Below are 121896 nucleotides of genomic sequence, written 5' to 3'. Positions count from 1 at the left end.
GACCGCTAAAGACTATTCTTTCTACAACAGATGACTTTCATAGTTTATGATAGGTAGCGGTCCCCTGGCGCAACGAGCGCTTGGATAAAAACTTTACTATTTATACTATTCTTAAAGGGCCCATACATACTTACCTATTATTTTTTACTTTTTAGAGGTTTATGTGTCGGGGGTTTTTTAAATTTTTAATTTAATTTTTATAACTTGTCATGACAGCAAGTGAGAAATGCTTCGAAAATTTCGACGACAACCAATTTTGAACTATAATATTAGCTGCGTAAAGTTTTAATTCAATTCGATTCGTTACAAGGACTCAGGTGTACTCCCAAACAAAAATTTTAGTGTTAAATTCAGTAGCAGATTCAAATTCGGTATTGATCTTTTTCTTTTTCAAGAGATTTATTGAAAATTTGTGTATTGGAAGCTAAGTGAATACCTACTCGAAATCAGAATATGCTTTATAGATTTTGCTTATAGTCTTTGGATATACAGATTTAAAATCAAACATTCTTCGTCGTCATCTTATCTGATATAATTTATTATGACCACTATGCCAAAGAAAGTTCTCCTGTGAGGATCTCCGCAGAGTACTGTTTTGTGCCGTTTGTGTCCAGCAACTCCAAGCTACTGCTTGATATCTATTGTCCGTCCGCCTATGAGGTCTTCTAACGCTGTGTTTCCCGGTACTAGGCCACCATTCAAGCGAATATTGGGACCCTAACTTACCTATGTAGGTATATCAGTCTTTCGAACTATGTGCCCTGCCTATTACCACTTCTGTTTTGCATACGTTGGGTATGTCGTTTAGTCTAGCTCTCCTATAAATTCCATTTCTGACTTGACTTCGTAGAGAAACTCCATTGTATAGCTCTCTCCTTCGCCTACTGAATTACTCTGAGCTTTCTTACGAGGCCTATAGTTAACGACCATAAATAACTAATTATTCTTGGATTCATATTATCGCGAGCAATACGCACTATTCGAAGACTTTGGTCTTCAAGCACTGAGGAACGAAAAAACATAGCAAAGCTTGCTGAACGCTGTCCAGCCGTGTTGGATTCGGTGTTTAACCTCATTCTTGAGACCTACCTAACTGGATTTTGTCTCCCAGATGTAAAGCTATGTGCCTTGCCATTGTCACTCCAGTTTCAAGACTCGAGCTAACTCACAGTCAAACACTATATAAAAAAAAATCATTTAATCATTGTTCATGTATGTTCAAGCTATAACTAAGTATGTCGATGAGAAGGTATGTCACTCGGGCAGCTCCCAGTTGACGTCATCATCGTAGTGTTCCTTATCTTTGAGCGGCGAGAAACATGGCAGTTTGGCGAATAAACCTGAAACAAAGAGAAAATTTTTGAAGCGAAGGAATGAGGACTTAACACACAAAAAGTTAAACGAATGCGCCAATAAAAAACCGTCTAGTCCCGTTGTCCCCGCTAGCCGTGTCCCCGTTAACGGGGACAGCGGGATTCGAATAAAATTATTAAAAACTCGTCCCATTGTCCCCGCACCTCATTGGCTGGGATAGCACGAATTATACATATAATTGCTACGTAATAAAAGCGTCGTTTTTGTCTCAACTAATAAACCATGCTCAACAGGACATAGTATAATGGCTCCCAGCGACCTGCTCTAGATCTTAAATACCATTCACCTAATAACATAAAAAACTCCTTTATACAGAGGAGTTACAAGTTTAATTAATTACATGACTAATATTCCCCTTTCCCCTCCAACTAAGCGTAAAGCTTGTTCTAGGAGTAGGTTTACGACAATAGTGAGATTTGAACTGCCAACCTTACGGTTTTTGGTCTATTGAGTATTAAACCTGTGTAACTTTCAAAGTAGACATTATTATTGAAATCTAACAAACAATAGACACAGATATTATATTCTTAAACGTGTGTACAAAATTTCATTTACTTTGGTTGCTAAATACTTATTCAAATGAGACTGAAACTACTCTTGCATCATTAAAGATTCAAGATTCTTTATTTGCAGAAATATTTTTCGTATACATAAAAATTATACAGTTAAGTATTGTTGTATGGACAGAGTAAAAGTCTTCTGTTAAAATTTCACATTAGTAAACGAGTTTTCATTCAACAAAGAAACTGTCATTTTGATAGTGCGTTCTAGCAAACAACGAGCAAGTTTGGACCGGTAAAATGTATCGAACAGTATTTTCGGTAAAATGTATCGAACAAATCTAGCAGTATTTTCTGTTTGTCGGTAAATCGTTTAGGAGTCGATCGAGTGAGTTATCTCAAAACAATTGACGCGATAGACTCGAGAGCAGCGAACGACCGTTCCGCTATTGAAGCCGAGATTTCATTTGGAATTGTTCGATCCAGCTATACTGATACAATATAGGTCGCACCGGCAAAATCTTTCGCCGGAAAATGTATTTCCGGGCACCTTTCCTAGAGCACTGAGTTTGACCGTAAGCACAGTTCACGACATATGACAACCTCAAGGCTTCATATGTCAAAAGGCTATGAAACGTCTAGGTGGGTGATATGGGCCGACGTAACAGCAGCTGTTGTGGCAAAGTGTTTTAAATCCTACTAATATTATACACGCGAAAGTTTGTATGTATGAATCGACTCTTTCGCGCAAAAACTACTGGACGGATTTGGCTGAAATTTTGAATAGAGATATATTATACCCTGGATTAACAGACCACTTTTTATCTCGGAAAATTAATAAGTTTCCACGGGATTTTGAAAAACCTAGTAGTTAGCCATCCAGTTACCGATTGGGGCCAACGTTGCTTACCTGCAATCAATATGCGCTTTCGCTGTAAGCTTTTAAACAGCAATGTCTTGTTTATACTTGGCTTTTGAGTGACAGAAAAGTTTTTTAAATCTCTTGTCGAGCCGAAGTAAATAGCATCGTACTAAAAAAACGTTTTCCGCGTAAAATTTCATTTTTTGATAAAATTAAAAAAAGAAAGATTGCCGGTCACAAACAACGAGTGATTAATCGTCCCACTTATTATTCTTATTACATTCTTTTAAGAATGACTTGACTTAACTGCTAAATAATAAAAGAGAGTAAGATAAATGGGGTTTCCGCATTGGGATGGACATATACAAGTACGCTGGAAGAGATCTGAAGAAAGAAAGAAGAAACTTTTATTTAAGTTGTGTTATATCACGTTATATCTAAAGGGTTGGTTATGCCGACGCTTCCTTCACTTGAGCATGAAAGCCAAAATGCCATGCCAAAAGGTGCATCATACAATATTATAAAAGTTATCTTTTGTGCCGATTCACCGCCTCCTCGGTAGAAATTAAAATTGGTCAAATAGTCTTCATGTTGACAAAAATGTCTCATCACTAACATTTAGTAATTAGTTCTGAGTATGTTCACAAAATGGCGCTCACCACGAATGTATGATAATAATATTATTAAAGTTGGAACAAGTGCGAGCGAGAGGTCAGCCACAACTGCTGCTGTCCGACCTCTCGCTCTAAAGTCTAGTTTGTTAGTTGAAATGGGATAGTGATATATATCAGTTACTTGCTTCAAATAGGAATTTAGAATGTTATATTCCTAGGTTTAGGTATATAAATTCATGATGCTAACTGCTGCTATCTGCGCCAATATGGCGAAAATAAAGTTGCTTAGAAACAGGTCGACAATCGCAGGTCCAGTGTAGTTTTAAATTATATTAGTAGAGGTCAGTGGTTTTCCGCCAAAGGCTTTTGTTTCGATTTCCCTGAGCCTTGCTCGGCGTAAACAGTAAATTGATACAAAGGTCAATCACAAAACGGAGTTAGGTAAAGGACATTCTTTATCAGACCTTTCCAAAGTGTTGTCTATAAAAATTCTTTGTTGTAACCTGTTTATTTATAAGGACAGATTAATCTTTAAGAACAAAGTTTAAACATAAGTAGTTTTTTTGTTTATGTGTATAAGAATCATTTATAAATAAAAATAATTACATCATCCATCCATCCATCAACCTGTAAGCGTCCACTGCTGGACATAGGCCTTTCCAAGAGCGCGCCACCAAACACGGTCCTCCGCCTTCCTCATCCATCCGCTCCCCGCCACCTTCTTCAGGTCATCGGTCCAGCGGGCTGGAGGTCGTCCCACACTGCGCTTACCGGTACGCGGTCTCCACTCCAGAACACGTCTGCCCCAACGGCCGTCGGTTCTGCGACAGACATGGCCTGCCCATTGCCACTTCAGCTTGCTAATCCTTTGAGCTATGTCGGTCGCTTTTGTTCTCCTGCGAATTTCCTCGTTCCGGATTTTATCCCTGAGAGTAATACCCAACATAGCTCGCTCCATAGCGCGCTGAGCGACTTTTAGTTTGTGGACGAGGCCAACTGTCAGTGTCCACGTTTCTGCTCCATACATCATCACAGGTAGGACACACTCATTGAAGACCTTAGTCTTAACAGGGCTCTCTCCGTCACTCGTTTCCACACGTTTCATACAATCGTAGTTCCAATTTCATTTGAATATTAAGCAACCAAAGTTCATGAAATTTTGCAGACATATTCTAGAAACTAATATCTGTGTCTGTGGTGTTTTAGATTTTTCTAAAAATATGTAGTTTTAAAATTACAGGGGCTCAAAGATTTGTATGAAATTTTTTAAGACCGCGTAGCTATGAAACCGAATATTTTAACAGAAATCTGGAAAACCACAGACATAGATATTAGTTTGTAGAATATGTCTGCAAAATTTCATGGACTTTGGTTGCTTAATATTCAAATGAAATTGGAACTACGATTGTATGAAACGAGTGACGGAGAGAGCCCTCTTAAGGCTTTGCGGTATCGACGATTCGAAGACCTGACGTAGCTTTGAAAATGCTGCCCAGCCCAGCTGGATTCTTCTGTCAGCCTCCTTGTCGAAGTTGTTTCTACCGAATTTTATAATCTGGCCGAGGTAGTTATATTCCTGAACAACTTCGATGCTGACATTGCCGACGGTGACGGCAATAAAAAAATAATTACATAATAATGATAAAATCAAAATCTATTTATTCGTTAAAAAAAAATTAAAATGTGTTCACGAAGAACTTAATTTACTAAATCACATAAAGATGGCGTAATCCATTATTAACTAGCATGTACTACATAAAAGTGTTAGGTAGGTTGTACGATGGTACGGAACACTTCGTTTGCGAGTCCGACTCGCACTTGCCCGGTTTTTTATTTACAAAGCCCGTACAAATACGTAGTGTAACAAAGTGTGGAGCAAATTCTCTGTACTCGTAGCCTCGGTAGCAGCTTTCAACCTCGCTTATTCGAGTACCAATATTTTGACATACCCCGGTATAATTACATAGTAGGATACCGTGGTCTCGCTGAATATAATTCCTCGCCTCGCTTTGACACTACCGCAATACGCTTTGAGTCTAAACCAACAAATCTTTCCTCTAAATCCAATTTCCGCACACCTGTCTTGCCTACTACCAAGATTTTTATGTTTATTTAATAAAGTCAAAATGTTCATTTTCCTAATCATGTTTGTACGCAAATTGAATAAACAGACTTCGTAAACTCTGAGTACGTACCTATAATGTGATTAAAGGAATCAATAAATTTGATATAGAGAGGTAAAAGTCTGACGTAGACGACTGACTTTTCCTGGAGGCTGATTTTTATCCAACTAAGGATTTAAACCCGACCTTTCATAATAAATTGTCTGCGTCTACCTTGGCGCAGGTAAGCGCTGTGGTCTTTTTGACGGGAGGTCCCGGGTTCGATTCCCGGCAGAGGTTTACAATTTTATAATTTCTAAATTTCTGGTTTGATCTTGTGGGAGGCTTCGGCCGTAGCCAGTTGCCACCCTACCGGCACATATTTTGACAGAAATAGCCTATGTTACTTTCGGGGTCTCTAACTACATATATGTCTCACATAACATAACTCAAAATTTAAAAACCCCCGACACAAAAACCTCTATAAGAAAACTAGAAAAGAGCTGATAACTTTGAAACGGCTGAACCAATTTTTTTTCGATTATAGCTAAGAACACTCTCGATTAAGCCACCTTTCAAACAAAAAAACTAAATTAAAATCGGTTCATTCGTTTAGGAGCTACGATGCCACAGACAGATATACTGATACACAGATACACGCGTCAAACTTATAACACCCCTCTTTTTTGGTCGCGGGTTAAAAAATCAAATTGATCCATTGCTCCATTACAGTGTGTGTACCTATTTGAAGAACAAACTGGCAAACCAACAAATCAATAAACCGATAAACAAACGCATATTTGCCATCCGTCTTGATGCTTACTCCAATTTTTTATAATTGTTTTTATTTTTGTTTGAAGTAGTCAAACTACTGGATTGTACTTTTGCCAAAGTCACTATTATTTTTGAGTTAATATCTAGATTCGATATGGAGAAAATAATTGTTTATAAATAAAACCTATGTTTGCCGACTGTCTGCGATGGGCGTTAATATGAGAACCAACTCGGCAAACAAATGTTTATGTTTGAAACAGTGTGTGAACAAAATAAATTACTGATTCCAAGTAAATTTATGTATTGTGTATTTTGCCATGATGCAGTGTAGTCAACATTTAAAGTGATAATAATATAATATTATTATACTTCGTCCATATTATTATTTTCTATTTAACACAATAGACACATCTGCTAAGAAAATAATTTTCAATCCCTAAGGAGGCAAAATAGGGGTTTGCAATTTGTGTAGTCCACGCGGACGAAGTTGTGGGTAGAAGATAGTATTTCATAAATAAAATTATTAACAAGTATTATATTTTACTTGAGTGGAGACCGCGTATAAGCAAGCGTAGTTTGAGACGCCCTCCAGCACGATGGACCGACGATACAAAGAGGCTGGCGGGAAGTAGCCGGGTGAGGTAGGCTGAGGACCGGGTGTGGTGGCGCACTTTAGGGAAGGTCTCCAACAGTGGACGTCCACAGGCTGATGATTATGATGATGATTACTTACCAGTAACTGCACCAGCGACTACTGATATAACTATCGTCACGAGAGTAGCATATAACTGATTGAGAGCTTGTGTCATTGCTGGCCTGCCAGTCCCCTCCTGGAAAACACGAAACCCATACTTTAATAAAAAAATCTAAACGCATAAAAAGAAAAATCCCGATTCGCTTACTGCTCAGCGCTCATTTCAGACCTCAGGACCTAGAAGGCTAAAATTTTATGTAAAAGTCCCCTTTATAATGTAGACAAAGATGTGACCAGATTTTGCGAAAATATAATAGGTACTGCTATTACTTCAATTTATACAAAACGGAACTAAGTGACATGCAACGCACAGCCTGAACTACAGGAACAAGAAACTTGTAATTTTGATCCAAGAATGATTATGAGAAATTCCAAAAGATTTTTTGAAAACTCTAATTTAGGTACGCGGATGGAGTCGCGAGAATAAAAACAGCTTAACCGATGAATTGATTTCAATGGATACAAAGACAGCTTGCACACTGGAAACCGACATAGGATACTTTACAATTCGGAAAATCAAAGAGTTTCTACCGCAATTTTATTAAACTTAAATCCAGCAAGTCAAAAGCGTCAGCTAGATGCCCACGAGTTTGAGTGAATTCAGGTTTTTGAAAATTTTAAATGAACTCTTTGGTTTTCTGAAAAAAAAAAAAATTGCTCATGTCTGACTCCGAGATGCAAGCTCTCATTTCTGTTACCAAACGTCAAAATTGCTTAACGGGTGGGTTTTCAAAAATTGGTCTTGGAAAAATAACAGACTGGCAGACAAACTTTACTATTTATAGTATTAGTATGGATAGAATAACCTTGATAACTTACTTCACCACCCATAGCTCCAAAAACTGCAGACAGATCCTCCCCATACTCTTCCTTAGTTGCTATAGCGGCAAATGCAATGCTGAGTAGCCCTGAGTAAATGCCAGGCATGCCGTGCAGGTTGTGGACGCCGCATGTGTCTCTGACTCCTAACTTGGTCAAGCGTGGCTATGAAACAAAATCAATTATTCATCATCAATACCAACCCGTCGCCGGCTCACTACTGAGCACAGGTCTCCTCTCAGAATGGGAGGGATTTGGCCAAAGTCCAACCGCCACGCTGGTCAAGTGTGGATTGGCAGACAAATCAATACTAATTAAGTACCTATATGATTATCTATATCTACTCAAATCCATGAGATGAAATTTTGCATGCAGGTTCCCTTTATACCTAATGCAGACCAGGGCTAAGGACGGATTTTCCTAAATTCCCAGGGGAGCGAAGCCATGGGCGATGGCTAGTTAAGTATATGGAACTTCACATATCAGACATACCCTTCACAAGACCGTGTTCTATGGAGAGCCATGCAAAACACTTAAGTCTAACGTTTATCTATTGATTAAGATGACAACAATGACGTTGACTAAATTCTCATCCCAACCAGAGATAATTTAAATAATTTATCTCTGTCTCAACCCATCATGGACCCATTTCTACGAGTAAGTTAGGGGCTCCTCTCAGAATAGGGGTTAGGTACAGTGTACCACACTGGCCAAGTGTGGATTGGTAACTTCACATGCCCTTGAGCCCAGAAGGCATACAAGTTTTCTAGCGATGTTTTCCTTCATCGCAAATGCTGAAGCCGCATATAACTCTAAAAAGTTCCAGGTGCGGTAACGAACTTTGAACCCTCCGAATAAGTCAAAGTCTTAACCACTGAGCAATCACCCATCAAACATCTTTACTTACAGTTAAATACCTATATCCGAGTACACTCAGTACTCCGGCGCCGATGCCTATAGCGATCGCCCCACCGGCCATTATATGCATGTTACACACAGAGCCCACCGCCACGCCGCCCGCTAACGTCGAGTTCTGTATGTGCACCATGTCTAACTTGCCCCGGTTGTGGCTGACGAGTGAGGACATTACGAATGTTGTAACCTACAAAATAGAAACACAATTAGGTCTAATTAATAATTTTATCAAAATACTTTGAGTAATAAGGTTTTACTTTACGCTCAACTATTAAAAAGCTATCAATGGTGTGGTTCAAGCAGCTGATAGCTACAGAGTTTGTTAAAACTTGTTTAAAGTTTTATTGCTAAGCCTGTCATTATTTTTGGAAAATATTCTTTGTTTTTGAACAATAGTTTTTTGTAAGCCATAGTTAATTAGTATGGTAATAATAAGTATACTTAGTGTATACCGTACTTACAGTGGCTGAAGCTAATGATAAGTAAGTATTGATAACTGCTCTTTGGTATTCACTATTAGTTGTTGTCAGTGCTGAGTTAAAAGACGGCCAATAGATCCATAGGAAAAGTGAACCTGGAATAATTTACTATATTTAGGAAAGGCTAAAAAAATCAAACCAACTGACATCCGAAAACCCTGAAATGCTGGCATAAATGCTTATTCAAAAATTGTTCATATTCTTGCATCTAGCGTTTTCCTAGCTGTTATAGTGAGATGAAAAGTTGTGTGTTCCACACGGCTGTTTTTTTTTTGCGTTCGTGTCTATGAATTCCTCGCTACGTTTAGTATTTTATTTTTGAAGCACTCGCTTCGCTCATGGTTCAACCTTGGAATCCTTCGCTGACACTGACTGAATTTAATACAAATCACGCGCAAAAATAACCACTTTGCAGCCTTGCATAACAAATAACTATTTCATAAAGTTTAGTACGTACCTATCATAGCGGTAACATCAGAGACGTAAGTCGGTCCACTCAAGTCCACCGTGGGAGACGTCGAGGGCGGAGGGTTGGTGGTTGTTTTCTTGTGGTGCGGCTTCAGGGCCCAACTGGCGCCTAAGCCGAAGTATGCACCGAAGGCGTGGATCCCTATTGAACCACCCACATCTGCTGCCTGGAGACATAATGAAAAATCGGTCAAGTACTAGTCGAACTTGCACACAAAGGGTTCCGTTCCATCTTACAAGAAATAACACTTTTTTTTTAATTTGCACGCAATTTTTTTTTAAGTCGCTGTCGCAAGGCCCAGCAGTGCGCCGAAAGTTTTAAGGTACCTTGAATATATCCCCGACGAGATAGAAGTTGGCGCACGCGACGGCAACTTCGACGACGGCAATGAAGAGTAACTGTAAGTCACTCGCGAGGCCCAGCAGTGCGCCAAAAGTTATAAGTACCGTCGCCGCCATTATATCAGCCTCTGTGAAGTTGTTCAACTTAGTAATTAATATGAATTATTAAACCTGCGATACGCTACGACGATGCTTTTGACTTAGGCCTCATTCTACGAAAGCTATTTTAACGTCCGTTACAAAAAAAAAATCATTTCAGCAGAGATGTGACACATTCACACACTTAGGCGCGTAGATTTCTTCACGAAGTTTTCCTTCGCCGTTAAAGCAAGGTTAGATATGCGTGCCCGGGATCGAACCCCCGATCTCCCGAATAGAAGGCAAACATCTCAACTTGCTCTAACGTGAATGAAGCTTAATAGGGCAAGTAACGAGAGCGTGAGTACTATGTTTAGGTATTGATTTAACTTTGCTTACATTAAAACTTTTCCATTAGCGATCCTTTTCCATATAACCACTACCTACCAAAATAATACTTAATTGAAAATTCAGCTAAGTGCATTAAATTTAAAATTAATGTATGGTTTTCAAGTAAATATTTCGGTTAGTTGATTTTCGAAAATTTGCCATTAGTATTATGAATAAATAAAATTGAAAGGTGTGATGACAATGCGTGATATGCGACATACTGACTGACGAATCAAAAGCGTAGCGATATAGACACCTCCATTGTGGCGCTACACTTCATACCAAATCACCGACTGCGCAGCTATAAGCTTTCATTTTTTCAAATTTAAATCCATTTTTTTTTTTCACAAAAAAATCATGATTCTAGGTCAACGGGAAGTACCCTATAGGTTTTCTTGACACACACGACAGACGGACAGACAGTATGTCCGTTTTTCCTTTTGGGGTACGGAACCCTAAAAATCTGGTCAAACTTGCTAGTTAGAACACGCATAAAGAAGGTTCCGTATTAATGCTTAGTTTGCTAGAAATGTTGAGAGTCACTGTTTCGTAAACGGTAATTTTTTCGAAAAAACTGTTCACAAAACCTCGTAATGATTTTTAAAATATATTTTCAACTACGAATCACTCGAATCACCTTGAGGGGACAAACCAAAATATTTTCGGTTATCACTTTTCATGGTCCCAAAGTACCCTAATTTTTTTGTAATACATATTAATATATCTTTGTGTAGCGGATATAGATTTTCAACTAAGTATAGGTATTCAACTTTACTCTTAAAGTTTTTTTTCAATAGAACACTATTGAAAATATAAGTGTGCTCTTACAATTTATTTTTAAAATATAAGACTGTACTTTGAAAGATCCTTTTTTACTACAGAATTCTAAAAAAAAGTACAAAAGTGCTAAATCACGCTTAAAGCACTACGTAAATTAAGGACTAGATTTACTAGAAACAATTTTCTTCCTTAAACGCCCGACCGAACTGAGAACTATCTTAAGCTTGGGATTACATAAAACATCTAGCGAAGAATAAACGTTTGTTCCTTTTAATTTAACAAAAAATACGGACAACGGAAGAAGGAAATTAAGGCTTAGGCACACAAAATGCGCGACGACAGCGACGCGTGATAACGCCGTATTCAACCAAAACCTTGAAGCTGTAATACCACAGAGTACTAATTAATAGCACCTTGTAGGTACAGAAGTATAAGTTGTCAATGAAATTCAAATAAATAGGGACTCTTGTTGCACTGCAATAATTTGCAAATAAGCGCGTACAATGCTGTGGCCTAAAATAAATGCCTCTCCTTCTATCGCGAAAACTCTTATTTTTCTCAAAAGAGGTAAGTTACACAAATGCCTTTAAAGGCCCTTTTTTGAATTCTTTTAACATTGGTGTGATGTAAAATTTCATACTAAACGAAACAACACTGGATGTCTCGGCATATGAGAGGCCGGCGAATGAGTATGTCATATGACATATTATCATCTCTCCACTCCCGCCCTGCCCAACGCTATAATAGAGGCCGTGGCTTGACGCTTTTTATCTGACCAAGCCTTTAAACACTTCGGAAACCTAAAATTTGTAGCTAGTATTTGCACTCGCTTTTGAATAGAATGCAATTCGTTTTTAACTTTCTTTGTTGAAGTGTTTTAAACAATGCTGTCTCTTACAGCTCGCTCAGATGAAAGAATACATTATGTACATACGCTTACGTTTGATAGAGCGATACAATGGAAACGGATGTTCAGACCTTTGAGAGCTTTAGTTTTCTGAGTTGCTGAGTTTCTTTATTATTATTAAGTTACTTGTAGACGATAAAGAAAAATTAATGTAGATACATCAACATAAAGGCACACACTTTTGAACTAAAAAATCTGAGCTTAAACAGTAAGTACCTATTTAAATGAATGATTTTTAATTTTTAGTTAAATTTTAATTTGTACTTAAATAGATTTTAAGTAAATAATTACCCAGTATGGTCTCTTTAGTAGCGTAAATTTTCATGTCCTGCATGTGGTAGAAGTTTTGACACAAAAACGCCCATTGTATCACTATGGCAGCAAGGAACCAGTTGAAACCCAACGCACTGTACGCATACTTCTTTAGAAATGTCATCAGGAATCCGAAACCGACGAATATCATCACATGAGTGCCTTCGAAACCTGCGAAAATAGACAGGGTTAGTAAATTAAAGGAATAAATAGGTTTAAGGTGGAAGAAGGTTTAAATAGGAATAAGTGGTTGAAAGAAAGGGTCCAGTTTAAGAAATTAGCTCTAGTATTGTGTCAGAATTAGTCGATACTACAGCTAATTTCTTAACCTGGACCCTTTCAAGTAAAGATTTTTATATAAACCTGTGATGATGATACTGCCATTGTCGCAATTGAAAATGACATAAGCCTACGTTGTCGTATTAGTTTAAAAAATGCGAAAAACCAAATTAATGTTGAATTTCGCGGGCAGGCCCGTCTCATGCGTCTTAAGCTAGTATTTTTGTCATCATCATCATCAAGCCATCGCCGACCACTATTAAACGCGGGGCCTAGAGAGATCCAGCGCGTGCCAGATCTTCGTTATTTCATAAAAGCTGAAAGTTTCTCTGGGTATTGTCCCCAACACAGAAAGGAACGATCAGCGACTATAAAGTTTGGATCATGGTGGCTTTGGGGGATAATAGATGCACTAACACGAATTACTTATAATTTACATCTCGCCAAACTGCACAGCAGTTTGTTGGCATTTGTTGACCTCATACATCGATTACCATGTCAACCTCTCCTAACATATTACCTGTTCGCTCACATTAGGTACTTAGTTTGTCTTACATTACATAGCACAGGCAAAGCAAACAGTTCAAAAATAACACTAAATATTACATAATATTACATAATAGACAACAGCTGATTTTAAACAGTGAGAAGTGGCAAATGATTTTACGCTGATTTTTTGTCTGCGTAGGTAAGAACTTGGATTTTTAACAAAGAGGCTATTTTGTAATTGTGTCTGTGATAGGCGTAAAAGTAATAAAGATAATGCGAAACGATAAATTACCGAAGAAAAATATTTCATTTTGAATTCGGAGTCTAAAAACATCTATGGCACTCAATTTGAAAACAAAACAAAACTCGATGAATACCAAATTGATGTAACAAATGATGTCCATAATCCACACGGCCGTACATAACAGTTGCGAAAACAAAAATGCTAAATGAAAAATTGCTCACGAAATCACACAATATCCGTGAATAGGCCTCAGGGGTGTCTCTCTCTGCATCACATTCCTCATTATAAGTATAGAATGTAACGACTATACTCACGTACATATTTAATCGATGTAAGCCCTACTAGATTGGAACCCATTCGTGAAAATACATGAGCAGGTACCTTTAGCTGTCACATTCTATACTTATAATGGCGATCACTCATGATAGTTTAAACATTGCCGAGTATCGTGCTCATTTCCACTAAGCATATTTTAACCATTTTAACGATGAACGTTTTCTTTGAAAATTGACACGATGTACTCTCAGATTCTTCCGCATGGCTATTTGAGCTTATTCCACCCTCCTTTTTCTACAACCGCACCGCACGGCACCGTAAGAAATGTCACCCTCACTACCTGGGTGCCTGGTGCACTTCGACCGCCCGTTGTGCCAGATCCTTTTTTCCACGCACATGCAAACTGTGGAATCAACTCCCATCAGCGGTGTTTCCACTAGATTACAACATGGGGTTATTCACGGGACGGACCAACAAATTCCAGACAGCTAGCCAGGAAAGCCAACAACGCATCGGTGGTTCCTCTAGTGCTGCAAATGTTCATGGGCGGCGGTAATCGGGCGGAAATGCCACCTGAGCGAAGCCAGTCAGTCAGTGAGCCAGGGCTGGTCAGTTAGTGGATTGATATCCAATGTGGCAACCAGGCCACGCCAATGAAAACAAAAATGAAAAATTGCTCACGAAATCGCACAATATCATCAGTTAATAGGCCTCGGGGGTGTAATCGAGAGAGAAATGGCTTCGCATAGAAAATCCTAGCATTGCAATGGTACCGATTTCTTTTATTACTCGACTATAGATATGGGCTGTGGTTGTAGAACTTTTAGAACTAATACTTCTTTTTAACACAAAAGATATAAAGGAAAAGTTACTTAATGAAGAATCAATGGTTTTCTTCGTAGACATTAGAAAATCCCTCTATTTCCAAATGTAATACCGACTTCCATCATCCATTCAACCGGTTTTAATACCGTTACCTTGATGCTATTATCGTGCGTGGTTCAGATAGATACGAGCATTGAGCTACATAACCATAGAGCCTCATATATCAGCTGTCAAAATACGCACCCTGTCCTTATACAAAGGCGCACCTGATGCAATATTTTTTTTTTTTTTAAATAAACATATGTGCAGATCACACGCAATAGTAGTGAAACCTTCAGAAAACTAAACTTCAAGAGAATGCGACGAATGCGGAGTATCAGGGTGGGAGTGGATGTATCCCACAAAACCTTCCCTTCCTATTGCCGTGACTTAGCGGCTTTGCCGGTAGGTTGGTAACTAGCCACGGCCGAAGCCTCCCACCAGACTAGACCAGTAATTTAGATATTATAAAATTCTAAATCCTGCAGGGAATCGAACCCGGGACCTCTCATTAATAAGCCCATAGAGCTTACCACTGCGCCAGGGAGGTAGTCAATATTCTTTCTCGTAAGTTCCCAAAAAACCTTGAGAATTCACATCCTCACAATAATTGTACAATTTATGACAGCCTTTAATTTATTTTCAGATTTTTGGGTTTGCTATTGCAACCTCTTGAAAAATCAACTCTTTGGATATATGAATATAGCGATAGTAAGGGACGATTGCTCCACAAAGCCTGCCTTTGAAGGGTATCAGTGACAAAGTGGTATCGGGTCTCTTTGGAATAATTTCGTAATAATTTTACACGTTATTCACGTGAAGTTATATATAACATTTACGTATCTCGTATATTCATAAAGAATAATAATAATTACATAAGGGTTGCTTATAATATAAGCGTGTCGGTCGCAGGTATTATATCAATAATTTTAACGAATTATTGGAATGACCTCTCAAAACCTACGCAAAGAATACAGATACAACGCGTAAAAGATCCGAGAGTTTTAATCTAAAAAAAACGAATGGTAAAATAAATAACTAATTAGAGCGCGTTTGCTATAGCAACATCTAATTATCCAGTTCCACGATCTAAACACCGAAAATATTCAACAATTGCTCCGAATCTCGGCAATGTAATTTTTTTGCTGCCAAAAGATACTCTAGAGCGATTCAGCGATTGAACCGCGAAAATGTTACAGATAGATAAACAGATAGACAGACATATTATCGCATTTATCAATATTAATGTGGATTATTATGAATAAATAAAAAATATTCATAAAAAATATGAAAATATCAAAAAAAGACATCAGTAACTTAATACATCAGGTAGTTTCAGGCTGTTTAGTTGTTGCGTGATTACCCCTCCACTTTTAAATGGTGCTCTTTATATTTTTGAATAGTACTTTTTGAATAGTCGTAGCTTTTTGAAAAGACTGAAGGTTTTGTATGCGTTGTAACGTGATTGCGAGTGGGGCTTTCAAAACTTGCTACGGGACAAGTTTAAAATAAAAATAAAATTCGTACAGGTACGAGTAACTACCTACTTCTTATTTTTAAGGTCCCGTAGTGAAACAAGAAACCCTTATTATACTTGCTCTAAAAAAAGTTGACAAGTGTCAGTTGAATTCTCGTGGAGCGGGTTCTGTAATGCATACATAAGAGTGAGTTTGTACGCTCAATATTAAGACATTTAAGCGGAATTCACATTACGAAATTAGTGGCACGACATTAGTTTCACGACATTAATTTCATTATCAATTGCACGTGTAAATGCCTGATTTCGTAATGCATGCATTACAAATCATGGCTTCTCCGGTTAGGGATCCGAAACTGTATCAGATTCCTAATTTTTATTTTGTTATTTTGCCAAAAATACTATTTTTCTTCAAAAAGTCACCAAAGTTCTTAGCCTGCAGATTATTTTCAAAACTTATTCACATTCTCAGCTATATAATAACGTACAGAAATCCATAATACGTTGAAAATTAGCAGATGAAACGCGAAAATATGAACACAACGGAGAATTTTCTTAATCCTGGTATTTTAATACATGTATACTAACCCTAAAAAAGGGGTTTGTAAAGTTTAACAGCTCGTTCACACAGGCTGCGTAAGCGTGGCGTAAGCGCAGACGTAGAGCAAATCATTGCGTTGTAATGTATGGAACTGTATGAAACATGACATACCGCTTGCGTGGCGTGAACGTTCACGTAGACATAATGCATGCAGTTATGTCTACGGATTTACGCGCGTCACGACGCACGCGTCACGTGTACGTGCTGCATACGCAATTGGTGTGAATCGGTCGTAATAGTTTAATTGGCGCCTTGCATTCCACATATTATTACCAGGATTAATAAAGAATTTGTTAATAAATTAATGGTAGTTTAATAGTTGCATGTCATGTCAGACGATATCCACTATAGTATCATCTTTCGAGTGTGATGATCAATTAACTAAATACGTGTGGATATTAAGATTAATTGTAGTGGTATTGTAGGTACCTATTTGTTTATGCGTTAATTTAAAAATTGGCACATCCTAATTGACATGGTTACAAAATGGTTGACAATGACATACTAACAATAATTGCTGACTCAGTAATTCAGTAAGATTCCACAAGTGGGATACTTGATCTAGTCTGACCACCACCCTGGCGCAGTGGTGAGCGCTGTGGTTATTAGTGGGAGGTCCCAGATTCGATTCCTGGCAGGGGGTTGGAATTTCATAGTTTTTTAATCACTACTCTGGTCTAGTGGGAGGCTTAGGCCGAAGCTAGTTACCACCCTACCGGCAAAGCCGTGCCACCAAGCGATTCAGCAGCGTTCCGGTATGATGCCGTGTAGAAACTAAAGGGGTATAGGTTTAATAAAAACTGCCATACCCCTTCCAGGCTAGCTCGCTTCCATCTTAGCCTGTATCATCACTAATTACCACCAGTTGAGATTACAGTCAAGGGCTAACTTGTATCTGAATCAAAAAATTAAAAAAAAGTGTGCTGGGAAATCAAATTTGATCCAGGTTAGTAACTGGATGGGTGATCAAATTTTCAGGTTCATAACTCCAAACGTGGCCTTTCAACTGCTTCATTCCTTGTTAGTATCACTTAGGTACATGTAATAGGTAATTCTAGTGAATCGTGCTCTTAGGCTCTTTACACACTGTACTAAATACGGAGTGCCGAATTTGCAGGTCTGACCGTAGCTTTGCAGCGCCGTCGTTTTCAGCTATTAACACCAATATCTGATTATAATGGTTAAACCTAAGAATTGAAACCGTACTCTTAGGTTTTTCACTAAATCCAAATTTCGTTTTCCGAATCCGTCTATTACGCAATTTCGTTATCTGATCTAAAGCGCAACTCCTTAATCAAATTATGGCTACTTCCTCCAACCAGTTACTAAAGAGCGCTAATCTAAAATCGCTCATACATTTGGGCGGTTTCTTTTAGTTACTGCTTACCTCTAATGTCATGGTGTTTCTCTCCACCATACCTCACGAACACGAAGAACAAAGCCATCAATATTAATTGAAACAGCATCAACGGCACATACTTCATATTGCTGAACTTCTTCATCCTTTCAGGCTGAAAACAAAATTTCATATTAAAATTATTATCAAAACCAATAGGAACAAATTAGCCAGCTGAAGTGGCAGTGGGCAGGCCACGTGTGCCGCAGAACTGATGGCGGCTGGGGCAAACGTATTCTGGAGTGGAGACCGCGTATCAGCAAGCGCAGTGTGTGACGACCTTCAACCCACTGGACTGACGACAGTGGGGAGTGGGTGGATGAGGAAGGTGGAGGATCATGTGTGGTGGCGCGCTCTTGGGAAGGTCTATGTCCAGCAGTGGACGCAAACAGGCTGATTGATAGATTGATAGGTAAAGAGACACATTATAGACTGAAACCACGCGATGCGTTTCCGGTGTGCTACAGCGCCGGATCGCAGTGAATTCGACTATTGGATGCGATAGTACCACCATGGCAGGACAGACGGACAGACAGACAACGTGATCCTATTAGGGATCCTATGTTCCTTTTATCCTTTTGAGGTGCGGAGCCCTAATCAAAGATGTAAATATAATATTTTATGTAAGGTATATACTTTTTATGACATAATAAAATATATATCACGCTAGAAACGTGCACAAAAAATTTGCTCCGAACTTTTGTCGATTAATCACAAGACTCAACGACATGTCCAGCGGTGCTTAGCCAAGACTCTGACGAGTGACGACTATTATTTTCGCACATAATCTAAAATTATATAAATATATAATTACTAATATTATAAAGAGGTAAAGTTTGTAAGTTTGTTTGTAGGAAGTAAGCTCTGGAACTACTGAAGCGATTTTGAAAATTCTTTCATCCATAGAAAGCCACATAGGCATTGAGTGACATAGGATATATTTTGATCTAAGCACCCGTGCATAGCCGCGGCACTCATGACGAACTGTTCTGATCACATCTGAATCTGATTCACAACCATCATGTTTTTCAACAAATCATTAAAAGACTGAAGAAGCAGTAACATAAAATTAAATTAATGAGATATCATATTTTATTAATATAGAAATGTTTCGGAATATTGCTTTAATCAAAAAGATAGTCGAAACTTTTCGAATATTCGCTACCTTTAACGCTCGACATTTGGCTAACGCTTGAGTTCGGTAATTAGCGAAGAAATCCTTTGCGAGCAGTTTAGTTCAGCCAAAATGCCGCAGAAATTAGGTCACATTTTGATAACTATTTTGTACGTGATCAAGCTATACCTAAAAAGGTTTGGTACTATGTAGTATGTAATATATTCGACGAAGTTTGTATTTACCGCTTTATGCTGTTTTATTAACCCCCGACCCACGAAGAGGGGTGTTATAAGTATGACGTGTGTATCTGTGTATCTGTCTGTGGCATCGTAGCTCCTAAACCAATGAACCGATTTTAATTTAGTTTTTTTTGTTTGAAAGATGGTTTGATCGAAAGTGTTCTTAGCTATGATCCAAGAAAATCAGTTCAGCCGTTTGAAAGTTATCAGCTCTTTTCTAGTTACTGTAACCTTCACTTGTCGGGGGAGTTATAAATTTTTAATTTACACTTGTGTATAATATTATGTAATAGGTTCTGGGTAGATTTATGTTAGAACGTACAAGAGTGGGCTCTAAAGCGGAATTTACATTACGAAATTAGTGGCACGAAACTAGTTTCATGACAATAATTTCATTATTAATTGCACGTGTGAACGTCTAATTTCGTAATGCATGCAATCCTCCCAGCAGACCAGAGCAGAGATTAAGAAATTTTAAAATTCTAAACCCCTGCCTGGAATTGAACAAGGGACCTCCACTAATAAGACCACAGAGCTAACAACTGCGCCACAGAAGCCGTTATAAGTATGTAAACCCCGAATTGTCAAAGAAAATTCATTTATTCCCCAGATTAAGTAGCCCATTGTACATTCAACAATAGAATTTACCAGACCCTTTAAAAACGTGTGCGGTTTTTGTATTTTCCCCATGTTTATTTTGATAAACAATCTATTTTCAAGGGGATTACGAGTACAATACACGCACTCTCTAGTCTGAAGTGAAAAAAAAAGTTACAAACAAACACAAAAATTCAATTTGGAAAACCTTTGATCTTTAGTCCCCAACGGATTTCATCTTGCGCGATTCTTACGCCGCGCGCCGGCGGGGAATACATCGAAAAAACGTGCCTTTATTTCATAAAAAACATTCGAAGATTTAATTATGTAAAAGAGGTATCAGAGAGTAAACAATTTGTCAAAAAACGGAATAATACATTTAAATAAAGTACAATAATATATAAAATGAAAAGCTGGCTGACTGACTAACTGATCCATCAACGGACAACTCAAACTACTGGGCGATTCAGGCTGAAAGGTACGCAGATAGCTATTATGACGTAGACCGCTAAAGAAAGAGATTTTTAAAAACTCAGTCGTTAAAGCCCATGAAATCGAACCCACTGTTTATTCACATTCAATATTTTCAATGAAGCTTCGAAACTCCGGAACTCCGGACTTGGAACATTGAGCATCAAAACCTGACTCCGGAGATGAATAGTCCGATTCCAAGCCTACTAGCTAGGATTGGAACTAGAACTAGAAACAATAAGTTTATTTTAACCACTAAGCTATCAAGCCTTTTGATAAATAGCCTTACCTCCTTGGCCTGATGATGGCTTTGATGATAGCTTGAAAAATAGTGACTAAATGTCGATCCCATGATTTGTAAATATTATGATGAAAAAACAACTAATCAATGTAAATTTGCTTTACCTACACATAAACTAATAAAACTTTATACTATACAGAAAAATGTTAGGACACAGCCAAAAATTAAATTAATTTCTTGATCCATTCTTGACATGATTGGTGTCATACAAGTGTCACGCCAAAGAAGATTACCAACTACCAAGGACCAAGACGTGAACCAAAAACTATATTAATCATAGACTATTAGTAGGCTCCATTCTGCGGAATTCTGCGGATTATCACGTACGGCAGACGACTACGGACAGCCAGCAAGTAAAGCTCGGCCATTAACGACGAAATATCTGTGCTACCACGGACAATACTGTTACCATGGTGCGTCGGTTCGGGCTAGTTCCCATCCGTCCGCAATGTCACGCACCGTGGGAAGCCGGTATTGGGCTTCAATCTAGTCCAATTTCAGTCTGTTCTGTGATTTTTGAATATTCCAATGATAAATAATTCAAAATGGTTGTCAGTGCGAGGTCACCGTTCCAGAACCTTGGGACCCCGACGTCTTTTTTAATTCACTATAGGCAAGCGCTTAACCTACATATCTATGGCTTAACCACAATCACACCTGTTGGAAAGTGATGATCTGGTCTAAGATGGGACGCATCTATCGATTCTTCAAATTATGTGCACTGCCCATTGCCACTTTAGCTTCGCAAGCCATTTTGGCTATGTCGGCTACTCTGGTCCTTCTACGGATCTCCATATTTCTGATTCGATCACGTAGAGAATTTACAAGCACAGCTCGCTCTCTCCAAGCAAGTCCGCTGAGTGATTCTAAGGTTTCTTATGGGACCCATAGAGCGACTATGTCTAGGATCCATATGACGAACGAATCGAAGACTTTAGATTTCAGGCAATAATGAATGGACGAGAAGACATTTCGCTGCCCAACTGAGTTGAATTCAGGGACTAACTTTTTCTCAAAATTGGACCTATCCATCGGAGAAAACTTATGACGTCCAAAATTCGATTTCTTAATGAAATTAAATTATTAACTCAGAAACTAACATTTTCATGTATTTTTTTTATGAAAAATCACTTAATGGGGTAATTTGTGATGAATCTCGTCTAAGGCTTTTTTTACATTTTATGATAGTTATATGATTGGTGGTAGACTTTACTTATGATATGCCACGAGGTAGAATAAAAGCCACCAAATTAATTAAATTTCTACTCTTCTACTACCCAGCTACCGATTCAAGTCATTTTTGCTAAGCCATTGAATCCAATTCTTAAAATATCGGACATAACATTTTATATTCCACGCAATTCGGTAAACGTACCGAAGTTTTCGCTTTGGCACAATTAATTCAACGTAGAAATTGGACGGCCATTATGCAATCGGCTGCACGCGAGCGTGAAATATTCAGATTCCCCAAGCTCTGTGAACATTTGCACGTAAACATTTGAAGGGGTTGTGACTTTAAAAAAACAATTTTGGATTCGCTTTTTTAGGGTTCCGTACCTTAGAAGGAAAAACAGAACCCTTATAGGATCACTTTGTTCTCTGTCAGTCTGTCCATCCACAGGGTAGGTACTTTCCGTTGTTCTAGAATCATGAAAGGTAGGTAGAGGTCTTATAGCACAAGTAAAGGAAAATGTTTATTTTAGTTAGTATGTTTGGTTTGTTTTATCTTTTCGTTTTTTGTCTCTTTTTTGTTTGTGTCATAAATTATCATAAATCATCTAGTTAGTGTAAGTGGCTCTGCCGTTCCAATTAGTTGTAAAATAAATAAATCAGATTGTTATTATGAACATACCTATTATATTATTTACATAATATGTTCATCAACTTGTTAGAAGCACAAATCAAACAATTTCGTAGAAACTTTGTGACCAATGCGACGTTTGAACGTTTCCTGAATGTTTCACAAAACATTGCCATTGTATGAAATCTTACCACAGTCACATACAAAATATCAACGTGATTCCTTGAATTAAGCAAAATATGTATTACTAGCGACCACCTGTGGCTTCGCTTTTGTGGCAATTTCGAAAAATCTGCCTTATTCCTTGCTAACATTTGTTTGTTAAAGAATATTAGCCATGTTAATAATGACTTAGAGGTTTCCCTATCCCCTCCAACTAAGCGTAAAGCGCCTTAGGCCAGGCCACGACTTGGAATAGTGCAAAGGGACTGTACCGCAGACCTTTCAGATTTCAGTCCACTCCTATAACCGTTTGTTGAGCTATTTCAGGCTGTGAAAATTGCCCCAGGGATCATCAGTGCTAGTGTTTCAGCTTTCTAGGTCCAAGATTTTGTTTAGTCTGGGCATTGATGAGTCAAAGGTCAGGATTTTTCTTTTTACCTGACTACGGCAAAGGCAAAAGGAAGGGTTATGATTTTAACAGTCTATGTAGGTTCGTATACAATTGAAATTTAAAATCAAAGAAGAATTAATTTATTTTAATTCTGTTGTCAATTAATTACGTAATCTACTCACACTTACGTGAGTAAAACTTACAGGTGTGGTTGCGACCTAAGGGTAAGCATACAATCATGAGTAAGAAGGTACAAAATGTCCTCCCAAAAATAGAGATATTGGATGGAAAATAAATTGGCAGATGTCTGAAAACTGACAGGCCACTTTCACTCCGTATGTAATTCATCAATCATAGGTTGTGCCAATTTATTCGCTTCTACCGAGGAATTAGATCGGAGCAAGCTCTTTTCATCTTTTGAGGGTCTTGTTACGTAAGGCTTACACGGGATTCTATGGTATGTTAGTTTTTAGGGTTCCCTAAGGGAAAAACGGAACCCTTATAGGATTATTTTGTTGTTTGTCTGTCTGTCTATCTGTCCGTCTGTCTGTCTGTGTCCGTCTATCTGTGTGCCTAGTGGGAGATTTTTAACCTATTCGATCGCGTAAAAGTTAACTGCGTTTTGTATGGAATTGAAACAGCGCCATCTTCTTGTCACTAGATGGCGCTGTTTCAATTCCATACAAAACGCAGTTAACTTTTACGCGATCGAATAGGTTAAAAATCTCCCACTAGGCACACAGTCCGTCTGTCGTGTCTGTTAAAGAAACCTATAGGGTACTTCTCGTTGACCTAAAAACATGAAATTTGGCAGGTAGGTAGGTCCTATGGCACAAGTAAAGGAAAAATCCAAAAACCGTGAATTCGTGGTAATGTCCCAAAAAAAAAATAGAATTTTCAATTTTCAAAGCAAGATAACTATACCAAGTGGTGTGTCATATAAAAGGGCTTTACCTGCATATTTTAAAACAGATTTTTGTTTATTTTTATGCATAATAATTTTTGATTTATCGTGCAAAATATCGGAGTACGGAACCCTGGTGTGCGAGTTTCAGTCGCACTTAGCCTTGACCTATCGATAAAATTTCTTGTCGTGATTTTATTGATAAGAATATTCGTGACTCATAAATCTTGGACAATCTACTCTCCTTTCAATTAGAATCAACTAAACCATCATTATGATCATGATGATAACACATGATGTACATTTAAGTTCCCATTTTAGGGTCAAAGTACCCAAAGAGTAAAAACGAAGCCCTAAATTACTGTCTGATTTATGCATCGATGTAATTTATGTCATACATGATTCGCAGACTTTTTCAACATTATGTACAACTTTCAGGCGTGAAGTTTCTTCGCGAAGTGTTCCTTCATAAAACAAGTGATATTTAATTGCTTTCAAACGCATGTAACTCCGAAAAGTTGGAATTGCATCTGCAGGATCGAACCCTGAACTCGCCGAATAGGAGACCAATATCTTAATCATTAGGTTATCACCGCTTTTTTAACCCCCGACCCAAAAAGAGGGGTGTTATAAGTTTGACATGTGTATCTGTCTGTGGCATCGTAGCTCCTAAACAAATGAACCGATTTTAATTTAGTTTTTTTTGTTTGAAACGTAGCTTGATCGAAAGTGTTCTTATAATCCAAGAAAATCGGTTCAGCCGTTTGAAAGTTATCAGCTCTTTTCTAGTTATTACTGTCCTTCACTTGTCGGGGGTGTTATAAATTTTTATTTTGCACATGTTAATTAAGTATACCTCAACTTTTTATTCACATTAACTGATTAAAATTAAATACCTACCAATACCTATAGACTTTTTACTTATAGTCATGCATCTTGCGGGCCAAAAAAGAAAGAAAAATAAAAAAATATGGTACCTCTTAATCCACGTTTAAACACAGTTAAGTTTAATCAATGATCGAGCGCACTCGCCACACTTGAATGTTAACTGAGAACGTTCTGCCATCATAGTTCGCACACGTCCATCAGCGATAATCTGCCACAGTTTTTTCGAAAATTAGACTTTTCAACACATGCCTAGCTTATTTTTTGATATATTTTTTCCACTTACTTTACCTGAATTTTGATGTACTCAATAAAGATTTGATTTGGAAAAATCAATTTCAACGACTGATAATCATGATTTCGCTAGGACAATGATAATTTAGGTCAGATTGTTTTAGCAGAGCAGCATGTGACTATACGGTATGCAAAAAATTTAAATTTCAACCCCTAAGGGGGTAAAAATTGTCTAGTCCATGCGGACGAAGACGCGGTGGTCATAAGCTAGTGCATGATAAGCCTATTTAAAAAAAAACTTTTTTCATCATTATAGCACTAACCATATTACAAATACGAAAGCGTGTTTGCTTGTTGGTTGATTGGTTTATTGGTTCAGTGTCAGTTTGTCCTCCAATCACATCGCAACGGAGCGACGGATGGACGTGATAGTTTGAGAAGATCTGGAGCGTGATATATGCTACTTTTCATCTCGGAAAATCAAAGAGTTTCTACGGAATTTTCAAAACCTAAATCCACACGGATGAAGTCGCAGGCATCAGCTAGTAAAATAATATTTTCAGAATAAAACTTACACGTTGTCGAAATGTACGTCCACTAAGTTGTTCCTCCTCCATAGACATTGAATATCCAACTGCGTCAGTTAACTTGGAAGACATCTCGAATATTATCCAACTTGATTTCTTGTTCCCAAAAATAGATGGTTAGCGGAAAAGCCTTTTGTTATTTTATGGCTGGCTCTAATGGTATAAAGCCTTTTAAGGCGTTTTTAAAATTATCCGGTACACCTCTTCAAAAAATTGAAAAATATTCTTTAAAGTAGGAATTGTATAAAGTTGTTAAATCACTAAGAAATTCGACAATTCACATAAAGTTATCGATTTACCTCAATATCACTTTTGTTAACCTGAATATTTTAACTAAAAAAAACTCTGTAAAAAACCCGTACAGGGAAGGGTAGGGCAAAGGGAAAATCAAAATGAAGAAAAAATATTTAAAAAACAACCAAAATTTAAAAAAAATTGTAATATTTTCAGTTTTAAATAAAATTATTAACACGTAAATAGCCAGTGAGTCTATCTATCACTATGATTGCAAAGTTATTTTCAAATAAATATCTCGAACAAAATGACAACATTGTAATCTAAGGTTAACTGATAGGTGTGTAAACGGAATCATAAAGTTACACATTTTTATCATATTTGATAAGAGATTTGCTAAGTTATCTCAAATTATTGTTATGATGGCATACTTTTTAACAGAATAAAGCCCCAAATAGTATTGTTATGATTTTCTGTTTCTCCATGTATTATAATTATTGGAATAAATATAATTTCACACACGCGCGAACGTCAAGTTCACGACGCTCTGTCATAAATAAATAATAACTGAAGAAAAACAAGTGATATTTAACTAAAATTACGAGTTATATGGAGATAAAAGTGTTTTCTATATAATCATTAAACTAAACTAGTGTGAAAATAGTGTGAAGCTAAAAACTAAACTAAAATTAAATCTGTAGTGACGTATTTATATCAACTATAACAAATGTGCCAAGGTCGGCCGATAACCGCCGGTCGTTGAACCCGGCGTACCTAGCAGCTGTCCCTTGTGCGCGTGAGTGGAAAGCGACGCTGCGTCCCTGTCGGAGCCCGTCTGCAGCGGTTAGCGACGCGACATTGCACTTTTTATTTTACTTACCTACCCACTATTGCCCAACGAACGCAAAATGAGCTGCGCAGCTTGTTGTAGTGTTGTGGGTGCCGATGAGGAATCCTTAATATGCAGCATAGAGGAATGTAAACATAAAACCTACCACCTTTTATGCAGTGGCACAAAAAGTATTGATTCGACTAATGCTTCTTCTTGGATATGCCCTGCTTGTGCTTGCTCCTCTAAAAGAGGCGGAGACAACAGTCTTACTCCAGTTGGATCCCACAGGAGGCAGGACACAAATATAACGTTCCGAAAAAGACCCGCTGCGGTCCCGAATGACGGTGAAATCCAAAATAACACTACGATTAAAAATCTGCACTTAGAAGTTAAAGGCCTACGGGAGGAAATTTCTGAATTAAAAAGTCAATTACATCAAGCGACGTCAACAATTGCTGTTTATCAAAGTAAGTTAGAGGAATTTTACGCATCACAAACAAGTTTAATCGAGAAGTTTATCAAGGGGCAAGTGCATAATATCAATGGAAACCCAAATATGCCAGCTGAACCGCATGCTACCGTCACACTTGTATCCGTTCCTGGTCAGCATATACCTACACCTGTAACTACAAAATGTAACACTTCGCAGTCTTTAGTGGCAGCCCCGCGCCCCCAAAATACTGGAGTTACTTCCCACACTTTAATTGAGAGTGCCGAGCCCGCCGTGGTCGGAATATCTGACAGTGAACATCAGTCGAATTTAGGAAATAACACCACCGCAAGCGAGTGGAGTACAGTGGCTCGTAGCAGGAAAAGCGTACGACCACTTTCACTTCGGGGTACAGCTGGTCCGTCAGTAACATCTCTAAAAGCCGTTGAGCCACGAAAATACCTCCACCTATGGAATATGGAATCCGACGCGAATGATGTTCTCAAGTACCTTCAACAACTTTGTCCGAGTGGAGCGTGCGCTGTGGAGGAGCTTAAGCCTAAAGGTAACTACAAATCTTACAAAATCACGGTGCCTGAAGCTGACTATGAGACCTGCTACACGCAAACCGTATGGCCCGTCAATGCTAAAATAAAGCCATGGATACAACTTCGGAAACCCTCCAACTCCCTACGTGACACAGCAGCGCAGTCCCAGCAGACATTTCGTGACCCCCGCCGACCAAACAATTCCCGGCAATAGAACCACTCTTAGCCTGTTCTATCAAAACGTGCGTGGCATCAAGACCAAACTTAATGTCTGGAGAAACAACCTATTGCAAACACCAGTAGATATTGTGGCAACCACGGAGACGTTCCTCGACCAATCGGTCGGAGACTCGGAGGTGGCATGTGGTGGTTGGAGTGTCATGCGCCGAGATCGCTGCACGCCATGTGGAGGCGTAATGATCCTGGCGCGCCATGGCATTCTGATGCGCCGCCGACGAGACCTCGAGACTGATGCCGGTGAGGACCTCTGGGTGGTCTTTACGCTACGCAATCGTTCTGTTTATGTTTGTGTCGTTTATATCAAGCCAAGTGCGAGTGACTCTGACTATTTTGATTGGTTTTGCAAAGTAGAATCATTTATTAATAACTTGAATGGATTTATTATTATTTTAGGCGATTTAAATCTTAATAGTGCCTCTCAAAATGTTAAAAACTATTTTTGTTATTTTGTGTCGTACTGTAATCTTTTCGAAAAAAACCACATTGTAAACACACATGGTTCGATGTTAGACGTCATATTAGTTCGGGTCCTTGCAAAAAATGTCACAGTGTCGGTTAACTCCTCGGAGGGCATGGTCAACCCAGATGCATATCATCCACCCCTAGATATCTCATTCAGTTTTGAAACCCAACGTCCCAGAGATCGCATGGAACCTAGTAATATTGGTAGGGCTAGGGATTGGAATTTTAAAAAATGCAATCATGAGGCATTATCACAGTTACTTTGTGAAACCTCCTGGAGTAATGTTATCGACTCAACTAATGTAGATACTGCAGTTCACTACTTTTATCAAACCGTCTATAACTTATTTGACAGTTGTATCCCCAAGAAGGTAAGATCTAGGGTAGTTCGGCGTTATCCGGTTTGGTTCACAAAAGACATAATCAGAGATTGTGAACGTAAATTGAAATTACATAGGATATGGAAAAAGTCCCAGTTGAACTCAGACTACAAAAGATTCACCGATATGAGGTCCAGCCTTAATGATCGAATTAACATTGCTTATAAAATTTACATCAAAGATGTCGAGCATAACATCAGGAAGCATCCTCAAAAGTTTTGGGCTCACGTCTCGGGTCTGCGATCTAAAGGTGGTTTCGAACCAGCAGTGGATTCCAATGGTGAGCGCCTGGTGGGAACCAAAGCAGCCGAAGCTTTTGCAAACTTTTTCTCAAGCGTATTTCTCCCCGAAGTTCCAGCATTGAATGCTTCGGAGGCGAATAGCTCTGATAACAACCGCAACAGTAATATGATATGTGTACAGAATTTTTCTCCACAGCAAGTAAAGCGTGGTATTACTAAGTTGAAGCCTAATAGCTCTGTAGGCCCGGACGAAATTCCACCATCTATACTCAAGAAGTCCAATTATTTTGTACTCCCCCTCTTCCATATATTTAACCTATCTCTGAAATCTGGTACTTACCCATCACAATGGAAGCTGTCAAGAGTTACGCCTATTCCTAAAACTGGTAATACCGTAGCTGTTGAGGATTTCCGCCCTATAGCTATCCTGTCTACACCGGCTAAAGTTTTTGAGAGCATACTACATGAAATAATTTATAAGCAGGTCAATGTGTTTCTCTCTGACGAACAGCACGGCTTTAGGAGTAAGCGATCGGTTAATAGTAACCTATTGACATTGGTCGACTACATTTCCGAATGCTTAGATCGTGGCGGACAAGTGGATGTCCTTTACTTTGACTTTCGTAAAGCGTTCGACAGGGTCAACAATGATATATTATTATCCAAGTTGAGTAAGATTGGCTTCGCTCCCAACCTCTTACAACTTATGGCAAATTATCTTCAAGACCGAAAACAATTTGTGCGGCTTGGCTTGTATGAATCCAAATCCTACCACACTCGTTCAGGCGTCAGTCAAGGCTCGATTCTTGGCCCTCTCCTTTTCCTGATAATGATCAACGACCTACCATCAGTGCTTGAAAGGGCCAAGTGTTTGCTATACGCTGATGACCTGAAATTGTTTATGGAAATAAAATCTGAGGCTGAATGTGTTGAACTTCAGAATGATATTGATGCTGTCATCAAATGGAGTGACGAAAACAGAATGGAGTTCAACACCAATAAATGTTCTGTTATGACTTTTGGACGCAAGAGGTGTCCAGTTTACTTCCCGTATAATATGAACGGGGTTCAGTTGCCCAGACAAGCTAATATAAAGGACCTAGGAATAATATTTGACCATAAACTTACATTCCATGACCATATTTCTACACTCGCCTCCGAATCATTCAAACGGTTGGGATTTGTTTTGCGAAATACTCGAGATTTTCAAAATTGTCACACGATAAAACTAGTATTTGATGCTTTGGTTCGTGCCAAGCTAGAAACCAGCGCCTGTATTTGGAATCCATACGAAAGCACTTACATCTTGCTTCTTGAAAAGGTCCAAAAAGCCTTTTTAAGGTATCTATATAAGAGATTGTACGGGTATTACCCATTTATGTACCCCACAAAATTTCTCCAAGGGCACTTGGGTTTCAACTCGCTTAAAACCCGACGAGAGTGCGACCAAATTGGTACAATTTGCAAGATTCTTAGGGGTGTGATTGACTGCTCTGAGCTGCACAACAAGCTCTGCTCCGTTTATGCACCCACTGATTACAGCTACCTCCGCCGCCGCCGCAAGTTTTTCGTGAGTCCGTTTAGTCGCACGGTAGCGCGCGCCAGGTCTCCCATACCACGCACTTTGGCAGCGCTGAACGCGCTGCTGAAGGAGTCCCCTCGCTGTGACATATTTGCTGACAAATGGGCTGACCTCATAGGTCAGATCCTGCACTTTTGTGAAAATTTTTAGTTGACATATTTGATTATTTGATTATTGACTTAACAAATTTAATTTTATTGTGTAATTTAATTTAATTAGTGTAATTGGACTTAAAAGGTCCGTTCTAATTAAATAATTAATTAAATAAATAAATAAATAATAAATAAATAATAAAGAATAGTTATTAAAAAAATCGTGTTTTCTGCAACTTTTTTCTGTTTTCTTGTTTTCTCTTCTGTTCTGTTTTCTTTTTCGAAGAGCTGTCAAACCAAACAAGACATTTCCTACCCATCAAGTTAGGTATAAGTAACTGGCTTCAAAAATTATTGTTTGGAATGGTCAATGTCCAAAGGTCAATGTGTGAAGATCGTTGGTCACAGCCATTTTTAAAAAATACAAAAATGATTAAACGAGTTGGTGGGTCACCTGATATTAAGTGATCACCGCCGCCTATGAACATTTGTAGCACCATAGCAACCGCCAAATAGGTTACCGGCTTTTCAGGAATTTGTCGATGCTCCCCTTGAATAACCACAATACTGAAATCTAGTGGAAACACCATCGAAGGGAGTTGGTTCCACAATTTGCATGTGCGTGGAAAAAACGCCTGGCTCAAAGGGTAGTCAAAGTGCACGGTGAGGGTGAAATTACTTTGAATGATGTGTGATGCAGCTATTTTCAAAAAGAGCTGTTTTAAAAAAACCTTAACCAGATTATTACACCAATGACCGATTTAGCATATCAGCAGTAACAAGATTGTCCTTGTCTCACCCTATGTCACTCGAGCAAGAGAGGTATATTCACGAGCAATCAGTCCGCGGGGAGCACCAATTAACGCCCGTTTAGCGTATAACGCCCTTGCACTTGAGTTTTGGATACATCGTAGCAACAAGCGGTTGATCCCGGATTCGCATATTTAATATCAGTTAGCACCAATCGAAAATGTTTTCATAATATGCTGCTAGCTAGCTGATGCCCGCGACTTCGTCCACGTGGGTTTAGATTTTTATAATAATAATAATAAACATTTATTTCGGAACATTTCATCCATATAGTGTTAGTAACAGGGCCTTATGAACTATGTTAGTGATTAAATTAAATCAAATCAAATCAAATTAAGTCAAATGAAATTAAACTAAATTAAATTACATTATTATTAATTGTCAAATTAGGCTTAATTCATGTAACTTCGGGACCACTGGGTGTTCATATGTATGTACACCCAGTGCTTCATAAAGGGGTTTTCCCACTTTGCAGCCAATGTATTCAAAATACTGTTGGAGCTCCCGCGTACTCTGCTCATCACAGATGCAGCTCTTTTTCTCATGATTGCGTAAAAATACCGTGGGAAATCTTCGATTTTCGGGATATAAGATTGCCTATGTCACTTCTAGGAGCACATATTCTTCTTCTTCTTCTTCAAGTCGACGCAAATGTCACCTGAAATACGGGCAGCCCAAAAAAGCCGCAAGTCCCAATAGATCGTTCAGAAGCCTCGTGCAGCTCCTCGTTCGTGCAGGGCACCCAGTCATATTAGTATGCGCAATGGTCCGTCAACACTTATTTCAAAGAACCATAGACATTGGGTCCGAAGGTGCTAGAATGGTGACCATACACCGGAAAAAGTAGTGTTGGCAGACCCTTCACACTGGATAGACGACATCAAACGAATATCAGGGAGCCGCTGAATCCAGGCGCCATAACTGGATCATGTTAGAAGTTCCTAAGTTCAGCAGTGGAAGTCATATAATTGACGAAGATGATACAAATTACAACCGAATGCTAAAGTTAATAAAACTCAGTTTAACATATTAATAAGGCAGGTATGCGTTCTTACAAGCGAAAACGAAAACAGACAAAACTATTTGTACATTGAATTACAACAAGGTCAGGTAATATTGTAAAAACGAGACTAATCGTGATGAAATAATTGTCACATCATTGTTTGAGACAACGACGTAATATATTACGCGAATGTTTAGTTTATTTGTGGATTACAATAAACTGAATCTTCATCATCATTATTACCAACCGATAGACCTCCACAGCTGGACATAAGTTTCTTGTAGGGACTTCGAACCGCCATGGTCTTACGCCACCTGACCTAAATCCAGCGGCTAATAGATTGGATGTCGACCACATTACTGCCGTCCTAAAAAAGAGTGCAATAAGTCGAGTTTTTGGGCAAATTGACTTAAGACCATAATATCCGTAATCAGGAAAATGAGCTCTATATTTTCGCCTTAGACGTCTTTTTTGTATCTTCAGTAGTTTCGGTTCTGTTGGTTATCAAAACTGCAATATGTAATATTACGATTTGTAAGTAGCTAATCATAACCGCGAATATCTCGAAAGTAGTCGAAACCTAGTTATTGCTCTCTTCGTTAGGACGGCAGATTAGGGTGCCAGTTCTGCTGTTCTGTCGTAGAATGGTTCCAAGAATACTGGCTGCATTTCCACGCTGGACAGCCAGGCTGATTCGTTGCGCAAAAAATGAGCCAGCCCTTCTGTCACCCGATGAGGCTATTAAACGTGGTGAAATGTCTAGTAAAAATATTTTAGTAATCACTTTACTATAATATTTGTTTCAATATTTAACTATAGTGTTACTTTAGTTTTGTAACTAATAAAACGTCAATAATAAATTGTTGATCTTGAAGGCGCGACGAGACGTATGCAAAATCGTCACAAATTCGTGGTCAAGTAATTGTCATCATACAGACTGTTAACACTGTACTATTTTACGCAAATATTTGATTATTTGTCATTTGAACAACAATAATAATTGTTATATGTAAAGGATTTAGGAAATAACTTATTATTTAGATTTAGATTATAAAAAGAGTACTTAAAATAAAACTAATGGTTAATTTAAAATTGTTTTATAAAGCAGTAGGTGCATAGGAAAACGTTATCTAAAGCCATTAAAAGGCCGGCTTTCCAAGAATAACGTGGTAAGGATAACACTATCTTCATTATGAAACGCCTTCCAGTACATAAATAATGAGATATAACAAGAGAAAAAATGAAACAATTTAAATTATAGCTTCCTGGCGTATCTTGGGAGAAAGAATGAAATTAGATTCCTTTTAAAATATTGTTCTTTTGGTATAAAGTTCTGCAGATTATATTCTATTAAGGTTTTGATACACGTGTTCAAAGCAGCTCTTGGATGTTGAAATTAAAGGAACTAGTGTTGTGTAGAGTACAGGAATAAATCTGAAAACCGTGAATTTTTGGTTACATCATTAAAAAAATTAAAATGTGTTTCAATTTTCAAAGTAAGATAACTAGGATACCAAGTGGGGTATCATATGAAAGGGACTGTACATTCTAAAACAGATTTTTAATTATTTTGATGCATAATAGTTTTTGATTTATCGTGCAAAATGTTGGAAAGAATACCCGAGTACGGAACCCTCACTGCGTGAGTCTGACTCGCACTTGTTTACAATCGAATTAGCACAACCGTAGCCAACAGATTGCGAAGCTGAAGTGGCAATGGGCATGGTAGTAGGTACATAGTTAGAAAAACCGATCGATGTTTGGGTCTCAAGAGGCTACAATGTCGACCTCGCAACGGAAGGTGCAGTGTTGGAAGACCCCCCACTAGGTTGACAGGATGACATCAAACGAAACGCAGGAAGCCGCTGGATTTAGGCGGCGCCTTAGGCTAATAACGCCGGCTGCGCAAGACCGTGGTGTGTGGAAGTCCATACAAGAGACCTATATCCAGTAATGGACGTCTATCGGTCAATAATGATGATGATGATGAATCTAGGGGCATAGAATAGGTACAGAAGGCTCACTTCGCAAAGACATTTCAATAAATAGCAGCTTTTGCAAACTTTACTTACTTGGGTAAAACTGCTTAATTACTTGGTTCTATTGTAAAGACTGCCTACTAGTATTTATGCGTAGAGTAGGGCACCCATTATTAAGATAGCCTGACATTTTAAAGGAGGGGTGGAAAGTGGCTAGATGAGGAAGGCTGAGGACCGGTTGAGGTGTGGTGGCCTTATTTGGAAATGCCTATTTTTGATGATGACAACAGTAAAAATAAAATAAAATAAAATCATATCAGAATATTACTAGTTCCTTCAACCCTCGCTATCGCCTCAGAAATTTAATTAAAATTGCTTACACTTTTAATCGCTATATTTTCCCTCGCTCGCCGGCGGCTGAGTTATTACAAAGATGAGTGGTCGCTTAAATTCTCATTGTCTCTGCTTACATCGGCGTCTAAGGCAATTTGAGAGTTAATAACCTGAAAGGGGATTAATGGGATATTATCAAATTCAGCTGTGATTAAAAAACCGACCAAGTGCAAGTCAAACTGGCGCAACGATGGTTCCGTACGGATATTTTTTCCGACCTTTTGCGTATATGTAGTATATGCTCTGTCTGAATCTGAAATCTGATGTTTCACGTCCAAAACAACACAAAGTGGGCGAGAAAATACAGGAAAGCACACCCCACCTAGGTGGGACAAAGTTGAGTCGATAGAATTGCTGCATCAAAATGCAAGCACCGTCTTAAAGTAAATAGCCATCCACATGGGTGTGCTAACAAACAAAAGCTAATTAAATATGAAAAATGCAAAACTGTTTTTTCTTGGTTTCTCTCGCAAACAGCGTGAGCGCACGGAATTAAAAATGAGAGAGTAAGAATATGAAAATTTTATTTTCCAAGTCAAATTGCCTTTTGACGACCTCCCTGTTGCAGTGGTGAACAGTGTAATTGATGATTAGAAGGTCCCGGATTCGATTCCTGGCAGGGGCAATTTGGACAGTAATTTCTAAATTGGCTGTGGTCTGGTGGGAGGCATCTAACTTGGCATAGCTGTGCTGCCATGCTATAATATTTAGCGGACCAATATGATCTATGTAAAAACTGATTAGGAATAGGTAGTGGTATTATCATACACTTTTGAAGTTAGACCGATTCCAACTTAGACAGAATTGTAACCATATTGCCAGTTGAAATCGCAATCAAAGAACTATCGAATTTAAACCCTAAAATACCTTGTTAAAACCTTATTTTGGGGTCACCTGACCTTATCATTTTTAACCCCCAACCCAAAAAGAGGGGTGTTATAAGTTTGATGTGTGTAGCTGTGTATCTGTATGTGGCATCGTAGCTGCTAAACTAATGAACCGATTTTAATTTAGTATTTTTTTTGTTTGAAAGGTGGCTTAATCGAAAGTGTTCTTAGCTATAATTCAAGAAAATCGGTTCAGCCGTTTGAAAGTTATCAGTTCTATTCTAGTTACTGTAATCTTCACTTGTCGGGGGTGTTATAAAATTTTGATTTACACTTGTCATATTGTAATCTTGCTCACTTATAATATTCACTCATAATCTGTTATTTTTTAAAATATTGATTATTTTGCAAAAATTTACATAATAATAACCCTGATTGGTGCTGTCAAATATCGCGCACTTTGCTTTTTGGTATTTCCTGTGCGTGAATGTGGATTGAAATAGTATGCTCTAACACACGCACGATCACTGTAATACCCAAGAATTTTTCTAAAGAGGAATTTCTTCGTAGTGTTCTAAACATTTAGATTTAGTGCGATTATATTTAGCGCTATAAATATTTACATACAAATCTTTGAGCTCTTGTAGCTTTGAAATTACACATTTTTACGGAAATCTGGCAAATCATGGATATAAACAATATCAATTACTAAAATTTGTTTAAAAACATGAATGAAGATGATTCACGAAATGAAGGAACAGCGCTGTGGAGCGTGCTACGGAAACTTCTCAAGAAGCGTCGCTTCAAATTAGAAATAAGATAGAGTTAGAATATGAAATTTTTATTTTTGAAGTGAAGACACTTAGGGCACGTCTGAGGGATGTCTAGAGAGTTGTACAAATAGCACGTCCCCTTAAACAATTTGTGTGAACTCCTCCGAGAGCCGGTTATGCATTTGTTTTCTGCAGAAATACGAGGCACATTTTGTACGCAGAGGGCATTTGTATATTTATGGATAAAGTGACTTTTCTCGTCGACCTAATGTATGCAACATTTTATCATAGATGTCTTTGTGGTATATTATTTACTGGTATGCATATACAGTTTTTTTTTAAATCCCATCGTATCTCTCTGATTTTCAGGAACAAAATGTAGCTTACTTCCATTTCCGGGATGTAATCTATCTCTATACCAAATTTCAACAAGATCAGTTTGGTTTTTGAGCTGTAAATAGTTGACAAACAGACAGGGAAACTCACCTTGAACTAGTATGGAAACGGATTAACACAGACTAGCAAATGTCCAGCATGCACCGCAATGCCTCTCACACGCCACCTCGGTACAATGCAGAAACCTTCACGCAAGTGTCAACAACAATTGTACAAAACTTCAGCTTAATCAGATGAGGCTTAGAATACGAATACACAAATATTAATTTTCCAATGTTTTCACTTAATTTGTTGCATTACTTAGCTTAAAGTTAAAACTACCCGTAGCAATCAAACTAGTATCACCTCTGTGCCGAGCGCCACAAAATACCTACCGATCGTGCACTGTGCAACCAAGTACCCTGCCATTCATTTATTTTATATTCCTACCGTCATATTGTGATTGTTCTGTGTTTCCGTGTAATATTTTTATGTAATGTATGTATTTCATGTAATATACAGGAATATGCATCGCAGAACCTATGTAAATATCTAGCAGAGTTATATTGATAAAATAAAAATAAATAAAAATAAAAAAAAACGTGATCCAACTATTTCTATAAATTGGTACCAGGTTGCCATATTTTGAAGTATGCTCGTAGGTGTCAATTTACCCAAAGGTGCGTAAACGCTGCGTATGTATCTATTATTGGCGTCACTCAGAAAAGCAGGTATTAAGTATTTAAATATTTTTATCGGATTATTGGAATGTCCTCTCAAAACCAACACAAAAAACACTAGTTCAATGTGTAAAGGTTATCCGAGAGTCTTAATCTAAACAAACTAATGCCAAAATAAATAATTTAATTAGAGCGTGATTGCTATCACAACATCTAATTATCTAGTTCACAATCCAAATACTGAAAATATGCGATATCGCTCCGAATCTCAGAAGGAGACTGAACTAAAACCTTCGAAACACCTGTATTTATGCAAGTTCAATCTTGTTGGCCTCCTAGCAACAGATTGTATGACATCGAATGAGCGAAATATCGATTTTATCAAACTACCTGCATTAGATAAATTAATAATTTTATATTATTTTTGACAACTCAAATCAATTTTTAAAAATAACCTTACACTATGAAGTAAAGTAATCTATGCCACTACATGTATGGATGTCACACACGCGAACGAATTTCACTTTTAGTATAGAAGCGTTATTTCGCGGAAGTCCATGATATACAAGGCATTGTAAGGTCTACATCTCCTGAGGATGCTCCGGTGTCGGGGCGAAACGTACATCAAGTGGTTTTGAGTGGTGGTACTGCGTGGTGGTGGTGCGTATGGCTTGCTTGGTGGCTGGCTTTTCCTGCACGTTTATCAGTGGGAGGGCGGGCGGTGCATGTCGGAAGCCGCATGCTGCACCATACAGATTTGGTTTGGTTTAGCGGATTATAGCAAATTAAGCTTTTGGTTCCTTGAATTTCACTTTATAAAATACGAAGGTATGAGCAATGCCTCTCTGGAGTTAAATAATATCTTGGCGAAAATCTAATACCAATAAAAATATTTATTCTTAGATGACTAAACCTTGTTGTTATAAGTTATATGTGATTTTTTGGCCCATTACACCCGCGAGGCCTATTATCACATATACAATTTCACGTGAAAATGTTTCATTTTTGTTTTCGCCCGCTGTTCGGTCTGGCAGATAATGGGACTCGTTCATAGCGTCGATTTCAACCAGTTTATCTTTGTTTTTTTTTTTTTTTTGATTGAACGGGTAAAGTTTTGAACACCAATTACGACAAACTTTTCGCTCCATAATTTGTGTTTAGAACTTAGGTTTGTTTTAACCTGTTTTCCGACAGCATTCATTTGAATACATTCAAGTCTTGCCTTGAAGTGAATATGCATCTTCTAGGCAAGCACGCTCTAACGCAGATCTCTTCATTGCTCTGTTTCTCAGGCATGATTGTCGTCAAGCTCAAGCCCGTCTCACAAAATGCAAAATTACTGAAATTTCCTTGAAGGCAGACTTTAAAAATCTTAACCTACCTATTTATTAAATATCTTCGAGGTAAAATTTCCGAAAATCATAGTGAAACACAGGTATTGTGTTTCAGGATTCATCACTTTTATCCGAAAGAGCACTTAGCATTTTTATGGATAAATCGTTTGTTAGTGAGTGCTTTCGTTATATGTATAAAAGGAATCTTCTATCACAGGTCTAGCCCAGCGTTTTAGACTCTGCGTTGATAGATCAGTCAGCAAGTATTTTTCATTATAGATTAAAATCAATTCCTATGCCAGGAATTGATTTCGGATGGTGGTGGAAAAATATATAAAAAATGGGGCCATGATAGGCCTCATTTTTTGTTAGTATTTTTGAAACCCGCAATGTAAAGCGTGTCAAATTCGAGTCAATTCCCCCCTACGATGCGGCATTGACTCCGAGTGGCCTCTTACGCAACGTTCGTTGACCTCTAGCGTCAGTCAGATGTTTTATTTGCAATATATTGTGACATTTTAAAAATACAATACTTTTTAAATTATTTTTTTCGCATTTCTTTTACTGGTATTTTATCAGTCATTACCGATACTATCATCTGTCTTCGTTTTTTGCTTGCGTTCTGGTTACACCTTGTATAAACAGATAGGTAGGTACGCAGATAGACAGTAAGTTTTTGTAATTTCTTTTCTTGCGTTGGTTAAAAATACTTGACAGATTATGATAACTCATCCAACGTACAAGCAGTAAGTATCAGAATTTTGCCAAACAATATGAACGTTCTCATAACAGCAAAATATTCGCTCATAAAGAACGCGAAACCCGCATAATACGAAATAGAAAGAGAGCCAGCGAAGGCCAGACCTTCGTTATTTTATAAAAGCTGAAAGAGTCTCTGTGTATTGCCCCAATACAGGGAAACAACGACTATGAAGTTTAGATCATGGTGGCTTTGGGAGATGACAAGTGAAAAACCGGCCAAGTGCGAGTCAGACTCGCGCACTGAGGGTATTCGGTACTCGGGTATTTTTTCCAACATTTTGCACGATAAATCAAAAACTATTATGCATAAAAGTAAACAAAAATCTGTTTTAGAATATATACGTAAAGCCCTTTCATATAATACCCCACTTGGTATAGTTATTTTTTTGAAAATTGAAACACATTTTAATTTTTTTAAATGATATAACCACAAATCCGCAGTTTTCAGATTTATTCCTGTACTTGTGCTATAAGATTTATCTACCTGCCAAATTTCATGATTCTAGGTCAATGGGAAGTACCCTATAGGTTTCTTGACAGACACGACGGATGGACGGACGTACAGACAGACAGACAACAAAGTGATCCTATAAGGGTTCCGTTTTTCCTTTTGAGGTACGGAACCCTAAAAAAGGTGTAAAAAATCTTTCATCAAAGTATAAAGACGTAGGTACTAATATTTTCAGAAACGTTCAGCTTTTATAAAATAACGAAGGGGCTCGCCTCGCGGGCTCTTTGTCCAAAACCTTACTTTGAAAAAATCCTCTTCAGAAGTCTATGATAATAATGCCTGTAACAAATTCTATAGCAATTTTTCATTCCGACCCACAATTTTTGTAGAAGATGAAACATTTTATCCTAACCGAGGATCAAATACGTTGGAAAATATTGCGAAAAGGCTGCGTTGAATTTGTACGATGCGCGTTAAACGGGCTAAAATAAAATACCTCGGCACAACGCACACCTACTTGTGCGTAGTGGAGTGGAGTGGAGCTGAGGCCTAGCGTCTTTGTATCCAACTAAAATAAAAGTACGTCGTAATTTTGAGCATTCACTCGTATGTGTATTTATTGGATCATTGGTTCCCTTATAATTGGCTAACTACAACGAGGTACAGTACCTGGCGGGAAATATTGTACATCGACCTTTGGAAAGAGATAGCCGTTTCATAAAAGGTTGTCTCTGTCGTTGAGACCGACGATACGTCACTTAGATATAAGTGACAGAGACAATGCTCTACGAAGCCGAAATCTCTTTCTAAAGGTTGATGTACAATATTTTCTGCCAGCTTTTGTAATCTTGTCCGTATTTTGTTTTCATTATGTCGCAAAAATGCTGAGTTTTTTGTTGGCTCTTCTCAGTAGAAGTTTCTTTCCGAACCGAACCAGTGATAGAGTCTTCTTTTACAGGTTTTTATTTATTTATTCAAAAACAAATTGGTCCTTAACTGCAATTTCACCTGGTGGTAAGTAACAATGTAATCTAAGATGAGAACGTAAGAGTAGGTAAGGTAGAAATGTGTAAGTGACACATGCGGTCCTACGTGAACTAAATAAATTCATTTCATTTCAAAACAAATTAACTGCGAATGAAGTGGTCAGCCGCTTACTAATATAACTAACCCGCAAAGCAACCCTGAATAAATGTGAAATTAATTGGAGTGCGACCTTTCCACCTGATACCGGAGCAAAGGTGCAGAGGTGGTGTATAAATAACCAATTTAGTGATACCCCAATAAAGATAGTTGCTCTAGGGTTCAGCAATGATGAAATTACTTGTGAATTATCAAGCTTGCAATTGCAAGCGGTCATTTTGATGACAATAAGATTCTGCACATTTTTATAAAGGGATCATATTTTTGTCCGCGATACAGAAATATATTTTATAGCCTATAAGCATACATTTGATCTCACAAAATCAAAGATTCCACGGGATTTTTAAAAACCTAAATTTTTTAATACATCATAGGCTTACGCTTGATGACAATCATGCTTTAAACAAATGACGAGGTCCAAATTGACGCTTGCCTAGAAGATGGATAATCACTCTTGCCTTGAAGGTACCTAAGTTATAATTGGCAAGAAAAACGGACGCCGGAAGATCGTTGCAATCCAGTAGCGGTTCTTTGCTCGTTTCTGATACGAAACGAGCAACGTCGCGAGCATCAGCTAGTATAAATACGTAAGGAATCTGTTACTAACCGGTCAACTTAACCCTAAATGTGACATTAATTGGGATAGGTATAACCTTTTCACCTGATGCCTGAGCAAAGGTGCAGGGGTGGTGTATAAATAGCCAATTTAGCGATACCCCTCTAACGATACTTGAGAACTGCTCTGGGGTTCAGCACTGATGAAATTTGTTGTAAGAATTATGTTACGAGTGTTACATCCGCTCCTATCCAAAGCTGGTATTTTATGTTACTTAATATTATGTAAGGCGAGGATTATAGAAGTACCGAGACATGGCATGAGCACAATATTGGCTTACCACGAAAACTTTAAACGTGGTTTAAACAAACGTTAAACCCGCTTAACTCATACAAATGCTCGTGTTTGACGTTAGTTTAAACTTTAAACCTTGTTTAAGTTTTTGTGGTGAGACCTAAATTTTATCAAAATGGTAAGTGTCATATCACAGAATATACCTACCGTATCTACTGGTACGGCTTGAACTTTTTGTTTATAATTATAGTATGTATGTAGTGATATTTATTTTGAAAATATTATAACAAATAACTTTTTTCCGAAGGTATAAGTAGTAAGTCTAGTTGAAATAAAAAACATTCTTCATTCATTCATCTTCATTTTTAAATAAATAAATATACTTTTATTCGGGACTATAAGCTAGGCGCAAACACAGTACATAGAATGAACATAAATGAAACATAAATACTAATAAATTAAACTTAAAAAACCTAAATATTTACCTATAACTTAACTTACTGAGCTCCGTTCCGTTTTAGGATTCCGTACCTCAATAGGAAAAACGAAACCCCTACAGGATCACTTTGTTGTCTGTCTGTCTGTCTATCTATCTGTCTGTCTGTCTGTCCGTCGTGTCTGTCAAGAAACCTATAGGGTACTTCCCGTTGACCTAGAATCATGAAATTTGGCAGGTAGGTAGGTCTTATAGCACAAGTACAGGAATAAATCTGAAAACCACGAATTTCTGGTCACATCATTTAAATAAAAATTTAAATATGTTTCAATTTTCGAAGTAAAATAACTATATCAAGTGGAATATCATATGAAATGGCTTTACCTATACATTCTGAAACAGATTTTTATTTATTTTTATGCATAATAGTTTTTGGTTTACCGTGCAAAAATTTGGAAAAAATACCTGAGTTCGGAACCCTCAGTGCGCGAGGGTTCCACTCGCACTTGGCCGGTTTTTTTTAATACGGAACATCCACAACACCTGTCCCCGTATAACACTTTAAACAAGCTTCTATATTACCTACAGTCATATGGCTACAGTGTAATTCGGAATATGCGGAACCAGTTACACTGGGGTTATGTAGCGGGAGTGTACTGAAGACCCCGTTAACTGGAAGTGGAAGTCAATGCAATATCATGAAATATTCATGCAGGAACGTTGCCGCGGCGCTCGCGTTCGCTGTTATTGGCATTTTGAAGTTACTTTTGTTATGCGAGCATTCTTCTTTACTTATTACTCCACTAGCTGACGCCCGCGACTTCGTCCGCGTGGATTTAGGTTTTTTGAAATCCCGTGGGAACTCTTTGGTTTTCCGAGATAAAAAGTAGCCTATGTGCTAATCCAGGATATTATCTATCTGCATTCCGAATTTCAGCTTATTCCGTCGAGTGGTTTTTGCGTGAAGGGGTAACAAACATACACACACACACACAAACTTTCGGCTTTATAATATTAGTGTGATCTACCTCAGCCACAGAGTAGGGCATTTGCGCATGTGCCTCAGCTTTGTGGATGGTACCTAATGGCATTAGGTATTTTTATATAATATTATAAAATCGTGTGTGTGTGTTTGTGCGTTTTTGTGTGTTTGGCTGTGTGTATGTGTGTGCTTATGTTTGTTACTCTCACGCAAAAACTACTGGATGGATTTGGCTGGGAATAGAGTTAAGTACATTATACCTTGGGTTAACACATGGCACATAGGCTACTTTTTATCCTGCGAAAATCCCGCTTCCCGCGGGATTTTGAAAGATAATATATACACGCGGACGAATTCGCTGGCATGAACTACATTATAATATTAATTAGCCTATAGAGAGAAACTACAATTATTGCAGAAGTTGATATCTTAGTCAGTCAGTTTTTCCTCTTATAAAGTTGTTTCCTCAAAAGAACGATGATTATTTCGTCTATTTGTAAATGACGTATCTATATATAAATATATATTTATATATTATATTATATTATGTTGCCTTTTCAATACTATACGTTTGCTTTGCTCCGTTGTCGTCTCAAACGATAATACCACTGCTGGTCATGTATTTCGTAGGGATTCCGATAAAACCATAATAACTCTTACTGGCTTGATCCGAGATTGAACCCGGAAGCTCATGATCCAGAGAGATCAAAGAGGCAGTTAATAACGACGAAGCGTATTTTACTACCATTTTGTAGCTGATTCAACCTATAGATATTGATTCGTCGTAGAGACGAACAAAAGCCTTTGTAGTAACAAATACAGAACGACGGGCCGGACTTGCAATTTCACTGAAAAGTGGAACACATTCCCCATTCACGTCGATCGTCAACTGTGGAGCAAAAAAATTCCCTCCAGGTACGTTTTCCTTGTTTTATTACTAAGTACTAAAAACATGGGAAATCTATACGTAAAAAAATGCTTTTTGATCGGCTAGCCAGCCAAAATTTTGCTTTAAAACTACAAATATTAAATATTTTTAGGGTAGGAACACATGAACAATTCAATGACATGCAGTTCGTTTTTTGGTTTGTCCTTCAATTACGCAACAAAGAAGCAATAGATTGACATATTTTTTTCTGTTGATATACCTAGTTAAAAAAAATTCAAAAGAAAAATAAAACCGAACCCTCAATAAAACCTTTTGAATTTTTTTTATTTCAAAATTTTTAGAGGCCCCACTGTACTATAATATGCAATGCTACTACTATAATATAATATGTCAGTGAACTATTATAGCAGTGCCGTTAGAAACGAGGAAGTGACAGTGCGTATTTAAAATGAGGAAACCAACTTAAGTCGGGGAAAAGTGCTGTGTCAGTGATATAAATGTTCCACTAGATGCGGTGCTTGCCAGTTACAAAATGTTCCAACGAACATCGGTTTCCAAACTGACAATCGTTATCCGCTTTAGACACAATATGTGTAAAAATTAAACTTGCATGATAATTCTAAATTATCATTCACATTGTCATATTTAAGTTAAAAGAAGAGGTGGATAGTACGTTGATGGATGACAGAAGGGAGTGGAAAAGAAGAAATGTGCCGATCCTAAGTGGGACAAGTTCAGGAAGAAGAAGAAGAAATTAGGTATCTTATTTAAGTAGATATAAGTAGCTTTAGTACCTATATTTTTTAATAACTTATCTATGTTTGTATGAATGGGTTTTGTCTAAAGCGGATTACGATTGACAGAAGTGCGAACATCGATGTCCGTTTTTTTTTTCCTTAAATCTGGCTTTACTCTGATTAGCCAATGTCAAGTTTGTGATATTTTCAAGTTATTGAATTTATACAAGTATGGACTCCGTCTGTGCCGGCGCCCGCCGACATACGCGCGGCGCCCCTTTAGAGCGCTTCCCAGTCAGTTTCACCACCAAAAAACACCAACTAACATAAAAACCAGCCACTCTTAACAAAAAAAAACACTCCAAACAAGCACAGCATGCGCGCCAGCAAACGCCATCACAGACGAAGTCCCTCGATGTCCGTTGGAATATGTTGTGACTATGAAGCGCCCCATCTAGTACAACATTTATATCGCTGTATTGTGTACACTGCGCTTAAATGAAATAAAAAGAAAATCAAAAGAGCGAAGCTCAGTGTAAGCTGAAAAATAAAAGGCAACTTTACACAATACAAATGTCACACAAGGGTAAAGAATGCAAAGCTATGACGCTACCAAGTTAGGCCTTAATTACAGCGGGATACTGGAGCCCGGATAAATCTCAGGCCTGTAAAGTATTACGTTAGCGCGTCCCAGTGGCTTAAAGCTGTGTCCAGATAATATGTATAACTAGCTGTTCCCGGCATGCATAGCTATCCTACTTGTTATCTTATACTAATAAATAAAATTGGAGTGTCTGTCTGTAATTTCGAAATAACTACCACATAATAAGGTCATATGGTTATTTGAACGATACCATAACTTAATCACACGTTTTTAAAATTTTTGTCTGTCTGTCTGTCTGTCTGTTTGAAAAGGCTAATCTTCGAAACGGCTGAACCGATTTTAACGGGATTTTCACATACAAGTAGAGGATTGATCAGGGTGTAACATAGGCTACTTTTTTAACCGAATTTCAAGAAGGGAGTTGTGTTTTTCTACCTATGTACACCGAAATCTCCGAGATTTCTGAACCGATTTGCGTCATTTCTTTTTTAATCGATAGAGGAACTTTGCGACATTGTTTCATAAAAAATTTGGATTCCAACTCCTCAATCCTGATGCTGCAGGGGACCTGACCCATCCACGCGGGCGAAGCTGCGGGCATCAGCTAGTAAACAAGTAAATTCGTCACAACTAATATAAGACACAATATTTATTCAGTCAGTCGTTTAATAACGACTAGGTTTAATAACGATCCCTAGGTATTTAAATACATAGGGATGTTGCCAATTAATTAGATCAGGAAATTTTCGTGAAACATCAAAACACACGTTTACTATGGGAGCTTGTATGAAATAGTGAAATGTGACATCATAAATTTTTTACGTGCATTTTTAGTTTAATCGATAGTTTAAAATGATTACTTAACTTAAGAATTACAAAGAACGTGATTTTTACGTATTTTGGAAGAGTCTCTGTTATTATTATCATATCGCGATTCTTTTAAGTATAAAATGGTAGGTAGACCCAAAAATATATTGTACAAAAAACAATATTAGACTACTGGCCCATGTTTAAAAATGGGTGGGTCATATGAACCACCAGGTGACGTATACAGGACGATATAAGAGCATAAAATAATAAGTTTCAGCACTATGCCGTCACTTGTAAGCTGTCCAACAGAGTGCTGGTGAGAATTGAAAAGTGCAGGTAGAGTGAGTACATTTTGGTCATATATTTTTGTACGGCATTTTTACCATCGATAGATCCATGAAAAATAATAAGAAAGCGCGCAGTGCCGTAAAAAAATGGTGCGCCACAAAGTCAGTAAATGTTTTGATTTTCTGACAATTTCCGGGGTAAATTTGGTCATTTAATTCTGTACGGCACTAGTTTCATACTGTTTCAATACAGCCTCTAATCCATTATTCCGCAACGCCGTACAAAAATCATGCGACAAGGGGAAAAAATTGAGGGTAGCAACCCCCTCTCTTTCCGTGGTCCGGGGGGTGATTTGAAACAACATAAAATTAATTTATTTTGAAAGTGTTTTATGCATAGATAATATTTTTTTACATGCCGTACATTTTCGTTGGTCCAAAGGTTTGTAGGGGATGTGGATATTATATACACACCCGTTCACTTCAGTTAGACGGCATAGTGATTTTATCATATTATCAATTGTTCTCTTCAAAAATATGTTAATGCCGTACAGTATCAGATGGCCATAAAGTACTACCCTTAAAATGGTAGCGTCATTTTCATCAGCCTAAAAGATATGGTCTGCATTAAAATGTACGGCATAATTTTTTCCTAATTTATTTATCTTAATACTATTTAAAACAAGGGAAAAGCGTAGAAAATTGCTATATTTTATTAATCTATGAATATTTAAACTTTTGCAATAATTTGAAAAATTTCAGTTTTTGTATTTATCTATAATTTTTTTTAGAACAGTTTCTTTTGAACGGCAATACTATATAACAATAGTATTTTACACTATCATGTTAAAAAAAAAGTTGCCGTACAGAGTCAAATGATTTTACAGCTTTAAAAATTAAGTATACCATGAAATTAAGATAAATATTGATACACATTCAAATGAACACTCATTTTTTTACGGCATTATTTTTAATAGTACTTTTGAGTGCTAGATAATGTTTTGGAATCAAAGCCGTACTTTCTCAAATCACCCCCCGGACCACGGAAAGAGAGGGGGTTGCTACCCTCAATTTTTTCCCCTTGTCGCATGATTTTTGTACGGCGTTGCGGAATAATGGATTAGAGGCTGTATTGAAACAGTATGAAACTAGTGCCGTACAGAATTAAATGACCAAATTTACCCCGGAAATTGTCAGAAAATCAAAACATTTACTGACTTTGTGGCGCACCATTTTTTTACGGCACTGCGCGCTTTCTTATTATTTTTCATGGATCTATCGATGGAAAAAATGCCGTACAAAAATATATGACCAAAATGTACTCACTCTACCTGCACTTTTCAATTCTCACCAGCACTCTGTTGGACAGCTTACAAGTGACGGCATAGTGCTGAAACTTATTATTTTATGCTCTTATATCGTCCTGTATACGTCACCTGGTGGTTCATATGACCCATCCATTTTTAAACATGGGCCTGTAGTCTATATACCGAAAATAAAAAACACAAAACAATGGCGGATTAAGTCAAAAGTAACGAATAAAATTACACACAATACAACTGTCATACAAAGGCTAAAGAATACAATATTTATTGCTCTCCCAAGGTATTACCCGGCTTTATAATTACTGCCGGGTATCGTACAGTCCGCTTAAAGGTGATCGCGCATTGTAGAACTCTCTATAACGTAGACATATATTATAAGTCTAGTTTAGAGGATTTTCAAATGGGCGTTCTTTTGCGCTTTTATACGCATCTCTGGTACGAGAATTAGTGCTTGTAAACTCGAATGCACGCGAACCGTTTCTTAGTTGGATTCCATTTTGGTACTGATTGACACACTGGTTCAAGTGAAAACGGCAGAATAAGTGCCTAGGCCGAAAAAAGCATAAACCACGCAGGAAAAAACGCTAATACTAATAAAACCGCACTTACTTCTCACGCTGAACGTCAGCGCTGACGATCCAGCGCGTAGCTAGTCAGCGCCAATATCACAGGCTACAAACAGTTCGATCGGTCAGTTTTAAGGATGTTTTACGCCGAAGTTACCACATGCGACAATACTGCATTCGGCATGCCGAAGCAGCATGAGGCAGTTTATTTTATGCCACCACAACATCAAAATATTACGGTACGACAACTGAACTGTGATGCCAGTCTGTTAAAGATCACTTAACAACAGGTGACCCGCCTGCTCGGTTATTTGTTATTTTTATACGAAAAAAAAAGATTCTTGCTATTTATATATTTTGTTTAAAATCTAGGCATGTTGCTTCTTTAAAGAGGACACTATGACGTCACAAGCTCTCTGGTAATGACAGACTTATTCCTTCTATGTCTCGATTGTTAAGCTTAGTTCACACAAAATATGTATTATTTATATACGATGCATGGTAAATATTAGGTACCTGAGTACCCGCATGCAAACTTCATGACCCCAGATATCTATGGTCCTTAGAAAATATGAGAGAAAATGCGCTAAAGAAACAAAATAATGCTTGCTTGGGTATAGTTGTTTTATTAAATCCATACCCCTAAGCAGTTTCTACGCAGCATCATACCGGACTTATAATAATATAATATCTTTCGGTAAAAGGAAACTTTTTTAGGAAAACTGCATGACCCCAAAAATCTATGGTCCTTAGACAACATGAAAGTAAATGCATGTATCTAGCGCTAAAGAAACAAATAACTTGCTTGTTATAAGCAGGAAGTTTTCTCCCAGCTATTAGGAATTAGACATTGAAAAAGAAAAAACACGTTTAGCCTACTGATTCGCTTACTCAAAGTCCACTGAATAATAGCGGCCAAGTTCATTTGACATTTATTTTTAATTCATTAAAGGTTTCTTAGGAAAAAATATTTTTATATCTCTCAATGAAGCAACAACGTAGAACAAACCAATGTCAAATGAGCTCAGTGGCTATTTTTTTTATTTTTTTTTATTCAGATACAAGTTAGCCCTTGACTGCAATCGCACCTGGTGATAAGTGATGATGATGATGATCTAAGATGGAAGCGGGGTAACCTGGAATGGGTATGGCAGTTTTATTAAACCCATACCCCTTTGGTTTCTGCACGGCATCGTACCGGAACGCTAAATCGCTTGGCGGCCCAGCTATGCCGGTAATGTGGTGAGTGGTGACTAGCCACGGCCGAAGCCTCGCACCAGACGTGTTAGATTTTAGACAATGAGTTAGAGAATCACCCCGCTCTGGTGGTGTGCACGTACCCTAACGGCGTTCTTTTGTTTGTTTTATAATGTTGCTGCTCGTGACAAGTTTTCTATTTACAGGAATAATTAAAGCATATTTTTTTACAGTATAAACTTCATTTTGTTTTATAAATCAATTTCTCGTTTCTATTTTATCCGCAGCGCTGTTAGTTGGTGAAAACGGGAAAAGAAGCAACAAGGTTAAAAAAAGGCTTTTGCATTCCCTGGCACGGTTTGAGGGCTTCCACAAAACCTTTTACCCTTCCGGGAATTAGATTGTAAAAAAATTGGTTGAATACGGAGGCCTATATTTTGATGTATGTTGGTATTTTACACTCAGGATAATATTATTACACTTTCGTAAAAGAAATTAGACAATTCGTTCATGTGGAATCAGTTTCACATTATAAATGCGAAAGTGTGTCTGTCTGTCTGCTAGCTTTTCACGGCCCAACAGTTTAACCGATTTTGATAAAATTCGGTGCAAAGTTAGCTTACATCCCGGGGAAGGACAAAGGCTTTTTTATCCCGGAAAATCAAAGAGTTCCCATAGGATTCTTAAAGGCCCATCCGTTTAACCGATTTGTATAAAATTTGGTACAGAGGTAGCTTGCATCCCGGAAACTGACATAGACAACTTTTTATCCCGGAGAATCAAAGAAATCCTACGGGATTTTTAAAAACCAAAATCCACACAGATGAAGTTGGAGGCAACATCTAGCATTAGGTATATATTTTTGATTGCTATCTTTTAAACTATAGCTATACTACTCAAAAACTACTAGACAAAGCTCTCGAATGTTCATATTTTCTTAACACACAATATCTAAGTACAATTTTTTCAGATGAATAAATCGAGTTCGCGTTAAAAAGATTTTGTTGATTGGTATTTCTATACGGACTTAGAATATCATGCTCAGCACTGTTGGAATATGATAATTAGCGACACTCACAAATCATGTGCGGAAAAAAATCATTTACGTAGAGCAAGAGAATATTAAAATGCGTTTATTTTTTCAGTAGCTCTATAAAATACAGAAAACATAAATAAAGCGTGTTGTTTATTTTACGGTACAATTCGAATAATGCACCAGTGTTATTTTAGGCTTGTTTTATTTCAGATGGGTCTACTTTTGTTCAGCCATTTTTAAAATTACACAATTTTAGTAAATTACAATTTTAGCTGTAGGTACCTACTGCAATATTTGTGCTGACCGGAATTTGTTTAAGTTTATTTAAGGTAATACAATTACGAGTCTTTTACGAGTATAGTGGGTAAGCTCTATTGAAATAATATAGAGTGAGAGCTAGCGCGTGCTAGACACGTATTTTTAACCCCCGACCCAAAGAGAGGGGTGTTATAAAGTTTGACGTGTGTATCTGTGTATCTGTCTGTGGCATCGTAGCTCCTAAACTAATGAACCGATTTTAATTTAGTTTTTTTGTTTGAAAGGTGGCTTGATCGAGAATGTTCTTAGCTATAATGCAAGAAAATCGGTTCAGCCGTTTGAAAGTTATCAGCTCTTTTCTAGTTACTGTAACCTTCACTTGTCGGGGGTGTTATAAATTTTAATTTACACTTGTTAGTATTTATCTAGTTTCTAGAAGCAACCTATGTCCAGCAGTGGGCGTCTATCGGTTGCTAGTGATCATGATGATGATCTATTAGAATATCACAGATTTTAATTACTCCATAACTAGGTCACCGCGTTCTAAGCCAAAATTACAAAATTAATGAAATCAAAATGTCAGATGGGACCGATTCAATAGGCTTTCAACGATACGGAGCGATTCCAATCAAACGCTCCCTTTGACCCGAAATGCATCGATTCATTCGTTTCATCCATCAACACTATGTTTATTTGTATTATTACAGCATTCGACTACGTCTACATAGTTGCTAGGATTTTAGTTTTTTATGAATCACAGCTCATAATATAGGTGATTTAAATTTAGATTTTTGAAAATCCCGTGGAAACTCTTTGATTTTCCGAACTGAAAAGTATAATAAGTACTCTATGACCGCTACCAGCTATGCCAAAATTCGTTAAGATTGGTTTAGGGGTTGAGCTCCGAAAAGGTAACAGACAGAGAGACATACTGTAACATTTATAATAATATTACATAAATTTTCCTCTACATCCCACAAAGAGAATGTTGAAACTTAATTAATTTTCTCAGAGATCCGCAATAAAACAGCGCGGACCAATCTCGCACAGGTTGAGACGATTCGTCTTTGAGATGAGATTTGAAATTCAAGGACTCCTAATTGCTATCGACCCTAACATGAAATTTTAATATAATATTAAAGAATTCTGACAGGAATTTCCTTGAAAAATACGTTGCGAAATAAAAAAGATTGTCGGCCAGTGAGAACTGCCGACATGAGTGAAAAGATGAGTGGCTGAGGATCGGGTGTGGTGGCATATTTTTTTTATTCTGTAACAAGTTAGCCTTTGATTGCGATCATAGCGGTGAGTGATGATGCAGCGAAGATGTCTGTAAGTGCGAGCGAAAGCTCTGCCAAAATGATTTATGACTCAGTTCGCACGTTTGTAATGGCTCAAATATAGCCACGGCCAAAGCCTCCTACCAGAAAAAATTCAAGATTTAATATACAACAACATATGCAACGGGCGGCGCAAGTGTGCTACTCTTATCGAGAGTTACATTTTTGTTCCGCTTGCCGTGGAGACCCTAGAGCCATGGAGCCTTAGTGCTAAAATATTTTTAATTTTACCGCGATTTATAGCCTCATCGGTGACAGCAGGAATCAGGATGGCTCATTTTTTGCGCAACGGATCAGCCTGGCTGTCCAGCGCGGAAATGTATACCAGTAGATATTCTTGGCACCATTCCACGCGAGCATGATTTGTATAGTAATTAGATAAGGTTAGTTTTAAGTTTTATTGTAATGTTTAAAGACAAACAAATTTTGCAGACTTTGAATTAATTATAAGAGACAGTCCACGATTTATCTTGGAAAACCCGACTTAGAGCAGTTACGCAATCATCCGATGCAAGTCCGTGAAAATACGGATATAAAAAACTCAGACCGAACTCGGATATTGCTTACTCACTAATCCGACCTCTGATCCAAATTCAGTGGACATCTTTGACATATCTACGTCATACGTCCGATTTGAATCCGAGGCACATCCGAGATATTCTCACGGATGACGGAGAGAACTCGGATGACGGAAGTCGGAGCTAGTGCTACTAGCTACCATACCAATAGTTCTATGACTACTTCGGAACGTATTTTCACAGTTTCGGATCGGATGAGTGCGTAACCGCCCTTAAGTACATTTTATTTAATAAGCAAACTTTATTGCTAAGTACCTAATCATAAAAGCAAAGCTTTGCCAACAAGTACAAATAATAATATTCACGGGACATCCTAAATTTGGAAGTGCCGAAAGTTATAACGATTGAAATCAAAGAATAAACTTGGTAATAATATTATTTTCTCTTGGAATAAAATATGCTAATGAGTTCTTGTTTATTAAAACTTTTTCATTGAAAATTATTATTAATTAATGCATTTTTTTGTATATAAGCTACTTACTTATTTTGAGGGTTCTGTACCTCAAAAGGAAAAATGGAACCCCTACAGGATCACTTTGTTGTCAGTCTATCTGTCTGTCCGTCTGTTTGTCTGTCAAGAAAACCTATAGGGTACTTTCCGTTGACCTAGAATCATGAAATTTAGTAGGTTAGTAGGTCTTATAGCACAAGTAAAAGAAAAATCCGAAAACCATTTTGTGGTTACATTACAAAAAATACTAAAATGTGTTCATGAATAAGTAATAAGTACTTTCAATTTTCAAAGTAAGATAAACTATACCAAGTGGGTAGATGGATGGACGGACAGACAGACAACAAAGTGATCCTATAATGGTTCCTTTTTTCCTATTGAGGTACGGAACCCTAAAAACCATGTAGGAATACTGATTCATTCGTGAATAAAATGAACGATACTGTATGACATAAAGCCAGATAAAGTCCCCAAACAACAAGTTACTACGACCCCGGTACGTGGACTTTTTTACATCGTCTGCAGAATACATGGAACGAGGCCAATCTGCCGATGCACTAACGTAAAGCCATAGGTTTCCAGCTAATGAAACATGATGGCTTTTGACTCGTAAACTCCACGGAAGCTTTTAAGACACTCGCTCTTAAAATACCGTCTCCCTGATATAGCGCCGATGGCTTTTGGCAAGACGTCTCTATTCCCTACAAATATTATGTCTTGCTTCGATATATTGACAACTAGACCCGCGACTTCGTCCGCATGGGTTTCGGTTTGTTCAAAATCTCGTGGAAGCTCTTTGATTTTTCGGGATCAAAAGTAGCCTTTATTTATTTCTAAGATTCAATCTATGTCTGTACCAAAAAGATGATGCCTGCGAATTAATCCATGTGGACCTTTGGTTTTCCGCAAGCTATTTTTGTACCAAATTTCGTCAAAATCGGTTAAACAGATGGGGCGTTAAAAGGGGTCCAGTTGTGAACATTTGTATTGCAAAAAACCTTTGTCGTTATAAAATGCAACAGCTAGCAGAAGACAGACACACTTTTGCATTTATACTCTTAGTATGGATACATGGATAAAATTAGTATAATATTGTGGCTATTACTTAGTTATATCAAAAAATAGTAGTCCACTTCTGGTCATACTTATAGGTCTCTCGAAGGAACTTCTACTTTATGTGTCTTGGGCTCTTGGGTCACTTGTATTTTTTTTATTTGTATCAAAATTTAATAAAAGTAAAAAGATAAAAATGGACAGAATTCTCAGCTCCCTGGAGCTCGTCTGGTCCCTAGTAGGAAGCGTCTTCTTCATTCCAGCATCATGGGGCATTGGGAATTGCTGACTTTTTCAAAAGAACAATTTGAGGATCGTTGAATTTTAAGAAAACTTTTGTGAATGCATCGACTTAATCCAACGAGATTCAAACAGTAAACAAGTGTAAATTAAAAATTTATAACACCCCCGACAAGTGAAGCTTACAGTAAGAACTACAAAAGAGCTGATAACTTTCAAACGGCTGAACCGATTTTCTTGGATTATAGCTAAGATCAAGCCACCTTTCAAACAAAAAAAAAACTAAATTAAAATCGGTTCATTAGTTTAGGAGCTACGATGCCACAGACAGATACACAGATACACACGTCAAGCTTATGACATCCCTCTTTTTGGGTCGGGGGTCAAAAAGTATTTTTCGAGTACGAAACGAGTCGTCTTTTTTGAGTACGAAACATTAAAAAGATTGTTTTTTCTCACAACGCGCCTATCCATTGTACCAAATAGGGCCATCGAATTTTATACAATACCCGATATTTGGGTAGTGAACTGCACAAAAGCTTATTAGGTAAACAAGTCATGAGTAAAAGTCGATAAAACTTGATTATAAGTCAAGATGAAAATATAGAATGGGATTAAACTTCTTCTCAACTCAACAGAGCAAAAGGAGTCTTAAAATTCGTTATTCGAATAACTCTCAGATATTCGAAGTTACTCGTGATAGCAAAACTTTTATGAAGATCCACTTCAATGACGTATCTGTGATTATTTTTGGGAAAAATTGGAGAGGATGGTAAATTTCCTCGAAAAATCCTCCAAAATTCCTCTTCTAATTTTAACTTTCAAATTACATATTTCAAATCACTAACCATCACTGCCCAACATTAAAGTGAAAGTGTGTTGGTTTATTGGATCATTGGTTTGTCCTTCAATCACGCTGCAACAGAAAGATGACTTGATCTGATTTTTTACGGATATAGTTGAAGACCTGCAGGGCTATTCAGTATCTTTGAAAGTTTTCGTTAGACACTGAGTCCAGTTAGAAATCCATGAAATTTAGGTCACGTGTTTTTCTATTCCGTATCGAATGCGTGGCTAACTAATTACGAGTATCTAACACTTGGCAGTTGGCCAACATTAACATAGTAGCGTATTTTATCGACTTTATATGGCCAAATTAAATATCTCTGCCTGACAGGTAGCGTAGTAGAAATGTAAGACTTTTTAAATTGTACGACTTCGACTAGTTTTTAATTATTATCTATGGACATTTGACATTGACATTACATCAGTTTGAACTTTGACTTGAATTTAAACGGTTTTGTGTTTTGCATAGATTAGTGTTTTGTAGTACCTAACTTTGAATTATGACTATAGAATGACTATAGAATTACAGTATTCTTGAGTGCTTTTATTGTGTACCTACCTAATTATTCCTTCAGCACACAATTTGAACGAAATCATGAAGCATATTTTGTCTATTTAGATGCCTCCAAGAAGAAAAGTCTCTGTGCGCCAATTCGAACTCTTGGTCGAGTTTGCAGAGACCCATCGCGATATTGCGATGGGTCGATACGCTGGAGGGCCTCTAGGAAACCAGGCTGCACGATGTGATGTCCCCATTGGGCGCTGATATGTACCCGTGGCATAAAAATGCAGAGCTGCTAGGATCTGCAATAAATATAAAATCCAATTTTTGTGTTAAATTAATCTCAATATTTTCTTCCTCAATATAAATATCAGAATTTTATTTTTATTTGTTATTTTATTTTGTACCAGAAAGTTGTAACAATTAAGAGACAAAGAAAGTAAAAGTGGACAGGGAAGCACTTATCTCTCTATAAGAGATCTCTACCAGTGACCCTTGGCAGTGCGAGAGGTTGTAAAGGGAGTAGAAAAGGTACAAAGATAGGAAATAGGTACTTTAGTTCGCATAAGTCTCATGTAGGTAACATGAGACTTACATTAAGTTCAATGCGAACAGCTGTCCTTCGTCGAGCGGCTTGGAGGTGAGGCCCGAGTTCCTCTAACACCTGCTGGTAGCCAGCCTTGCTCAAACGAAAGTTCGCAATGAACTCTGTTTCTGGCAGCTCCATTGGGTTATACATATCGCACAGCCTGCGCCTGTGGACCCGTAGCGCCTTTTGTTGGCGCTGCTCTTCAGCATGCCCCATCAATACGGCACGAGCCATATTTTTTTTAAATTATTATCTTGCTTACAAAATAACAATAATTTAACTCCGACGAACCAACCTTACTTTATATTACTTACCTTTTTACAACTAATAGGTAAGTACCTAGGTACTAGGTATCAATTTTTTATTATAATATATTTTTCTGAAAAACCGAGCGGAATTCAGCCGATTTGTAATTAATAAAAATCCTTCGAAATTAAAACATCTCTACATTCGTTGAGATTGCTATAAAATTATTACCTCTATAAAACGGACGGATTATAGTGGCGAGTCGCAAAACACTGGTCCCGACTAGTTGTTAAAACGATCGTAGCCACCTAATAAAGTTTCTAACTACAAACTGTCATTTTTGCTTAGTGAATAGAGTTTTAAAAACTATCGATACGAAAATATACGTGAAAAAGCATTTCCGGTTTCTATTCCATCCCATTAATGGCTATGATCGAGAGTCATTGTCTATGACGTCATCTTGGTTAAAAACTGACGTTAGCGAATAGAAAATTTGAGTTTGACATTTAATTATTAGAAATTTTCACGAAATTAGTGTGCCACTGAGATACAGCATAACCCTGCTGGAGAGTGTCACTTTTTAGTTACTTATTATCTCTGAAATTCAAAAATCTTCCACGTGATTTTTGAAAATCTAAATCGACGCGGACGAAGTCTCGGGCATCAGCTAGTAAAATAAAATACATAATCAGCTAATTAGCAATCCGAAAATATAATAAAAATATTTGACGTGAAGAGGAAAATCGTGGAATTTTAGTTTGCACATTATTTTTTATCCGATGTTGTGCTTTTTAGGGTTCCTTACCCGAAGGTTGCAAACGGGACCCTATTACTAATCCTCCGTTGTCCCTCAATCTGTCCGTCCGTCCGTCCGTCCGCCCGTCCGTCCGCCCGTCCGTCCGCCCGTCCGTCCGCCCGTCCGTCTGTCAGTTGGCTGTATCTCATGAATCGTTATAGGCAGAGAGTTGAAATTTTCACACAGTGTGTATTTCTAATGCTGCTATAACAACAAATAATAAAAATTTCAAAATGGCACCCATGCAAATTAAAAAATTATCAATAACAACATAGTGCTTGTACAGTGCATAATGATGTTTAACGATGGTACGGAACCCTTTACATGCGAGTCTGAATCGCACTTCACCGGTTTTTTCTTTCATAACGTAGATGGTAAAGAAAACAACAACACAACAACTCAATTATAATATAATATAACAATTAAGATTATAATTTAACAATTATAATATGTCTTAACAATTTTATTATTGGTAGCAAACATTTCGGGTTGATTTTAATGTGACTTTGGTAACAAATCAAACTGACCAGTCTAGTAAAAGCAATTCTAAACGCCAGTAGAAGCGAAAGTTTAAATACCTATTGGTCTGTTCGGAACTCGCTTGCGCTATGCAAATCTTTGCCGATTGGACTCTAGTCCCAAGTCTTATTAATTGAACTAGCATGCACCATGATTTGAAAGGGACAGTCCTGATTACATCATCTCAACTCATCGGTAGCCCACTATTGATTAAGGGTTTCCTCTCAGAATGAGGTAACACTACAATGATGATAGTAATAAAAAAACTGACTTCAATACATATATTATATTAGTTAATGTAGTTCTATATTAACATTTTTTGGAGCCGGCCGCGGCGCTCTACTTTCAAACTTACTATATTGTTTAGAAAAGTTATTAGTCATGTTACCGGGGCGCACCGTCCCAAATATTGCTCTTGACTTCGGAAGACTCCAAAAGAGACCAGCAGCACCCAGGCACACTGGGAGGCTATCTGGCTGGCACCTCGTCTTCGGTCGTCCTTCACTAAGCTAACCTGATAAAATGGAAGTAAAGCGCATACATTTTGAGATCTCACTCGCCATTTTTAACCCCCGACACAAAAAGAGAGGTCTTATAAGTTTGACGTGTGTATCTGTGTATTGTGTATCTGTCTGTGGCATCGCAGCTCCTAAACTAATGAACCGATTTTAATTTAGTTTTTTTTTGTTTGATAGGTGGCTTAATCGAGAGTGTTCTTAGCTATAATCCAAGAAAATCGGTTCAGCCATTTGAAACTTATCAGCTCTTTTAGTTAACTTCACTTGTCGGGGGTGTTATAAATTTTTAATTTACACTTGTAGCTTTATGTGTCAATTGTCATGTCAAAGTACATTTCACTTTTAAAATAAGGACTAAAACCGCACTTTTGACATAACAAATGACACAGAAATTTCAAAATGTATGTATTAGAACAGATTATGTTTGCTGTCCTGATAGTATGAATCAAAATGTAGGTGTCCCTACTTATTAAACACCTAACTTAATATACCTCGCCTCTTATTGGTTTTGCAGAGCTAAGTATTTTTCAGTAAAAATACTTTTACACTTCGGATTTCACTTTGCTTTAAGTTTTTCACATTGAAATGCATTATTTTAGCGATTTAGAGTTTAAGCTCGAGAAGAAACTAATTTATAAATTGCAAATCGATTTAATGCAAATTCGATTCCAAGTAGGTGACTGGTAATTGTCTTTAATTAACTGTTTTGTTTAAAAGTATTTTCAGATAAACTTTGTTGCACTTGACTGTTATGTACAAGTAGACACCACAATGGTACCACATAGGAAAGTATGTGTTTCACATCTGGTATAACACTTTCCCTTAATTTTTATCCACTTTTTAGGGTTCCGTACCTCAAAAGGAAAAACGGAACCCTTATAGGATCACTTTGTTGTCTGTCTGTCTGTCTGTCTGTCCGTCGTGTCTGTCAAGAAACCTATAGGGTACTTCCCGTTGACCTAGAATCATAAAATTTGGCAGGTAAGTAGGTCTTATAGCACAAGTACAGGAATAAATCTGAGAACCGCGAATTTGTGGTCACATCATGTACAAAAATTAAAATATGTTTCAATTTTCAAAGTAAGATAACTATACCAAGGGGGGTATCATAATTGAAAGGGTGTTTACCTGTCCATTCTAAAACAGATTTTTATTTATTTTTATACATAATAGTTTTGATTTATCGCGCAAAATGTTGGAAAAAATACCCGAGTACGGGACCCTCAGTGCGCGAGTCTGACTCGCACTCGGTTTTTTATGTAATATAATATCGAGCTGGTTTGATAAATAATAATTATTGCGCTAGGAGGAGGCCATAGAGACTTCTCAGTAGCTAACAAGCACGTCTCAGAGATTCCTTTGATAACATAGTGAGATTAAGTTTAAGGGTATTTCTAACTATTGTGCGCACAGCGTAAGCTTGTTTCCTAATTTGGATATTCCAAATTCGGTATTTTTATGGACTCGGATCGGATGAGTGCGTAACCGTTGTAAAGTAGGAATTGAACTATTTGTCATTCGGATCATCATAATATAGATAGATTTACGATGTAATAAATTTTGTTTATTACAAGCAAACTATAAATTTATTATTGGGTATATGGGGGTACCTAATAGAACTCGTTTATGTAAAGAAGTAACGCGTTTTCTGCAACTTTACGTACGTGAATAATGGCTTTGTCTAGACACGCCCTTAAGTTTTAACTAAAGTGTGAACTTTTGTTTTTATAGTCAAGTGTTTAGAGGTGTTGCAGACAGTCCACTTTATAAATCTATTTACTTACTCTATGCAAATTACCTCGATTGAAATTTCACTTAGCATTATTAGGAATCTTTAGGCAGGCACCTTTTTTGCCAAAAAGCCATTGAAGTAAAAATACTTCGCTTAGCTATTTTTTATAAGTAGGCGTTGCTTGCTCTTGATTACGTCCGCGTTGTTATAGATTTTTTATAATAGTTCCCGTGGGAACTCTTTGATTTTCCGGGATATAAAGCAGCCTGTATCCGTCTCCAGGATGCAACCTTGGTATCTCTGTATGATATGATATATGATACCCGTGACTTCTTCTGAGGTGCTTCCGTACCTAAAAAGGAAAAAGGAACCTTTATAGGATCATTTTGTTGTCTGTCCGTCGTGTCTGTCAAGAAAGTGATTCTTAACGTTTTATTTCTTCTGTAATACGGAACCCTTGAAGCGCAAGTCCAACTAGCACTTTGTTGGTTTTTTATTTTAATAAAAATAACGGGCAAACGAGCTGGTGGGTCACCTGTTGTTAAGTGATTACCGCCGTCCATGAATATTTCCAACACCAGAAGAATGGTCAATGCATTGCTGGCCTTCCAGGAATTTGTAGGTCCGCCCCTTGAATAACCCCATGTATTATGATGTGCTACATAATATCAGTCCTGTATCAGGCTCGAATTCTGCTGTAGAGCAAGATATTTTACGAACTCACTTCAAAGCGTATAATCAAAGACCGAGTGCTGCGTCGCAAGATGGTGCCAATGTGCATAAGGCTCTTCAAACATAGTGACAGGGCCACGACTTTTATTGAAAAACGATTACAACAAGTGTAAATTAAAAATTTATAACACCCCCGACAAGTGAAGGTTACAGTAACGAGAAAAGACCTGATAACTGTCAAACGGCTGAACCGATTTTCTTGGACTATTCCGCTCCTACGATCCAAAGTATCCGAGATCAGAGTTTTCCAAAACATCATTTTCAAATAAATAATTATGTATCTAGACAACGTCCATCTTGACAGCGTGACATTTGTCAATTGACATAATATTATGAACCTAACGGTTATCTAACCTTCTTTTCTACAAGAAAACTAGAAAAGAGCTGATAACTTTTAAACGGCTGAACCAATTTTTTTGGATTATAGCTAAGAACACTCTCGATCAAGCCACCTTTCAAACAAAAAAAACTAAATTAAAATCGGTTCATTCGTTTAGGCGCTACGATGCCACAGACAGATACACAGATACACAGATACACAGACACACAGATACACACGTCAAACTTATAACACCCCTCTTTTTGGGTCGGGGGTTAAAAAGTACTATGTCATAACGTAACTACTCGTACGTGGTTTGTGACAACTAATGCGAGCGTGGGCTTCGCGGAAAAGTTATTGTTTATTAAAAAATTGGTACCTCGTATCTAACTAAATTACAACTGAAATAGAGTTCAAAATAGTGTAAGAGAAAATTCATAAGTAATTATCTCTGGCACGCTATTTTAAACTCTTTTTTGGCTGTGTTTCAGTTTCAGTCATTATCATTTTATTAGTTAGTATAGTTCAAGCATTTTTTTGTTGCTCGGTTTGCGTTAACCCTATGCGTAAAAACCCGTGGCTGCGCAATAACGGCGTTGTATAGTTTGTCCGCGGAGCCCTTTACCGTGCTATAACAGCCCTATTAAACTTCTGGCAGCTTATTACATACAATAAATACCGAAAGTCGTGACTCCGTGGTACTAGACGTCATTCGCCGTTTAAATAACTAAAATTGCGTTATTTCTGGCGCCTTTTTGCGGGGCTATGACCCTGTTAAAGTTTTGCCAGGTTGATGCAATAAATACTGAAAGTCATGTCTCCACGGTACTGTTGACGTCCTTCGCCTTTTAAGTAACTAAAACTGCGTCGTTGTTGGTCGAAGCGAAATTCTCGGCTGCAGCGTCACAGGCGTAATATCCGACTATAACGCGTAGTCATACGAGAGCGATCTTGATGCGAACGTTAAGAGGGCTCTCTCCGTCACTCGTTTCATACAATCGTAGTTCCAATTTCATTTGAATATTAAGCAACCAAAATCCATGAAATTTTGCAGACATATTCTAGAAACTAATATCTATGTCTGTGGTTTTCCAGATTTCCGTTAAAATATTCGGTTTCAAAGTTACGCGGTCTTAAAAATTTTCATACAAATCTTTGAGCACCTGTAATTTTAAAACTACATATTTTTAGAAAAATATAAAACACCACAGACACAGATATTAGTTTCTAGAATATGTCTGCAAAATTTCATGGACTTTGGTTGCTTAGTATTCAAATGAAATTGGAACTACGATTGTATGAACTGAATGATTGATGATTGTACGAGTGGAAACGAGTGACGGAGAGAGCCCTGTTAAGTGGCGCGCCAAATAACAAACAGCTGTCATAGCTATTGAAGTTGGCAATCGCTTTCGCTTTTAATCTCCTACATAAGACGTTCCCTAAGCGAGAAAATCGTGGCCCGGCGGTAACAGCGTCGTTCAGTTTGTCCACGGTGCCTTGTTGCGGTGCTACGACCCTGTTAAAGTTCTGGCAGCTTGTTGCAATAAATACTGAGCATAGTTGTCTTGCAAGTGCTAGCCGTAACGTTTACTTTAGATTTAGAGTTCGCTTCAAACATAACAGTTAGCAATGTGTACTGAGGCCTTTAAGCTCTCTAGTTTGATTCTAGTTGTTTGGAGTGCTTTGATTATGCTGAGTTACTCTTTAATTAAAGATCATAGCATACCTACATAACGCGTTTTTTCTCGTGCCGGCCGGAATGGTATGATTTCTTGACATCGTTGCATATAAAAATATAGCGACAAAATATACGGGACACTACGTCCCGTTCTGTCCGTTTTTTAGCTACCCAATTATTACAGTAGTTCAAGAAATTCTCCCGTTTTCTGTCCGTTACTAGAAAAAACTCGTTACGTATGCTGTGACTTTAACTCGATATTTCTGGGCCTTTTCCTTGGAATTTTTCACAATCATGTCTTGTTTACCCTATACAAAAAACTTACGTACCTACCAATGCATAATTTCAAGCGTTTGAACCTATTGAGCTGGTACGCATTTTATCTATACCTAATATGGGAAGTATAGTAATTGACCTAGAATAATGAAATTTGGCAGATACATGTCCTAAAGGACAAGTAAAGGGAAAAATGCGAAAACCGTGAATTTGTTTTTACATCACAGAAAGTGTTATTTCTTATATTAACAGTACGGAACCCTTCGTGTGCGAGTCTGACTCATACTTGACCGGTTTTTTTATGTATTACATAGAGTACTTTTTAAATACTTTTCCGCAGATTATACTCTTTGATATCATCGATATCTTTAATGCATGTGCATTGCATTGATTTGCTAATCAAAGGTGCTTTGTTGTCATCTACTGTCATTGATGAGACTGTCATATTTATTAGCTATTGTCATATTATTGAAACATTCAAATTATTGTTATGATAATTTTCGTAAAAAAATTGGTATTTTTTAGAAATATAAAATCACGTATGGAATGGAAAGATTTAATATGATATTTTGCCCTGACTTGAGACCTTTAGATCAAGATGAATTGGCGTTCAGAAGGAGGGCTCTAAAACAGGCTGTAATATGTATAGGATGGCTAAAATTAGTAAGTAGGTAGGTACCTACTTTTAATAACAAATTGAAGGACTTGGGACCAGTAGCATATTAATGCCTGCGTATTAGTGCCTGCGTAATATCATGATCATCAGCGCATTATTGTCTCCCGATTGTGCACCCTCCTCTCAGGAATGAGAATGGTTTGGTACCACCACGCTGGTTAAATGCGGTTGGCCAGACTTGACACCTTTGATTATAGAGATCTTTCAGGCACGCAGGTTTTCTTACGATGTTTTCCTTCACCAAACAAGTTAGATACTACAATTTAATTTCTTAAAGCGCATATCAAATCCGAAAAGTTATAGATGCGTACCCGGAGTCGAACCTCGAGCCTGCCGAATAGAATGCTGACGTGTTAACCATTAGGCTATCACTCTGCCTTTGACCACTCTACTTTGTGCACACATTGTGAAAATTTCAACTCTCTTCTTATTACAATTCATGTGATACAGCCCGTTGACAGACGGACGGACAGCGGAGGCCTATAATTGTCACTCTTTGAGTAAGGAACCCTGAAGATACCATTGTTATTATTTACAGATATCAGTTATATGCTACATGGTATTGTGGTACATGGTACTCTGCAACAGCAAAGGGACACACATGTCCAAAGTTATACAGTACATGATTGTGGCGGTCGTACCTTTCATCATTCTCAACGGATTGTTCCTATTCTTGGGGGCGTTGGAAGTAAGTGCAAATTAACTCTCAAATATATGTTTAAAAGGAACAGCTGACTGACAGACTGACTGACTGGTCTATGAACGCACAGTTCAAACTACTTGAATTGGGCTGAAAGGCATACAGATAGCAAATAAGAGTTACGACATAGACATCCGCCAGTAGAGTTAAACAGTACTAAAGCCCGACCCGCGAATTGCCGATAGATATAATATAACATTGTATGATATTTTATATATTTATAATTATCACCAAAATCGGCTCAGTAGTTTAGGCGCTACGGTGGAACACACATAAATACAAACCTACATAGTATATAAGTAGACTGTTAAAATCATAACCCTTTTGGCTTTGCCGTAGTCGGGTAAAAAGAGAACGACTGAACCTTAAAGTCCCATATCATTTTCCAATACTTTTCACAGGAGAAGATTTGGGCACTGCAGGTCGGTATATGGCTCTGCCTCACAATAGCAGCTTACGAAACGGCACTGGGAGTTATGGGCGGACTGTACTTCAGTCGGACCGGATATTTGACAGTGCACTTTTTGCTCGCCATTTTATTCGCCATTCTGGCCATATCAGTTTTCAGTAAGTATACGTTATGATTAAGTATTTCACATTTTCTTTAGGGAAGCAAACAATAATATCTTTAAATACAAGTGTAAATTAAAAATTTATAACACCCCCGACAAGTGAAGGTTACAGTAACTCGAAAAGAGCTGATAACTGTCAAACGGCTGAACCGATTTCTTGGATTATAGCTAAGAACACTCCCGACCAAGCCACCTTTCGAACAAAAAAAACTACTTAAATTAAAATCGGTTCATTAGTTTAGGAGCTACGATGCCACAGACAGATACACAGATACACACGTCAAACTTATAACACTCCCCTTTTTGGGTCGGGGGTTAAGAATACGCGATTCACAATGGCGGTGCATAGTAACTTTTACTTCATTGTTATCATCATCATCATCAACCATTGGACGTCCACAGCTGGACATAGGTTTCTTATAGCGAATGGCCACACGCCACGGTCTTGTGCTGCCTGAATTCAGCGGCTCCCTGCGACTCGTTTGATGTCGTCTGCCCACCTAGTGGCACTCCAGTGGTCATTAAACGCTGCGCTTTCCGGTGAGAGGTCATCATCACCTTGGGACCCCAACATCTATCGGTATTTCGAACTATGTGCCATGCCCATTACCATAGTCTTCAGCTTCGCAACCCGTTAAGCTATTCAAATTAAATTCAAATTCATAATATTTTTACTCAATTAAACTTTTACAAGTGCTTTTGAATCGTCAAAATAATCTACCACTGGTTCGGAATGCCGTTCCTACCGAGAAGAACCAGCAAGAAACTTGGCGGTTGCTCTTTTCAAGTATTCAATTTACAATAATATGCTAGTCACTCTAGGTTCTCTTACGGGTCTCCTCTTTCTTATAAGGCCTATAGTTAGCGACCATAATATCTCGGATTATTACATAGATTGCTCTAATCGATATTACTATCTTAGTAAACTTGACTTTACTATTTTTATATTTAAATTATTTTCTTTTTTTTTCAGCTGTAGTATGCCATGATGTACTATTAATACACGCGTATATAAGGCTGCTCAGATCCCTGTAAAGTAAGAATGATAAAACAATTATTATGACTATATCGCTCTTTTTTATTGTTATCTATTAATAAAAAAATATGCATCTACTTTTTTTATTATTTTATTTATTTATTATGAATATGTATACCTACCTATTATCCACACCGTGTCTGCTATGGATGTAAAAATAACAAAGTAAGATCAAGGCAATCGTGCAATATACTCGTAGAATATATTTATCATAATAGACTTTCAAAAACGTAGTGCAAAATATATCTTAAACTAATAAAAACATTCTTAAATAATTCTATGTTTCAAAACTCATGACAATATTCTAAAGCTATTCACAATAATTATTATAGTAAAATAGCCCCAAAGTATAGAGTAAAATAAAGTCAATAACATTAAACCCACTATTGAACCTTCAGGTTAATACAAAAACAGGTGTTTACACAAATGCAATGCAAAAAAAAAAACAAAATTTAACTAAATAGTTCAAACATAAATGAACTAAGGCACACCAAAGATATTATATCCGAATCTTATCCGAATCCCTTAAAACGTCCAAAAGAAGTACCAAAAATTGCCAAAACAGTAAGTACTTAGGTAATTCAAATTCAAAATGTTTTTATTCAATTAAACTTTTACAAGTGCTTTTGAATCGTCAAAAAAATCTACCACTGGTTCGGAATGCCGTTGCTACCGAGAAGAACCAGCAAGAAACTCGGCGGTTGCTCTTTTCAAGTACATATGAATAATGAAATTAGCAGATAAACTGATCCAAAATACACGAGTTTACCTCTCATACAATGTTTTCCATTCCGAATAGTTTACGATAAAAGATAAAAATAAAATAAATCCTATTAAAAATAAACCATACACAATGCTCAATACTGCGATAATAAGTGATCATTCTTTTATTTTCTATGCATATAAATTCATCCAGCATAGGAGCATTGTTCCACACTGACAAACTTATTTATTTTATGAAATCGGTTAGTGAAAAATTGTTGAGAATACTTATTTAAGTGAATATTCAGAGTTTTTGAAACGAATTTTCATATTAAGTGATCCATAGAATAATTATACGATAGTAGAAATGTTATTCATATTATTGTTTCCCTCGTCAAAATTAATCGAATATCATATTATTTCCTATTTGAATTGAAATATCATTAAGACCTTGAAAGACATATTCTATACTAACTATGAAAAAACCCGACCAAATGCAACGGACTCATACCATGGGATACCATCGCACAAGGTACCATCTGTACTTTCTAATTTTTTTAATTTACGTGGCGGCCGTATTGAATTTTTTATTATTTTTCACATCCTTTAACGGTTCATGAGACACGGCCTTCTGATAGACTGACGGACGGACAGTGGAGACTTAGTAATAGGGTTCCATTGCACCTAAAAAAGTGAAGACTCACCGCTCAGAACACAGCTGATATTATGATGGTATAGGCTGAGTTAGTTACTGAGTTAACGATGCGAAGAAAACCGTAAAAGTAATTTGGTTTAACCGCAGAATATTGTACAAGAAAATTTAATTAGAAACTACGTTAGTGGTACAGTGCAAGAAAATGTAGTTGAAGAAACCAGAAATAAAGTTACATGGATCAAGCTAAGACAGAGATTAATGTTGCAAAGTAAAAGATAAGGCATAGGACAGAATGCACTGGAAAAAGCTACACTGGAAACATTTCAAATATGATAGCTACCTAGTCCAGCTCCTAGAACGCTTTAATCCTTTTCATCTTAAGCTAAAATCTCTAAATGCAACTATTTGAAAAACTAACTCATCAAAGAAAACCGGACAAGTGCGAATCAGACTCGCGCACCGAGGGCTCCGTACTCTGGTATTTTTTCCAACATTTTGCACGATAAATCAAAAACTATCATACTAACTATCATATATCATAAAAATAAATAAAAATCTGTTTTAGAATGTACAGGTAAAGCCCTTTCATATGATACCCCACTTGGTATAGTTATAAAAATTGAAACACATTTTAATTTTTTTCAAATGATGTAATCACAAATTCGCGGTTTTCAGATTTATTTCTGTACTTGTGCTATAAGACCTGCCTACCTGCCAAATTTCATGATTCTAGGTCAACGGGCCCTATAGGTTTTCTTGACAGACACGACGGACGGAAGGACCGACAGACAGACAGACAGACAACAAAGTGATCCTATAAGGGTTCCGTTTTTCCTTTTGAGGTACGGAACCCTAAAAACGTGCAAAAGATCACGTAAAAAGATTTTTACTTTTCTAAGAAGCTAAAGTTCTTAAGTCTTTATAAAATAAAAACCACGCGAAAATAAGTAGCCTCAGAAAACACTAGTCAAGTATTTATAATCCTGTGGGCTTGGCATGATATTTTACATGACACCATATTGATAGAATTCGAGCGTCGAAACACAATAACGGTAGAGTACAAGTGTAAATTAAAAATTTTCAACACCCCCGACAAATCATTTTCAAATAAATAATTATGTATATCTAGGCAACGTCCATCTTGACAGCTTGACACTTGAATATTATGAACCTAAGGGTTATCTAACCTTCTTTTCTACAAGAAAACTAGAAAATAGCTGATAACTTTTAAACGGCTGAACCAATTTTCTTGGATTATAGCTAAGAACACTCTCGATCAAGCCACCTTTCAAACAAAAAAAAGTAAATTAAAATCGGTTCATTCGTTTAGGCGCTACGATGCCACAGACAGATACACAGATACACAGACACACAGATACACACGTCAAACTTATAACACCCCTCTTTTTGGGTCGGGGGTTAAAAATAGATCTAAGGTTACTTGATTTAAAGCCAAAAATTCAGTACAAACAATTTTAATTTCGCAAAGTTTCCGCTTGGAGCGCTGCACTGGCTATAATTAGATGAACTTGAGCGTTTAAACATATTAGTTAAGGTCCATTTTACTTTAACTTTAGTGTTTCAAAGCTCGAATTCACATTACTATACTTTATCCACGGAGAGAAATTAGTGTAGTGTATGTTAACCAATTTGAGTCACGAATCAATAAACAAATAATTAGGTATACTGTACGTAATCTGTGTGTATCATGTATTGTGTAGATGACGTAATTGTACTAATTAATAAAAAATATTATTCTACTTAACTACTTTAATATTATAAGAACATAATATTTGCATGCCAGAAAATATGGTCAAATACATTAGAATAGAATATATTTTTATTCAAATAAACTTTTACAACTGCTTTTGAATCGTCAAAATAATTTACAACTGGTTCGGAATGCCGTTCCTGCCGAGAAGAACCAGCATTGGACTCATTATACTCTTTGTACCACCTTTTGTGCCTGTACTCAAGCAAATAAAGGATATGATTATAATTATCACAGTAACTTAGTACAAAACTAAACCACCCGGACAAAATCACAACAGCTGCAGCTTCAAAACTACGCCAGTGTGAAACCAGCGTCAAGTTTGAAGTCAAATATAATTACGTAATGCGTTGGTGCAATTTGTGCAATGTACTCGGTACTCGCCGTGATAAAGATACGGCACAGAGTAAGGATATAATACGTACAGAGGTTCGATGCAGCCATTTAGATGGAGCGGTGCGGTAAGTGCGGTAAGGAGTGACCCAAACGAGCATACCTAGTTAGGGCCCTATGCTAAAGGGTTGTCGTGGTCATATTTTTTTTACTAATAAAATAACGAGCAAACGAGCAGGTGGGTCACTTGATGTTAAATGATTATCGCGCCCATGAATATTTGCAGCACCAGAGGTACCGCCGCGCCACCGATGCGTTGCCGACCTTTCAGGAATTTGTTGATCCGCCCCTTGAATTTACCACGAGATTAAAGGCCGTTGTCTAGATAGAATAATCGTACGTTATGTGCGGGACGAAGAAGCAACCCAAACTGGCATACTTAGAGCCCTATGTGGAACGGGTTGTCATGATCGTCACTTACCATCAAAATCAGCCATTGAGACAGAATAATGTAAGTAAGTGCGGGACCAAAGAGCGACCCGAACTGGCCTACTTAGTAAGGGCCTTATATTGTAAGGTCGTCGTGGTTGTTCTTTACCACAAGATCAAAGGCGGCAGACAAGACAGAGCAATCGTACGGTAAGTGCGGGATAAAAGTGTCCACGCACTTGAACTGAACTGCAGCTGAACTGCGCGTCGCGTCAGCGCCCTGCACGATATTCTCTCCGGCCGCGACGCGCGTACGTCACTGCCGAGCGGCGCGGCTGGAGAGAACATCGTGCGGGGCGCTGACGCGACGCGCAGTTCAGCTGTGCAGTTCAGTTCGAGTGCGTGGGCACCTTAAAGCAGTGACCCGAACTGGTATACTTAGTTGAAGGGTTGCAGGTCATCGTGGCCAGTTACCACGAGCTCAAAGACGTCGGACTACTGTATATTTTTATACTGTGATGGGGCTACATTGTTACAAACGCGCGGCGAGTGGATGGGTGATGATAATTACAATCTCATTTGGGCCTTTACCTTTTATTTCTCTTTGCTTAGGTTCTTGTTTACAACTCTATTTTCATCCGACTCTATCTATTTGAAAAGTCAAAAAGTTTTTTAGACGGACCGGCTTTTTATTTACTCAGAAATGTTGGCTTTACGAGGTTTGATCAATGAATTTTGAACAAAAATTACATCCATGGGTTTGATTCCCAAAAACTGTAATGCATTTACGTAATAAGCTAAACTGATTCGAATAAGTGGTATCTCGACCGAAAGAATTTTGTCCGCACCGAATGGCCGAATTGGTCCATTACAATTTTATACATTTTTATGATGGTTAACTAGGCTGACAGTATAGTACCTACTGAAGCTTGCTGCCAAATAGGTACGAAATACAAAAATTGTTTAGCGAATCTAATGTTTTGTTCAATGATTTAGGAAAAAATAAACATGGCATTAGTAATGTCCTCTCATTTATTTATTTTTCCCATTTTATCCTATTTTTAAACAACACATAATAAAATAACAAAAACAACAGAAAAAATAACAGAAACACAGAAAAAATAACAGAAACAACAGAAAAAATAACAGAAACACAGAAAAAATAACAGAAACAACAAAAAATAAAATAACATCAACAACAAAATCAATAAATAACAGAAACAAAAGAGAAATAAAATAACATAAACGACAAAAAACTAAAGTAACGGAAAAAAAAACATTGAATAAAAATATGATAAAATGGATCCCACTGGCAGCAGGGTGGGTTGGACCCAAGCCGCCAGTGGTTAGGGCTCCAGAGTGAGGAACCTCCTCACAATGCGTGCCGTCTCAAGAACCACTGCCTTCTGTATCTTACCTTTGATCCAACAGTTAAGCGACAGTTTCTTAAGATGTTGGTCGAAACTGTTCGCAATAAGACCGTGGACTGATACAACTATCGGTACAATAATCGCTGAGTCAACACTCCACATGGCGGTAATCTCGTGGGCCAGGTCCAAGTATTTCGATACTTTTTCCTTTTCTGCTTTCACTAAATTATCATCATGTGGAATAGTGACATCAACAATCATTGCTCGACGCGCTGATCGGTCAACTAGCACTATATCAGGTCTATTGGCTACAATATACCTGTCAGTGATAACCGACCGATCCCAGTAAAGCAGGGCACTGCTATTTTCAAGAACTGACATTGGGTCGTACCTATAGTACGGCACCTCAGTATCTACAAGGCCATATTGAAGAGCAAGTTGTTGATGGATTATCTTGGCTACTTGATTATGTCTGTGCAAGTATTCGCCGTTAGCAAGATAAGAACAACCGGAAACAATATGTCTGAGGGATTCCCCAGGAAGATGGCACGCACGACAAATGTCAAGCGTTCCATCTTTCATTATATGTTTCCGGTAATTATTAGTCTTAATAACTTCGTCCATAATTGCACAGATAAAACCTTCGGTTTCCCCAAAGAGGTCCCCAAATTGTAGCCAGGATACAGAGGCTATGGAATCTACATCCGGCCTAGTTAAGGCCTTGTAGAATCTTCCATGCAACTCCTTACTCCTCCATACAGCTATGCGATCCGAAGTGCTAAGCACTATGGGCTTACGCCAGTTATTTTTGCCTAAGGAAAGCGGAGTAAGACCTTTATCAACTGCAACTACATCCCTATGTATTCCCACATTTACTTTGAGAAAATAATCTCTGAGATTGCATACCTCACGATTATGAAGGTTCTTGGCATTTAAAAAACCACGCCCTCCACACTTGCGTGGGATATACAATCTCATAACAGATGAACGTGGATGATGCATACGATATGTAGTCAACAATTTTCGGATTCTTCGATCCAAGGCATCCAGTTCAGTTTGAGTCCATTTTAGAATGCCAAAAGTGTATATAAGTAAAGGCATAACCCAGCCATTAAAGGCACGTACTTTGTTGCCACCAGATAAAAGACTATTGAGAACTTTTTTTAGGCGGCCAAAGAAACGCTCCTCTACTGCCTGTTTCATAGTCCTCACTTCAATACCAAGCGCTTCTGACATTCCAAGATATTTATATGTTTCACCTTCACAGAGAGATCTAAGAATCAAAGTTTCTGAAAGAACTAAATTCTCAGAGTTCACAACCCTACCTCGCTCTATATTGATAATCGCACACTTGTCAACACCAAATTCCATCCCTATGTTATTGCTAAAGTTCTGAGTAATCTTTAGCAATTTCACAAGGTCTGTTCGTTTAGATGCATACAGTTTGAGATCATCCATATAAAGTAAGTGAGATATGACCTCACCCCCCTTGCGAAGACGATAGCCTAACCCTGAGTCCTTCAGTAGTGTACTGAGAGGATTCAGTGCCAAGCAAAACCATAAAGGGCTCAAACTGTCCCCCTGGAAAATTCCCCGCTTAATCCTTATCGGTTCAGCTGATTCAAAAAACTCATCACCACCTGGTTGACGAAGGACTGTCATCCACTGACTCATACATGAGTCAAGGAAAGAACATAGAGTTGCATCGACCTTATACAACCTCATGATCTCCATGAGCCACGTGTGAGGCACTGAATCATAGGCCTTCTTGTAGTCAATCCAAGCAGCTACTAGATTTTTTCTATTTCGCCGAACCTGTTGGCAAATAGCAGTGTCAATGAGGAGTAGTTCCTTTGTACCGCGTGCCCTTGCCTTACATCCATTCTGAACCTGGGCCAAAATATTATTTGCATTAATATGCATATTTATTTTTGTGGTTAGAATAGATGTAAGTAGCTTATAGATGGTCGGTAAGCAGGTTATAGGGCGATAGTTTTTTGGATCTGCGGTACTTCCGGACTTATGTATCAAGAACGTGACACCAGTTGTCATGAGTGTCGGTAACGATCCAGAGTCAATGGAGTTCTGGAATTGTGTTGCTAAGACAGGATGTGCACTACGGAACCATTTTAGCCAGAAGTTGTGGAGCCCATCCGGCCCCGGGCATTTCCAGTTCGATGCCGAACGAATTGCACATCTTACATCCTCAGCACTAATGGTTACAGGATTCATCTCTACCACCGTAGCGCACTGGTCCCTCACAACATTCATCCACTCACCTTCGGTATGATCTATGGGAGCCGACCAAATGCTACGCCAGAAATCTGACGTAGAATCAGGTGTAGGAAGCTCTCCATCGACCATACAACCTCTAGGTCGTTCCCAATTCCTGTACATCTTCCGTTGGTCACTTTGGAACATACGATTCTGAGAAGCTCGATCAATGCGTTTTTTAAAGCGCCTAATGCGTTGTGCCCATGCATAGACTTTCTGTTTCAAGAAGTCAATACGATCCGTAACCAAAGACAAATACTGAGAGGGACTAATATTAGTCCCAGCAAATGCTTGGTGTACAAATCGCATTATCCTCGGGCGACTATTGCCCGCCTTAAAACAGATCAGCTTTGCAATGAGAGTTCTAGTCAAAGAGATGCGCCTTTCGATCCCAGCCTGCCAAGCTGGAGCTGTATTTGGTCTTTTTACAGCTCTATGCAGCTCTGGAAATTTGATAGAAGCTATCCGACATACTGCAACAGCTCCACAGTATAGGATCGAATGCGTATCATTTAGGTCATATGAACTTTCTAAATATGTACCTAATATTTTGTCTAGAACTGCCATCAACGCCATATTTCGTCTATGGACAGGCAAACGAGGTAGTTTCGGTCTAAGGTTGTTAGGCACAGATCTAAACTCTAAAATCGCATCCTCCAAAGTCCTCCTCATTTGCTCATCATTCTGGTTACTTACCTCCAAATCTAAACCACCTTGTAACTCCTCTTGGGTGTTTAAAATCTCTATAACACTCGGAATTTGTGGAGATTTATGAGTCGAGTTACCGGTAGTAATAACTTGTGGTAAATTTAAGCGCAACCGATCAAGTGTAGATTCATCCAGCACACGACGGCGCTGAATAACTCGCACCTGATCCGATAGCCGCTGAGCGGACACAGTCACTGTCGGTTCAAGGGCCTGAAACAAAGACACCATTCTTGAGCGATACCCAGTGAGATTAGTTCCCCCATCATCATTAGTAAAATTTTATTTTAAAGTCACCAAAATACGAAAAGAAACCTCGAAGTTGGTCACCCATCTAATTACTGCTTAAAGTCAACGTTGTTTTAAACCAGCGCAATCGATTGGTATGTCGCAATTAGGTCACACATCCCTCATTCAAATTAGGTTCCTCCCAAAATCAGCCAAATTCCAAACATTGACACATCATTGAAATTGAAAACTGAGACCCTTTCATAAAACGTTCGTAATATCAACGTTGAGCCGGCAAAACGGAATGTTTTAATTAGTTTGTGAGTGACTCGCCACATTGTTTGTGTCGCGTTTCGGGGTCTGCGAGCGATTCCTGCGACGTGCATCAAAATGAGGTTTAATTAGCATTGCGTGCGTTACGTACGAGTCACCAGTGCCTTCGTGTACCCTTGTGTAACCTAAATATCTCAAATATGGTGTTTTATTAACCCCTCACCCAAAAAGAGGGGTGTTATAGGTTTGACGTGTGTATCTGTGTATCTGTCTGTGGCATCGTAGCGCCTAAACGAATGAACCGATTATAATTTAGTTTTTTTTTTTTGTTTGAAAGGTGGCTTAATCGAGAGTGTTCATAGCTATCATTCAAGAAAATCCGTTTTGAAAATTGTCAGCTTTTTTCTAATTACTGTAACCTTCACTTGTCGGGGGTGTTATAAATTTTTAATTTAGACTTGTATTAAATATGTGTCAGCTTCGGTTTCAAATCATTTCTGCGACATCGAAATTTCATACAGCAACAAGTGTAAATAAAATTAAAAATTTATAACACCCCAAACAAGTGAAGGTTACAGTAACTAGAAAAGAGCTGATAACTTTCAAACGGCTGAACCGATTTTCTTGGATTATAGCTAAGAACACTCTCGATCAAGCCATCCTTTCAAACAAAAAAAAAACTAAATTAAAATCGGTTTATTAGTTTAGGAGCTACGATGGAGACAGATACATAGATGCACACGTCAAGCTTATAACACCCCTCTTTTTGGGTCGGGTGTTAAAAAGAAAAATCCTAACTTCTGACTGACTATAGGCTACGTACGAGTGCCTCCGCGCAGCCCTTTTTTTTTTTTTTTTTTTTTTTTTTTTTTTTTTTTTTTTTTTTTTTTATCGTGGGGAAATCCTCATGGATACCACCGCGCCCGGGGAGGCACGGAGGTTATGTCGGACTTTTACCGACTAAAACCCCACGGCGTTCCACGCATCGCCTGATGGTCAGGTTACGGGGCCAAACACGTTCGCGCAACCTGGCCAGCGGCGCCTACTAAGGACTCTCCTCGGGGGACCAATATAGTCCCTACCCACCGTCTGAGGCACACTAGGAACACAATAGTGCGCCTCCCGACTCGGGGACTGGTTTCTTTTCGGGCGATAGACTCCCCGTGTCCATCGCCCGAGAGCCCCTCTCAAGGGGGTAGGCGGCGGTCGTGGGCGACTCGCCTACGCCCAACCCTCCTACGACGGATGGCATGAGAGCTCAAATCATCTTCTCTCATGCGCTCCGCCGCCTCCTTCTGCGACATTACCTCCTCGCAGAAGGACTCTACCGCTTTCCAAGACCTATCGCTGTTCGCCATGGCTCTGACTACGGCTGGCAGGGAGAGGTCTTGCCCCACTGCTGTCACGAGCGTCTCTCGCGACTCATCCCATGCTGGGCACTCTGCCAAAGTGTGCTGCGCCGTATCCATGGCCTCCGCGCAGCCCTTGTGTAACCTAAATATTTCAGAATATGGTATCAGGGAAATATGTCATTAGGTGACTCGCCACATTGTTTGTGTGCTAGGATATAGAACAGGTAAAAGTTCTTTCAAGGTAACAGAAGGATCATTTACCAACGACGGTTAAATAAATAGCGACTCTTATTACGACGCAATAAAGTGCAATTCAGCTCGCAAAGCGCGGCGATCTAAAATTTTATAAACATCTTTCTTTCTTTGCGTAGACTCATATCCCTTGTAATATTTCCCTCTTATTTAACAGGGCTCTCTCCGTCACTTACTCCATATAATCGTAATCCCAATTTCATTTGAACATTAAGCAACCAAAGCATTAAGCGACCACTAAGCAGACATATTCTAGAAACTAATATCTGTGCCTGTGGTGTTTCTAAAAATATGTAGTTTTAAAATTACAGGGGCTCAAATATTTGTTTGTGAATTTTTAAGACCGCGTAACTTTGAAACCGAATATTTTAACGGAGATCTGGAAACCACATGCATGGATATTAGTTCCCGGAACGTTTCTACAAAATTCCATTGAGTATGACTGGTTAGTATTCCAATGAGAGACGAACTACGTTTGTATGGAGCGAGTGACGGAGAGACCCCTCTTAAGACGTGATAACAGTTACACCACTGATGTCTTAGGTCCCTCGTCTTACGTCTTCGGTATGTGTCGGATCACTAGACCAAAGTGAGCCCGGCCTGGTTAAGTTAAGGGCCATTATAGTTCGGAATACCTCCATCTCATTATTCTAATTCCAACAGCTCTCGCGTCAAATTCCTCGCTAATTAAATCACATTAGGTCGGGATGCATGCCGCATGAGTGAACTGTTCACAGCCGAAACAACGCGAACAATTGCTGCCAATAGCGCGGAAACTAATTGTAACAACCTATTTAGTGTTAAGCAACTATTCCTAGTGATTTATTTGAAGTGTATATTTGAATTAATTCAATATTTCAAGCTTATTTTTCGCACCACCTTGATAGCTAAAAATTTAAACCAATATCTACACTTATTGTGTGTCTGTCTCTCAGATAGATAAAAAAAATTTAGAATACTATTTTGGGCTCTATATCACACTATCACATCACACTAATATTATTAAGGAGAAAGTTTGTATGTGTGTGTGTGTGTGTGTGTGTGTGTGTGTGTGTGTGTGTGTGTGTGTTTGTTACTCCTTCACGCAAAAACTACTGGACGGATTAGGCTGAAATTTAGAATGGAGATAGATTATACCCTGGATTAGCACATAGGCTACTTTTTATCCCGGAAAATCAAAGAGTTCTCACGGGAATTTTAAAAAACCTCCATCCACGCGAACGAAGTCGCGGGTATCAACTAGTCTATGATAAAGCTTTCTCCTATAAAAAAACACTTTCAATCAATCAATCAATCAATCATTTATTTGCTGTAAATGCAGGTTTACAAAGATGTTAAAATTAATTACAAAGTAGCACCACATTTCCTATCAACTCACTTTCGTCTTTCACTTTTACTACTCATATTATAGATGCGAAAGTGTGTTCGTTGGTTTGTTTGTCCTTCAATCACGTCACAGCAGAGCATCGGATTGGAGTGATATTCGGATGTGTAGTTAAGGAACTATAGAGTGGCATGGGCTACTTTTTATCCCGGAAAATTCTCATAGGATTTGAAAACCTACATCCACGCGGTCCAAGTCTAGCATCAGCCAGTATAAAGGTACCCACACACCACAACTGCACAGAGAATATCGTGCGGGGCGCTGACGCGACGCGCAGTTTCGCTGCAGTGCAGTTGTGGTGCGTGGGCACCTTAAGTGTAAATAAATTACCTAGAATTTTTTTCAAAGGCGATATAAATCTCTGACCTTACTAGGAATAGAACCTATCTGTTAATTGCAAAAAGGTAACAGAGCGATTATAACATACTCTCGTAATTATTAGTTTAAACGAGAGTATGAATGCCGAACGTGTATAACTAACTTTACAATTTGTAGGCAAAACTTTGAGAACATTTTCACTAAAACATTGAACAGTTTGAACACCCTCTTATCTGAGTTTCTATTTAGGTACTTATTTTAATAAATAAAATGAAAATCCGTGAGCCCTTTCATCCCTCCTCAATTTTACCCTTTTCAAATACCCTAAGTATTTGAAAAGGGTTGTCTACAACTTTATAGTTCTTAAAACTATGAAAGTGAATAATGGGTGCCTACCTATCAATATTGGTCATCCAATTTATTATTGAGAAGAAAATTTTATAATTAAAAAACTACAAGGGATTAAAGCAGTGGTTCAAACGTCGGTCTAATCAGGAGGTCTAGCTTAGACCCTGAACAATCTAGGGCTCGATTTCGGACACGCATCTCTAACTTTTTGGGCTATGTGCACTTTAAGCAATTAATTAATATCACGTCTTGTTTAACGGCGAAGGGAAACATTGTGAGAAAACGTGCACACCTGAGTTATTCATAATGTTTTTAAACGTGTGTGAAGTGTACTAATTCGCACTTGGCCAGCGTAGTGGCTTAAACACTTCTCATCCTCTCAGGATCCTCAATAGTGAAGGATGATGGCTTGAGATGATGACAATGACGATGAGAGTAACTATTGACAAAATAAAAAATTATAAACGAGATCTACAATTCAGTTTATATTTGAAAACTAGGGCTATGAGAATCCTTTATGATATTAATAATAAAATGTTTTCTACGTAAAAAAGGAGCTTTTGAAATGTTTTTATTATTCAGAAACATGTGTGCCAATTAGGCCTATTGCAGACCGCTCGTTCCCACTAGTTCAACTGATTAGTTCAACGATCGAAACCTAACTTTTACCGTCACGAATTGTCACTACAAAGAGGTCAGTGACAATAAACTGCACAAAACATTAACATGACTTTAACGCAAACGTCCCACAAAAATATTATGGCACGGTTATTCAAATGCGTTAGGTGTGTGTGCGTCGCGTGTTTATAGAAAAAGGTCATAAGTGCAACAGGTTTTTGATGCAATAGTTTCGCGAAATTGCTACTCGAATTCTGAGGCTGACCGTACACGGTACAACCGAACTTGAACCATTATCAGATAAAAATCAGTCTTAGACCGATTGGTCAGGCGTCTGCGTTTAGCCTTATATTCATTTACTAGCCACTCTCCTCAATGCAGTATTAATATTGCAAAACGCTTTGTTCGTTTTCATAATAATTTAATTTAAAGTTTCCCTTGTTTCAGGCGTCCAATGAGATCCTTTTAAAATAACCCATCGGAATATTCATAAAATGTTAAAATCACGTTGATTGAATCTGTGTTTTAATTTTATAATATTTAAATTAACGTTTGGTTCTAAATTAGTTGGGCTTACATTGTCGACTTAATACATGAGTATAGTCGTAATAATTTATATTTACCTATGGAAATCACTCACTATAGTTTAAACGTTAAAACAATCAACGTTTCCTCCTGCATTTTTGCCTCCATTTCTTAGCTGCCTTCATTCCTAAGAAAACAATGCTTATTCTTTTTTATATTAATTTATGTAAAGTTTAAAAATTTTGCTTGGATTCGCTGCCAATGTGAATTGATTCTTTGAGGAAATATCTTTTCATCATGCTAACATACATACGAACTCTTGTGCAAAATTTCATGCTTCTAAGCCTATCGGTTTAAATTGTATGCTGTCTACAGCTAGAGTTTTATTAAATAGATATTAAATAGATAGTCTGAAGTTTAAAGTAGCGCCAGTGGTAGAAAAGATGAGGGGTAATAGATTGGCATGGTACAGACATAATATGGGAAGAAAGTCATATCTCTGCATGTGGAAGAACAAAAGAGGAGAGGAAGACCAACGAAAAGTATAGATATGCGTGTAAAAGGAGTGGATAATACATTGACGGATGATAGAAGTGTGTGGAATAAGAAGACATGTTTTGCCGGGGTCGGCTCAATAAATGTCTTCTTATTCCATTGACTTCATACTTAGCGTGGGATAAAGACACGAAGAAGAAGATAGTTAATGTATTGTCATAGATAGGTACAGGATATTTTTAGATCCATGGTGAACCATAACGACTATACCCATATCAATAACAACTAAATACCTCACGAAGCCTAATGAAAAGCCAGACAGACTATTTTCGGTTATAAAACACATGCCGAAACTGTGCAATGAAAATGTTTCGATATACGTGTATGATTAGTATTGTAGGTGCATCTCGATTTTGGAAACGGCGAGCGATTCATTTATTTGGCATGCATCAAACGGCAGTTTAATTAGCGTCGTGTTTGATGGTCTATAAATGTACATGTTATATCAAGCTCTACAATTCTAGGTTAGCTTTAGATTGGTCCAGCATATTTGGCTTAAAAGCCGTTAAATTGGGGACACGATGGATATCTCGATCAACTAAATTAATATCGATCATTAGTTTAGGAGCTACGATGCCACAGACAGATACACAGATACACAGAATCATTTCTTATTCTTCATTATCCTATTTCAAACTCTCTGGTGTGTACATTACATCAGTAGGTAATATTTATTACAATAGGTGATTTTAAGAGGGGTCTCTCCGTCACTCGCTCCATACAAACGTAAAAATTTCAAAGCGCCGCAGTACGCAAGTGGCACGTATCTAACCATTAATATCCCTAAGATAGACTACGAATTAATGGTTGTTGATTCATCATCATCACCATGACCGCCGGCTCACTACAGAGTACAGGTCTCCTTTCAATGGGAGAAGAGTTTTGGCCGTAGTGTAGAGTGCTGTCCAAGTGCAGATTGGCAGACTTCACACACCTTTAACACTGAAGAACACTACGCATGCAGGTTTCCTCACGATGTTTTCCTTCATCGTTAAAGCAAGGGATAATTTAATTACTTAAAAACACACACACATATAACTCCGATCCAAATTGTTGATTATAAATGTAGGAAAGCAAACAATGCTTCAATATCCCTTTTTCGACGTACCCAAGAGGTTGACAAAGCTATCCAACAATACAATAACGGGGAAAAATAGCAGTGAAACAAAAAAAAATAAGGTTAAACTACTTTAGAGAGACATCCTGCTAATATTATAAATGTGAAAGTGTGGATGTTTGGATGTTTGGATGTTTGTTAGTCAATCACGCTAAAACGGCTGAACGGATTTGCATGAAACTTGGAATGGAGATATAGACTACAGGCCCATGTTCAAAAATGGATGGGTCATATGAACCACCAGGTGACGTATACAGGACGATATAAGAGCATAAAATAATAAGATTCAGCACTATGCCGTCACTTGTAAGCTGTCCAACAGAGTGCTGGTGAGAATTCAAAAGTGCAGGTAGAGTGAGTACATTTTGGTCATATATTTTTGTACGGCATTTTTACCATCGATAGATCCATGAAAAATAATAAGAAAGCGCGCAGTGCCGTAAAAAAATGGTGCGCCACAAAGTCAGTAAATTTTTTGATTTTCTGACAATTTCCGGGGTAAATTTGGTCATTTAATTCTGTACGGCATTAGTTTCATACTGTTTCAATACAGCCTCTAATCCATTATTCCGCAACGCCGTACAAAAATCATGCGACAAGGGGAAAAAATTGAGGGTAGCAACCCCCTCTCTTTCCGTGGTCCGGGGGATGATTTGAAACAACATAAAATTAATTTATTTTGAAAGTGTTTTATGCATAGATAATATTTTTTTACATGCCGTACATTTTCGTAGGTCCAAAGGTTTGTAGGGGATGTGGATATTATATACACACCCGTTCACTTCAGTTAGACGGCATAGTGATTTTATCATATTATCAATTGTTCTCTTCAAAAATATGTTAATGCCGTACAGTATCAGATGGCCATAAAGTACTACACCCTTAAAATGGTAGCGTCATTTTCATCAGCCTAAAAGATATGGTCTGCATTAAAATGTACGGCATAATTTTTTCCTAATTTATTTATCTTAATACTATTTAAAACAAGGGAAAAGCGTAGATAATTGCTATATTTTATTAATCTATGAATGTTTAAACTTTTGCAATAATTTGAAAAATTTCAGTTTTTGTATTTCTCTATAATTTTTTTCAGAACAGTTTCTTTTGAACGGCAATACTATATAACAATAGTATTTTACACTATCATGTTAAAAAAAAAGTTGCCGTACAGAGTCAAATGATTTTACAGCTTTAAAAATCAAGTATACCATGAAATTAAGATAATTATTGATACACATTCAAATGAACACTAATTTTTTGACGGCATTATTTTTAATAGTACTTTTGAGTGCTAGATAATGTTTTGGAACCAAAGCCGTACTTTTTCAAATCACCCCCCGGACCACGGAAAGAGAGGGGGTTGCTACCCTCAATTTTTTCCCCTTGTCGCATGTTTTTTGTACGGCGTTGCGGAATAATGGATTAGAGGCTGTATTGAAACAGTATGAAACTAATGCCGTACAGAATTAAATGACCAAATTTATCCTGGAAATTATCAGAAAATCAAAAAATTTACTGACTTTGTGGCGCACCATTTTTTTACGGCACTGCGCGCTTTCTTATTATTTTTCATGGATCTATCGATGGTAAAAATGCCGTACAAAAATATATGACCAAAATGTACTCACTCTACCTGCACTTTTGAATTTTCACCAGCACTCTGTTGGACAGCTTACAAGTGACGGCATAGTGCTGAATCTTATTATTTTATGCTCTTATATCGTCCTGTATACGTCACCTGGTGGTTCATATGACCCATCCATTTTTGAACATGGGCCTGTAGTCTAATAGATTATACCCTGGATTAACACATAGGCTACTTTTTACCCCGGAAAATCAAAGAGTTCCCTCGGGATTTTTAAAAACCTAATTCCACGCAGACGAAGTCGCGGGCATCAGCTAGTTTATAATATTATGATCGTCATCTTTCACGAAATCATCTCAATAAAGTAACCGGGTAGGTACCTAATAAAACTTAGAATATTACGCGTGTTATTAAACCCGAAGTTTGCCAATATCATAATATTTCCGCGGGCACGCCGCTTTTTTAACTGTATCCTTAGTACGAGTTTCCACGCTTCGACAACGTTGATAGATCGTCGCAAACACTTAAAATGGACCGTGATTTTAAATTCATTTATTCATAACTAGCTAATGCCTGGCATGCGTTGATATTCAACTCGCGTGCCAACTGTTTACATTGATGGTACTATACCAAAAATCTGTCCGCAAGTTCCAACAACAACGGCATTTGATTAAAACCAGTGGAATGGCATAAAAACGCTTAAAGAACTAGGAAATAAAGATTTTATTTCTATCTACGGAGCAGATTCAAACTGAAGAGATTCGCATGAGAGTCAAGATCACTGACACAGCATTCATTCTTAAGATGAAGTGGTAGTAGATAGTCCATGTTTGATATAGGCCGCTGGTGTCATATTCTTACTTTGGAAACATGGTTGTGATACTCGAAATCCTTCGACGTTATCGAGATACCTACTCGTACTAAGCTTACTAGCTGCCGAAGTTTACGCGCCCGGTTCGTTTCGGATGTTTATGAAACAGTTATTAACTATAAGTAACGATATTGCTTTATGAAATTGTTGGCCGCACCGCGGTTTTCCGCCATTTTGGGTTTTTGTGGCTAGCAACGAAAATATTCGCTTCAATTTCCATTTCATATTTCATATCAACAACTTTTTCTCTTAATGACTTCTTAATGACAGTGGCTGTGTTAAGCGGAGGTATAAATCATCATCATTATAATCAATACATTGCTGACTCACTACTGAGCACGGGTTAATAATGAGTTGAGCAATAATCACCTCTCTGGCCAAGTGTGGATTATCAGATTTCACACCTTTGAGAACTCTCAGACTTTCCTCACGATGTTTTCCTATTTAATGACCTATTTAATACCTTAAAACTCACATAACTCTGAAAAGTTACAGGTACATGCCCGGGATTGAACTGGTAACCTCCCTAGTAGGAGGCTGACGTGTTAAACACTAGGCTTTCACCCCTCTTTACCATATAGTGTGTAATCAGGAAAGCAAAGCAAAAACTTAAAATTATTACACAATCCAATGCCAATAACCATTTGCCTTATCTTGTAGTTTTAGTGATTTAGTATTTTTCAAATCCGCATTGTATAGCGTGCAAATTCGGGTCGATGCCCCATCTATGACGCGTCATTGACTTCGAGTGAACTATTTACGGAATGTTCGTTGGCCTCTAGCGTCAGTCAGATGTTTTATTAGCAAATATATCGTAAACATTTAAAAAATACAGGATTTTTTAAATTTTTTATTTTACAGTATCTTACGTGTAGTCCCATTGGCCCCATTAACGAGGCCAGCGGGATTAAAATAAATCAATAATCAATCAGGAGGTCAGGAGGTAGCGCGCCGTGTTCCGGGTGCGCTTCTGAGACGGAGCTGGTAGCAGCCAGCCTAGCGATGGGACCCGTCCGCTTGGCGGCGGGTCAAGTCCTGGCGGGAATGCGGTGAATACTACCGTAGTGATACCCGCGCAACCGCCAGTCCGTTGAGGAACAAACACAGGTTTTAGTGGGTGCAAGCCCCACATAACCCCTCCGTTTCCCCTGACGGAAGGGTATGCGTTAGGCATTTCCTGTGTATAAAAAAAAAAAGTACTAACACCTGTCTTCGTTTCTTTCTTTCTCTAACTTTCTGATTACAGCCTGTATATAATATTACCATACATAATATTTAGCATTATACTTATTCTTAAAGTCCAAAGTCAAAACAAAGGAGCAGAAACGCAATTACTTGCTTATGAAAATGAACAAAGCATTTCGCAAAGTAATGCAGGCGCTGCAAGGAGCACGGCGGGCACGTGTTTCAAATTAGCTGCTGTTTCCCGATACTAGGTGACTTTATATTTACGAGTTGTATTTTTGAACAATTTTTTTAGCTAAGAATTCAATAGGACTTCGTCTGTGATGGCGTTTGCTGGCGCGCGTGCTGTGCTTGTTTGGAGTGTTTTTTTGTTAAGAGTGGCTGGTTTTTGTGTTAGTTGGTGTTTTTTGGTGGTGGAACTGACTGGGAAGCGCTCTAAAGGGGCGCCGCGCGTATGTCGGCGGGCGCCGGCGCAGACGGAGTCCATACTTGTATAAATTCAATAACTTGAAAATATCACAAACTTGACATTGGCTAATCAGAGTAAAGCCAGATTTAAAGAAAAAAAAAAGTATTCAATAATTTTTAACCCCCGACCCAAAAAGAGGGGTGTTATAAGTTTGACGTGAGTATCTGTGTATCTGTCTGTGGCCTCGTAAGTCTTAAACGAATGAACCGATTTTAATTTAGTTTTTTTTTTGTTTGAAAGGTGGCTTGATCGAATGTTCTTAGCTATAATCGAAGAAAATCGGAAAATCGGAAGAAGCCGTTTGAAAGTTATCAGCTATTTTCTAGTTTTCTTATAGAGGTTTTTGTGTCGGAGGTTTTTTAAATTTTAAGTTATCAATATATTTGATTATTTTGACGACCTCCCTGGCGCAGTGGTAAGCGCTGTGATCATATTAGAGGAAGGTCCCGGGTTCAATTCCCGCTAGATCTTTGGAATTTTATAATTTCTAAAACTCTGGTCTGATCTTTCTTTCCGGTGCTTAAGCTTAATCAATAGAAGACTTCAGTAATGAAAAGAGTCGAAGAACATATTATCTTTTGCAAAAAATTAAACAAAGCAATTTACAAAATAAAACTTTTTTTTTTCAAATCTAAGTAAGTATATGCTTTTCAATATTCTCCCACAGCGCATTTATATTTTTCACGATCGTGAGTAAACTAGCTGATGCCTGCGACTTCGTTCGCGTGGATATAATTTTTTTTAAATCCCGTGAGAATCCATTGATTTTTCGGGATAAAAAGTAGCCTATGTGTTAATCTAGGGTATAATCTATCTCCATACCAAACAGCCAAACCCGTCCAGTAGTTTTTGCGTGAAAAAGTAACATACATCCATGTCATGCATACAAACTTTCGCGTTTATAGTACCTACTCGTAGGATAGTCGTGTCAAAGTAATTTTGGTATGATAGATCTTGGGAACGAAAGAAAAAGAGTCTCGCTGATACGTCTATATTGGTGCACGTTACGCCTCTGCTAACGGAAAAATACAGACATTAATCGCAAATTTGTAGTGGTCAAAGAAAAACAAAATGTTGTAAAATATTCCCCCATTGCTAATTTCATGCAGCGACTGTTTAAAATACTTTTTTCATTACAAAAAGAGTATCACAAGCAATCCGAGTCGCATCGTTTTCCACTTCCGTAAAGAAAAGACAACCTTTAATAGAAAAGTCGGGGAAAAAATTGCTAAAGAGAACCGGGGAAGACCATTGTGTCCGTAGAAACAGCATAAAGATGGCTTTTTAAAGAATATTGCCAAGGAGTTTTGCGTATCCTACCATATTTATTATGGAAAAGTTTTTACAAAGGTTTCGTTGATCTGTGCTTTTAATAAAAATGGCAATTTAAAAAGCAGTTATCTTTACAAACTTTTTTAAACTTAAACATTAATAATACTAAAACGGACAAGTACTGTAAAGTATAAATCTGTTTGTCCAATTTACATGCCAATGCAAATAAATAGGCGATGGGTATAGGTAGGTACAACTCTTTTGATACAGTATTGTATTATAATAGAATCATTTTTAGGGTTCCGTACCTCAAAAGGAAAAACAGAACCCTTATAAGATCACTTTGTTGTCTGTCTGTTGTGTCTGTCAAGAAAACCTATAGGTTTAAGTGTTTGGCAGGTAGGTAGCTCATAAAGCACAAGTAAAGGAATAAATCCGAAAACCATCAATTATAGTGGTTAATCAGAGAAAAAAAAGCATAATAGTTTTTGATTTATCGTGCAAAATGTCGGAAAAAATACCCGAGTACGGAACCATCGGTGCACGAGTCTGACTCGCACTTGGCCGGGTTTTTAAAATAAGATTCGGAATTCGAGATGGACTTTTGGCATTAAAGCTTGCAATTAATAACTCTTTTCTTTTGTGTTAAATATCAAGATGGCGCTGTCCCTCATTAACTTGTATTAATACTGGTTCAAGATTTCTTGTTCGATGGTGCAACCTCCCTGGCGCAGTAGTAAGCGCTGTGATTTAATTAGTGGGAGGTCCCCGGCTTCGTTTCCCGGCAGGGGTTGGGAATTTTTAATTTCTAAATTTCTGGTCTGTTCTGGTGGAAGGCTTCGGCCGTGGCTAGTCACCACCCCACTGGCGAAGCTGTGCCGCCAAGCGATTCAGCGTTCCGGTGCGATGCCATGTAAAAACCAGAGCATTATGGGTTTAATAAAAACTGCCATACCCCTTCCAGGTTAGCCCGCTTCCATCTTAGACTGCATCATAACTTACCACCAGATGAGATTGCAGTCAAGCGCTAGCTTGTATCTGAATAAAAAAGCATGTCTCGTCCACCCTGTGTAGTCACAACAAAAAGAGTCGCCTACAATAGGCAATAATACTACTATCGTAAATTGATAACCAAAAATCGTAGTTTAATATTTAGTTAATGAACAAACTCGTTAATAAATAATCCATGCTTCCATCCATATCCATACTACATATATTTGATTTTACTATAGGTATTATAAATGAGAAAGTATTTCTATATGTCTGTCTGTCTGTCTGCTATTTATTCAGGGCCAACAGTTTACACGATTTTGCTGAAATTTGGTACAGAGATAGCATCCCGGGGACGATCATAGGCTTCTTTTTTATCCCGGAAAATCAAAGAGTTCCCACGGGATTCTTAAAGGTCCATCCGTTTAACCGATTTATATGGCTACAGAGGTAGGTACCTTGCATCCGGGAAAACAACTATAGGCAACCATAGGCAACTTTTTGTCCCGGAAAATCAAAGAGTTCCCACGGGATTTAAAAAATCTAAATCAACGCAGACGAAGTCGCGGTCATCATCTAACGTTTTATTCTTGGAAAAAAAACAGCAGTTTTTCATCCCTGCTTGGTATGCTACCTTTGACAAAGCTTTTCAAAGAATATTGTAAAGCAATTTTCCTGCCATGCCACATGGTAGCACAATGGACTCATGTTCCTCGTGTGTGTGATAAAATCATACGACACGTGTTTTCTTTCATCATGTGGGTTTGCGTATATCTATTTAGAGTTACCTACTGAATACGGGATATGAAAGCAAGACTAGCTAGCTAGGCATGGAACCCTCAGTGCGCGAGTCTGACTCGCACTTGGCCGGTTTTTTATAGTATTGAAATGCGACTCGCACGCCACTGTACCTACCTTTTTCTTATAAGTTCGTAGATGGTACTAAATCGGAAAGCTTCTCGCAGGTCTCACTAACAACTGTACAAAATTTAAACTTAATTGTGTTAACGATTACGGACAGACAGGCATAAATTTATTTTATAATAAAAATATACCTAAGTATTTCTTTTCTTCCTTGCCTATTATATTAAAATAATATAGAAAAGCGAACTGTGACATCCAAGGCGTTTTATAAAATTCTCTCCAGCAAGACTCAAAGCGTATAGGAATAGCTGGTTAACATTATTATTTACTGGAATACCCTGTCTTGTTACCGTCTTTACCGTCATAAAATCTTCAATCGATATCGTCTATTGAAACGAGTCATATTTTGCGTCAATATCGTAACAGAGGCTTTATTATTCACCTTCCTATATACATATAAAAAGACTTGTACTGACTGACTAACTAATCTATTAACGCACAGCCAAAACTGAGAAATTTTTAAAATTTTGAGAGTAGGTTTCTTTTATAACCTATCTGATACCTACCTAGACACTGTTAAGAAAGGTTTCTGGAAATTCCTGCTTAGGGGATAAAAATCCGTCATTTTTCAATTTTTAGGGTTCCGTACCTTAAAAGGAAAAAAGGAACCCTTATAGGATCACTTTGTTGTCTATCTATCTGTCTGTCCATCTGTCTGTCTGTGCGTCAGATAGTATCTACGTGTCCGTGAAATTTTTACTACGTACGAGTGCAGACTTTTCCTTGTGGCGCGGTTATTATACCAACCTACCGACAAGCTTCATATGAAGGTGTTATTTATTTGCTACCGATAGCGTATACGAATGACTGGTTTACATTATTATTTACTAGAATACCCGGTCTTGCCCGTCGTAAAACTTCCAATCGATATCGTCGATTGAATCGGGTCACATTTTGCGTAAACATCATAACAGGGAGGTTATTTATGATATTAAGGGGATAAAATATAGCGGGCCCTGTGTAACGGAAATAGTATGATAGCGCGGTTTATTTTACGACCCGAGAGGACATAGGAAATTTGGAGAACGTGATTGAACAAGGCTAAAAGTTGTCTTTCAACAAGAAATGAATTATCAATGGTAAGAGGTTTTACAATTATTGTGTCGGGAACACTGAAGTAAGTTTGACAAACTTGTATCTCAGGGTAACATATTATCTGCAAGCATATTATCTACAAATATATGCATCTGTGTATATAATATCTGGTATATATATAATAATATATCCGAAGAGCTGGCAGCTACCTCGGACAAAGAGTCTAGCCATTCAAAGGGAGAACGCTGCCAGTATCTTCGGAACCTTGCCTAAAGGGACTTCTTTTAATAATTTATTTTAGTTATTATATTATATTTTTTAAGGTTTTTAGTTTTAGGTTCATTGTTTTAGTAATTTAGATTTTAGGTGTTCTGAAATTAAATATTTATGTATATCTGGTTATTTTCGTCCACCACTATATGTATATTTAAGCATACCTAAACAACTTCAGAGTCACCACTATACCAATAATTTCGTTTATCAGCAAGTTAGTTATCATTAAGGGCATGTTATTACCTACCACATAACTGTCGAGAACTAATATAGTTAAAATGTTTGAACCCAAAGCACAGCGTTGAAGTGAAATGATTTTTATTTTTATTTTATGTAGGACAGCATGTGCCACTTACGATATGTTTCAACTCGCAGGCAGTTTGTAAGGCAGATTCTACTAAGAATAGCCGGCAAGAAACTCAGCAGTTACTCTTTATTTTAAAAGTAAAATGTTCATTTTATATAAATTACGCTTTTATTCCTTTTAATAACGTAACGCCCACTCATCGCACCCTTTCATGAACGATTTTGCAGATAGCTAATTATACTTATATTGTGTCGCTATAAACTTTTATCATTAAGTTTAATGATAATATAGTTACGTTTAATAAAAAAATTTGTACTCATTGCTTGGTTATTTAAGTTTGTTTTACTATGGTAAACTTAGACTGTTAGCTGTAATGAAACTGGCGACGTAGTAACCCTTTTGAAACCTCTATCAAGCGCCTCTTCATAAATTTCTCCAGTCTCTTCGACTATAACTTTCGATACAGGCGTATAAATTATTATGATTTGAGGGGGTATGTTTTAGAAATTTGTGATTTATTCTTGTTTGTTATTCCGTGGATCGCTTTTAATTTTAGTGAATGTTTGATTTGTTTTGTGATGTCTGACGATTGATGTTGATAGCATTTTATCTTGTTCTACTCAATCTGCAAGTTTTATATTTATTTATTTGGAAAGGTAAGACTTATTTAGTAGAGATATTTTTTCCAATTAGCAAAGCCTTTCATTTACCCGGTTATTTATTTAATAGCAACATAAAAAAGAGTATTTACAAAATCACTAACTATACCTACTTACTAGAATTTACTTGATCCTATTCAGGTATGTTGTCCAAAACGTATCCCGGGATTACCAGGCTTAGCTGTTGGACTAAATATGCATCCCTCATTTAATTTAGCCTCAGCGTCCCACTACTGAGTACGGTTCTCTTCTCTGAATGAGAACGATTTAGATCATAGTCCACAACCCTCACCAAATACAGATCGACAGACTTGACACACCGTTACGTTATGGAGAACTCTCTGCTATGCAGGTTTCCTCACGATGTTTTCCTTCGCCGTTAAATTAAGTAATATAATATTTTGATTGCTTAGAACGCATATATTATACCTACTCACAAACTCTAACTAACTCGGAAAAGTTAGAAGTGCGTGCTTGGAATCAAACCCCGACCTCCCAAGTAAGAGGCAGACGTCTTAACCAATAGGTTATCACGTACGTTAAGAGGGCTCTCTCCGTCACTCGTTTCATACAATCGTAGTTCCAATTTCATTAGAATATTAAGCAACCAAAGTCCATGAAATTTTGCAGACATATTCTAGAAACTAATATCTATGTCTGTGGTTTTCCAGATTTCTGTTAAAATATTCGGTTTCAAAGTTACGCGGTCTTAAAATTTTCATACAAATCTTTGAGCCCCTGTAATTTTAAAACTACATATTTTTAGAAAAATCTAAAACACCACAGACACAGATATTAGTTTCTAGAATATGTCTGCAAAATTTCATGGACTTTGGTTGCTTAATATTCAAATGAAATTGGAACTACGATTGTATGAAACGAGTGACGGAGAGAGCCCTGTTAAGGTAGGTAAAATTAGTAAGTATTCTTGAAGGTCAAGAAAATTTATCAGACGTTTTCGTAAATACGATGAATTTAATCACAACTTTGTGAAAGTTTCCAGTCGGGCTTTATTACACAAACTTAAATTTGTTTATCTCATATAAAAACAACTTTATTAATTTAATATGTACATGTTTTCTTTAAATTTAACTTAGCTATATCATTTATAATAATATTTATCTTACCATATATTAATTGAGTTCAAAGATATATTAAGTTGGAAATAAAGTTTAATTTTTGGTCCTTTACAAATATTTTCCATAGAGACTAATTAATGGGTATTTAAATTAATTTTATCTTGAGTGCCTGTTAATGAGGTAGGTATATTATATTCAAGCTACTTGTGATGTTCTTGATCTTCTCTTAAAACAAAAATAACTTAAGTACCTACATAATTTTGTAGAAATAATTAACAAAAAACCTTAATTATTTAAAAATTCATTATAAAGGACTATTCTTTTCTAAAACTTTGCTAATACTGGCACAGACGATGGACGAATATCTGCGTAGCTGTGTATGAAGTTTGCTAATCCAACCTTGGCCTACGTGGTGCCCTATGATGGCCTAAACTAGTTTGTTTAAACCTATACCTAAATGACCTAAACCCATCTCATTCTGTGAGAAGACCTAAGCTCAGTAGCGGATCAGCGATAAGTTGAAAGTAGGTTGGTATACAGTCCAACTAATCCAGGTAACAAACTACGAGAATATTCATATAAACAGAAAAGGAACAGTGTGGTCCTCGGGTTGGTTGGCGTGCTGTGGTTCCGATGTGCCCTAACGGTGTTTGGGGGCACGTAGTGTCCCAGTGTTGGGTCTGCTGCGGCGGACATCCGCTGGCGGAGTAACTCAGGAGATATCAATCCCTTGTGCTCTGTCGTCAGCGGTGGGATGAACTACGTGAGGTTTTTAGTCGGTAAGAGTCCGACACAACCACGTTATCAGTGACGGATTTTCCTCACAATAAAAAAGGGGCTCTCTCTGTTACGTAATGCGCTACGTAAATGACAGAGACGAAAATTTGAGATACCAACCAATCACAAATGAAACTATGTTTTCGAATTGAACGTCGAATGTTTTTTGAAAACATTTTCGAGTTGAATTTCGAATGTTTTTTGAAAACATATTTGCAATTGGTCGGTGTGTCAAAATGGTTGACGCCCACTGTCGTCTCTGTCATTTGTATGGGATAACGTAACAGAGAGAGCCGTACACTAACTTCTTTCCATGGATAGCTTTGTGAATAGAGTACAGAAAAAGACAACACGGAATAATTGGGCGATCTATAAGACAGAGAGTCTACCGAAATTCATTGCGTGGGTAGAAAATAAAGTGTACGGTTAAGAGCCTCATCCGAAAAGTGAAGCAAATACTTAATTTTCCCCTTTTATACATATTAACACCTCATTGACTCCACGCCTAACTGTTCAATTATGGACGATGGCTTTGCGTGGATGGGTGCCACAGGATAAATTTTGTTTCAGTACAAACGCTGCCCAGTTTAGGCAGTTTTTTTTTTTTTCAATGATCGCACATAGATTTTTTTATATACATCACACTAATATTATAAAGGCGAAAGTTTGTATGTGTGTGTGTGTGTGTGTGTGTGTGTGTGTGTGTGTGTGTATGTTTGTTACTCCTTCACGCAAAAACCACTGGACGGATTTGGCTGAATAATTCAGAATGGAGATAGATAATATCCTGGATTAGCACATAGACTACTTTTTATCCCGGAAAATCAAAGAGTTCCCACGGGATTTCAAAAAACCTAAATTCACGCGGGCGAAGTCGCGGGCATCGGCTAGTAATATATAAATAGCGAGCAAACGAGCAAGCGAGCGACATATTGTTAAGTAATCACCATTTCAAGCTACAATGGCAATGAGGCCATTAAAGAAACTAATATTTTTATCCCGGTACCTACTACATGCAAGTTGCAGCATGTAACCCAGGGTTTTTCTACTTACATGAAATTTGATTATAAGTAGTTCTAGATAGGTAGGTAGGCGAGACGAGAGGGTGTTAGTTGACATCGGTTGACGTAAAAATAAAGAAATCAAATCATTCGAATCGTCAACTCTGTTCGTATGTCACATGAGTAAAGATGTCCTTACCGTATGATTTAGAATGCAGATTCTACTGAGAAATGGCCGAAAAAAACCCACTGTCTTAGATTAAGGAAATAAACCCATTACTGCGTGGCTACTGAATATTTTTAGTCTGTGTCCCGAGTGTAGTTCGCGACTGATACAAATATCGGCTTAATGCAGCGATTGTGCGTGAACTATGACGATCGTTAAGCCCCGTCTGACGTAATAGGCCTTCTTTGTCGCTAATGTGTCGTAAAGGGAATGATTGTAGGACGCTCTTACAGATTCTATTACTTAGTTTTTCTGTAAGCTTTGTATACTTACCTATTTTTTACCCACGACCCAAAAAAAAGGGGTGTTATAAGTTTGACGTGTGTATCTGTGTATCTGTGGCATCGTAGCTCCTAAACTAATGAACCGATTTTAATTTAGTTTTTTTGTTTGAAAGCTTGATTGAGAGTGTTCTTAGCTATAATCCAAGAAAATCGGTTCAGCCGTTTGAAAGTTATCAGCTCTTTTCTAGTTACTGTAACCTTCACTTGTCGGGGGTGTTATTTTAATTTACACTTGTAAATCCAAAAGTGTATCTCTTAGTTTGTTTCTCTTTATATTAGTTTTTTATCTTTTAACTTCTCAACTAATTTTTACGTTTGGAACTGACTACTCTTTTCTACTTATAACTGTTTTCAACAATAATAACAATATACTATATACTAATATATAACTACCTAAGCATTATTTAGAGTTTACTAACCTTTCTCTTTTCCTGAAAGCAAACGTAGCAAGTAAAGCATGTTTGCTTTTGGATTTGAGATGAGCTATATAGGCTTGAATTATTCTTGTTATATTTACATTAGAATTACTACATGATAATTGACATACTATCTTCTCACTATATGTAGACAGCAACAACAAATTCACAAGAAATCTTTGAAATTAAAATGGAAAGCCTTTGAAAACATGAATAAGGAAAGGGTTCAAAGCACGCAGCACTCGCTCCTGGGAACGCCGGATCTAATTCAATTAGGTCGAAATGCGTGCCCAGAAACCGTATAATTATGCGTAAAAAGGTTGGAAAAGTTTTTTAAGGCTTATTACACACAACAGAATAAAAACGCAAAACTCAGACATTATTACGTGCGGCTTTCACCATTCGTCGCGAATTTATAGAATATATATAGTTTTCGGATTTATTTCTTTACATGTTTTATAAGACCTTCCTACCAGGTCAACGGGAAGTACCCTATAGATTTTCTTGATAGACAGGCAGACGGACAGACAGACAACAAAGTGATCCTATAATGGTTCCGTTTTTAATTTTGAGGTACGTATCCCTAAAAAGTAGTATAAGTCACTTTCCAAGACAGAATTAAGGTACCCACTTACGCGCGTTTTAACCCTCACGTCAAAACTAACCTTAACAAACGTCTCCAAGAATTCTTTATGGTGTGGATTACGTTTATAATTCTCAGTTTCCGTCCAGGTGAAAATTTGGTTTATTATGTTTGAAGTTCCAATGGAGTAAAATCTAAATGACTTGTTTTTTTTTTGTGAAGGGAATGTTTTTTTATTATATGGCGCAGTTTACTGTGGGTTGAATTAAGGTAATAAAAGAGTTTTTGGTGGTTACAAAATTAAATTTCGTCCCAAAAATAACTTGAAAAAGTTCAACAAACTTTTGTTATTGTTTAGGTGGGAGCTAGTGCGAAAGCTATGTGTTTAAAGTAACTGGCTTAATGGAAGCTGGCGGAGTTTGTTGTGGGCTGTTCTCAGACCTGGGCGCGTTTGGAACTCTTGGAGGTTCACGTAGTTAATTATCACCACTATATCATTTTACAAATCTAATGATTCTAACTATTATAAAGAGTACAATAGTAGGTACCTACTTTGAATAAATGATTTGACTTTTGACTTTTGACGACCTTTCCCTGACTCCCTTTAAGATTTTACTCCTCTTGTTTTAAAGATACCCGGATTGTAATTAGGAAATGTTAGTAGGAAACACAGATTGTGGAGTATAAAATTTTTTTAGCCATGCGTATGAGGAATGATGACGCAAAATAAGTGATATTTAATTACTTGTAGGTACATATCTCCGAAAGTTACTTATTAGTTATCCCTGAAATAGCCGTCGAATATTCAATACGTAATTCGAAAATCCGTAATAGGTACTTAAAATTGTATGCAGCATTATATTATGGACAAGATTTGTACGGAAGCAATATGCGGTATATCAAAATCCGCTTACGGGGCGGCGTGTGACAGCGACAAGAGTAGGTACCAGCGCCGGTACAAAGATCGATGGTCTGACAATTGCCCGTATTTTATCCTATTCCTAATACCTATAATAATCTTCTATACTTAAAATAAAACTAACTGGGTGATTTCTGTACATTACATATATTTTGAAGGTTTTAATATGAGGAAACATTATAATCGATATAGACCCCAAAACAATTTTTTTTTAATTTTTGTCTGTCTGTCCGGGATAAAGAGTAGCCTATGTGCTAGCCCAGGATATTATCTATCTCCATTTCAGATTTCAGCCAAATCCGTCAAGTAGTTCTTGCCTGAAGGAGTAACAAACATACACACACATACACACATACACACTTGAAACTTTCGCTTATAATAATGGTTTGATTGTTTAATCTAATAAATATAATTAAGACGATGATGTTGATGCCAAATTAAAAAAAAATATTTATGTACTTACAGAAATTTAAAACTTTTATAGCTTTCAAACAATTCTGCTACTTCAACAAAGTTGTATTTGCGGTTGCCAACGTTGTTATGAAATTATTTTTCCGCAACGAACTTTCGATAGGCGCGGGATTTGTAGAAACTTAAAACCACATCGTGGCCCTAATAAGCTGAAAATTACTACGAACGCAAAATTGTTTATATTCTCTATAAAATAACTGGCCAGGTGCGTGCAGAAACGTACGTATTACAAGTACGTGTGTTAAGATAAGAATCCGTAGCCAGTTTTTGGAAAATTTCCAAAAACTAAGTAAAGAATTACTACTGAGTTTTTATTCTAAGGATTACTATAACTGTGCTTTTGATCTTTAAGATATTTAAGTGCTTCGGAGAGCATCTTAAGCCGTCAGTACCGGGTATTAGCACAATTACATGTGATAAAAAGTGTTAAAACCTAAGGCTTGAAAGAGTATACATTTAGCGGAGTTGTATGCGGAAGAATCGGGAAACTCGAAACTCAAAACGAAAAACGGAACCCTTATAGGATCACTTTGTTGTCTGTCTGTCTCTCTGTCCGTCCGTCCGTCCGTCGTGTCTGTCAAGAAACCTATAGAGTAGGTACTTCCTGTTGACCTAGAATCATGAAATTTGGTAAGTAGGTAGGTCTTATAGCACAAGTAAAGGAATAAATCCGAAAACCGTGAATTTGTGGTTACATCATTAAAAAAAAAAAACGTGTTTAAATTTCCAAAGTAAGATAACTATACCAAGTGGGGTATCATATGAAAGGGCTTTACCTGTACATTCTAAAACAGATTTTTATTTATTTTTATGCATATTAGTTTTTGATGTACCGTGCACAATGTCAAAAAAAATACCTGAGTACGGAACCCTCGGGCCTCGGTGCGCGAGTCCGACTTGCACTCGGCCGGTTTTTCATCTCAAGAAAAGCCCCACAACCATGTGATAAATAAAAGGGGACATGACCCTCAGTAATGAGGAATAGACACAGAGAGGGAATTACATCTGCTGTGTCAAGGAAGTCGTCACTTTTCAGTGCAGTTTCTTCACAAGTTGACGAATCACTGAGCTCTCGCGTCAAGTCATCACACCCCTCCCGCACCACTCCACTACCGCAGGAACCTACTCAGTTAAGCGTTATGCCTGTCCTATTCAAGGAAAGCATTTGAATTCAGGCATTGTCTGAAACACATGCTAAATGCCACGGCGTCTAAGTGAGAGACGTTTATTGCACATTTGAGCTTTACCAAGCCTCGCAGCTTTTGCGTAGTCGTATAATTTGCATGCCCTACAAAACCAGCATGTTAATTACAACGAACACGTTTTCAGCTTTCTGAAATAACAATTGTATGCCGTTGTTGCGGTGTGTTGTCAAAAAACTATAATCTGTCGAGATACGGACCTCGAGGACCCGGGCGGGTCCTCACAGATGCCTTGGCCTACCTGGACTATTTATTTCAGCCCTTTTCAAAATGGACTGAGGTTGAGCCTTATTGACGTCATTATTAAATTGTGTCACATCGACATCAAATATGACATAATAGATGTCGCTTTAACATCTACGACGCAAACACAACAGAGTCCAAACAAAACATCTACCCATGTGTTGCTGTCTGAATCACGATTACGAAGTTCTTTCCGAATTGCACTATAAATAGAACTTTTAAATTATAAATAATTCGTTATATTTGGGATAGAACAAAATAGTGCCAATATGATTCCATTAATTATTAGAAAATGATTCTAAACTTGACTTAATTTATTTAGATTTGTAGATCAGACTGACGGCTTTCCCCATCTGCCCTCCTCCTTCTCCTCTTTTTCCCGTTCTCTTTCTATCAAATTAGCTATCAAAGAGAGTACTCTTAAGTATCTACTAACTTTCTAATAAAATTATCTTACTTATCTTTATATCGTAGATACTTACTGGACTTAGCAGTAAAATGTTATAGTTTCGTTTACCCTTTCTAGTCTGGAGGGTTAGTATGAGATTTCACATCTCGCCAACGTTGATAGAATACGAACGTAAATTTTAAGTCATATCTAAATGGCCTTAAAATTTCTTGATTTTAAGTCTATTAAAGTCAAACAAATAGTACCACCGATTTTTATTTCACAAGGTTTCTGCTTGGAAAGTAGACTGAAGATGTTGGAAGGATTTAAACTTTAAAACAAGATGGTTAAGATCCATTCTACTTTAACGTTGAAGTTTTTCCTAGTGTTTCTCCAATCGAATTGAATTAATACTTAAAGAAGGGCTATTAAACAAAAATACGATGTCTCGCTATCCGATCGTAAAGTGTCGAGGGGGAACTCGATCAAATAGGAACTATTTAGTTCCCCTTTAGCACTTTTTCCGAAGAAGAATATCGACAAACTTGCGCCGAAGCTCTTTGGAAAGCTTTGGAGCTTCGAATTGACCAACGCTTGGTCGCCAATGAGTCACCAATGAGTTCGCATTCTAACAACGTTGGCGATGTTAAATCTCATACTAAACGTACTGATAGCCGTCGATTTATTGAGGATCATCCGCTTGAGTTTTGAAGTGTGCCGGGAAGGATCGCGGACGTTATCGTGATTGAGGGTTCGGAATAAGAAACCTATTTTACTGAAATATCCCGGAAAACCTTCAAGTTGAGACGTTTCGGTAAATGTGTGATGTCCATACCTACTACGCATTTAAATTGAGAATACCTTTTTTTTAAAACTAAATAGGTACGCACTTGGCAATTATCCATACTCCATACTAATATTATAAATGCGAAAGTGTGTCTGTCTGTCTGTCTGCTACTTTTTCACGGGCCAACAGTTTAACCGATTCTGACGAAATTTGGTACAGGATTAGCTTATATCCCGGGGACGGACATAGGCTTTTTATCCCGGAAAATCAAAGAGTTCCCACGGACCCAAAGACCCATCCGCTTAACCGATTTGTATGAAATTTAGTACCGAGGTAGCTTGCGTCCCTGTAATTGATATAGGCAACTTTTTTTTCCCGGGAAATAAAACAGTTCCCACGGGATCTTTAAAAACCTAAATCCACGCGGATGAAGTCGCGGGCATCCTCTAGTGCCAAATATTAGGTGAAGATGCAATCTAAGGCGCCTAAGGTGAAGCATGCCTGCCTATGACAATACAATACAATACAATATATACAAGAGTGAACAAGTGTAAATTAAAAAATTATATCAACCCCGACAAGTAAAGGTTACAGTAACTAGAAAAGAGCTGATAACTTTCAAACGGCTGAACCGATTTTTTTGGATTATAGCTAAGAACACTCTCGATCAAGCCACGTTTCAAATAAATAAAAAAAACTAAATTAAAATCGGTTCAGTAGTTTAGGAGCTACGATGCCACAGACAGATACACAGATACACACGTCAAACTTATAACATCCCTCTTTTTGGGTCGGGGGTTAAAAAGCACCTTCTAGGTAAACGCGTCCCATATTAGGCCACATCATCACTTCCTATCAGATGTGATCGTAGTGAAGCGTGTGCCTACAGTGCCTAAAAGAACCTTTATGGATGTCTCTAACAGAAGATCGATAGATAAGCTGATTTATTTTGTGTTGTTCGAGGAAAACCAACGTAATTCCAGGAATTTTCATAAAATGTCAGTATTCCCCTAATGAAACCTCGGCGCAAAGTGGTCTAAAAAGTTTTAATTAACTGGTTAACTTTCGCTCACATAGGCAGATTAACGTCAGCATCCAGCGCTGGTAATTAAGAATTGTAACCCGCCTGGGGCTGCAATTAGTTTGTTTCGATAGTTCATGTTTGTTGCTGCGAAATTGAATTATGATCAAAAATTTGTATGGAAAATCGGCCACGAAGGGTTCCGTGCCGTGGTACAAGAAATAACACTGTCTGTTTTAAATTTTAAGGTTCGGTGGCCGAAGGGTGCCAAATGGACCCTATAAAACTGCTGTCCGTCCGTTTGACTGTCAGCGGGCTGTATCTCGGGAACCATTATAGGTAGATACCAGAAATTTTCTCATAGTAAGTATGTATTTCCGTTTCCGCTGTATCAGTAATCAATCCTATAATAAAAATCAAAATGAAAATTTAAAAAATATTTCTTGAAGGTACGATTATACGGAACCTTTCCTGTGCAACTCATACTTAACCAATTTGTTTTAAATTTTCTTTGCAACCATTTTTAAAAAAATATTATTTTAATTTTTTTATCGTAGCGACAATAGAAATACATTGTCATTTTTAACCCCCGACCCAAAAAGAGGGGTGTTATAAGTTTGACGTGTGTATCTGTGTATCTGTGTATCTGTGTATCTGTGTATCTGTGTATCTGTGTATCTGTGTATCTGTGTATCTGTGTATCTGTCTGTGGCCTCGTAGCGCCTAAACGAATGGACCGATTTTAATTTAGTTTTTTTTGTTTGAAAGGTGGCTTGATCGAGAGTGTTCTTAGCTATAATCCAAAAAAATTGGTTCAGCCGTTTGGAAGTTATCAGCTCTTTTCTGGTTTTCTTATTACTTTTATCCCAGGACCACCAGAGGTTACGTATTTTCTGACACAGGAAATATGTACGATTGAGTAGTGTTAGTAAGTACTAAGAAAGCATGCCTAGCCTACGTGCTAGCTTGCTTAGACGGCCAATTTTCAGGTATCTGATAATCAAGGTACATAAAACCATTACTTACCTCACGTAAATTCTCCAAACTGATTTTTACGTATATTTTAGGCAATATCCTTAAAAATATGTCGCCAATACTCCCAGGCACTTCCCGCGTCGGCCGAATTGCTTTGCAGACGCTTTAAAGCTCCCAAAATAAGTAATTACTTAACTGCACGTAAATTCTGATGCTCCATTTTTATATATGTCCACCAGACAACTATTTTAAAACCTTTTACAAGAAGACAGACCGATCCAGAGGGCCAATCATCCCCTAAATTCAATTTTAATGCCTCTGTGGGTTTGAGCGCGAGGGCATCATTATCTACGCGCATGAGACTGAGTAAGACATGTATTAGGATATATTGACTTCTCTCTCACTCTCTTATAGTTTACTTATGTCAATTAATTATTAATATTTAAAAAAAACAGCTAAAAATAAAAAAAATTGGAGAATTCACGTGAGGTAAGAAATGTTTTTATGTACCTTGATTACCTGATACCTGAAAATTGGCCGTCTAAGCAAGCTAGCAGGTCTGTAGGCATGCGTTCTTAGTACATACTAACACTACTCAATCGTCCACATTTCGTTCGTCAGAAAATACGTGACGGCTGGTGGCCCTGGGATCTTTCACTATTGTAACAGAGGTTCATAATATTATGTCAATTGGCAAATGTCAAGCTGTCAAGATGGACGTTGCTTAGATACATAATTATTTATTAGAAAATAATGTTTTGGAAAACTCCGATATTTTGGATCGTAGGCGCGGAGTTTCTAATTTATAAAATATTATAATCACAGTTAAACGAGAAAACATCAATTCAATTATAATATCCAACAGTCAACCAAAGGCCACGAACAATCAACCCAAACCCAAACCATAGTCAAACTATTTTTAGGGTTCAGTAGTAGGTATCTGTAGAAAAAAAAAAAAGATGTAGCCTCGACTGTTTTAGTCGCGTAGGTGTGCATGGCACCATTAAACATCGTAGGAGGCGATGACCCTCCGCGCGGCTGAGGTTCCCGCATCGTAGTCGCTTTGTCGCGCAGGTTTGTATGATGCATTAGACTCACCTTCTTTATATTTTATTAACCCCCGACCCAAAAAGAGGGGTGTTATAAGTTTGACGTGTGTATCTGTGTATCTGTGTATCTGTGTATCTGTGTATCTGTGTATCTGTGTATCTGTGTATCTGTGTATCTGTGTATCTGTGTATCTGTGTATCTGTGTATCTGTCTGTGGCCTCGTAGCGCCTAAATGAATGGACCGATTTTAATTTAGTTTTTTTTGTTTGAAAGGTGGCTTGATCGAGAGTGTTCTTAGCTATAATCCAAAAAAATTGGTTCAGCCGTTTGGAAGTTATCAGCTCTTTTCTGGTTTTCTTATTACTTTTATCCCAGGACCACCAGAGGTTACGTATTTTCTGACACAGGAAATATGTACGATTGAGTAGTGTTAGTAAGTACTAAGAAAGCATGCCTAGCCTACGTGCTAGCTTGCTTAGACGGCCAATTTTCAGGTATCTGATAATCAAGGTACATAAAACCATTACTTACCTCACGTAAATTCTCCAAACTGATTTTTACGTATATTTTAGGCAATATCCTTAAAAATATGTCGCCAATACTCCCAGGCACTTCCCGCGTCGGCCGAATTGCTTTGCAGACGCTTTAAAGCTCCCAAAATAAGTAATTACTTAACTGCACGTAAATTCTGATGCTCCATTTTTATATATGTCCACCAGACAACTATTTTAAAACCTTTTACAAGAAGACAGACCGATCCAGAGGGCCAATCATCCCCTAAATTCAATTTTAATGCCTCTGTGGGTTTGAGCGCGAGGGCATCATTATCTACGCGCATGAGACTGAGTAAGACATGTATTAGGATATATTGACTTCTCTCTCACTCTCTTATAGTTTACTTATGTCAATTAATTATTAATATTTAAAAAAAACAGCTAAAAATAAAAAAAATTGGAGAATTCACGTGAGGTAAGAAATGTTTTTATGTACCTTGATTACCTGATACCTGAAAATTGGCCGTCTAAGCAAGCTAGCAGGTCTGTAGGCATGCGTTCTTAGTACATACTAACACTACTCAATCGTCCACATTTCGTTCGTCAGAAAATACGTGACGGCTGGTGGCCCTGGGATCTTTCACTATTGTAACAGAGGTTCATAATATTATGTCAATTGGCAAATGTCAAGCTGTCAAGATGGACGTTGCTTAGATACATAATTATTTATTAGAAAATAATGTTTTGGAAAACTCCGATATTTTGGATCGTAGGCGCGGAGTTTCTAATTTATAAAATATTATAATCACAGTTAAACGAGAAAACATCAATTCAATTATAATATCCAACAGTCAACCAAAGGCCACGAACAATCAACCCAAACCCAAACCATAGTCAAACTATTTTTAGGGTTCAGTAGTAGGTATCTGTAGAAAAAAAAAAAAGATGTAGCCTCGACTGTTTTAGTCGCGTAGGTGTGCATGGCACCATTAAACATCGTAGGAGGCGATGACCCTCCGCGCGGCTGAGGTTCCCGCATCGTAGTCGCTTTGTCGCGCAGGTTTGTATGATGCATTAGACTCACCTTCTTTATATTTTATCTGCTTGAACTCAGCTTATTTATTTTGACAAAATACGTTAAAAATTCATCATCATCAGGATCAACCCATCGCCGGCTTACTACTGAGCACAAGTCTCCTCTCAGAATGAGAAGCTACCACACTGGCCAAGCACGTATTGGCACACCTCACGCACCTTTGAGGGAGCATTATGGCCAACTCTTACGCATGCAGGTTTCCTGACGGTGTTTTCCTTCACCACTTCGTTGTCTGTCTGTGTGTCATCTTTCAAGAGAATCAAAACTTATAAATTGGGTACTTCCCGTCTACGTAGAATCATGAAAGGCAGGTAGCAATATCTTATAGGCCAAGCACTCTACTCCTGTGGCCCAAGTAAACAGAAAAATCCGACAACTGAATTGTCATTACATAAAAAAAAACTTGTACGGAACTCTTCATGTGTGAGGCAGACTCGCACTTGACCGGTTTTTGAAAGTTATGTCAAATAATTTGACATGCAATAACAAACAAAATGAAATACAAGCCACTTTATTCCTTATTTCATCGGGTGAAAGTCGATTTCAATTTAATCGTAGGTATATCTTGAAAAGCGAACTATTATACGACTACGTAAAAAGGGGACATTTTTAAAGCAACGACATGTTAGAAACAGATATTTCGTTTTGGTCGTGTTAAACTATGTGAGTCATTCAGATAATTCTTGATTTAGTGATGTTCGGTCAAAAATATTTCATGGAACGTATAATTAACATAACATTGATGTTACTTTTGAAGAGATATTAGCTGCCTTATTGGATTTATATTATTATAGAAATTGGGTTTTAGAATGGCACAAATAAACGGTAATTTATGAATAAAAGTTTAAAAAGCGTTAAATAAAAATTAAATTAAAAATTTAATAAACCCCCGACACATAAACCTCTAAAAAGTAAAAAAATAATAGGTAAGTATGTATGGGCCCTTTAAGAATAGTATAAATAGTAAAGTTTTTATCCAAGCGTTCGTTGCGTCGGGGGACCGCTAAAGTTAACAAAAACTATTCTTCCTACAACAGATGACTTTCATAGTTTATGATAGGTAGCGGTCCCCTGGCGCAACGAGCGCTTGGATAAAAACTTTACTATTTATACTATTCTTAAAGGGCCCATACATACTTACCTATTATTTTTTTACTTTTTAGAGGTTTATGTGTCGGGGGTTTATTAAATTTTTAATTTAATTTTTATTGAGTTTAGGTTTTTCCTCAAATATTGTTATTGGTAGATGGCAAAGCTATACCTGGCATTCTGTCAGCACTACAGTACAATGACGTGCAAAAAGTTAAAAGCCAATACAAGCTGTGGACATACGAGGAGAGCTGCCCTAACTCCATTATTGTTTTTCACAGAAACCTGTAAAACGTACTGGGTATACGGGAACATGAATTGGCATGAAAACCTGTAACGTTCAGAGGGCGAAGGGAAATAAATTAGGCACAAACTATATTTCCGTAATCCATTTTACTTCGTGGCGATTACATGACTGACGCGGGTACTCCAGTTTTCTATGTACCCACATTACACCCCCACACTTAATAAATACTTAAAATCTTACATACTAAGCTATAAAAATACTAAAGTCTATTCTAAATACAAAATAAAAGCAAATCAAAGTTTATTAAAAGGTTTCCTTATTCTACATTGTCTCAGTGGACGCGGCTCCGGCGTTATTGCGTGAGCCGGTGAGGTACTGCGGCGGCGGGTCTGAGCCGGAGACTCGTTACTCTCCACGGCATCTTGGAACTCCGGTGAAGCCGGAGTATTCGTATGGACCTTATCTGACCCTGTCGAGCTACCCGGTGTAACTGGCGCTTCAATGTCACCTCGTGTGGACCGCTCCGGCTGGACCTGCTCCGATAAAGCCGCCGGCGATTGAGGATCTGTGCTAGACTCCTGATTTAAGCTTGTAGTAGGACAAGCGAGAGAAAACCTGGTGGACCGTTTCTTAAGCTGATCGATGTGCCTATGAACTAAGTCTCCATCCTGACCTCTGACTTTATAATTGCTTGGACCGGTACATTCCACGACCTGACCCGGGACCCACTTTTCTCTCTTAAGATACTGCCTATACCACACTTCATCCTCTGGGTTTACCTCCCTTTCTACTCCTTTCGCCATTTCTCTTTGATGTTGCTGTACCTTAGCTACTTTCCTCTCCCTATCCGGTTTTAAAGCGTCTAGTTTGGTCCGAAGCCGCCTACCTAACAGCAACATGGCGGGGCACTCCCCGGTGGTCGAATGTTCCGTATTCCTATAATGCATCAAAAAGGTCCAGAGAGCCCTGTCTACGTTCTGTCTCTCTGACACCGCTTTCTTAATCACGCGTTTTAGTGTTCTCACTGCGTTTTCCGCTAAACCGTTCGAGGCGGGGTGGTACGGAGCCGTAAAAATATGCTCGATCCCGTTACTTTGTGTAAAATTCCTAAACTCCGTGCTGGCGAAATAGCTCGCATTGTCTGTTATTATCTGTTTAGCTAACCCGAATCTACTGAATAACTCCGTAAGTCTGTCAATAACTACCGTAGACGCCGTATTCGGCACCTGGAATACTTCTATCCATTTAGACGTTGCATCTACGATCACTAAATACGTTTTTCCAAAAATAGGGCCCATGAAATCCAGGTGGATCCGTGACCAAGGTCTGTTAGGCCACGGCCACATACGTACGGCTTGCTTCGGCGGCGCGTCCGCCTGCGCCGCGCATACCTCGCATCCTTGGCATACACGTTGTATAGACTCGTCTAACGAAGGCCACCAAACGTAACTGCGTGCTAAAGACTTAGATTTCACTATTCCCATGTGAGGCTCATGAATCATTTTCAACACTCTATCCCTACACGTCTCCGGAACCACTAACCTATGACCCCACATCACGCATCCCAGCTCTTCATATAACTCATTTTTGCGATTAAAATAAGGTTGCAAATTAGTAATACTATTCTCCGTGGGCCAACCGTCCCGTAAGTAACTAAGTATTTTCGATAAATCTGGGTCCCTAGTCGTATGTTTTTTTATCTCATTGTAATCTAACAGCAAAGCTTCCTGTATAAAGTGTAAGTAAGTCTGCTCCGGTACCTGCCGAGCCGCGAGTTGTTTACCTGTCATCGGTAACCTCGACAAACCGTCCGCCCCGTTCTTATCGGTACGCACGTACTCGATATCGAATGTGTACGCGGATAAAATAATAGCCCAGCGCTGCATACGGCTAGCCACCATCGTCGGTATCCCCGTGTGTGGGCCAAAGATCGACACTAAAGGCTTGTGGTCGGTACGCAAGGTAAAATGCCGACCATATAAATATTGATGAAACTTATGAACGGAAAATATAATTGCAAGCGCTTCGCGATGTATTTGGGAATAATTTTTTTCTGCATCATTTAGTGTCCGCGATGCGTAGGCCACCGGTCGCTCACAGTCCCCATTCCGACTCGGTTGAGAGAGGACTGCACCTATGCCCTTCGCGCTCGCGTCGCATGTTACGATAAGTGGCCGCGCGGGATCATAATGCGATAACACCTCTGCACTAGTTAATAAGGTCTTAACTTCTTTGAACGCCCGCTCGCATTCCTTTGACCAAACCCATTTCGTATCTCTTTTCAACAACTCATATAAAGGTACTAGTCTCACGCTCATATTCCTAACGAATTTCGCGTAAAAATTTACCAAACCTAAAAATGAACGTAGTTCAGTTACATTGCTGGGCCTTGGTATCTTTGTTATGGCTTCAATTTTATCTGGGTCCGTTTTTATGCCCTCCTTATTTAATACATAGCCTAAATATTTTATCTCATCTACCAGGAAAACGCACTTATTACTTTTTAATTTTAACCCGTAACGGTGTAACCTACTAAAGACCGACTCGACCGCCCGCAAATGTTCCTGCCTGTTCTTTCCTCCAATTACTACGTCATCCAAGAACACTTCAACATTAGGTATATCCTGTAATAAGTTAGACATTATACGTTGAAAAATTCCCGCACTCGACGCTAGTCCATAAACTAATCTATTATACCGGTATAAACCCCTATGAGTATTTATTACGGTAATATTTTTGGAATCATCCAGTTCAATCTGATTATACGCTTGCGACAGGTCTATCTTCGAAAAGTAATTCGAGCCACTTAAGCGAACGATTAAATCATCGATCCTAGGCAAAGGATAACGATCAACTAACAAAACGGGATTCACTGTAGCCTTGTAGTCCGCACAAATCCTCAAAGAACCGTCAGCTTTATTTACCGGTACAAGAGGCGAAGCCCAGTCCGAACAGTCCACAGGCTCGATGACTCCATCCCGCAGCATCGCGTCGAGCTCGGCATCGACGCGATCGCGCAGGGCGTACGGCAGGGCCCGAGCACGGTGGAAGACGGGAGTCGCCCCCTCGCGCACCCTTAGGGTTGCCTTGCCTCCGGAGTACCGACCCAGACCGCCGCTAAACAGTTCTTTATACCTGTCAACCAAATTCCTTAATTCATTATCCAAGCAACCTAATCCACTGGTTTCGCTAATTTTATGACAATTACTAAATAAGGGGATCTTAATTTTTAACTCTGTTAACCACTGCCTACCTAAGAGAGATGTAGTCCCGCCTTCGATAACAAATAATTCTAAGTTCTTCTTTATTTTACCGTAACTCACGACCGGCTTGATAACCCCTACCGGTTTAAGCACTGAGCCATCATAAAAATTAAGTCTTACACTCGTGGGTTCTAATCTTATTTTACTAAAATGTTTCTCATATGTATGATTATTAATACACGAAACCGCAGTTCCCGTATCTACCTCCATCTTGACCTCAACATTATCTATAAGCACTGGCAAACTCACCGCCTTGTAATCATTCAAACAGAGATGGTGGAAATCACTTTCCATTTCCTCCTCACTGGCTATTCCTTCCGCGTCCCCGTAGTGCACCGCATTGAACCTTCCCGAGCCAGCGCCGGCCTTCTGAACGCAGGCGCGCCGAATATGGCCCCGGGATTGACACCGGGAGCACACGTAATCCCGGAATCTACAGGCTTCATAGCTGTGGAGCGTGGACGTGCAACCTTTACAACGGTACCCTGTCCCCTTCACACTGCTCCTGGTTCGCGCTCCCGCGCCGTTCCGCGCCGCACTCTGGTCCTGCACACTTCGGGCGCGCGCGGCCGACCGCCGCCACCGCCCGTTCTCCGTCCCGGCCATCGTATGGAGGGCCGCGGCCGCGGCGCCGTCCGCGCCGCGCGCTGCCCCGGCGGCCTCCGCCGCTCCCGCCGTGTCCACTGCCGCCGCGTCCCGTTCCGCGGCCTCTAACGAGTTGGCGAGTTTCACCGCGTTGGCGAAACTAATCGTTTCCTCCTCCGCGAACAACCTTTGTCGGATGAGATCGCTCCTCAATCCGCACACGAACTGGTCTCGCAGGTTCTCGTTCAAATTATCCCCCAGCTTACAATGGCGCGTCAACTTCTTCAACTCGGCGACATAGCTGGCTATATTCTCGTCCGCCGCCTGTCTTCTCTGTCTAAATCTGAATCTCTCTGCCAAAACTGAAGGAGCCGGTTGTAAATGCCGACGTAATAACTCGATTGCGTCCTCATATTTCAACTCTGACGGTTTCTTTGGGCTGGACAGGTTGACTAGAAGCTCGTAAGCCTCATCTCCCATCACCGCTATCAACGTAGGTAGCTTGAGGTCACCCTTAACATTATTAACTGTAAAATACATCTCAAGCCGCTCGACGTATGACGACCACACCCCGCTTTTTATATCGAATTCCTTCACTTTTCCGATCGACATGATGGAGGATAACCCGACACAGACGCACTCCTCGTTTTAAACTAATCCTCGTTCGCCACTGTAACGTTCAGAGGGCGAAGGGAAATAAATTAGGCACAAACTATATTTCCGTAATCCATTTTACTTCGTGGCGATTACATGACTGACGCGGGTACTCCAGTTTTCTATGTACCCACATTACAAAAAAAAAAAAAAATAATAAAAATGAAAAATATTTACTGTATTCTTAATTCTTATAAAAAGAACCCATCAGAGCAGGATAATAAACGCAAAGCCGAGAGTCTATATAAAATTATAATATAGGCCTGTCAAGTGGAAGTCGGACTCGCGGCAGAGGGTCGATATCATCCTACAAGAAATCTCAAACTAGTACACCGCTCTAAATATATCAAAAGCTGTACAGCACTAGAAGTTAATGGCGGACAGAGCCATCTATGATGTGCTTTAGTTTTTTTTAATGTAACCACAAATTCACGGTTTTACTGGATTTTTCCTTTAGTTGTGCTGTAGGACATTGCTATTTACCTGGCATATTTCATGATTCTCAACAGTCAACAGGAAGTACCCTATACGTTTTGACTCCCTTAAATTGACAGACACGACAGACAAACAACGAAGTGATACTGTTAGGGTTTCATTTTTCCTTTTATTTTCCTTGTACGGAACCCTAAAAGATAAACTGAATGACTTGACATAATACTATAAATGCGCATCTTACGCCTATAAACTTGAGATTTGTATGTGTTTTTTCTCCATAGCGTATACCTAGGCAAGCGTAGGTTCCTTTTATAATGAAAACTAGCTGCTCATGCCCGCGACTTTGTCGGCGTAGACTACACAAATTTTGAACCACGATTCTACCCCCTAGGGGTTGAATTTTCAAAAATCCTTTCTTAACGGACGTCTACGTCATAATTTTTTTTTTAATTAAAGAAAATATTACAATAAAACTTGAAGCTAGCCTTATTTAATTACTATACAAATCATGCCCGCGTGGAATGGTGCCAAGAATATTGGCTGCATTTCCGCGTTGGACAGCCAGGCTGATCCGTTGCGCATGATAGCAACGGATAGTAGTATCACGTCATAATAGCTATCTGCATGCTTTTTTAGCATGCAGATTTTAGCATTTATCAATCAGTCAGGTTTTCCTTTTATATTATTTAGACGAATCCGGGGTGGATCAGCTTGTTAATGATGAACAATTTAAAACAGATAAAGCAGCGGTTGCTTTTCGTAAAATTAAATTTGAACCTCGCTCCAGAATTTTCTTTTATTTTTCAGTCCACCGTTTTAAATTCCAAATTCTCCAGCGGCGTACCTCAGAGAATGTAAAACGCTGAGCGTCTTTAATCTCTTGCTCGTTGAAGAAAGTCTGAAATCCTGAATATTTGGAGCACTTGACGGAGAGAAATTATCAACGTTGTATGCAATGACTTTCTAAGCAAGGACATCGCACTGGCGCGCATAACAAGGGACCAAGTAAGTGTGCTTATACTCGGTGTAAGCACACTTTCTTCATTAGTCGCATGTTGACTGCAAAGCTGTCAAGACGCCTAAATGCGCGATCAAAAAGTGCCAAAATAATGCCAGAAAAGAGATGGTGTGACTTACCACCGGTAAGTTAATTTTATTTACGTAAGATAACATGCGAAAAAGTGTAAAATATTTAGTAAAACCATTGAAAACACTAGAAATATCTAAAATTATTTACAATGTTCCCATTCCTTTCTCGCACGCACATCGGAAAGAGACAGATGGAAGGGCGCGTCACGAATGTCGGAAAAACAAAACTGTGGAGTAGCTTTTTTTTGTTCAATGTAAAATCTATTGGCCATTATTGTATCACATTTATTTTATTACTAGCTGTGCCCGCGACTTCGTTCGCGTGGAATAGCTCTCAGCGCGCTTTATATAGCCACGGACGCTCAGGCGCGAGGCGTGTATCTGTACGTTAAAAATGTTCGCCGTGATTCTTTAAATTGACATAACTTTTTTATTTATGAACCGATTGACATGAAATAAACACTAAATGTTAAGTGAAGCTTACTACAATATATTAGTGACAACCGTATCTAAATCGAATAAGCCGTTTCTGATATTAGCGTGCACAAACACACAGACAAACAGACAAAAAAAAATTAATTACAATTTCAGGTTCGGCATCGATAAAAAAAAAAGTAGCAGGGGTTGTTATTATTAACAACCCCTGCTACTTTTTTTTATATATTTCCATTGTACAGACACCACTTTTCTACAATTTTATTATATGTATATATAGATAGATCTTTTGACGACCTCCAGTGCGCAGTGGTAACGCGGTGGAATTGTATGACGAGGGTCCCGGGTTCGATTCCCGGCTGGGCCGATTGAGATTTTCTTAATTGGTTTAGGTTGGCTGGTGGGAGGCCTTTGGCCATCTTGATTCAAGGCCCATCTTGAATCCGCCATTTTGGTTTTATTTTTCAGCTCCCTGTCAATTGGATGAAGTTCTGAGTGACATTTGTTCGAGCACCCCCACCTATCTTCAATACCCTGGCCGTGCTCCTCACCGAAATCCTCAATCATCAGCTCTATCCATATTTTTCCTCCGAATCATTTTTTGTCCTCTATACGAAACCATCGGTAAAAAAAAAACATACAAAATTTTACAGAAGAGGTGATCAAATGAGTCAGTCAGTCAGTCAGTCAGTGAATCAGCACGAGCAGAATAGTATATAGTATAGATATAGTATAATAGTTTCATATTTACAAAAACGAAAAATCTCTCAAAGAAATAACAAAAATTAATAGTGCTACACTACTCCATTCCATTTTTTGTTCAAGTTTGCTTCTAAAATCACCTTATTCAGCTTCGAGTGCAATAATCGATTTACATTGCGGCTTAATCACTGAGGTTAGTTTACAGGACTTGAATGTTAGCGGGAATGTATAAATGGAGCAGTTGAAGCTACATAGGGTGAATTTAGAAACGTGTGCCATGTTTGGGCTCTTGTGTTGTATGCCACGATGTGTCCATGCTTAGAAAGTCATTGGTTGTATGCAAGGCGTGCCGCCATCTTGGAAACAGCGGAATAACTCCGCATAAGTAATTATGCCTCGAAATTTGTCAAAGAAATAATAAGCGAAGTTCAAAAATTATTATAAAGTCTAAGCACACTATAAGTACCTACTAAGTAGAGACACTCTGACACCTTTGATCCCGTGGTAAATTATCTGGTAAAATGTCTGGTATGGTCTGGTGGGAGACTTCGGCCGTGGCTAGTTACCACCCTACCGGTAAAGCCATGCTTAAAAAATTTAATATTAATTGTATGTTTTCTGGAAAGTAAAAGATTTATGATTAGCTATGTGTGGCACAATAATATGTAAGCAAATACATATTTTTCCTTTTTTTACACGTTAGCATTTATAGCGGCACTCTTTGATGGCTCTGGTGAATGATGAGAACAGGGTGTGATAGCAATTTATGAGCACGATTCAATTTTGACAGCAAAATTGCAAGAGCGTTTTGAAATTATACTATTTATACCTCAAGTTTTAGGTCTCAAGTCTGCTTAGTATTCGAAAGGCAAGACGCTAGATTTCGTAAATTCCAGGCTTTAGGTATTCGCAAACTCAGGGAAGCGCAATCTGTAGTAGCAACGATATTGCAGGAATTACAGGATATTATAGAAATAAGATTAAAATCTATGGCCTTATTCCTTGTTCCGGTATTTTCTTTAATATTTGCAAACAATCGTAAATAGGTCCCTACGAATACAATCACATTAAGTACCTCAGTATTTTCCTTTCTCCCTGGCTAGTGACTCTTTCTTCATGTTGTTTCTGAACTTCGTACCTACAATACTTATTGTCATTGAGAGGCAAACTGATGTTATTTGACATCTGCTTGGCCGTTTCTACTCTTCACTTAGTGCAAGATTTGGACTACATCTTTGAAGGAGACGAAAATTCTGGCAAAATCGGTTCAGTGAAAGCCCAGTGGTGGGTCTGCTGCGGTGGACTCTATGGAATGAAAATGTAAGGCTCTCTATGGAACAATTACACGAAGCGCCCACCTTTTAACAGGGCTCTCTCCGTCACTTGTTTCATACAATCGTAGTTCTAATTTCATTTGAATATTAAGCAACCAAAGTCCATGAAATTTTGCAGACATATTCTAGAAACTAATATCTGTGTCTGTGGTGTTTTAGATTTTTCTAAAAATATGTAGTTTTACAATTACAGGGGCTCAAAGATTTGTATGAAATTTTTTAAGACCGCGTAACTTTGAAACCGAATATTTTAACAGAAATCTAGAAAACCACAGACATAGATATTAGTTTCTAAAATATGTCTGTAAAATTTCATGGACTTTGGTTGCTTAATATTCAAATGAAATTGGAACTACGATTGTATGAAACGAGTGACGGAGAGAGCCCTCTTAAGTTCCATAAAACACACGATATAGGTATTTTAACTTCGCAGCGCCTCATCCGTGCGCCCCAGGCGCTTGATTTATCAAGTTCCTGTATGAAATTTAACCAATAACAACAACAGCGACGATTGCAATCTCAATTACCGTGCTAGGGAAGCGGTTTTAATTACGGTCGAACCATTATTCTAACTTCGATTGGACACCTGGGTTTAATGATTATTAACAAAATAGAGGGATAGAGTTAACGATTATTATCAGATATTAGGAAAGGGTCGCAGATTACTATGGATACAAATTAGTAAGTATTTGAATAATTAAAACAACAATTTAATTAATTATTCAAATTCAAAGATAACATTACAGTCACCCAATTCATCTCCCCAGGTTACAAGTAGGTACTTATTATAAATATTTAGGTATGTAAATTTAATAAAAAATATAATTTACAAAAAAAAAACTATTATCAAGCATTCTTAATTCAAAAAATCTAATCTACATAACGTAGGTGGCAGGTGCCTATTAATGAGAAGAAAATATTTTTTCTTTTCCGGCATCGTATTGGAAGTTGGAATGTTGAATCGCTTGTTACTAATATGCTTGGGATGAGGGGTGGCTCTCTTCTAAAATCAATGGTAGCTAGCCACCGCCGAAGCACCAGACCATCCCAAACCGAGCTAAAACTGCACCTACTTAATGTCGAAACTAGACCTCTCACTAAAAAACAACTCTCATCACTGCACCAGAGGAAAATGTCGCAATGTGCAAGGGACAATGAATCTGGAGGACATAATATAATTTCAGAACGTCAAAACAAATTTCAGCAAGCTATTTCTTTCCAATTTCCCTCCAACAACTAACTAAGTAATTCAATTTGAAAATTGTTTTCAAATTCCAATATCAGTTTCATGAAGTAGACTGATCCGACAAAATGTTGAAGCAAAAACAAACCCCTGAGGAAGCTTAAAGCCACGGTATTACAATACGCCCAAACGCGAGAAAACAAGTTTCACAAAGCCCGTGCAGGCGTAAAGGACTTTAGTTATAAGACAAGTTTACTAAAAGTTACAAACGTTGGACAAGTAAAACCCTTTTTACGTTGTTAAGAGGGCTCTCTCCGTCACTCGTTTCCACTCGTTTCATACAATCGTAGTTCCAATTTCATTTTAATGTTAAGCAACCAAAGTCCATGAAATTTTGCACATATATTCTAGAAACTAATATCTATGTCTGTGGTTTTCCAGATTTCTGTTAAAATATTCGGTTTCAAAGTTACGCGGTCTTAAAATTATCATACAAATCTTTGAGCCCCTGTAATTTTAAAACTACATATTTTAAAAAAAATCTAAAACACCACAGACAGATATTAGTTTCTAGAATATTTCTGCAAAATTTCATGGACTTTGGTTGCTTAACATTCAAATGAAATTGGAACTACGATTGTATGAAACGAGTGGAAACGAGTGACGGAGAGAGGTCTTGATCTAAATATATAAAAGGAAAAGCTGACTGACTGACTGACTGAATGATCTATCAACGCACAGCTGAAACAACGGAATGGATCGAGCTGAAATTTGGTAAGGCCGGGGCGTGTGGAAATCCCTACAAGAGACTTTGTCCTGTGGATCGTTTGACGATCTAATGATGATGATAATAAAAAAAATTGTATCTTAACACAGGTATCAAAGGAGTATGGGTTTAATGAAAATTGGCACACCCCTTCCAGGTTAGCCCGCTTCCATCTTAGACTACATCATCTCTTACCACCATGTGAGATTGCAGTCAAGGGCTATATCTGCATTGTAGTTATATTTGAATTAAAAAAAAACATAGTAACCAAACTAAGCAGTTTGCCCTGTTGCTTTCCATTCCATAGAACTGAAACAGAACTGCAAATACCGCAATAACCTGAAGACAATACAAACATGAAATATTCATAGAGACACGATGTCAGAGACCCGGTCGTATTTATTAGCATTTATAAGATGTGCCCAAATGTAACGTACACAGGTACAAGTAAACTTTAGTTTTAAAATTGACTTGACAAACTACTGGACGGATCAGACTGAAAAGCATGCAGATAGCTATTATGACGTTAACATCCGCTAAGAAATGATTGCTGAAAACGGCAAGCGGCGCAAGTATGCCTCTCTTATTGAGAGTTACATTTTTATTCCGTTTGCCGTGGAGACCCTGGGGCCATGGAGGCTTAGTTCTAAAAAAAATTTACGAGACATTTCACCGCTTTTACATTTCGACTCATGACAGAAGGGCTGGCTCATTTTGCGCAACGGATCAGCCTGGCTGTCCAGCGTGTAAATACAGCCAGTAGTCTTGGCACCATTCGACGCGGGCGTGATTTGTATAGTAATTAGATAAGTTATATTGTAATATTTTCTTTGTAAAAATAAATAAATCAGAAAGGATTTTAGAACAATTCAACTCCTAAGAGGTTTAAACAGGGGTTCGGAATTTGTGCAGTCCACGCGGACAAAGTCGCAGGCTTAAGCTAGTTTTTGAAATAAAGGGCAAAAAGCATTCAACATAAATTCTCAGATTAAAATACCGCATTTATATCAATTAGCCTAAACGGCGCAGTCGGAATTGGGCGTTCCGTTAAATTAATGTTTGAACCTCAGACTAAAATAAAAACATACCTAGATGTAGCATTTGAGCCTTTTGAAGCTAATATAATTATATGCAAACTAGTATACTCCCGCGACTTGATCCGCGTGGACTACACAAATTTCGACCCCCCATTTTACCCCCCTAGGGGTTGAATTTTCAAAAATCCTTTCTTAGCGAATGTTAACGTCATAATAGCAATCTGCGCGCTGAATTTCAGCCCGATCCGTCCAGTAGGTTGAGCTGTGCGTTGATTGATCAGCTAAGACAGTCAGAACAAAATTGGCTTCTTTCAGCATTCTTCATTTTCTGGGGTATCATTTTCTAGTCTAAGGCCCAGAATAAGGTTAGTAGTTGTTTTTTAAAGCTCCCTGGGGAACATAAAGGTGTGGAATTCCTTTTTAAAATTTTAGGTCGGGTTTTCCACGTGGATTCTCCGCTGATTATGCCAAAAGATTTTGCAGTGGAAAGCGAAACATCCCGTTCTGGATACACCCTGTATCCCGCGCAGACCCATGGGGATTGGCCACTGTGTACAGATGCCAATTGTATGGAGGATATTCAAAGTTTTGTTGGATTAATATGGAATCCTATAAAGGAATGTTTCGCTTTCCATTGCAAAACCTTTTGGCGTAATCAGCGGAGAATCCACGTGGAAAACGTGATTGATTGATTATATTGAAAATAATAAAATAGATAGGTGTGCATGCAAGCACTCTATTTGAAAAAGCTTATATTCAAGTCGTAGGAAAAATGTAGTAGGTAAATAAACCACATAAAACCCAATCCGTTTGGAGGATAAAATATCCGTGTTTATTTCAATTAGCCCGGCCTGGAGTGGGGCGAACCGCTTATTTATTCGCGGAATAAGGTCGGTCGAAGCTTCTCAAATGCGCCTCGGGGGTTTCCAGAGGTGTGGATTTCATTAATTTTTACGGAACGCCTCACCGAGTGAGAATTTCTCTGTTTTCACCAGAAGGCGTTTTAGTGTAAAGTAAAAGGTAATTGGCCTTTTTGGTGAAAGGATATTTGGCTTTTGCATCAACGCTAAGTGATTTTTTTTTTCAACTTGTTTAAAATTCAAAAAATAACGAACGAAGAATACGTACACCATGTTGTTATTTTTTAGCCACGTCCAGACTCGCCTCGGCCGAGGCAAATGTAATGCAGCAAAGCGAATCCTCGCGAAGGAGCCACATTTAGTCTTACCATCATCACGATCAACTCATCGGCAGCCCATCACTGGGCACAAGTCTGCTCTCAGAATGAAAAGGGCTTAGGTATAGTCCTCCACGCTGCTGGCCCAGTGTGGATTGCCAGACTTCACACACCTTTGAAAACATTGTGAAGAACTCTCAGGCATGCCAGTTTTAATACAGTGTTTTCCTTCACCGTTAAAGCAAGTAATATTTGATTGCTTAAAACGAACATAATTCTAAAAAAGCCAGCCACCAAGCAAGCCCCAAGTACTACCACGCAAAACCAAACAAATCCACCAGAACACCCTCGACGCACGTTTCGCTCCGACACCGGAGCATCCTTAGGAGATGTAGGCCTTACAATGCACTTTGCAATTGTGCATTGTAAGATCTACATCTCCTGAAGATGCTGTCGCATGCTGCATGTTGTACCATACAGATTTGCCTTTTTCAGAGGATTAGAGCTTTAGCTTTTGATTCCTTGTAAAAATTTGGAATTAGAACAGTGTCAGTAAAACTAATCACACTTAGGTATATATAGCCAAGACTTGCTCGTTCAAAGTATCGGATTATTGTAGTTAAACAATTAGTATTAATCCTGCTCAAGTACCTCAAACATTCCACAGTTCGATGGATTGTTGAAGTATTTGTTAATGGATTGCGTCTGATTCCAAAACCCGCTGAATTATTATCGTAATCCTTCTAAAAGCCTTGTTGGAAAATGTTATTATCGTTAAGAGCTTTCCTTTTTATACTGGACAGTATTGTGTTCGACTCAGCGTGCAGCATTCAGATGATTGCTTGGTTAAGTAAAGTTGACTCAAATTGGTTAAAGGATGGGGTAATCCAAGTAACCTCCCAGTGTGCCTGGGTGCTGCTGGTCCCTTTTGGATGCGTCCGAGGGGAAGAGCAGTATTCGGGCCGGTGCGCCCCGGTAACATGGCTAATAATTTCTCTTCGGGGATATTGTTGGCTATGGCTAATGACCTGGCAGGGGGGGAGGTTTCTCCGTGTATCCCTCTGACTAGCAGAGGGTACAGTGGCTGAAGCGAAGGATGGGACGCGGGTAACGTGCGAGGGATTGGGTGGTAGCTCCGGGTGGTTGATCTGCAGTTGTCGCCCGTTGGGTCCCCGGGTCGGGCAGTGCACTTTATTAGTGCGCTTCGAACGTGCTGAGGAGGGACCTCACGAGTGGGTCCCCGGTGTAGAGTCGCGGTTGATAGCTATGGTGTTCCCGTGACCCAGTCGCCAAGCGTCGCGTAGGAGCGCGCTAGGTTTTAATGGGTATTCTCGCCGTACCCCAGCGATAAAAAAAAATCGAGGTAAAAAAAACCTATGAATCTTTGACAGTAAAAATAAACAATAAATCCACGCGAATGAATTCACGGGCATCATCCAGTCTACCATAGTTTTAAGCGTATGTAATGATAAAATAACACGTACCTAATTATAATATTTCAGAGTGAGTTTTAGTTATTGCAGTGCTATTATTATGTGTTATTGTTTAGTGAACCACAACGTTGAAATCAATATTTGCTTTGCCATTAATAGACGCTAAACTAATATCCCCTTTGTATTGTGGTCAATAATATAATGTGTTAGTATTTAGTACGGGTACGCATAATAGAATCGATTACTGTATAAAGGTATTTGCTTATTAGAGCCACTTTGCACTCGACCTGCACCGCCTTGCTTCGTGCGAAAATGTTAGACTCCTATGAACATACGCTCACTAGATCAACTCCATAGCGTCAGCGAATCGTCTCGCTCGGAAGCTGCCCACGCGTGGACAGCAAGTCTGCTCGAATGCTTGCTTGCGTTGACTGCTCATTGCTAACCCAATGCTCTTAGGTGAACCACGCGCTGCCCGCGAGAGAAACACATGGATAGATCTAAGTCCATTCGCTAACAGACCAATCAAAAAGTAATTGTAGACCACGCGATGTCCACTCGTTGACCACGCGACGTTCACTTGTTTACCACGCGAGGTCTGGTGACGACGCGGCGTCTATCCTTGAACCACCTATCGACAACGAGTAGATTCCGATCGACAAGGTGGTGTTGCTTGGGTATGATGAGCTATAACCTTAATTCTCAATGTTAATAATATAAGGGCGTTGAATGGTGGACTCTCAGAACAATCACCCCTTGTTACTGGTTACCTTTCTTTATATCCGAATATGAAGTAATTTCATTTTGCTAAGCCATTGTTTGAGGGGAGATATTAATAGGGATTTAAGGATTAGCCTGCAAAGCGAATTTTTACCGTGTGGTTTTATTCACAGAATTCTGTGATTTAATATGGAAATTTGTATGAAGTATTTGTACGCACTCGCGAAAAAAATACATAAGATAAGCTTCGTATTGAATGCTGATGATGATAATATGAAATCAACGCGTTAAACTGGCCATTAACTCGTTTTTCAACAACGTTTCCCGTTGATGTAGCTGAGTCATTAAAATGAGAAGGGTATAACAACTACCAATATCGGATACGTTATCAATGACGTCAATAAATTAGGTTAGTAATTGTACATTTATTCTAAGTTTAATTTACGCCGATTCAATTTCAGTTGCCTTCGCCGTTTATGTTAATACCTATTTCATAATTTGATTTTAATACACCGTTCGTAATTGACCGTTCCAATTCGATTCCATTAATTTCGATTCAACTCGATTAATTTCGCCGGGAAATAGGACTGTCATTACGCAACGAGTTTTAGATAGCCTTTGAACGTTTGTACAGTCAGCACAACATAAATACCTAACAACATGCTAATGTTCTCTAGATGATATAGGTGCAAGTGTATATTAAAAATTTATAACACCCCCGACAAGTGAAGGTTACAGTAACTAGAAAAGAGCTGATGACTTTCAAACGGCAGAACCGATTTTCTTGGATTATAGCTAAGAACACTCTCGATCAAGCTACCTTTCAAACAAAAAGAACTAAATTAAAATCGGTTCATTAGTTTAGGAGCTACGAAGACACAGACTGATACACAGATACACACGTCAAACTTATAACACGGACCCCTCTTTTTGGGTCGGTGGTCAAATAAATACCTAATAAAATAATATAAATAATAATAAATAAATAAATGTAATTAATAATTGTGTATAACCGGTATCTGTTGTTAACTGTACGCGAATATTTAAAAGAGCCTTTTGTAAGCGAATATATTATTGAATTCGAATGAGATATTAATACTCCATTACTGTGGTACAAAAAACCATTTTATGCAGAGTTCATGAATAGAAGGTTCCACGCGATTTTTGGACCTTTTATAGATAATAAATACATAAAAAGTCTTGATTGACAAAACAGAAAT

The 121896-nt window shown here is 38.1% G+C and overlaps 4 protein-coding genes across 7 annotated transcripts; 2 read left to right on the top strand and 2 right to left on the bottom strand.

Annotated features, from left to right (window-relative positions):
* Nucleotides 1-1186: 1186 nt before the first annotated feature.
* On the bottom strand, nucleotides 1187-25151 carry LOC123872919 (ammonium transporter Rh type A). Of its 2 annotated transcripts, none has more exons than XM_045917519.1 (10): nucleotides 25057-25151; nucleotides 18088-18211; nucleotides 12450-12641; nucleotides 9989-10131; nucleotides 9651-9828; nucleotides 9176-9288; nucleotides 8707-8901; nucleotides 7800-7964; nucleotides 6960-7056; nucleotides 1187-1340 (listed from the first exon to the last, which is right to left on the bottom strand). In XM_045917519.1, the coding sequence occupies exons 2-10, from the start codon at nucleotides 18200-18202 to the stop codon at nucleotides 1255-1257; spliced, it is 1284 nt and encodes a 427-aa protein (XP_045773475.1). In that variant the 5' UTR covers nucleotides 18203-18211; nucleotides 25057-25151; the 3' UTR covers nucleotides 1187-1254. The 2 variants fall into 2 exon arrangements, with proteins under 2 accessions (XP_045773475.1, XP_045773474.1); XM_045917518.1 differs by lacking the exon at nucleotides 25057-25151 and adding an exon at nucleotides 20810-21009.
* Nucleotides 25152-27502: 2351 nt separating this feature from the next.
* LOC123872917 lies at nucleotides 27503-42339 on the top strand. 2 transcript variants are annotated; one of them, XM_045917514.1, is made up of 3 exons: nucleotides 27503-30884; nucleotides 31611-31619; nucleotides 42329-42339. In XM_045917514.1, coding segments are annotated over exons 1-2 (2676 nt in total). In that variant the 5' UTR covers nucleotides 27503-28209; the 3' UTR covers nucleotides 31612-31619; nucleotides 42329-42339. The 2 variants fall into 2 exon arrangements, with proteins under 2 accessions (XP_045773470.1, XP_045773471.1); XM_045917515.1 differs by lacking the exons at nucleotides 31611-31619; nucleotides 42329-42339 and adding exons at nucleotides 36300-36309; nucleotides 38069-38093 and having other exon boundaries at nucleotides 27503-30887.
* A 21878-nt stretch (nucleotides 42340-64217) lies between these two features.
* LOC123872920 lies at nucleotides 64218-66766 on the top strand. 2 transcript variants are annotated; one of them, XM_045917520.1, is made up of 4 exons: nucleotides 64218-64415; nucleotides 64967-65116; nucleotides 65530-65695; nucleotides 66674-66766. In XM_045917520.1, exons 1-4 carry the CDS (start codon nucleotides 64299-64301, stop codon nucleotides 66733-66735), a joined length of 495 nt encoding a protein of 164 aa, XP_045773476.1. In that variant the 5' UTR covers nucleotides 64218-64298; the 3' UTR covers nucleotides 66736-66766. The 2 variants fall into 2 exon arrangements, with proteins under 2 accessions (XP_045773476.1, XP_045773477.1); XM_045917521.1 differs by having other exon boundaries at nucleotides 64363-64423.
* Nucleotides 66767-106156: 39390 nt separating this feature from the next.
* On the bottom strand, nucleotides 106157-107764 carry LOC123873462 (uncharacterized protein K02A2.6-like). The gene has a single exon (XM_045918307.1). It carries the CDS (start codon nucleotides 107762-107764, stop codon nucleotides 106157-106159), a length of 1608 nt encoding a protein of 535 aa, XP_045774263.1.
* Between the last annotated feature and the right edge of the window lie 14132 nt (nucleotides 107765-121896).

Source organism: Maniola jurtina, chromosome 16 (genome assembly GCF_905333055.1).
Source record: "Maniola jurtina chromosome 16, ilManJurt1.1, whole genome shotgun sequence".
Lineage (NCBI taxonomy): Eukaryota > Metazoa > Arthropoda > Insecta > Lepidoptera > Nymphalidae > Maniola > Maniola jurtina.
Note: the sequence above shows the minus strand (reverse complement) of the source record. Positions and strands in the feature narration are given on the sequence as shown.

Coding starts and splice junctions, on each gene's coding strand:
- LOC123872919 (XM_045917518.1), bottom strand. CDS start 20,872: ATGGGATCGACATTTAGTCACTATTTTTCAAGCTATCATCAAAGCCAT. Junction 9,829..9,988: donor TCGTCGGGGATATATTCAAG/GTACCTTAAAAC, acceptor TTATGTCTCCAG/GCAGCAGATGTGGGTGGTTC. Junction 7,965..8,706: donor TCGGATATAGGTATTTAACT/GTAAGTAAAGAT, acceptor TTTGTTTCATAG/CCACGCTTGACCAAGTTAGG.
- LOC123872917 (XM_045917514.1), top strand. CDS start 28,210: ATGCGCCGAGATCGCTGCACGCCATGTGGAGGCGTAATGATCCTGGCG.
- LOC123872920 (XM_045917520.1), top strand. CDS start 64,299: ATGGAAAGATTTAATATGATATTTTGCCCTGACTTGAGACCTTTAGAT. Junction 64,416..64,966: donor GTATAGGATGGCTAAAATTA/GTAAGTAGGTAG, acceptor TATTATTTACAG/ATATCAGTTATATGCTACAT. Junction 65,117..65,529: donor TATTCTTGGGGGCGTTGGAA/GTAAGTGCAAAT, acceptor TACTTTTCACAG/GAGAAGATTTGGGCACTGCA.
- LOC123873462 (XM_045918307.1), bottom strand. CDS start 107,764: ATGGTGGCTAGCCGTATGCAGCGCTGGGCTATTATTTTATCCGCGTAC.